This window comes from Solea solea, chromosome 5, assembly GCF_958295425.1.
Source record: "Solea solea chromosome 5, fSolSol10.1, whole genome shotgun sequence".
NCBI lineage: Eukaryota > Metazoa > Chordata > Actinopteri > Pleuronectiformes > Soleidae > Solea > Solea solea.
Window position 1 is genome coordinate 25,558,045 of NC_081138.1, and position 121,896 is coordinate 25,679,940.

Consider the following 121,896-nt stretch of genomic DNA (forward strand, 5'->3'; position numbering starts at 1 on the left):
ATCTTAAATGAATGATCAGGAACCATTCACATTGTCAAAGTATCATATACAGCTATACAATTACTTTTTAAAACAGCCCACACACACACAATTGTGTGTATATGAAATGTTTTTAACTTTACCACCGCATAGTGCACACAAAGCATGAATAAAATCACATATCAATCATGTTTGAGGATGATTCATTGCATAACTGTCTCTCAATAACTCAAATGCAAACAACTGCACGTGTTTTAGCTCACAAAACCAACTTGTTTAGCTTTGTAGCTTTAGCTAGCATATAGCAATAGCACAGGTCATATATCAGTAACACATAGCAATAGCCCACTTGCTAACACATAGCACTAGCTCAATTAGCACAGACAATTATTTTTAGAAAACTTAAAATTAACCACAATCTCAATTTCAACACACTCTTATATACCTCCGGTTGTTTTTTTGTTTTTTAAATCAGAAGCATAACTGCACACAATAATGATATATTCATGAAATGAGGGAGTAATTAGCCGTGGTCGGCAGCCGCTAGCATGCTGTACTAAGCGCTAATGGTTACTACTCACCGGAGTTTTCTCTCGACAAAAACACGATAAAACGGCGATGTTTGGCAACCCAAAAACCTTCTCACATATGCGGATACCCTTCAGAATAAACTTAAAACAAAACATAAAGTTGTATCCACTATTCATCTAATTGTTTCATTAACTTAACTCTCTCTCTGGGCTGTAGCGTTTCTTTTCTGTTCTCATCTCAAACTGCCGAGCCGGGAAAAAAACAAAGGAACTATGACCGTGAGAAGCGCTTGTGTGTGACTAATGCGCGCCCTGCTGGTGAAAATAAGGACCTACAACAAAATACAAACTCGTTCAGACTGTATAGCCCAACATTGTTAAACTCTAAAAAAAATAAAATAGTGGGGATTACACTGTTGGTTTACACTAAAGGGCGTTACACAATGTTTAAACAAAACAAAATCCTTCATGATTAAGGATTTTTGTGGGACAAAAGGCCGGGCCCAAAAAAGGAAGTCATAAGAAGCAACGAAAACAGTCCACAAATGCTTAAAATGAGAGACACACAGGGAATTACACACACCCAGATTTAACAAACAAACTGACACTAAACAGTTTGATGAATAAATACACAAGGTGTGAAAACTGACGAGACAGTTGAAACTAATTAGGGTAACACAGGTAATCTTTGTCTAGCAGCAAACTGGACATAGAAGTAAAACTAACACCAAAGTAAAACCAGGAGTGACAAAAACCAAGCACAAATTATAAAGGAATGTCCAAAATCCATGAAAAGGTGTCCCTAATCAAATGAGAACTAAGTGTACACCTGTTCAAATGCTTGTTAACAGTACAGTTTGTGAGCAGTTTTATGTACAGTTTAGGCAACAAATCTTGTATCGTTGGAAAGCCTGATTATTTCCCTTTTAAATTGTGCCATATTTGGAAGGAAAATGCATATGTGGGTTGAGTATGTCTGTCAATACCAAACAGGGTATACTGTATTAACTCTTGTTAGGTGTCGTTTATTGGTTTGGATGAATTACGCCTGAAGAAACAAGACATATTGGCAACTTAACAGTTTTTTCATTTAACAAACAGGGGCCTCAGTAGCTAAGTTGAATTATCCACCCACATTGCAGCAAATAATGCATTTAGGCATGTAGACATGGTCAAGACGACCTGCTGGAGCTCAAACCGAGCATCAGAATGAGGAAGAAAGATGACTTAAGTGTTATGTTTGTCAGTGCCAGACATCAGAAACTGCAGATCATCTGGGATTTTCAGATACAACGATCTATAAGGTTTGCAGAGAACGGTCCAAAAAAGAAAATTTAAATTGAGCAGCAGTTGTCTGTGTGAAAAACAGTAACTCAAATAACCCTACTGACAACCCGGGTTCGCAGAAGTCCTTCTCTGAACGTACAACATGTCATACGCAGAACACAGTACACCATGTGGCGCTGTAGTAGGTGTCCCGTGTACGTAATAAGTGGCCTGTGAGTGTGTATACTAACTAATAAATGCACCAGGACTTGTGCTAAATGTTATAATCACCTTTTACAATAAATCACTGAAAGACAGGCAAAGTCGGATGCTCACAAAGAGGCAGTCTGTTGTCTTTTAAAAAGTCCATTGAATGTATAAATGGACCACAGTGAGAACTTTGGCTCACTCCTGAGGACTAAAAGGCTGTTTTAGGGATTATGAGAGTTTTAGACAGGAGTCTGCCTGGTAACCAAACACTGTGTGCTTTCACCTATATCCCTGCTCCGTTAGTCAGGACACACGTAAAGTGGGACACTGCTTCATCTGGACATAATAGTAGGAGCCATTATCTAAAACACTTAGTGTACAGTACAGTACATTTAGAGTGACTGAGATTGTTGTCATGTCGATGAAAAGTGTGTTCCCTCTTTATTTTTAAACCAGTAAGACTTCGGTCTCATCAATTTTAACTGTGTAAGGTCTCAGCTTCATCATGCAAAGTGGCTTGAGATTTGATTTAGAGACACCATGCACAAACACCAACGCACATTTCATTTATTTTATTTTTGACACAGTAAGAAATGTTTGTGTTTGAGCCAAGTCAGTGATGTGTACTTTGTGTCAATAAAAAAAAAAGCTTTGTTAAAATTTCACATTATCAATTTAACAATACAAAACATGAAAAAACACAGAGAAGATGTGCTTGGAGTGATGCAACAACATGTTAAAGGTGTTTTTTTTTATGTATTTAAGCCTGTGTAGACCTTAAAAAACACAACATAAGTTCAGTAACAGATGCAAAAATATAATGTAACATGAGTAAAAAAAAAAAAAGAAATGAACATACTGTTGGCCTTAGGTATAGAAATAAATACATTTCAAACAATGTACAAAGAAAAACGATCTTTCACAGGCTAAACTAAAACCAAACACGTGCAAAAACCATGCTGTTATTACTTAGTTTGATGGCATTTAACTAAAAGTATTCATAATGTGGCCACAAAAACAAGTGTGAACAAAGACACATCACGTGTCAAACCTACTCAAGTCCTGTAACACACTCTGACCTTAAGTTCAGAATTATTTGATCAATAAATAAAAACGGCATAAATGTTCTGTTCTGTGCTGCAGTTTCACATTAACACTGTTGTTCCTGTATCTGACGACTCATGTAAAAGACCAGCATTCAGCTGTTGACAGGTTTTTAAAGACGGACGACCACACACGGATCTCTGAGGCAGGGGATTTCCGGCAATGCGGCTGGAAGGCACCGGTAAGATGGAAAACAAAGAGTCCACGTCAATCTGGCTTTACTCCCGGCACAGCCCGGCGACGCAAACGCCATGATGGGACTCTGATGAGGCGGGACCAGCCTCGTTAGAGCTACAGTGTTGGTCTGAGGTCCTGAGGCACTGATGTCTGTCCCACTATCACAAGGAAACGATGGAGTGGTGGTAGGAGGAGGAATAAGAGTCTGCTTTTCTGTCCATGTTGACAAAGATGTTCGATCCTCCTCTCGCCCACACACGGACACACACACACACACACACTCACCAAGAACTCAGAGCTCGTCGTGGTTCCGGGTGAGGTCCTCTCCGTAGTTGGTGGCTTGACTTCCGACAAACATGTTCCAGTTCTCAATAATCTCTTCTTTGCTCAGCATTTGATCCTTAGGTGACAAAAGGAACCACACGGTCAGCGATACAGGATATTTGAAGTAGGGTTAAATGAAGTATTAATACACAGCACTCTTGTTTTTCATGGCCATAAAAACCTCCCACATCCATCAACCATTATATTTAATGTCTAGCACGTGATCAGAAAGTTCCAGTGCAAAGAGCATTAAATGTATTATTACTAAATCGCTGTCGTCGCTTATATAATAAAAGCTTGAACCATGTTGCTTTTACCTTGTCCTTGTCAGACTCATAGACCAGATGTCTGGCCTCAGCCTGCGCATGGTCGTAGTCCTGGGGCATAATCCACTGGCGGATCTCCTCCTCGTCCATTTTACCGTCTTTGTTCAAGTCCCGGAAATCGGAGAACTGCTCCCTCTCGGTCCTGACCCAGTCTGGCTCTGGACCCCCGTCCTCGTGGGCGAACATGTCCGCTGAAACAACACAGAGGGTCTGGAGGTCAGTGAAGGAGTAAAGACAATAAAATAATAATAACAATAATAATAATAATAATAATAATAATAATAGCAAATTTCAGAGAACTCACCGATGTACTCGTCCTCGTCCACATGTCCGTCACCGTTCTTGTCAATGTCCTCCAGGGTCTCCTGCATTTACAATGAGTTAACGGTGTCATTAAAAACGACAACACAAGGGTCAACAACACCGAAACTTTCACTTTGAGTAATAAAAGACAAACGTGTTGCCCCCGAGGCAGGACAAGTGAATATATGACGGGTCAGTTTACAACATTCACAGGACAAACAACTTTAAAGCATGGTTAGATTCCTTTCCTCTCTCCCATCCCAGATTTGACAGCGAGGGAATTTAACAAAATGGTTGCTAATAGGTTTTTCCGTGTGACTTGAGCATTAGTGAACAACCGCACACTTGCATGTTGGATAATTGCAGCTGAGCTCCCACATGCGTGCAGCTACATGGATACAAATCAGCATATACATGGAGCAGGTGAGGAGTTCTCTTTGAACCCTGCTCAATGATTAATGACCATATATGTGCTGGAGTCTAATAGCTGACTAATAATAAATAGGAACATCCATTTATTTCCTACACCAGGTTAATCTGTGAGAGGTTGCGTGTAAACATGGAGCGATGTACATTAAAAATGTAAACTTGAAAGACTAATACAGTCCGTGTTAAAAACCTGACCATGTTTTTGCGTTTCCATTAGGAATAGTACCAAAATAAACAACCCTAACTGTTCCATTTCTGCCGTCCTTCCCTTTGGGTGCCAGAGTAAAATGGTACGTTCAGGCTGGAGCTAGACCGGCTAAGGGCTTTAGCATTCCGAACCATACTAAACCGAACCATACCATGACAGCAAAAAAGACACATCTCAATCATTGTAGTCCATTCACAAACCTGTATCAGTTAGATCAGACTGGGGCTGAAACAATTACTCGATTAATAAGTGTTTTGATAACCGATTCATTGGTTTAAGTGTTTTTTAAAGAATAAAAAAATGGGATTTTTCTTAAATGTGAACATATTCAGGTTACTTTGCTCCGTGAAACAAAGAAATCATTCCAGGTTTGAGGGAAAATAAACTACATTTATTGACATGTTATTGACCAAAACATGACTCGGTTAATCGAAAAAATAAGCGACAGATTAATCACTGATGAAAATAATCTTGGCAGCCTTGGATTAGACAATAACACACATTTTTGGGATAAAGGGATTTTCTTAATCTTTCACCGACTTAAATTAATGTTTGATCATGTATTGGTTGCAAAGGTGATCGGATTTCTTGAAAGTTAAACAAATATTTTTGATTGAAAATGAGGATAAATTGATCATTTACATCCAGTGAGGCAAAACAATAAACTTAAACCTGTTGTCAGTGAACTACTCAAGTTACATTATGTGTATATGAACAGCTCTATATTCCAAAAGCTACCAATCTTCAGCCAAGGTTTTCCCTCAATCAGTGCAGAGGCCTCAGGTGGAGCTGAAGCTGCTCGTCGGTGTAACATTCAGTGACATCATCAAAAATGAGCAATGAATAATTGACTCAGTCAAATGGGTAGTACAACTTTCATGAACACGGCAGCAAAGTGCATATTTACCACACAACTGTGCCACAAAGCTACATTTAATTTTTAAAAGACCAGGTCTCAAAAGAGGACAGTCGGTCCTGGGACCCCACCGTTTCAAAATAAATAAATAAATAAATAAATAAATAAATAAATAAAAACAATGGAGGATTGTGATCATTCCAAAATTAAAAAGAGAAACTCCAGTGGTTACGGTTTATTTCTTGGAGCAGGGAATCACAACCCTTTTGACTACAAGGACCAGATGTAACATTTCTAATGGAAAGATATCTACAGGCTTTTAGTGTGTGGTTCAAAACACACGAAAATCAATACTTTACGAATCGCCGGTGCAAGTTAGAGCTGAACAAAGTGGGGAAAATATGTAACTGCAACTCTTCCGACAGACTATTGCAATAGCTATTTGAACTGTGATGTAACCTTTTAAAGTGAAAGTGAAGGAACTCGTCTATATTCAGTCTGTAATAGATTGAGAATGTGATGGTGCATTATTACCACATGAAACCATCGAAACATGAACTAATCTACATTCTATTGCAAGGATGAAAAGTTAAAAAATATGAATGGTTTACACCATATATGAGCTTGCATGCAATATACAACAATCAAAATCAAAACAATTAAAATTGCAGTCCTTTAAACCACACTTTTGGTGTAAGTGAGGGTGTTTCCTTTCCTCAGTGTAAATCTAAAGGTCTAATACTGTGCTTAGTACAAAGTGTGAGGCTATAAACACTAGCATCACAACTCTGGCCCTTTCTAATCACATTTAATTATAAGGCGGTGACAGAGGCCTTACCAGAATCACAATATCCCTCATGTGTTCAAACTCCTCTGGGTGGAGAAATGCTGTGAACTCCTCTCGGTCTGCTGTCTGGTCTCCGTTCAGATCGGCCGTTCTGAACCTCCTCTCGTCTCGAGGAAGCATCTTCTTGAAGCTGAACTGTTCCGTTGCTTCCTCAAACTCCTCCGGGTTGGCTGGTGGGTGGAGAATAAAGAAAAAGTTAGGTCACCGTCGCGCCGTCTGCGAAAACACATTTTTAATACTTAATAAAATCAAAAGTGAAGTCGTACAGAGGTAGTAGCCGTATGTGGCCTGCTTGTACTCGTTCCATGAAATCCTGCTGTCTTTGTTCAGGTCGTAATCCGTCCACACCTTCGCCACGTTCTCGTACACGTAGCGCTTCTGAACGCGCTTGATCCAAGCCTTGAGTTCGGCTGTGGTGATGTAGCCGTCGCCGTTGGTGTCGATCCGCTGAACGATTTTACTGAGAGGCAGAAGTAGAAGAAGAAGAAAGAGGAAAGCGTTTGTTTGACAGTTCACAAAGAATTTGAAGCAACACTGTACAACATTATTACCTGAAAATAACAGCTTCAAAATAATTTTTTCATTAGCACTCTACACCTGAACTATGACGTCAAATTACTATAAATTGGTTGTTATCTTCCCCCGAGTGAAGGGAAAAAAATGTCATCCAGAAGACTTATTTCTCTTTTCCAGTGCGATGTTCCCTCACCACTGATTGCGAAACATGAACCGAAGATATTTCAGTGTTAAAATAACATTGTAACTGGTCTACATGGTAAAGTTGTTCAGTCAAACAAGAAACAACAACAAAGAGGCAATCAGTTTCCTTACTGAGTGACTTTGCATTTGAAATCTCAGGATGAGTCGAAATAATACTTTAAACAGTCGCATATGAATGAAAACCACTGTATTGGATAAGAGGAAAAGAGAAAAAGTAAACTATAACGTGATCTGTAAACCCCAAATATCACTGAGCACATATACAACACTGTTCTCTATGTGACCAGAACACAAGTGAGGACTTTCATGCTGCAGAAATCATGTCTCTGCAACTGTCTTTGACTGAGTTTAAGCTAAAAGTTGTTTGGGAAAATGATCATTAAACAGATGCAAAAGGATTTTAAGTCATGTTTTGGTTTTCCAGCTTGGTTGTAAAGATATAAGCACACGTTTGTTGTTTTCTTTTAAAGGGACTTAAAAAAAAAGAAAAAGGGATGCGTCACTCTGACAACACTATAACAAACCCTCGTGTTTGCTACAGTGTCAGGCTCGTCAGCTAAGTTACATAGCGTTGCTTTAAAGGCCAAGGAACCCACGTCTTTGTGCTGCATCACATCTGACCCACTGATGAGCTGCGAACAATACTCGAAAGCAGAGGAACATCACAACTTTTTTTTGGCAGCTCCATTTTTACTACAGGACTAATGCAGACTCTGGAGGGCGGAGCAGAGTCGATCCCATTTTAGTAAAAAGAAAAAAAAATGCAGTGTGCTGTAGCTGTGAGGTATTCTTAGTGCTGGGCTGCCACGTTGAGACGTTACAGGGATCCTCCCACTCTCCACACCACAGGAGAGAGCTTTTCTTGGGAGGGGGGGAGAAGTCAGTGAGCAACGTGTGCTACACAGTGCCAACATGTCATTCAAGAAGTGGAGGGGGAAAAAAGAAACACGTACAAGATCCACGTCGTGCATGAAGTTGGTGAGAGCAGAACTCATCGCCACTTTACTGGAACTTCATCACCTTCACAAATGGTTCTTTAATGATGATGTATAATTAACATTTAAGCATCGCCGTTAACGGTGAGAGAAGTGCGTGCGTGTGCAAATGATGCAGAGCCTCTCCTCTGCTGGCATGAACATGCTTCTCAGGCACTTGTGCCGTTCAATTTTTAATGTGAACATTCACACGCAACAGCAACAGAAGCAGCAGCAGCAGCAGCAGCAGCGGAGGAGTGAGTGGATGTGATTTACCAACACAGAGTCAAAAATGCAGCCTGTGAAAATAACACGCAGGACGAAGCCCGCGGGGGGGCGTGGGTGGTGGGTACGAACAGTTCCTGTCACGGCTATAGTTGAAATTCACAATATCACTGCGATAATTGTAAAAGAAAATATGTCAGTAAGTAGAACTTTCTGTCCATACTTTACCTTTGTGTCATTCATATCTGGACGCTTTCAGAAAATATGCTAAGTTCTGAAACTAATGGATATTCGTTGTACTTGGTCAGATACAGAGGAATCAGGTGATCCATGTTACAAAAATGCCTTATGCTACAAATTGTTTTTACAAAATGATGTTATGTTACAAAAATTGATTCTTACACAGCAAAATATGAGCTGCAGCCCCCAGAGGGCCAAGACAGTACTGCAGGTGAGACATGAGGTCAAAGAAATAGAGGTTTTTAAATTTGGTGATGACTCTTTAACAGTGGATTCAGATTATTAATATTTTAAATGCTGATTATGTGGAGGGGTGAAGCAAAATGAAGAACTTGCAGATGCTCAACTCAAATTAAAAAAGTTATATAATCTGCATAATATGCATTAAAATACTTAGTCTTGTGTATTGATTACTGCAGCCATTACTCACAAAACTCAGAGGATGAAGGCTTCTCCTTGTGCCACTAAAAAACTAATCACTAGAACTGTATGTTGGCAGCATTCTCAAGTCACCCAAGGGAACGATTTTGCCCATTCACGATTATCCCGATTTTTTTCTTTGCTCACGATTATATCATATATCGTCCCATAGTGTCAGTGTTTAGATTTTTATGAGTGTTAGATTAAATAATAAACAATAAAGATGATGATTATTATGGTGATGCTACAGTTTCCTTACCCGAGTCTCTCCTTGCTCTCCTCAGGAGTGAGCTGGTCAAACGTCTTGGCCTCCTCTTTGCCCAGAAAGGCCTCATGATCGTACTGGAAGCTTTTATTGTCGTCGGGCGTTCGCATGTTCAGGTCAGTGTCATGGATCACTCTCTCTTTCCTCAGCGTGGGCTTACTGTGAACCACGGCCGAGCACAGGAGGACGCACACGCACACGAAACCCAGCAGCTCCATCAGTGAACCGCTTCTTCTCCCTGAGGCCACTTTGTTCCACAACAGTCGCGGCCTGTGACACAACAACCGAGCAACTGCTGCAATGTAACAACACCGCTACTCACTTAAACACCGCGTCTTTGTTTCGTCAGCAGCGGCGAGTGTGTGCGACAATGTTGTTGCAGCAGCAGCGTAAACGTGCAAACCTTGCACACAAATCCACCAGAGCCTGAAACGCCTTCGAAGATCTTACACTCAACCGGTTTTAACCAAATCTGGTCCCTCTTTTCCTGAGGAAGAGGCGAGACGCAGCCGGACCGGGATTTCCTGTCCCCTTTACGCACAGCCAATCACAGAGCGCGTTTCAGGCAGAGCCCAGCCTCGTCCACTCACAGGACGCCTGCCATTGGTGCGCAGGATGTCGGTAACAGGAGAGGGATTTTAGGCGCCACGTTGCAAGCTGACGCACAAACTCTGCTCAGAGAGAGGGAGTCAGTGTGAAAATCCACAGCTCTACAAACTTCAGAGCTGCTCCAAAGTGTCACCACCATGTCCACACTCCCACCAAAACACACTCGCCACGACAGTTTGGCTGTTGAGCGTAAATGTTTGGAAGTTTCCCGCCTGAAATCATCCTGTGTGGAAAACACACAGTGAGGCCTGTGATCATTAAAAACTACTTAATACAATCTTTATTGATCAAAATGAAAGTGTTTCTTTGCTCCATGCAACAAATAAATCATTAAAAGTGAATAATTTTGGTTTGTGGACAAAACAAGACATTTAAAAGCATCATTTCCAATGTTTGGGAAACACTGATTGACATTTTCTGGACCAACAAGTACTTGATGAATCCAGAAAACAGCTGCTGTTCCATCACTCTCTGGATTATTATTGTTTTTAAAGGTCCAGTTTGGGGAAATCAGTGACATCTAATGGTGAGACTGCAGACTGTAACACTCGCTGAGACTAGGGAGGCGTTTGCTTATTCAAAAAATATATTATTCTTGACTGTTTGTGCAGAAAACTTCTTTTTGAATGATGTGAAACACACTCACGCTGCTATTGTTGAAACTTGTTTATTTTAAATTATTTTTATTTTAAAGCAGCCATGCACTTATGGTGAGGTTATTTAATTTCTGTCAGGAAACCACACTGGACCTTGAAAATAAATGGTGAGTAAGCTACAGTAGTCTTGGCTGCGTTGTTTTTCTTTGTTTTTTTTTAACATTTAACACTTTAATAATAACAAACGACTCTCAAAATGACTAAACGTAAACATTTATTGGGCAACCCTTGTGGTTTGTCTGCAGTTTGTTCATATATTTGGAATAAAATGATATTTAAACATAATATTACATACATGAGTAAAGTAAACTTTGTAAAATAAACTTTTGGATGAAAAAAAAAACATTTCAGTGCCTTTAACAAAACCTTGACAATTTGATCAATTAATAATTGGCTGATGCAGATTATAGTTATTGGCAAAAATCACTTAAATTATTATCTATTGATAAGGATGTAAGGATGAGACGGAACAACTTTTTTGTGTCCGATACTGATACCGATATCACAAACTTGAGTATCTACCGATACCGATTTTAGCCCGATACAGTCATTTTAGACCTTTTATGAACTATGAAGCTATCAACAACACATTTGTGCTGAGTCATTTCAACCCAAATAACAACCCAAACAGGACTCAACTAAAAGGCTTTTGCTGATTTTTATTCAAATTTTTACAGTCTGTGCATAGTGAATCATGCGATATATAGGATATTTGGATTGTATTTTCATGTATTTTATTGCTGTAAATGAAAACTTTTCACCATTTGAGGATAAATTGACAACAACGTAAATGTCATTGTGAGAGTGCCAGAAGGTTTTTGAGTTAAGAGAAAGAAGGAGGAGGAGGAGGAGGAGGAGGAGGAGAAGAGAAGAATCACATTACTCAGATCTCATCTCAACATGCTGTAATATGGAGGAGCAGACTCTCTGCCCTGGAAACGACTTGCTGACACTGCCATGCCTAATCCTCCTCTGTGGGTAGAGGAGAAACATGTATTTTGCCATTCATCATTAGCATAATAAGCCAGCACATGGCACTTTGCTGTTTTGCATAAACAGTACACCCCGGATTATGATTATAAAGCGACCCTCGGGCTAACTAGCCTCTTTATTCAATTAATGAATAGTTAATATATTTAAATTAGTCCTGCCTGGTCAGTTTGAATCAGTGTGTTGCGCAAACACGAAGAAATATGTCGTGTACATCAGTAAAACTTACAGAAATGTAATGCATAAAAACCCACTATATCTTATCAGACCAATCTGATAATGTTCTCCGTGTAGGGTTAGAGTTAAACTTCTTGTGTCCAGGACGGTGTCCGTTTCTGAGTGACGGCCTGTGCGTTTGAGGTTATGGAGGAGTTAGGATTAATCTTAAACAATGGTTGCAGGGATTAACATGCTGGAGTTAGATGGTACATGGAGGCAACGGCTTTCAACATGAATATTTCACTGAGGAATGAAATAAAAAAAAAAAAAGGGGGGGTGGGGGAGCTTCGGCAGCTACAGGGTGTTCAGCTAACCATGAGATTACACACTCCGCAGCAGGCATTTGGTTAATGTAATTAAGAAAACCCTATGGTGGGAGACACGGAGCATTAGTGTCCAGGATGTTCTGTCCGTTCTGTGGCCTCCTCCTCCTCCCCACACTATTTATTTTATTGATTGATTTTTGTTTAAGTGTAAACAATTCATTTAAACACGTGAATATTTAAGCAGCGAGTCATACGTTGATAAATGGGAATTCATTTCACGGCAGGGTGGGTAATGTGACCTAGAATTTACATCATGGTGTTTTTTTTAAAACACAATCAAAACAAAATATTCCTCTTTTTTTTTTACTAAATTGGCAATAAAAGGCGACATAACTCAAAGATAAACATGTGTTTTTCAGGTTTGCTGCAAAAATAATCACAGTCATTTAAAAAAAAGTAAAGTAAATGTATGGTTTTTATGCAACATTTATCAAAAAGTTACAAAAAAGATGCAGTTGCTTATTAAAGCTTCAGAACAAATGTTTTATTCGGGGCTGAAACAATTTAGTAATCGATTGAACGTTTCTTTTGCATCCATTTTACATGCATTAAATTAAAAGATATATGATTTCTCCTATGATGGCAACTGACAATTATTTCCATTATCCATTAATCTGTTTATTATTCTCTTGATTAATACATAAAATGTCAGAAAATGCTGAAAAATATTGATCTTTCTTTTCCAAATCTGGAAATTATGATGTTCTTGTTATATGTATCAAAGAAATGGAAATTATTCACATTTAAGAAGCTGAAAAATCAGAACGCTTGCAATAATCAAGCTCGTTATTTAACGTATTACCTGCCAAGTGGATGGATTATTCTAATAAAGCCCACTTACATCAATTTGTTAACCAATTGAGAGAAATAAACCTTTTTTTGTTTGTGTACATGAAATTAAACATGTATATTTTCCTTATTTCGTAATGAGAAATGTCAAAGCAGAATTAGTTTCTCAGCTGTCAAAGCAAAGCAAACACAAACATCTGCAGGTCAGGGGTTAAGTGGGTTCATCTTCAGTATAATTTCATGTCAGGATTCACCACACGAAAACTATGAGCCACAAAGAAGAGAGTGAAGGAAATTTAAAGCTTACATAATAATTTTAAAGTTAATCATTAATGATTAATCAAATTCTCCAACTTCTCAACTTTTAGAATTAGATTTTTAACTGTCAAACAATAAGATGTGCACTTTTTGTTATATTTATCAACAAATGACTGTCTTTTTATGGATTTAATCAGGACAATTATTGAGATGAATGAATGAATTAATTCATTACTCGTCACTTGAGGGTCATGGAGTGAGTTTGAGCTGAACTCAGCTCACAGTGCTGACCCTCCAGACACTGGAAAACATTTATTTGGAACCTGGAAATGTGGTTCTCAGCTGGAACCAAAAAAAGAGTTGCTTCTTCCTCAAGAGCCGTGACATCATCAGAGGGCGTGTCATATTCTGGGAAGTAGAGGAACTACAGAGAAGAAGTGTCAATGTTGTGTTTACTTCCACCTGAGTTTGCCGGGAACAATCTGTATTTTTACTGTAGGAACCGGGAACCGTTTGGAAGTACTGGCCTGATTCTTGCTCTCTGTCCTCTCACACCAAAACGTTGGTTCCAAATCTGAAAATTGGTTCTCAGCTGCAACCAAAAAACCTGGTGCCTTGGAACCTTCTTGCTCTGAGGCACCAGATACCGATGTCACAAACTCAAGTACCGATACCGTTTTATGAATGAAGCTGAGACATATTTCTCCAACTGTGTCACACATATTGTTCTCCTGAAAAGAAGAGATAAACAGCCCAAACATGACTCAGCTAAAATGCTTTTGCTGATTTTCATTTACATGTGATATACAGGGTTGTATCGGATTTGACATTTTTATCTGTCCAATATCCGATATCCAGTGGTTTTGACCAGTATCAGACGATACCGACTTAATCAGCATTGTATGAACTCATTTGACCCTGGTTTGAATATCAAGGACATTACTACATCATTCTGCTCATGGGCTCACTCTCGTATATAAGGAGGTTTCCAGCATCGGCGTCTGAGCCATCAGTGTCATGTGTCATGGTTTAATTATGCCCGACTGTATCACCCTTAATTGAAATGGAAAAGAAAGAAAAGAAAGAGAGGAAAAGTTGACCGTTTTTCATTACCCCCCAAAGATATTCAGCTTCAGACACTGAAATCATAACTTTTACAATGATTAGTATTATTATTTATCTGTGATCAAAATAGCTGTTTGTATGAGACAGAATTTGGCACGTTTAGTCTTTTTGTGATGCTTTAAGTCGCGTCGCATTATTCCTCGATTTGCCGCTCTTCTCACTTCATTTTCTCACACACTTGAAATTTAATTTGCACCTTTTTTGTCCTTTTTCGTGTTTTAACAAATCTTTGTTTTTTTTCTTGGCGTTCCCTTGCGCTACGGTCGTAATTCCTTTTTAATTTTGTGTCACCAATTTACCGTGGAGGATTCCGGTGGATGATGAGGCGAAGTATTGATCTGACTGAACAATAACCGTGAATATAGAGTCTCTCATCACACAATTATGCTCCCCAACAATTTCCCCTCTCCCCTGCTGAAATTTTCATAGTCATAATAACTCACCGACCCTACTATTCCGGGATAGATTAATAAACTTCTCATCGCTGCCACATAGGAGAAAAGAAACCTTTGCTCTGTTTAATGACAACTGTAAAGTGGAGGCAATCATGGGATGCCTCCCATGACATTTCCCCATATCTGTGCGCTCCACTTATCTCAGACAAATGGCCGTGCCAGGCCGCTATCGAGATGAAGCGTTTTCCCCGAGTCATTACGTCTGTCACCGGGGCCATTTCCATATTGAAAAATCTGAAACAATAAACGACGCCGGCGCCTTTAATAACTGTGAAGGAATCATATTTGGAAAATTGCATTGAAGCAATAACCTTTTCTCCCTGTAATTAGATGACAGAGAGGTCCTGGTTTTAATTAAGTCAGCAATTTATAGCCGCGCGGCCATACCTCAGCGTGCTGATTAGTATAGGAGGGATCACAGAACAGCGTTGCCTCAATTTGAACAGATTTGATCTGGTAATTACGGTGTTATATGGCAAAGGCTGCGGCGAAGTCTGCGACTGGAGACTTTTGTTGATGCGGTGCTCCGTGAAGCATGGCCCCTTCCCATCGTTACTCGAGCTGCAAATATGTGGCGAGCAAGTGTCTGTCTGAATAGGTCTTCAAAGGGGGTCATCAACAGAGGACATAATGTTTGAGGAGGCATATTAAGGTGGAATTGTAAATGTGAGGCCCTTTTGTGTGTCTGTGTTACTGTGTGTGTGTGTGTGTTGGTGGGGATTTGTTTGGGCTCAGAGTCATTTTATGCCACGGCTTAATTGATCCACTTGGTCACTGTTAAACGTTAACATTTTCACGAGGAGGGGGAGGGAGGGAGGGCGGTGGTGGAACAGTTAAGGCCGCTGTTTTTTTAGTGCCGTGTTAATAAACACGGCAATTCACTGCCAATTTATGTCCTGACAGGTCGTAATGAAAAGCATGAAAAGAAGATTAGCTGGAGCTGTTAGGTTAGACCGTCTGGGGACCGTCATCATGAGACTGCGGGGACCGGCGCTCGCTGGCAACCGCCGGCTTTTCCCGCCGGCCCCCGTCCACGTGATTGACGTTAATGGTGGAGATTTAAGGGGGGGGGGGGGGGGTAAAAAATGGTACATTTCTGTTTTTGTCTTTTGGGAATATGACATTTATCACGTTACACAGACGTGATGCAACTGTAAGGGATCAAAACAACAGCATTGGCAGCCCCCGCCCGCTTTGACACATCATTAGTGACATCAGACAGATGCTCGTGATCTGTGCTGCTAATTTCGTTAGCTTCTCAGCTAACCATAGCATTCTCTTCTTCTCATGTTTGTCTTTATGTTTCAGTGGCTGGTCGCGCTTTTAGTTGTGTCTTAAAACACGTCTGATGGTGGAGACGTCATATCTACACCTGAGGTCTGAAAACAGTGAATTGATCATTGAATTAATCACCAAGTGTCTTTTAGAATGGATTCATCTGTTTGAGTGTTTTTGTTTTTCAATATTTAAAACAAGCGATCAGATTTTTTAAATATATTTTTGAGTTTCAACGTCCTTAACCATCACATTATGTCACAAACGAAACACATCCTGTTACTGTTTCAAAGTAAAAGCACTTGATTGTTTTAGCCCTGTCCACACAAAACCCCCCCAAAATGACTCTTAAACACTGCAGTACATTTGCCAGGCCTGTGTGTGGCGCTGCTACAGAAATACTAGCCCAGGACATACTATTCTTTTAAATAAAGCTTTATAAGTATAAGTATGCACTACATTTTATACAGAAGCAGAGATGGAAGGAACCAGGCCAAGGCGACGAAGGAAGCAAAATAAAAGTTATCAAACAGCGAACAGACCAAACAATCAGTAGAGTACACAAGAAGAGGTGGGATCATCTTTTCCCCAAAGCAGCATATTGGTTGGCTTTTGAGATTTTCCCACCCTTGGACCCATTCTCATTTCTTTCAACATAATTTATTGTGAAATATTTGCAGGACTGACTGCAGGATTTTAAAGTATATTTTTATCATTTTAAAAAGGCAAAGAAGCCCCACTGCATACTCAGCAGAGATGTAGCTGATCAGTGTTGGATCCATCACACTCTGCACACACACATCCAGTGTGGACCCAATTGGAAATAACGCCTAAATGATGAGCAGACGTCTAGTTCTTTCACCTGATTGACATTATGCTGAAAGGTTCTTGTGGAATTATTGCTCAAAACTTCCAGAAATATGTTGCCTACCCAAGATTTAAAATGACATTTCCTCTGAAAACCCATTTTACTTTTCTGAAATCCCCAACCTTTTAATTTGTCTGTGCTGCTCAGACAACTAATAAAAAGACCCAAAAATGCTCCAAACTACTCTAAAAACCCAACTTTAAACAACTGAACACAAGAGTTTTGATGCACAGACAGAGCTTCTGCAGAACTGCCCCCAATCTAAAATGTAAATCCCATCAGTCTAATGGAAGAATGGGGTTATTAATCCTAGAGGACATGTCAGATTGAGAAGAGGGGCTCCTAGCTCAGTCCCCGCCCCCAGGATCTCCCCTCAATAAAGGTCACATTTGGCAATAAGAGAACAACGCATGTGTTGCCCCCTCTGAGGACTTCTCACCCCCCCTCGCGAGCATCTAATTTGATCTCCTTCCGTAAATCAGCATAACTACATCGCCTGAGAACAAACGCAGGAAGACGTTGGAACATTAAGTGCTAATACTAAATACCTCCCCTCAGGCTCTGGATCATCTGTAGATCTGTGACAAATTTCCCTCGGAGGCGACGGCGTCTGGTGCTAAATGTCCGCCACTGGACATCATGTCGTGTGCCGACGCCGGACACTGAAGTGTGTCTCTAGGCCGTGGCTGCGTGACTGTGGGACTGTGATTTATGGCTCATCATTTGAGTGACATTTTTTCTGTGATCCAACGTTATTGTCAGTTGGCATTACAACACTGTCTTTACACGTCACTGTGACATGTTTGAGGGACAAGTGTGTGTGTGTGTGTGTAGAAGACCAATTTTTAGAGTATGTTATTGGCACAATATCGGTATTGGTAGATATTGGCTTAATAATGTATTACAGGATACTGGCAAACACACCAAGATCTGCCGATTATGACTAATGACTACAACAGTAGGCTTAACAGGCCGCTACGAGTGTTATATGTTCAGTTTATACATACTTTTTATGTAACATAAACAGGTGCTTTCACAGGGTTGTTAAAGCTGCAGTGTGTAACTTTTAGCGATTTTTATTTTTTGCTGTTGATTTCTTAAATATGTAAGATTATCTGTATACTGTGTCCTTCACCTAAAAAAAATACTCAATGTCGAGCAATACTATCAGACCAGGCTATGGGAATGTTTGCGCATATACACCAGCAGTGCGCGGGCGGGTGGTGAAGAAGCTTTTATCCCATCAAATCAGGGGTTTTTTGAGAAGTAGAATTCACTTCTGAAACTTTTTGTGGACACTTCTTGTGCTTCCACTCATACTGAGGTGATGGTAGTAGTGATAGAGATCAGTGGTAAAGGGCGAATTGTCATTTTAACTAGAAGGTTGAGGGTTTGATTCCTGGGCTTGCTAGTCCAAGCAGTGATTTTGATGACCACTACATATAAATACAGACAATTTTGCCATTTACTCCTGATTTACTCCTTGCTGAGTGACATAAGCTCTAAATATGTCTGTTCACTGAGAAACACAGAGAGAGAGAGTCATGTTGTGTCGAGTAATGTTGTGTCGAGACACATTTGACAATGGTTTGTAGACGTAAAAATTACCATATGAAGTCATTTGTTAGTATTAAACTGATATATTTTATCATTTATTGGATGGGCCAAAAAACTGGGGTATATAACAATAGAATCTTACTAAAGAACAAAAAACATACTGATCAACGTCTAATAATGAGTGAGACATATAATAATAAGTAGAATATCAGTATCTTCTTTGTTTCCCAACTTCTTCTACTCCTCTTTTACGTTATCAACACCAATTGACAGCGTTTCCTCGCCGACTCGCTCCTCCACTCCTCCATCCAGGAGACGTGGGTTTTTGGAGCGGTTTTGGCTGCAGAAGGAGTGTCTCCCCCTGGGCTGCGGCATGGCTCCTGTCCCCCTTCTTCTCTCCCTGCAGCTGGAGCTACCAGAGCCAGATGCTACGTAGCTCCACCACCCTCTGTCCCCTCTGTCTCCCTTCCAGGAGGATGGTGCCCAGAGAGGAGGATGACAAACGCCTCTGCCTCCTCTTACTGACGGATTTGGACGACCTGACTCCAGCCCCACACTGTTCCAACCGCCAGCACAAGATGTTGACTTAATGGAAGGGGGTTTGGCTGTGGATGGGCCCATATGCGTTTGTATTGGGGAAATATGGCGGGGTGGTGTGTCTGTGTATTCAGTGGGATTGTGTGTGTGTGTGTGTGTATGTGTGTCTTCACCTAGCCCAGACTGCCTACATCCATCATGCCACGGCGCTCTGGCAGAGAGTGGGACTCAGACAGCTTCACTAACACACGGTCAGTTAAATTGCCTGTTAAATTGTCCTGGTCCGCAGCTATCTTAGGTGTAGATAAAAACACTGCACTTAAAGCCTGCACTTAAAGGCAGAAATTGTCAAGTAAATGCCAGCCTCTCTCCATGCATAGAGAGAGAGGGAGAGGGAGAGGGGGAGAGAGGGAGACCCTCCATAAGCTGGGGGGGGGAGACGCACACACACACACACACATTTTCATTACATGAGAAAATATTGCAGCACACTCGCCGCGGTAATGTACTCTGTAAATTATTTCCAGGATTACACTGGTTGTAACTGTAATGTGTTTTTTTTATTTTTACAATAAATGATAGCGTTAATACTCCAGAGGCTTTAACTGTGATGATGCACAAAAAAGAATGCCGTACTTTTGTGTGAAATCACACTATAGAAGTCATTTTCACAGTTAGACACACAGGAAAATGCCATATTTATACACAAAAATACGACACAGTAATATAGTTACATTCATCTACTATAAAATGGTACAATAAACTAATTTTTTACTGTAAATATACAGTCATCTGTATGTCTGCGGGGAAAGTAATGTCACTAGTAGCCAGTAATTTAAGTGTGTGATGAAAAATCATGGTTCAACCTGCAGGACATTATAGTGTAAACATCCCAGTGTCTAAGACTCACACGCTCTCCAGACTCCGCCTGATCAAGAGGCTAAAACATGCACAAAACCTTAACCCATGTTCATCAACCATTAACTGTGCTCTCTCCCTGATTAAAACCACGGTCTCGGCCTGATACCTTTTGACATTTTCTTTCCAAGCAGCCAGTTGGAAAATTGAGTCTCATTTTTTTTTTTTAAATTACTGAGTGAGATATTAAGTATAATTGCCCCGCTGCCGTCGTCTGTACAGTACCTGCACCAGGAAAAACTCCTGTAACCACAGATGAGTCAAGCTGAGTTAGTAACAGCTGTGGTCAGAAAAGCCTCAGTCACACGTTCACAAGAGCATTCAAACACAAAACACAAGAGCTCAACTCATGCTCCCAGTTATTTTAAAAGGTCTAGTGTGTAAAACGTACATGGGTTTATTGTCAAAGTGTGACACAAGTGTCCAATGACCTGATTGTATGAAGTTTTCTTTTTCATTTGTCCATAATGAGGCGTTTAGATTGATATCAGGAGCTGGGTCAACATGGGTTTTTACAGCTGGACTACTTATTGTCCAGGACAGGCAACAATAAGCCACGTGCTTCAGCATAATTGTGTTAAATGTTCTCGTTTTATGTTGAATTTCTATATGAATTTTAACCGAAATAAAGAAAGCTATTCAAAGATAATCATTCCTATTCAAGTACAACTAACTGAAGGCGACAGAGACTCTCCAACACGCTTATATTCAGATGGAACTTCATCCGTAATTGTTGCAAAATCTTACACACAATATTTCAAAGTTTTAAAAGATTGTTGAAATCTAGCAAATGTTACTCAATTGTACTTATTTTAACATCTTTTCTCTCAAAATGACTAATTATTTCATTGATTATAAAATAATCATTTGAGTACATAGTTGATGGGTAATAACACCTAGAATACTCAAAATATTTGCAGTATAGAGTCAAATATTACATTATAAATCAAGTTGTGTCACTTATAACATCAATAATATGTTAATATTTGAATAATCCTGTGAAAACATTGATCCACACAAATATCTGTTCACTTTGTTTGCTTCTCAACGTCCGTTTGAACCTCTGTTTGGTGATAATTTCATTTTATACTGTTATATAATTCAGATTGTGAGTGTTTTCACTCGTCGTTCAGCTTGATTTGTGGAAAAATTGTTTTTACATATGTATTTTAAAATATTTAACCTAGTTTGACTGTTTAGAGCAATTTGAGATGAAGCTATGTACTAAATTCATTCATATAAAACAGGCAAAAACATTCACTGTTTGAATGAATGGATTTTTTCAGAGAGATTTAAAGAAAACTCATTATATAAGTATAAATAAATAAGTATAAATAAAGCCAATGACAAAGAAATAGCAAGCGTTTGCGACATCACAACAAAATTAACCCATCTAACAACTAAACTGACACAGAAAAACACATTGTTCAGTGTCCAAAAGGAGCAGCGTCTTTAAACTTTAACGTTCAACTCTGTAACTACTCAAACTAATCAGGAAACCAGTACAAATATCGATTTACTTTGTTGTTTCTGAAACTATTTAGTGATGTTTGCATTTTATTCTGTTATATAATTAAAGCCAGAACCATAACATGACAAATGGGTAGACATCTAAGTCCTCAACATCCTCTTCAGAGATATTCTTGGATGTGTGGGTCGTCACTAGGGGGCAGAAAAGCTCTACAAGTGGCGCGAGCAGCGTTGCTGCCAGTGGGACTGAGTGGGAACTGCTGCTGCTGCTGCTGCTGCTGATGATGATGATGATCACAGACCAAGTTTTCTACTGACACTGATCATGAGTAGGTGTTTTATTTTTGTGTCACTGCAGATGTCGTTTGCTTTAAGAACTTAGAATGTTTTACTTTACAGTGACTTTTGTGTTTTGGCTGTAGAAAGGATGAGACTTAAACCCTGTCCCGTCTACCAAATACTGTCCATCACCCAAGTGTGTGATTAAAGTGTATTTATACAATTATGTACACAGCACTCATGTATAAATGTGAGTTACATTGCAGCTGTTACGCACGATAATATCAACATCATATGGACCAGATTGTCTTGAGCAGTTCCCCAAACTTTCTTAAAGATTATAAATTCACACCATGAGCAGAGCAGATTTGTGCATTCGCTGACCATTTTACTGGCCATTTCTGAAACACCTCATATTATTGTTGAATGGATAAACCCCGAGATATATATGTGAACCACAACTTCATTTTTGACGCGGGAGACCCATCTGAGGGGGGATTGATGAGTGATGTGAGTGATGTGGAGGAGCTGATGTGTTTCCCTGCAGGAGAAAGGTGGAGTGATGATTGAGTCTGAACGTTGGAGCCTTTTACTTTGCGTCCCTGTCACTGCTGTGCTGTGGCTATGAGGCTGCTGCTGCTGCGTCTGCCAGGTCTGAATCTGCACTCGTTTTCAGCTCTGTCACTTGTTCAAAGAGATGAGGTGTTGGGGTCGAGAAGCCAAAGTGCAGCCTCCTCCTCCTCCTCGTATAGGACCCTCTCTCTCCAGTGGTGGCTGAGCAGGCAGGGAACTTTTTGGCTAAACGTGTGTCCATCTGTTGTCCATGTGAATAGGGACACGTCTTAAACTTTCACAGTGCAACTTGGAAAGTATCACCTGGTGTGCTGTGCGTAAGTATAGGGATGAGTGTGGAGTGACTGAAGCAAACGTGATGAATATTCAGATCCACACACGCCACACTTTCAGTGCGCGTTGTTTATCCTAAATTGGATTATTAGGATAAACTAGATGCTTCAGTGATGATAATCCAGGTGCGTTTTTACGCACACGCTCATTTTTTTGTGAGGTGTGAATCAGTTAGGATTATTCTTGTAACCTGCAGTCTCACATATATAGTTTTCGTTTCAAATTTCTATTTCAGCTTTAGAGGATCGTCTTAAGGCTGCCTCGTGCAAACATATCAATAAATGAAGTCTAATTTAACACCCTAACGCCGCTGCTACTAAGTGAAGTAATGAACAGTAAGTGATACCAACTTTACGCGCGGTTTAAACCGCACTCTCATGCGTGCGTAATCATGATAATGTCGAGCTCCCGTCCTATTTGGACTTTCTGATGTAGGGACTGTGTAGTGCGCGAGCAGGCATCGTCACACTAATGCAGGGTGACCGTGGGGGGGTGGGAGGGTTTGGAGGACGAGGTGCTCCCCCCCCCCCCCCCCCCCCCCTCGCGACAGAAACCTACAGCTGTCCTCAAATCAATACGCGTCAAAGGAAATATGAAAACAAACTCGGGCCGCAGCAGCGTCTCCCTGTAGTAAATGGAAATGTCCACTTTTGGACAGTCTGAATCTGAGACTTGAGTTCTGTGACGCGTCATGATGATTCATTATAGTTCAAAGATTCTTTCAAAATAATGATTTACCAAATATTTCATGTGTATGAAATAAAGTGCTGTGCGCGTCGTTGGCTTGTGAGCTTCCTCTCTCTCTCCTGCACTATAGCGCAGGAGGAGGGTTGCATCTGTTAGGGTCTAATGTTAGTCTTAATTACTGGCCTTCTTGTTCTCCATGGCCCTCAACCGTCTTTAATTAAAACCTTGATTAGGGGGGAGGAGGTCTCGGGCAAGACTATAACCAGATGGGTTTCCAGCAATAATAATAAAGACTTTATCCGCCGCCGCTGCTGCTGCTGCCTGTGCATGTGCCATAAAGCGCAGAGCTCGCTGCTCGTCCGTATCAAAGCACAGCGAGCAGAAAGAGGCTGTTAATTACGTCGGTAATTACTTGTCTAATTACGGTTCGTTTGTGATTAGATTTAGAAACGTTCCGAGGTCTATACAGAAGCTTTTCTGTGGCCAGAATGTAGGCTTAGCACTGTATAGGCTGAGATGTAGTGTGTATCCACAGCGGGGTGCTGCTGAATAACCAGCCTGCGATGGATGCACTGAATGAGATCAATAGTGAAGCACTGACCCGGACATCATCTTTATTTCTCTCCGAGAACTCCTCAATAATCTATATGTTCAAGGTACAACAAAGTGTCTCCAGAATGAGTGGCGAACATGTTGTCAAACACTAATTTCACTGCCTCTCGTGCCTCCGTTTCCCACAGAATCCTCCACATTTGGAGAGGCTTCAGTGAAGAGGTCAGCAGCCCGTGTCACATTTGAACGACGAGCTTTTCCCGCGGCCTTTAAAGGGACAATGAGGATCCCTCACAGTCTCCAATTTATCTCTGCGTTAAAAAATAATGTTTGCGAGAGAAAAAAAAAATCAACAACGATATCCCGACAACGTCCTTATTAGCGCGTTTGGATTCTCCAAATTATGCACACACACACACACACACACACACATCAGACTCAAACTTGCAAAATAACAATCATTTCAATTATCCTCAAAATGTTTGCTCCAGTATAGGATTTGTCATCCAGACACAGCGAGAGCGAGAGAAGAAGAAGAAGAAGAAGGAGAAGGGAGGAGGAGGAGGAGGAGGGGAAGAAGAAGAAGTGATTTCTTGCTGCACTATGTGCGCGTCCATTTTCCAGACGGTTTGTCGTCATTATTGCCTGATTTAGTGCGCGTTGTTTTACATGGTCCTGTTATCTGACTGACTGCAGTGGGAGTTCACGCACAGATCCGCACAGCTCTGCGCTGCTGCATCCATTTATATCTCACACACACATCTGAACTGAGTCTGTCACATTTACTGTTTTATGTTCTGTCTCCCTGGAGCTCCATCCATCCATCTATTTATCCAAATTCTAATCCGTCTAATATCAGAATGTGTTCAGTGCTGTATAATTACATCTCTCTCTCTCTCTCTCTCTCTCCCCCCCCCCCCCCGACCCTGCGCTGCGAGGTCAGGTGATGCAGGCATCATTCATCCAAGGAGGAATATAATGACTAAGTTGCAGCTCCTGCTCAAAGTAATGTAATAATTCACTTTATACTGTTGAGCTGTTGTTCAAGTATTGACAGCACTGATATCAAACGGTGATAAATCATTGCAACAAACGGGTCAACACGGATCTGAAAGCACGGCTGCTTTGAGACAAAGTGTCGAACAGATGCAGCTGCTTCATCATGTTCTAGTCATGTGACATGTGTGAAGTTTCAACCATGTGTTTGTGTTATAAAGTATGAGGACAGAAGAAGAATTCATATAGGGAAATGTGTGCCATGGTTACTCAGAACTCACTTTTTATACATGATTTGTGACATATTTGGGGTTTTGTCTACATTGCAGATTTACATTTTTCCCCTCCATATATGACCTTTGATCTGTTCTTCCTGCTTATACTGTATGACACGACTTGATCATAGCACACACGTGCAGTGAAGGGAGGAGTGGGTGAAGAAGTGAAAACACTTTCTAATGTATTATCTAGTTGATTCTTTAGAAATACGTTTCCATCTCAGTTGGATTGGTAGCTTGACCCTCCAGGCACTGGCTCCATGACTCTCATCCTCCAAAGGCATCATATGTTTTACACATTGCACACTGTAACAGTGCAGATAGCTGTATAAAGCAGATTATAACGTTGATGCGATTACATTTGAGCATCAATAAACACCAATTTATATGTTTGAATCAATTGCTTAATGAGATTAAAAGGAAATATTAACGCTGGGAAATTGCAGTCACTTCTGCTTAAATGACGTGTCAGTCAACTTAAATGAACAACAGAGACAAAAGGTGCAGATTCTGTGTCGATCTGTGTAGAAATGTTCTATGTCCTATGGACACAGTCATCTGTGATGGTGTTGAATCCAGGCCAACACCCTTTAGCTGATGCGTAATTTACCTCGCCGTGCGTAATTAACTGCGTGTCCGCCGCCGAGCGGATCGCTGTATATGTGTGTACCACTTTATTTTGAACGATGCAATACGTTTCCATTAAACGTTATTAAAGCGCGCGGAGTGACGCGCGCTCATTTGTCTTGTCAGGACATCTGACAACCTCGTTAGCTCCCATTTTCCCCTGTCAGCTCACAGCGCGACACGGACACTGACTTCAGCCACTCCTGGCGAGGGAGTGATAAATGTGCCCACTCAGCCCGAGCTGCGTAAAACTGCTGCATTATTGTTGCCAGCGCGACGCATCACAATCAATCACGACCGAGTCTGCGTGGCAGGTGTCACTCTGCTGTTTTTTTTCTTTTCTAAATAAATCCAGCCCACTGTCAATCTTTAATCGAATTTAAAGGGTCATAGATTAAGGGCAAAATATCCTCTCCGCTTGGACTCTCTCTCTTCTATCCACTGACCACGTTGTCCGAGCTCATTATTATTTAGACCTACACTCGTGGGCCTCAGATTAGAGGCGTCGTAAATGGAATTGTTATGAATATTTGTGCGCAATTTTTTTTTGTGGGGGGGGGGGGGTGGAAGAAAAAGGTAGAGGATGACGGGAGTAAGGGGGGGGGGCACTTAATGGCATGGGATCTTTCCGCTCGCTGCACTTTCAGATGCAATCGTGGATCGAAGTCAGACTTGTCACGTTGAGCCAAAGTGAATTCCTAACATCCAGGACGTGCCTGTCTACTCCGGACAAATTGCATCCAATCACCCCGGGGGAATTCGGCTAATGTCTCGATCCAGGGCCGCAGAGCATGGAGAGAAAACAAATCAAACTGCGCACGGAGCGCGTACGGCTTATTAAAACATTCACACAGGGGGAGCGAAAGAAAGAAAGAGGAGAATGTGTCTATACATATGGGCCTAACTATGTTATTTCTGGACACTCTATCTTTAATTGACAATATCACATGACCAGTGTAAACATCTCTGCTGCTGCTGCTGAGTGGAACAGGCAGCAGGAACAGGCCTGAAAACTTTACTGCCTCCAAGACAAACTTTGTTAGAATTCTTTACCACTTTTAACAAACTATCAGACAAAATAAAACTAATTTGTTCTTAAAAATAATATGATAACTTATTAAATCCAAGGCCTTCTTTGCTTCACTTGAAGTTCACGTAGAACTTACCTCACCGTCATCCAGTGCAGTTAATCCAAATGTAGATGGATGAAATAACAGCCAACATCAGCTGCATGTGCGCGCACCCTCTGGTTCTGGTCTCCTGGACTTGTTTTTTCCCCTCTTTGACTTGCTGCAGCAGCAGCAGCAGCAGCAGCAGCAAACACCGCGCTCATGAGGCGAGGACTATGGCAGCATAATGTTCTGCATGGCTAGAGAGGGGAGGTCGATCATTACACAATTTGTTTAAAATTTGATCTGTCTGAGCGAGCACACACGCGGCCCTGCAGTCCGTGTCCGTGCACAACAGCGTAACTTTTTAATTGTAGTGTAGTGTCTAATAGATATTATTGTGCTAAATGTTGTGCAAGTTACTCAGGAAGTGTACTGTGCTATACTTATATATAATCACTTCTCTTTATTATAAAAACAATCAAGAGTGTACAACAAGTGTCTGCAAACACATGGCAGCCCCTCAAAGCGAGTAATAAGTTAAATAAATAAACAAAAACAAACCTGCTTTCTGCATATTCCTGTCATGACCTGCAGCGCGTGCACGTCACCAGGCCTCTAAATGATAAAAAGAAAATGCAGTTTAGTTGCTTAGTAATGACATCACGCTTTACAGTATGACATTGTTGCACAAAGGCTTCATGACTTGGCTAAAATAAAATCATAATGTGATTTTATTCATAATTGATACATCTGTTTGTCAATTTCACTATCATAAAGATTTGTGACAGATTTCTAAAGACTTTCTCTTTACACATTTGTAGAAAACACTTTTTCTTATGTGAAGAGCAGACTTTACACTTTAAAAAAAACCCAAAACAAAACATGTAAGCATGATATTTACTGATAAATGAGGCCCTGACATGTATTTTATAATTTAAAAGAGAGTATAGGATATCAGTATCAGCAGATATTGGCTTTAAAATGTAAACACACCAAGATATAATGAGATAGCAGTAGGCTAAAGAGGCTGCTGCCTCCTTGACTTCTATGCTGGTTCCCTCTACAACTGTTATTTATTTTAAAAATAATATGTTAATTTAACTACAAAAGAGGCTAAATGGCCCAATCCTGATACAGTATGTTGGCATATCAGATATGGGCAAAAAGTCCAAAATGGTGCATTTATATTTGACTTTGTTTCCATCCAAAATTACCTCTGCAGTTGGGCGCAGGGAAAAACTTATATATGTCATTATTGGTATTGGTTATCGGCCAAAGCAATCCCGATATATCGGCAAAAGGTCTTCAAGTTTTTCCAGTTTCCCATCCAAAAAGCATCTACGTGAGTCTAACATGCGCTTCTACCCAAAGTGTTTCACTGATAAATGAGTGTTTGAGTTGCAAAACAGTGTCCACACACAACATGCAGAAACTGCTAGTGTGACATGTGTGTGTTGGTTTGGGGAGGGAGGGAGGGAGGGAGACAGGGGGGGGGGGGACGTTGTGCAGCAGCATCAGCAGCGTGGTGACGGCAGAGGGAGAAACCGGCTGGACAGATTTGCGTTTACGCCTGATCTGTTTCTGGAGAGCGCGGCTGTGTGGGAAGGGAAAGGCAGCACCTGGCTCCACCGCTGTATCCCATCTCGTTTTATTGACAGCCTGATAAGCAGGGAGCAAGCCGTGCGGTTTCCAGCGCGGATGTCGAGCACCCTGCTGCGTTGCACAGTATCAAGGCCCCTTAATGGCTGCACCTCCAAATAATGGCCCAAACACAGCCAGTCGTGACCGGCCCGTACCTGCGCTGCTGCCCCGGTGTCTTCCTGGGAGACGAGTGGCGGCGCGGTTGCCCCCATTTACTCAGCGTCTTGTTCAAATTGACACAAACATCAAAGGTTGTGAAAATAGGATCTGAGGCTTTTAGCCTACCTTAGTAAAAGGGGAGCTGGAGCCCTGTTACGAGTAACGGATGACAACTTTATGGGCTGCAGGAATAAAAAAGCGTTTTAGCGCAGACAGAAAAAAAAGAGAAATGGGACCACAAATGGAATTCATGTTTATGGTGACATTTTAAATCCTGCACCATAATGTGCCTGTGACGTCATGGCTCTGCAAGCTTTTTTTTAATATATTTGACATCATGAGGAATAATGAGACATTTACACGGGATGTTCTCCTGCACCTGTTCTCTCCTCACTTGTTGCACACTATATACACTATACTGCATGTTTACATTAAAAACAACAACAAGCATATATCCTGTATACCCTTGCACCCATTCAACTCGTTACTCCTTAGTTGTTGTTTGTTTATTAACATCTGAACTACTAATTACTTCTTGATATATTTAATATTCAAATGAAATCAAAGGTCCCCCAAAAGCTGCAGAACAATCCACAACACGAGCGAGACGACAAGAAGAAGGATGAATATTGCAGCTGCACTAAAATGCACAACAAGTAATTTATACTAAGAATATAACTATTTAATTAAATAAATAACTTCCCATGTTAAAAACCATATGAAACTACTATGTGCAACATCTAAAGCCATTGTCAATTACATTTGCTTGCAATAAATAAGCCATAAGAATATGTTTATGATCATCTTTTATCCTTAAAATCAAAAAACATTTTGGCCAAAGTACTTTTGTGCAAGAGTGAAGCAGCTAAAACCCATCAGCTCAGTCTCCAGCAGTGGAAGTGTCCATCCGTGGCAATTCGACCCAGCGTGGGAAAACACAGAACACCATAAAGTTAATATAAAACAAAAATAAATCATGAGCCGTGCAGAGAGAGGGTGAGGTGTTAGCTGCCTGTCACACACACATACACAGCAGCAGCAGTGGCAGAGTAAACAGGCCGGTGCGCTCCACATGTACCTTGTTCACTTCCCCGTTCGCTGCTCTGTGTCCTGTCCAAGGTGTGACGTCGAGCCGTCGCTCCAGCCAATCACTGCCAACGCCGCGGCTGATGCTGAAGGGGAAAGTTCCTGGTAAGAGGAGCAGATTTTTTTCCACCACTCGCATTGACATTTCAACTACAGCGCGGATCCAAAGGTAGATCGACTTTTATTCGGGACCTATACGCTTTCACGGAGGGAAAAGAGAGAGAGAACATCCGGCGAAGGAAGAAGAAGCCACTTTTTACGCACAGGATACAGACGACTCTACTGCATTTTAAACCCGGTGAGTTTGGACGGACTACATTTTTTTATACAAAAGTTTACTTTTCCATCTCGTTGGAAACTATATTTAACACATTCTACCAAATCTATCCAAACACTAAAACGTGTAACCATAAAATTAAAGTAGAAACTTGTGTTGGAGTGCGCGCAATGATGCTCTGGCAAAGTTAGTTTAAATGATTGGCTAAGTGCAGGTTTCCCTGTGCAGGCTACAGGAGGTGCACGTAAATTTAAACACACGCGGCCATCTATCACACACACACACACTGTGTAATTAGCGATCTTCACTGAGGAATTACGCGCACGTCACTCCTTAAAAAGCGCCCATTATTGTGCGCTTTTACGCCGCTTAAATTAAAGGTTTCGACCTGTACAGTAAATTGAATGTGTATGGGATCCATTCATCTCCATCAACGCGGTGACAGTCACGCTGTCAATCAGCGGGACTTTATTTTTTTAATTTTTTTTTTTACTAAAAACAAACCGCGAGTCCTCTTCATCCAGGCTACATTATTATTTTTTTTTTTTTTGTCTTTTGTGAAACAATCTAATATTTTGGCTGGGATGTTTAGCTCAAAAACGTATTGTGCTGTAAAAGTTGTGACAGTAACTTAAAAAAAAAAAATCACTAAATTACGCACGGATGAGGACTGACACGTGTGCCTTAAGGTTTTCTCAGATGGTTTCAGTGGGTTAAAGAAGTCTTGGACCATATCATATTTGTACATCTGTGTTTATAGATATATATGTTAAGTAGAATTGTTTCCCACTTTCTTTTTCTTTTTTTTTTAACTCTCCACAAAGTTAAAGATGTAGTTTCTAGAGTAGCTGCAGGGGACACGTTGAGTCCAGCTCTGTTCTTGTGCGTTTAGATCCAGTGTTTCTGTCTGTCACGTTTGTCGCTGCAGTGACACCATTAGCCTCAGTGTTTATCTCAGCCTTCAGCCTTTTGCCAGGAGAGGGCTTCTGTGCGCTGTACACACAACTGAGAGTGACACAAACACACAAGTCCCCACATCCTCTCCTCTCCTTTCCTTTCCTTTCTCCTTTCTGCCTCCAAACAAACTCTCCTGCACATAATCTTTGAACTATTTAAAAAAGAAAAGAAAAAAAAGATAATAATACAATATGTCCTCTTCAATTGTTTATTTTTTTAATATATTTTTTTTTTTTAAATATTCCTTTAAATTCAAGATGACATCAAGGAGTTTCCTTAAATTCGCTTAATGTGCTGAAAAATGACATGACAATAATAGACTGCTCCAGTTCCGGGTGCCGCTGCGTGTGCGTACAAATGAAAATATCTGCGCCCAAGTCGCAACACGCATGTGGTTGATTAAAAAAAAAAAAAATGCAAATAATGAATGCAAATCAAGCCCATGAATCTCTCTATTAAGGAGATTAAATCTGACAAGCCGAGGCTGTTTGATGAATGTCAGGTCATCCGAGCAAGAATACAGGTCGACATGTGTGGCGATAACTGGGATTAAAGAAACAACAACAACAAAACACTAAAATATCATTACAATTATCATAATAATTCATACATTTTACTGACAAAAAGTGTAACCATATTTTTTAACTCGTGTATCAGCAAGTGACAGCAACATATAATAGTAATAAAACAATAATTTATAAGAATATAATCTCATGTGTTTTTAATTGTGAGGCCTGTAAAGGATCAGATAATTGTAGGACTTAATAAATAAGCAAAAGCAGTGAAAATTAAACCACCCAAAAATATACAAATCTATTAAAATGAATCAATATGCTGTGAGTTTCCTGTCTGAAAGACTCCTTTCATTTACGAGGCTGTGCACAACCTTGTAGCTGCATTGTGAGATTTTCTAATAGACTTCTGACAGATGTCCTGATAAATAAAAAGGTGAGTGAACTCTGACCTCCGGGGAGGGGGGGAATTATCAACAAACAAAAGAAAACACATCAGTAAATAAAAAATAAAAAAATAAAATAGAGGTTTTTAAAAGAACTCACATGGGGAATTATTATTCCACCGGATTTCAGAATTCATCCCATAAGATTTATATCAGCCTGTAAAGAGGGGAAGTGTAATCTCAAATAAAAGCTATAAATTAGGTGGGTTTACCCTACTTTCCCCCCGCCTGTGAAACAATACCTCTGCTCTCCCTCCCCTTATGTTTTTTTTCCTTTCTTTTCTGGCCTCTTTCTCTCTTTTTTTGTATTTAAAAGTTTCTACAGAGGTACAAATACCACACTGCCTCAGGCTCAGGGGAAAATAGCGAGCAGATTAGGCTTTTCTTTTCAAGGCCTATGACATTAGTTGCTGCTAATCCGAATTGGGCTAATTGCTTTCCCAACATGAGCATATCACGTTTTTTTTTTCTTTTTTTAAATTTCACAAATGTTTCCAACAGGACTGTACAAAACAAACAACAACAACAACAGAGTGAGTAAATTATTCCTATTATCTTTTTTTAAATTATTATTATTGTTGTTTTAAAAAAAATAAAAGGCTGTGAGAAAAAAAACTCACTTGTGTGGAGACAACGAATTAGCTCTTGGAGCGGATTTACAGCTTAACCAGAGAAATCAATAACCTAGTGGAGGTATTGTTTCCAAAGAAAACTACTTGACACACTCATCGGGGGGAATCTGTCTTTCAGCGAAAGGCAAGTTAGTGTTTTCTTCTTCTTTTTTTCTTGGCAGTTGCAGCCTGTGACAAGTGAGTGGCAATAACATTTGCACCACAATAGCTTATGACTAAACAGCAAGAAATACGCATTTTAAACGTAGCTACAGTATAGGGCAGAGAGACATCTTTAGTGTCTGATGCATGATCCTGAGCACAATCAGACATTTTATTTAATGATTAAAATTCCTTTATAGCCAATATAAGAATGCAGTGATGCAAGGAGCAGCTGCTCAAACTGCTGCACAACTCAGGCAACTGTGATGTTTATTTATTATGATCCTATTAGCTGTCACACAAAAAGACCTAACATTCAAAACATTTAATATATCATGTCAAGAAGTATGAAACAAGTAATTAAGGAAGAAAAAACTGTTACAGTGAATGATTATATACATACAACTAAAAAATACTCCTACTACTACTACTAATGATAATAATAATGATAAATTGATTACATACATTAATAAAATTAATATAGTACATGTGCTTAATAATAATGTGTTCTATTACAAATGTTGACTTATTTTTTGATATATATGTATATATATACATATATATATATACAGTATATGTAGTTTTACCTCCACCTGACCTCAGTGCGCCAGCACAGAGTTGTACAGTAAATCATGTTTGTGCTCTGCTAATGTACGTGTAATGGGGGGGTGAGTGAGTGAAAACCCCTCTTATTTTGGGATGGGATGGGGGGGGGGGGGGGTGTCGTCAGCTGATATAAGCACGGGGACCATTCACCGTCGCTCGCACCATAGGCTGAGCCACCAGTCCTTAAGTGAGTAGAAACAAAGCAGGAAGGAGAAACAGATGAATGTGCTCGTTTAGTTTACGGGTTGTTTGATGAAGGAGTATTGGCCCGAGTGTTGTTCCTCACCGCGGGACCCTCGGTGACAGTTTGAGCCGCGGTCCTCTCAGCTCATTATCTCGCCGGCCCACTGAGGGCCCCATTCAAGCCGGCCAGTCCCCCTCTCTCGCGCTCCCTCTCTCTCTCACCTCCCACCCCTCTCTCTCTCTCCCTCTCTCGGAGCGTCGTTTGTCTACTCATTGAACCCACAGTCAGGAATGCGATGGTTGTTAGGGAGAACCTCTTTCACCTCCGAAGTGTTTTATTGATGAGCCATGACTTCTCCTAGTTTTTCACATGCCACAGAAAGTCAAGTGTAGGCCTCCATGACTTCATTTCATGCCCCCATCAAAAAAAACTCTTTCTCCCCTCCTCTTGCTTATTCCTCCCTCTCTCTCTCTCTCTCTCTCTCTCTCTGCCCTTTGACGCACCCCCCTTCTCCGCTTTGGTTTTGGCTTCCACTTCCACACAACCCCTCATTCTCTCCCCCCCTCCACACCACCAACACCACCACATCCACTGCTCCTCCTTTAGCAGCAGAAGCGACGGGGCTCCTCATTGCTGGGACTGGTGCTGCCCCAAAAGCTCCGGGTGGAGGCTCAGAAACGGGCGCAGAGGGGTTGCTTTTGGGTGCGCTGAGCTGTGCGTTAATGGCCAGTCATTCAACCCGGCGCAGTTTGGGGAGCGTGTGGTCATGGCTACACAGTCATTTGCTTTACTTTATTTACGCGTGCTATTTGCTGTCAGGTCGCAGGAGTGACGTCGCCTTGTGTGTGCGCGCCTCGCAAATGTGTCCATAAAGAGCAGCCGAGCTTGTCCTGAACGCTGCTGTGCGCTCTTTACGCACGGCCTTCTTGTTGACAGGAGAAGGAGAGTGGGAGAGTGGGAGAGAGGGGGAGAGAGGGAGGGGGTGTATTCAGGGGAAGGTGGATACCTAAAAGAATCAACAAAAGCACGTGGTGGACATTTCTGGTTGTTTTTGCGGCTAAAGGCCGCGCGCAAAACAAAAGTCAACACAAATGTTTTGCTTCACTTCATGTTCCTATTGTTATATTTATCATTTACTTTTATAATCTAAATGTTCATGACAGTTAATTTCAGCCAATCTAAGTCAGTGAACAAACATACAATTAATCAACCAACAAACAAAAAAGCAGAAGTGACACTGTCCCCAAACTTTCAACAGACTCTGTGTGCATGTGTGTGTGTGTGTGTGTGCATTCAAAGCTGAATAGTAATGTTTCTATAGAGTTCTATTCATAATTATCGCGATAATATTTAAAGTTTTTGCTCCTGTGTGAAAGCTGAAGAGCCATGAACTGTGTTCACATGTGAAGCAAAATAGAATGGTTTCATAGTGATAGTGGATAAAAGTATTGCAGTTATTGGATTATTTGCATATTTTAGAATGCATAAATAGAATGAATGGGGAACGGTCTGGGATCTGGATGTTGTTTTGAATGTTAAATAAGAAAATTGATTACACTCAACATTCTTGTAGTGTTTGCATATTACTGCACTGTTTTGTGTGACAGCAAATTAAGTTTAGAGGCAGCTTTTAAAAGTAAATATTCGTGTACAACCGTGACAATAAGGAGATGTGGAATATTAGTTTAACCTTTAAAGGCGTGCCATCACCACCTGTGTTCACTCGGTCAGGATTCCATGCCAAGTTTATAAAAGTTTTTATTTATCTTATTATTATTTATTTTTTAATCCACCATTTTGCAGCCTGGTGAAGAAACTTCCAAGGTCAAAACCGGTTGAGGTTGAATTGTCTCGCACGCAGCCACGTGTAAATAAACAGCTTTTTAACCTATCATTTTAAAGTATTTCTTCTGGTTTTCCTGCTCCTTGTTTTCCTCTGAAGAGGCTGAACATGAACGTTGCCTCAGATTCTGTGCGCGGGGACGAGAACAGAAAAGAAAAAAAACGAGAGCTGTTTGCGTCCAATTCGGCATTTCTCTGAGGCAGTTATAAGGAAATAATATTCCGCAAGTGAGCGCAGGGTATTTGCATTTTGCGTGGGCTGATTAGTGGGTTGGGAAGACGACACTCACACACACACACACTCTCTCTCTCTCTCTCTCTCTCTCGCTGTGACTCGGCCCAGTTTCCCGCTCTGGCTGTGGTGCAGGGGGAAGTGTTTATATGGGGGATGATGACAGAGGTCGGGTCGCGCTAATGGGCCAGTGAAGAGCAGCGGAGGGAGGCGAGGTTCAGTGCACAGCACAGCACAGCACAGCACAGCACAGCACAGCACAGCACAGCACAGCACAGCACAGCACAGCACAGCACAGCACAGCACAGCACAGCACAGCACAGCACAGCAGACCAGGAACACATACATTAATACACTTGTTCCATCACCAATCAGCATAGGTGTGCTCATTCTCTTCAATCCCTCCTCCTCCTTCCACCATCACCACGAGCCCTCCCTCCTTTCCCTCCCCTCCCCTCCCTCCCCTCTCTCTCTCTCTTTCCCCTTGCCCACTCTCTCTCTTCCCGACTCTCTCATTCGCTCTCTCACACGCCAGCGCACATCCTCAGCCAAACTCCGTGCTTCCTGACATCTGAGTTCACTGTCAATCTCTGTCTCCTTCGCAGGGAGATCCCCTCCGTCTCCGCCCGAAGAACACTGGAAACTAATTTTTTTTTCTTCCCCACCCCTCTCCTCGAAAACTTCCCCGGGAGAAGGAGAGAAAGAGAGACTGAGCCTGGCCGGCGTTTGGTTTTTTTCCTTTCTTTATTTTTTCTCCTCCTTCTCCTTCTTCTTCTGCTCTTTCTGTGGCGTGGAGAACTAAAGGCTGTGCAGCCTGCACTTTACCAGGGACTTTGACAACAAGCAGGATGCCCCAAAAAGGTGAGACCATGACGAAAAGTTTACCTTATTATTATTATTAATAATATTATTATTATTATTGTTATTATTATTAGTTGAAGGTTGAGGCTGATGTTGCGGGTGCCCACAGTGTTTCTGTCTTGTTTTCTTTTTTTAAAACATATACATTCTAGTCGTTTTGTTGTTGGTGTTGTTAGTGATGGTGTGTTCAGGGCCCTCGGATAATTTAGCGCTTATTTATGACAGCAAAGAGTAAAAAGTCACGTTGGCCCAGGACAGTGATCATCGTGGCGAATGGGGCGCAATGACCCGTTGAGGAAAGGTGTCACATTGATTCATGCAGGCGAGTCAACCAAGCGCCCTCTTCAAAAAAAAGAAGGAAAAAAAGACTCCATGGAGACTCTGAGAGTTTGTCTGTGTGTCTGAGAAAATTCAACTTTCCCCATTTTAATACACGATACATAATAATAAAACATAAAATGTAAGTTTTAATAACAGGCGGAGTTAAAACACGAGTTAGTCAGGCTGCACGTGCATGTCAGGCTAAAATATTAAATAGTGTTTTGAATTGTATTGAATATGCATATAAAATGCTGCTTTATACTACATATTTTGTCAAAATAAATGCACAAAATAGTCAAATAAAATAAATAAATTAAACTGTTAATATGCCTTTAAGTTTTTTAATACTAAAATTAAAAAAAAAAAACTTAATAGTAAAATAGGCCTGGACACAGCAAAATCCATATTCATATCTACTTAACATCTATCTTTCCAGACACTTGCATGTATATAAAATATAATAAATAAAGTGCTTTTATCCCCCCCTCTTGTTACAGTGTGTAACTTGCACCAGCGGCCGTTAAAGGCCTAACATGGATTATTTCTGCATATGAATGTTGCGAGCGCAGCATCCAGCGGCCAGAATAAGCATGTTGAATTAAGACCTTGTTGTTACGGATTACTAAAGGGAAAAGAAATGCAGATTAGCTCACGCAGTTAACCTCAGGAACAACAACGTTTGAGCTTTCGACCTTAAATAAATGATTAACCACTCTCTGGGACCATCATCCACACACACACACACACACACACACTCACACACGGGGTGACTTTTTTACAGGCTTTAAATCCGGATTTAAATTAATTAATTAATATTATTTCCATTCAAAAAATGTAACGTCATGACACAAATCTAGTAAAGAATAAAAAAATAAAAAAATAAATAATAATTGAATGTAATAGATGGTGACTTTGATGTCATGCTAAAGCTGTGAGGGCCACTGTGATGGAATTTGAATTTGATTAATGAGCGACATCCCATAAAGAAATCAGCTCCAGTTTTAAAAGCAGTGAAGTGAAGGATCTTGCACTGGAAAAAAACACACAAACTAGTGCAGCATGTGAAGACTGACGCCGCCGGTATCAGGCCATTTTCTCCTGCACACACCAACACACACACACACACAGAACACAACTTTGCATGGAGGGAGAGAACGAGAAAACTTGAGACTTGTCCCTCCCTGGCCCCCTTTTTATCTCTTCCCCCCTTTTCAATGGCTCCTTTAATGCATTTGTCTTTTCCAATTGAGCGCCCTACTGCGCTGTTGTGTGCGCAAACCCGCTTTACAACCCGCACCAGCATAGCACAAAATAACCACCAAATATTTATAACAAGAAATTACTTTCTTTTTTCTTTCTCTTTTTTTATTCACCAGCTCCCGCCCCCCCCTTTTTTTTGAAAATGGAAGAAAAGCAAAGGCAAAACAAAACCCACATTCACGCAGTGGCGGCACCGGGGTCACGGTCGTGTGTGTGTGTACGTGCGCGCGCGCGCGTGTGTGTGTGTGTGTGAATGGTCCCGGAGGGGGTGGGTGGATGCATGCCTCCGGCTCTTTGTATGAAGCTGAACTTGTTGGTGTGTTTAGTGTGGAAGCTGCTGTGGTGTGTTTCTAGTCGTGGAGGCCGAGTTTTCGCCCCGGGTTTGAGGTTGTGTTTGGAGGCAGAGTGGGAGAGGGGGGGGGGGGCAAAAAGAGAAAGAGGAAAAAGAGAGAGAGAGTGTGTGTATATATATATGTGTGTCTATTGTACACCAGCTTTGTGCCCCCCTCTTCCTCCCTCCTCCTCCTCCTCCCTCCTCGTCCTCCCTCCTAATGTGGACTTTTACAGAGCAGTGAGGCGAGGTAGACAACGTGTGTCACTGTATTTCCACGGTTTAGACTTCACGAGTGGAGAAGACATCAAGTGCAAGGGAGCAGTGGGGAGAAGGAAAAAACTAAATAAAACTCTTGAGGCCTGATTTTATTTAAATGAGCTCAAAATAAAATCACAAAGTCTGTGAAGAATCGGTGTGTTTATTCACACATGCAGGCCTCCCTGTTTGTAGGCAGCAACATGTTGAGTCAAAGTCACACACACACACACACACACACACACACACCGTGGTATGAAACGTGCATCAGGAGCATGTGTGTGGCTGTGCTAATGTGTTGTTTTGCTTTGTCCTTTAGGGAGACATTAAAGTAGTGAAAACGGCAGATGATTGACTAAATTGTTATAGCGTGGACAGTCAACTCTGTTTCCAGGCAAGTTTAATATTAAATACATATACATACTACTCAGGATGTTATAAAAAAAAAAAAACACCTATCATGCATCTCTAAGGAGATAAGAAAACCTAATTTATATACTTAAAAAAAGATGGAACAAAAATGTGTTTATGCACCAGGTTTGTGTTTATTTGATTCTTAACCAGCTTCTTTTTATTTCTTTGTGACGCTCAGAATACCACAACCAAGCCACGTGGGAGTCTGGAGTAGCCTCAATGATGCAGAACAGTAAGTTTGTTTTTTAATATATGTATCTCTCTCTCTCTTTGTCTATATATATATGCACACATCTACATGTTTTCAAACATTTGACTGCAAACCACACGATGTGAATGTGCTTGAATGACAGCAACAGTGGGGGTTATAACTTTATTAAAAACACTTGAGATTCTGAATTTGCATGTGTTAAAGGTGCAGGAGACACTAACTTTATTATTATGTTTGAATGTTTTTGCAGTAATAGGAGGTGTAGGGAAGTTAATCACATATAGAAAAGAGAGGGGAAGAATAGAGGGGGTTGTATTAAAAAGGGAAGATTTTTTCTTTTTCTTTTTTTTTTTATGTTTCTGCTTGAGTTGGTATTAAATAATTGCACAGCCCGCCTGCATTAGCGTTAGAGCTGCTGCCAGGCTGCATACAAGATGAGCTGCGTGTATAGAAGAAGAAGAAGATGATGATGCCCCTGCATGAAACATGAGGAATAGCAATAATGTCTTATGTAGATGAGTCCATATATTCAGCATGAACCAGAAAGCAAATGCTTCTATTATGTGTGTGTATGTGTGTGTGTGAGTGGTGCACAGCGGAAGATAAATATTAACAAGCATATTGTCGTGGGTGTCAATCACAAACACACACACACGCACACACACAGACAAACACACGCACGCACACACAGACACACACATCTGCAGATGAAGTTTCTAAATTTTTTTTGTCTTATTGCTGGTGTGTGTTGAAACAAAAACGGATAAACATGAAACATTTTCTCTCTTGCTGCTGGACAAGAGGTGTATGACATCTGTGATGAAGGTGTGTGGAATAATTTCATTATATTATTCTCCATATACCTTGATGACGTGTCTGTGCTGTTAATCTGTGCGCCAAAAAAAAGAAAGAAAAAAGAATGTGATGAAAAATGTTTTTGTTTTTACAGATTTAAAAAAAAAAGAAAAAAAAGTGCTGGCATTCAGTGGAGTCTTGTTGTGTTTAATTTATCTTTTATCTATTGCCCATGATTGAGATGATGGCTTCTTATCAGAGCCCGTGTGTTCGACACCACAGTGTGGATTGATGTTAATGGGACGCTCCCCCTGCACTTGGCGTGTGATGTCTGGTGCGAATTGCCCGAGCAGATATCATTGGACTCGGCCCTTTGGGTTGTCTAAAGGTCGCAGCGCGGCCTCGGTGGCTTTTGTGTTAATAACTCCTGGGTGTATATAGTGGGGAGCGTCCAAATTGACACCATATGTTTTCCTATTAGCGCACTTGCAATAGAATACAAGGCGCATAATCAGCGCCAGCGGGGCGAGATCGACTCTGGGCACTTGAGGGAATTGTGCCATGATTAAGACTTAACCTCATATAGGAGATTTTTTTTCCTCCCCTTTACTTCCGTGTGATGTCCCTTATCTGATGTTTTTTATCGATCCGGGGGATTTATGTGATAGCTGTAAATCAAGAGATGATGGAGAACCCGCAGAGCAGCGAATGTTAGAATGCGGCGCAGGCCAATTTCAGCATAAGAAGTCTATTAATTCCGCTTAATCCTGGAATTACCGAAGACCAGAGGGGATGATAATGGATTTACTATCAGTCAGAAGATTATTACACATAGCGGCCAAAGAGGGAGCAGGGGGAGGATGCGTGTCTCAGTTAAACAGGTTTTATTTCCACTCAGGTATGAAGAGCAGCCTCTGATGAGTCCTATGAAATAAAAGTCTCCTGTTTAAAGTGACATATTTCACATAGTAAAGACGCCCACAGATTGCTCACAACAGGACTACAGAGGCTGTGAGCATTTGTTGTCAAATACAAAACAAGGGGGGCAGGAAAGGAAAAGGAAAAAAAAAAGCCTCCATGTCACATTTAATATGTTACAAATCCAGGCGCGCCCTCGTCCCTGTGAACGCGCGTAGCCCCCGGCCACCTTAAAACGAAGTCTCCCTCCGAGGGTAAACGAGTAGCGTCCAATTTTGTCTGAGTGATATCCAAATGCAGACAGAAAGGGTCGTTTTATCATGCTACTATTTGTCGTGACGATGCGATTTTCAAAAGCAGAGCGGTGTCATAAAGTGACATGCCTGCCACAAGTGCTCCAACTGATCTTTTCAATTAGCCTCCCATGCATGATCCGAGGCGACTTCCGCCTATTTCCAGAAATTAAGCTCAAACTTGACGTGCAGCTAGCTTTATTTTAAAGACAAATGTCAGGCAGGCTCATCATATTTTCCCCCTCTTCTATATTTGGAGCTTATTTATTGCTAAGGAGCCTCTGCTCCCGGAGTCAATGTAGCGGGCGGCAGCGCAGGGGAAGGCAGCGGAGGAGCAGAGAGAGCGGCGCAGGCACAACAGGGAGTCACTTCCCCCCTTTTGGCTTCAGGTTTGCGGGATTATTTTTCCTCTGCTTTAGCGACAAAGCATACAATCATTTTAGGGATGATTTCCCCAAAAATGCAACATTTAAAAAACAAAAAAAACCAATAATCATTTCTTCAAATTTGTTTCGCAATTTTAGAGCTTGTGTCCATGTACTGGCTGTTTTACTCGTGCGTAATTGTTGTGCGTATTGACGGACCGGTTGACCTTTTATGGACACTTTCCAGAAAGCGACGCTCTTAACAAATACGAGCTATTTATATATACTTTTAAATAAGCACATTTTGGTGTTTGGTGTGTCAGTGTCACTGCTGTTGCATGTTGTTGGTTGTTGGTTATTACAGTTTGTGGATGAGGAGCTGCTGGTGCTGGATTATGATGCGACTGCACTTTTACGAGTTCAAGTCAGAGATTATTGTGCTGCTGTTGATTTGTGACGAGATAAGAAACAAACAAACGTTGTTTTTGTTCACTTTATTGAATGTGATGCTGCTGTTGTTAAGCTTCTGCATGCGTTTTTAGTGACTTATATGCGCAATGTTTGACTTCATGGGAATGCACTGAGAGATACGAGGGAGAGTTTTTTTATGTATATATTTAAAGTCTCTGTATATGCTCATATTTCATCTGACTATAAAAATCATTCTCCTCATCACTATAAGAAACAATGATGCCTCGTGTAGTGAATATAAATGTATATGTATGATATGATGTGATGACTGCGGCGCTCTTTGTTTCTCCATGTAGGTCACAGTGGCGTAAACCAGCTTGGTGGTGTGTTTGTTAATGGTAGACCGCTACCGGATTCCACCAGGCAGAAAATAGTTGAACTTGCACACAGTGGCGCTCGACCCTGCGACATCTCCAGGATACTGCAGGTGACAACCACCTCCCCACTCTTTTATTTCCCCTTTTTCTCTTTTTTTTTTTTGGTAGTTGGAAACAGGTTTATCCAGACTCTGCTCTCATTGGATAGAACCTGCTTTCAAAACATAAAGTAATAACGATACTGAAGATACAACGGTATGCTTTTTTGGAATAATTACAATAATAATATAATATATATATATTTTTTTGAGGCAATAATCACAAAGCCTGCTAACTTTAAAGATTAAATCTATTATAAGAAAAATGCCCAATAAACAATTCAAGGCATATGTTTTGTGTTTTAGACCCATGATGAAGTCCAAGTGCTGGACAGTGACAAGGTGATAATTATTTGACGCCATCTTAGACATTCCCTTCATAGTCGTAAATAATGTATGTGAATTGTGTTTTTTGTTTTCCATCCAGGTGTCCAACGGCTGCGTGAGCAAGATCCTGGGCAGATACTATGAGACTGGCTCCATAAGACCGAGAGCAATAGGCGGCAGCAAACCTAGGGTCGCCACACCGGAGGTGGTCGCGAAAATCGCGCAGTACAAGCGGGAGTGTCCGTCTATCTTCGCGTGGGAGATCCGTGACAGACTCCTGTCAGAGGGGATCTGCACCAACGACAATATACCCAGTGTAAGTTGTGTGAACATGATTTAATTTGCCACATGAAATGACTTTTTTCCCCCCCCTCGCCTCGCGCACTGGAGGAAGAGGAGAATGTGCATCCAAGCATTCGAGTCTTATGAAACACACTGTACGCATTAATGCATCTGTGGCCACGCGTCAATTAGAAGAAGCTCCATTTAAATGTGCAGTGAAAAATAATCTAATCCTAATCTTAATTTCCTTTCCCCCTCCCACACATCATATCATTTGTCTTTCAGGTGTCATCGATAAACAGAGTCCTTCGCAACCTGGCTAGTGAAAAGCAACAGATGGGCGCAGATGGCATGTATGACAAGCTGAGAATGCTCAACGGTCAGACAGGAACTTGGGGGACCCGGCCCGGCTGGTACCCCGGAACATCAGTGCCAGGACAGCCCAACCAAGGTGAGCCTCATTATCACACACCGTGGCCAATAAAGACACCTTGACGCGCGCGTGGATACAAGTTGACGCTCTCCATTTGGAAACGAAAAAAAAGTTAAGCCAAACTTGTGAAGAAACCGCTTCAAGCTCCATAAATTGGTGGACAATGATGATGAGAAGCACTTTTAAAAAGGGGTAAAATAGTTTCCTGACGGAGTCAGCACAGGTGGTGATATCAGTGGGAGTCACGTGGGAGGTGACACGCCTCCAGAATTATAACAGTTATACCTATAGTTTTCACAATAATCGTCAATCAACTATGTTTTTGTATTTTGTATTGCTAAGATAAGACAAAAAAAATCCCTTATTAGACCCACAGTGGAGACATTTATGGTGTCACAGCAGCAAACACAATAAACTATAAACTATTAAGTTGATATTGGAATAATAAAATATAATGTGCATTATATAAATTAAATAATCAAATACATTTACAGAGTAAGCCAGAATTACAATGATGTGAAATTACAGTGTTGAGCAACATGTAGCACATGGATTTATAGAGGAAATAAGTATAATCATTTTCCTAATTTAAACAGAATAAATCACTGCAACAAGTTTTAAAACAGATAAATCAAAGTGTCCCATCTGCAGTAGTTAATATAAACTGGGTCACATAACTTATAATTCAATTACAATGTTTATTATATAATTTTCTTCTAATATCAACATAATAAAGGCTCAATGTGATTCTTAAGGAAATTAACTGTATCTTCTAATTTTTTTTATCGATATTTTGACCGATTTTAAACTGTTTGGACACAAATATAAATCAGATTTATAGAGTCGGTATTACATTTGTATTAAATGCTTTGATAGATAATTAAGAGTGTGGTCCATGAGAGGACCACCAGTGTGAATGCCTCCACTGTCCCACACATGGATGTGCGTGACAGCGGCTCGTCCTCTCAGCAGAGCAGAGCAGAGGTGTCCGTTCCACAGACGCGCTCCTCTCCTTTCCCCTCTCTCTCTCCCTGAGCCCCCGCTGCTGAGGCGTGGGGGAGCCGCAGAGCCGCGGAGCTTCGTGTGCGCTCGGATATATTAGTACAAAGGAATGTTTTCCCCCTTCACACGCAATGATCGGTTATGGGAACAGGCCGCACTACGTGTAATTGCTCATTAGAGAGGGCTTTGTCTCTCATAATGGCAACATGCAGGAGTGTGGGGATGACGAGGCTGATGTGGAAATGTTCCACTTCAGAGGTTTTTTCCCCCTCTATCCTGTGTGGGGCCTGCTACAGGCCACAAAAGCACTATTTTATTTTATTTTAATTTTTTTTTACTTTAGTAAGGTTTTAATTTGACTTTGTGTGAATCACAAGTGTTGGAATGCAGTTTTATAATCATGAGAATTGGACACGTGAGGCTGTCAATTAATTAATTTCAAATTGTATCATAATTATTATTATTATTATTATTAATAATAATAATTATTTTATTATTGTTATTATTTTACTGTGTTTGTATTTTTTGAAATCTAATGGAGGTATTCAGATGAGAACAATGGTTGTTAAATCGGGTTCTATTATAAATAGGCCTATAATTATATGGTTAAGTAACATAATAATTATAGTCAATATAATAACAGTAATAATAATAATAATAATAATAGTACTAATACTAACAATAATAAGTTATGGTACGAAGCCGTCTATATAAGTAGATATATATACTGGCTACATGGAGAGTGACAGGGCCTCAAAAGAAGACAACTCTATCCAAAGAGAAACGAATAAAAGTCCACACCGATTCCGTCTTTCATCCCTTTCTCAGTCGCTGGCTATATGGCTCTAAATCCCGTCTATAGGATTTAGTCTCTCACTTTCTCTTTCACTTCTAAGCGGTTTCTCAAGAGTGTTTTGATCCGGATTCAGCAGCTGAAAGGTGCCGCAATTGGTTCGGTATCTTTTTTTTTTTTTTCTTGCTGCTGCTTTTCCGCCTCACTGCCCGACACATCGTGATACTAAAGAATGAGTTTATTTCCCAGCGCTTTTAAAAAGAAAACAAATCCCATCCTAGCGTCAGTGGGTCTGGCAGACGGATAATAGCTGCACATTCACTCCTTTTTATGGATTAGCCGCAGTGAAGAAACATACAAACAGAAGAATACTCTTAAGTTTTTGGGGGTTTTTTTGCAGCAAAAGGGGAAATTGTCAGGAAACATGTGGCATCGGGTTTCACTCATAAAGACGTTTATATTTAAGGCCTAAAACAGGCCTCACATCACCACAAAATGTGTGTGATTTCTAACTTTTGGTTTTACGCATGCAACTTTTACGCACTTAATGCTGGGTGTCCTGGCTCCACAGACCCCGCCCCGCATCAACAAAATATGCCAATCACACAAATCAAAAACAAACATAACAACACATCTGCATACAAAAAGCTGAAATGGAGTTCCACCCACGGCATCAGTGTGATATTACACAAACCACCCTCCATATCAACGCGCCCCCCTGCGCTTAATTTCACATTAACTCCTTGGTGTGATAATGATGTCCAACATGGAGACAGGACATTAGACGATAAGCCTGCGAACTGAGGGGGACCTGCGGGCCGCATGCACCGCGGACACACACACACATGCATGCATGCAGGAGCAGTGAATAGATTGGCCTTATTTTGGTTGTTCAGGGGGTTGCATGCTCTCTCCTCACTCATTTGTTTCCAATTGAAGACAGAAATCCTGAGTGGCGTGTAGCTGGCCGGGGGACGTGATTAATGATGGTAGTGGATAAGGGTTAACACAGTGGACTCAAAGCTCTGTTGACTGGGATCCTCGTGCGCACAATGCCAAAGTACTAGAGCCTATGCGCCTCCAGAGAGAGAGAATCCTTTTGTCATCTCCTCCAATACCCCCCACCTCCCTCCCTTCCCTCCTCCCCCCTCTCTCTCTCAGCCTCCCATATATTACACCCACCGAAGGCTCACTGCTCGTCTCTGACTGTGTCCATAGTTTAATGGTTTCCCTTACTCCTGAAGGCATTGTATCATTCTGAAAAGCGTCTTCTCCTATTCAGAAGTTGGTGGTCACCTCAATGGCTATACCAACGCCCATATGGGAACAACCATTGAGGCTCTGCTCTGCCCTAGGAAGAAAAAAAAAACCCGGGGGATGGTGGGAGGTAGTGGTTGGTAGAAAGACACCGAGAGTGAGAGAGAGTTTGGGGTTTTAATACATTTCATAGGCTCTGAAAAGAGGTTCGCCACATCTTGTCACATTTCTCTTAACCTTTTCACAACACGCGCCATTGTTGGAGAGCGGAGGAGTGCGCGCGGCCTTTCCCCCCTCAGCAGCCTGTTTTTCCCACAATATTTTATAAACACTTCAACTGCATGTGACGCTTCTGGAAAAAGGGGAGAACATAATATTGTTGTTCCTCATTCTGGCAACATTAAGACCAAAAAAAACAACCCTCCTCTGAACAATCCATCTGATGTTGAGTGAAACCGACCATGACAGTGGCTTTTAATTAATGATGTCGCGCCGTTAATACAACACGAGACCCGCGGAATTGATTATTCAATTAGCTTAATTGAACTGCATATTTCAATTTAAATGCCTCTTCTTCTTTATTTATTTAATACTTATTATTATTTATTTATTTTTAAATTGCAGATGGCTGCCAACAACAAGACCCCGCAGGAGAAAACACAAACTCCATCAGCTCGAACGGCGAGGACTCGGAGGAGACGCAGCTGCGGCTGCAGCTCAAGAGGAAACTACAGAGAAACCGCACGTCCTTCACTCAGGAGCAGATCGAGGCGCTGGAGAAAGGTTCGACAATCACAAATAACACGAATAAATAAATAAATAAATGAAATCTAATTGCATTCCTAATAGTTTTGTTAATAAGGAAATGAGGTCTCTGATCATGCAGGGATCCACTCACCCTGAATGTGATCTGCTGCTTCTTTTTTTATTTTTTTTTATAACACACTTATTTCCTGCGTTGCAGAATTTGAAAGAACTCATTATCCAGATGTTTTCGCGCGAGAGAGACTAGCGGCGAAGATCGATCTGCCCGAGGCAAGAATACAAGTGAGTCTCTCTCTCTGTTTTTTTAACCAGAAAGGATGTGTGTTAGGAAATGAACACGTGACTTACGTATTTATTGCACTGTATCGCAGGTATGGTTTTCAAACAGAAGAGCGAAGTGGAGGCGAGAGGAGAAGCTGCGGAACCAGCGCAGACAGGCCAACAGCTCCAGTCACATCCCCATCAGCAGCAGCTTCAGCACCAGCGTCTACCAGGCCATCCCTCAGCCAACCACACCGGGTAACACAGCAACGCAGTTTTTTTTTTAAACCAGATATTAATGTGACAGCCTGTGGATTCAGAGGCTGCAGTGTTTGTTTTGGCACTGCTTTCATTCTGATGGATGATTGAGCAACATTTCCTCAGCTCACTGTATCTGTAATCACCAAGTCAGGCACACAGGGGTTCAACTGAAGCTCGTGCTTACAAGTCACTCACCTGACACATGCACACATGTTTGGGTTAACCACTAACTTTAACCTAACCACAGTTCAAAACTTAGGCCAAAATCTGAACCAGTTCCTCAGAAATCTTGGAACCAGGTTACTTTCTCCATGAGGACTTATGGGTCAGCTTCTGGATCTGAGATACATGTCTCATTCCCACAACACCAGAGGACGTTTGACGTCTAAATTACTGCATTCAAAGAAAATAAAAGCCCTGCACTTTTCCTCACTGTCTTTTCTGTCAATTATAACACGTTTTACGAGTAAAAGATGTGAAAAAAATGTAATTAAAAAAAACAAAACAGGTCGAATTTAATCCAACTCTGCAAATATAATGTGAATTAAACAAACACAGCAGCATCATAATTGTTTTAAATTAATTTGACCAAGTGGAAAATGTGAATACTGACTAATTTCATTGCTCCATATAACAAAATACATAATTATGTTTGGTGTGTGGGCAAAATATTCAGAAAATCATCATTTTAATGTTTGGGAAACACCAATAAACTTGTTCTGACGGGTTTTCGACCAAACAACTAATCGATTAATCAACAAAATAATCAAAACCAAGAGTAACCAAATGTGAAAAGCCTTAGTTTTGGGTCTATCAATGTTACCACCACGTACCACAGAGATTGTCTCTCACACTGTGTGTGTGTGTGTGTGTGTCTGTGTGTTCTCTGCACTTTTAAATCACATTTTTCTTTTCTTTTCACAGTGTCTTTCACCTCGGGGTCAATGCTGGGTAGACCTGACTCGCTCACAAACACCTACAGTGCTCTGCCCCCCATGCCCAGCTTCACCATGGCAAACAATCTACCTATGCAAGTGAGTATAAAGAAAATCCATGTTTAAAAAAAAAAAACATTGTCTATTTTATATAATAATCATGATTTGAAATGATAGTTACAGGCCAAACGTTTCCCTCGAAATAAATATATGTATAAAAAAGAAAAATAGGGTGTTTTTTTTTGTCAGGAGCAGAACTAAAATTATGACTAAAATTAGATATGGTTGGCTAAGCTAATGTAACATTCTCTCCCCATCTATAGCCCAGCCAGACCTCCTCTTATTCCTGCATGCTGCCTACCAGTCCGCCTGTGAACGGGCGGAGCTACGACACATACACGCCCCCTCATATGCAGGCACATATGAACAGCCAATCAATGACCACTTCTGGTACCACCTCAACAGGTAGGCAGCAAATTTATTGTTTACTCATATGCTACTAAAAGCAAGTGCACGCTGAAACATGTGCCGCCTCTCCTTTAATCGGGGGAGTCGCCTGTCCTGCATCATAGCCGCCTTCTGATTCACGCTCTGTCATACGCTGCCACTTCCCCCCCCCCTCTTCCCTCTGTCTACTCTGAGACTCTTCATGGCTTAAACATCCGCATCAATATCCTTTTACATTTCATTTCATTCTGGGTCTGCGGCCGCATGAAAGAAGCCACTCTGTGCCATCATGTCAGCGCCGCCGCTCCAGCCCATAGTTTAGTTCCACCCCATTAGGGTGCTGTTACCCAGAGCCATATATACTGGTTATAGTCATGAAGAGTTAATCATGCATAACCACATTTCCTCTGTGCTAAATTGCTAATTAATTTGATTCATTTGCTGTTGTACTCTCTCTGTTTAAATGCCATTGCCAAAGCCTCAATTTATTGAGCTTGCAAGCATTTTTTTCTCTCTCTCTCTCTCTCTCTCTTCTGAGCAGCTACTGTATGTGCACATGCTTCGACTCTTAGCAGCTTCACTTTTGCAAGCTCTTAAAAACACAGTGCTACGTGGCTCACACTCAGTACATTGACATGACGTTAGAAAAACTAAATATTCATGATAGTCTGACTTAACATGTTAGCCCCGCTGCATACTACGTGGTATTTCCTTATAGTCCCAGCTTTCAGGTACAAGCCAGTACACACAAGAAAACAACACTGAGGACAAACAAGGACCAAGTGGCGACCTGTAGTGACTTCATCTTTAAAAACCTGAACTCCCACTTTGTTTTGAAGTTTTGAGATTTGACGGGCATCGTGTCGAATTTAGCAACCGGAAGTTCACAGATGTCATTGGATGATACCATCTGTCGATCACACTGGTGTCCTCTCATAGTTGCCATGCTTAACTGGTGCCTCAAATATATTCCCACAAACTTCCGTTCAAATTTAGCTCTTTTCACATCCTACAGAGTCGCCCCCCGGTGGCTATTCAGCATATGCTTACTTCCTGATTGGCTTCACTTGCCAAACCGGACGACTACATGCGCCCTTTATACACAATTAGAAGAGTTAACGGCTGTTAGAAAGACACAAAACGGTGCTTGACATGCTAACACGTGCCACCTAACGCCCAAGTGTCATCTATGATGTAATCGGAAAACTGGGAAATGCCAAATACTACCAAGCTGAAAGGGGGGCACATCGCCACCTAACATGGCAGAGACAGTCACACACTTCATTCACTAAATTGATTCCGCCCCGCTTGGACTTAGCTGGGACAAGGACAGAAGTAGTTGAGCAACGACCATAGCGGGACTTAATCGTGCATGGAAATGTACTGACTCACTGCACATAACACATCCATTCATCCTGCGACGTACACAGCTTTATTTATTTTATATTTTCTTTTTTTTTCCACAACCTCTAACAGCTTTGTGTTTCTGTGTCTGTAGGACTCATCTCTCCTGGAGTGTCTGTCCCTGTCCAAGTCCCAGGGAGCGAGCCTGACATGTCTCAATACTGGTCAAGACTACAGTAGAGAGAAGAGCTACTTCACCCTGTAAACACCCACTGCACCATCGCCCTCCGGCAGTGCTCCTCACACATACACAGCACAGGAGAGTAGAGAAGGCGAGAGAGGGACGAGGAGGAGGAGGAGGAGATGAAGAGGCAAAAAGGACGGGAAAGGAGAGGAGGAAAGAAAGAAAAAGAGACTGCGAGAGTGTCTGGACGTCTGGGCTTTGTTTTTTTTTTCCATTGGGACTTTGTGCTGTTCTGTAGCTCTAGGCACATTCAAATGAGGACTGGGAGGAGAGAACAACAATGGAAAAAAAGAAAATGGACATCTGTAAAGTGCCCAGTGTTAAAATTTTTATGGAACAAAAACTTATCTGTTTGTTTTTCTATTTCCAACTTCAGTCATTGTTTCCTTTTTTCTCTGGTGTGTTTGTAAATGGCCATTTGTATGTTAATATGAAAAACCAAGATCAAGTACTGATAGATGGACTGCTAGAAAACCATGTTGGTCTTGCGTTTGTTTTGCGAGCGAGAGGAGAAACCCCGAGAGATTCTGCCATGACTATCTTTTAATCTGCTTATATCGAGACTTTCTACCAGACTTTGCATGGTCTCTGGACGCTTTTTGCATATCATTTTACGCCGAAAAGCTGGAGGGAAGACTCTTACTGTGTCAGAAAAAAATAATAATATTTATTGATCTTATTTCTTACGAATGGATATTTAGCAGAGGAAACTCAAACTCGATCCATCCACTGAGGCTGTGGTGTCGACTCCTCTGACACGGGCCTTTGCGTTTGCTGGCTTATTAGAAACGGATCACTGTACGACAAGTAGACGGAGCATCTCGGACCTCGCGCTTCGGTGGTTGGATTGACCCTAGATTACCACGGAGAACATTAAATGTGGAAAAACAGGCGTAAAAAGAAAACCTGTAGTCTGTAAATGGTAGGCTGCGTCTTCGATATAATCCAGTTTGTTTTTTGTCAAAATGTAAAGTACTTGTCTTCCCTAAGGAAATCTTCCAGAAAGATTTCTCAATAAAAGTTGATTTCATTTTATATCCCCGAGAATATTCTATAAATGTTCCATGCATCATAAGATACATTACTTTAGGGTCAGGTACAATTTGTCTCTTAGGTATAGTTGTATTATAGTGTCCTATGGTCAAAAAAAAAAAATTGTGCATCTAGAAATATTTAATTCCTATAATTATGATTAAACATTGCTTGACAGAGTTTTAAACTTAAGTGTTTGGCAGTTGTTTACAAGTACATATCAGATTTAATCATTGTTGATTGTAAAACAGACCAAAGCCTTTGTATTTCATCTAGTACACAATGTTTTTTTTTGTTTTCTTTTAAAGATATTAGTCGCGTGTTGCAAACATCTTTTGTAAACACATTCTGTTTTGATTACATTGGCTTCGAGTTCGTGAGACTGCAGTCGAAAACCCTGGCAGTTGAATTATTTATAATTGAAGACCATGGGAGGGTTTTTCTAGCGTCATCTGTCATGCTCTTTTTGAGTTTTGCATCTTTATTTCCGGTGTGTACGCAGAACATGGACACATTATGGGGTTGTAAACGTCTGAGCAATGCTTCTGAGATAAAGAAAAGAAAAAAAAAAAACGTCTACACGCTGTCTCTTAAATATTTCAATTTAATTTTATTTAAAATGGAGCTTTCTAAATGTATTTTGTGAAAAATATAAAAAACATTTTGTACAGTAAAAATTGTGTCTTAAAGAAAGCATTTTTGCCTGTTTAATGCTATGCCGGGTGCACGGTCGGTCCTTAATTTGTTGCAAATTTAAACTTTTTTTCGTGAAAATCACAAAACTCCACCACACAATGAGAAAAGTAACACAATCCTCCATCAGTGGGTCTTGTTTGTGGTGGATTTACAATGGGAGGACAAAAATACACAACTAGCGAGGATGACGAGGGGAGCAGAGATGAGAGAGAGGGGAAAAAAAAAAAGATCCATGGAATAAAGCAGGCAGCGCCTCGAGCGAGGAAGAGGAGTGATTGTATGGCAGAGTGAGTTATTTTGCTTCACTTGCTATCGCAGCAGGGAGGTCGTGTGTGTGTGTGTGTGTGTGTGTGTGTGGATTTGAAGGGGGTGTGTTTTTGTGAGCATCCAAAATGAAAGAATATCAAGAAAGAGTAAAAATTCACACTTTCTTTTAATAGCACCAAATATCTGGCTAATTTGATTAAATGAATTTGCATCTCACTTCATACTTAATAGGGTATTAAGAAATTTAAGCCTCAGAGGTTAATCAGATTTAGATTTCAGAGCTAATGCAGTTTCCCCATATTAATTTTGATCCGGTTTTATAACGCAGATGTTTTTAGAGTTGAGGGCAAACTACAGTGGATGAACGTGCCGAGAGAGAGCAAGAGCATTAATAATTACCGAGAGTGAGAAATTCAAAATGCAAGAAAGACTGCAATTAGTGTCTAAATAATACACAGCTTTGGGATAAAACTGTTCAGGATGAAGTCGGGCAATAAGGATTTCTGGAAAAGTTCCAGAGAACTTTGTACAGTTGGTTTTGTGGTTTTAATCCGACACTGATTAGGCCAGAAAATGTGAAATCTGAAATGGCAAACTGAAGCTGATACTCTCCTCCTGTAGGTTTGTGTGATACAGGACTAAAAAAATAAAAATAGATATGATAAAAGGTTAGATAAATCAGTCTGTGCTGAGGATTATGGAGATACATATTAAATCATTGCATAAACACAGTGATAACAATTAGATTGAAGTTTTTCTTTAATGATGAGTGCAATATTAAGAATTCCTATTATCCTATTACCCACCCCTCCCCTTATTTACTGTCAACAGTTTCACAGGAAGTAACATGACACTTGCAACTGCAAAATAGAATCAATAATAGTTTAATTTTGTGTATTTTGTAAACTGCGTTTTACAGGACGGGTAACCACGAAAAGGTCTGCTTTACTAAACTAAAACTGGTGATAATTGATTGAGCGTTGTCATTCAACAACACACAGCTAACACAAAGACAGGAAGGAAGCTTTGGCTTTGAGGAGGCATCAATAAGACAAAAATGGCAGCTGCTAAAACACAATCCTAAGTGAGTCCAGTGGATTTGTTTGTCCCCTTAAATCCAGTCCAAGTGATTCTTTCAAGATCCTAAGACACATCGCTCACTGAACATTATACATGAGTAAAATAAAATGCAAGTTATTAAACTATGTATGCATTGTACATAATACATTATCAATTTCCCAAAAACAAGCAGAGGTTAACTGGACACTGTAGACTGACTGCAGGTGTGAATGAGCGAGTTGTTTGTCTCTGTGTCAGCTGGGATCGACTCCAGCGAACCCCATGACCCTCATGTGGAGGATAAAACAGTAGACAATGAATGAATTGTGACTTATGACAGAGTATTCACCACAGTAAAATTAGTACCTGGTTGATTTGTGTACATGCAAAAAGAAAATAACTGAAGCTAAAAACAAAACAAAAGTCTCATTACTGATGTTTCAAAATAACACATGATAAAAACAAAGCCACAGTGTTAATGTTGCGGCTGATCTGTCTTCAGTACCGTGCAGTGTTGACGTACAGGAACTACGGCATGTGAAGAGGAAAAAACAGCCATATGTATGACATATGTGAAATAAATGAAATGCATAAAGGCAACGCATGTGACAACCCTCAAAACACTGAATTCATGCCAGGTATAAAAGACATACAAGGAGTATGGCAACATAAACAAATCCAAAAAATGAATTTATTCTATTCAAATCTGAATTGAACAACGCATACCGAATATGTCAGCCCTTCCACAACGGTAACTTTGGTTTTAGTCGCATTCTTGACAAGGTTTGGCTCACCTGTGTGGGTGAACTGCATATGTCGTCTCTCTTTCCTTCACCTGATGTAAGAGCACAGCAGTCATGCGTGAAACTGTCAGGTAACACCAGCCTCTCCCTACACGTGTCGCAGATTCTTACCGATACTGCCACTTTTTATGGGGGAAAAAAAATATTCAAACTGGCATCGGCGGCAGACTGAGGCAAACAAAAATACAACATTTAATATTTCATGTTGTGTGTGTTTTTTCCCCTGCTTCTATTTCTCATGTCACTGTTTGACCTAATTTTGCTTTCTTTTTGGGCTTGTCATGGCAGCGCAGCTCATCCAGCAAACACGCCTGATGAGGTGTGAAGCCTGCACCCAAATCCTGCTCTCCTACCCTCTGCCCACATTCCAACATACTGGAGTTAAATGTCACTCACCAACGCAGACTTGGGGTCGGACGGACGAAGCCATAGTCACACCTGAAACCAGTGAGAGGCGGAGCAAAGGACAGTAACTTAACAGCTGCTGTTAGAAGTTTGAAGCTGAAACTCAGGATTATTTTCATTGTCTATGAAGGAGAAAGAACCTATACCCTGTAAATACCACACAGTTTTCAACAGTGTCAATATTCTCACTTATATTGCAAAGTTATCAATTGTTTCCTTAGATCCTTATCATTGAAATGTCTTCCTAATCTACATCCTGAGAACATTTCATCTGAAACTGTAGATTAATTGAACTGTAATTGCCTTCTTGGTATAGAGTCAATTATGTCAATCCTTTGGTTGACTTTTTTTACTGACAGCAGCTTTAATCTGGAAAAAGAAAATAGTGAATTCAGATTAGATTAAGTTCAAATAAAGAGCATATGGTGTTGAGTATGAAATTATTTTTATTTTTTACTCAAATAAAGCACATTGTCATTTGCGCTATTCTAGAAAAAAAAAATAACAACATGCTGGAGCGAAGTGGGAGGAGGAGCCACTTGCTTCATCGAGCGAGTGCTGAGCTCAGAAGAAAGCACTTAAATTATTTAAAGTCAGGCAAGACTGAGAGTCTGAAATGACAAAACAATATTTAAAGATTACACTTTATATGTAAACAAACCCCCTTATAGGCAAACTGAATTGAGGTGAGTACCCTGCCCGTCATCTTCTTTTGTACGGCTTCTTGCAACAACCAGCTGTCAAAGCGTGATGTGCAATGCAACATTATATACAGTATGATGTGTGTGTATATATATATATATATATATATATATATATATATATATATATATATATATAAAAAGTGTGTCCACTATGAGAAGAAGTCTGACAAGATCATCCTGGTTGACATCGGGGGGGTTGTCGTGGTAAAGAGGACAACACTGTGACGTTCCTGGTTGCCTCTGGCGACTGTGTGGGACCTCTAGAAGTCCAGGTGTTTGTTGCCGGAAGTGACGGAGCCACAGGCTGCAGCCACCGCGGCCCCTCCTGCCAGCTCCCCCCTGCTCACGCGACTTACTGTCTCAGACAAGTCTGGAGGCAAATGCAGTCTCTACAGAAATAAGGGTGAGGGCGGGGGTGAGGGTAGGAGGGAGGGAGGGCGACAGAGAAGGAGGTGGTGGTGTTGGGGGGGGGGGGGTTAGAGTATTATATCAGCCTGTTTGGAGGAAAAAGAAAGTGCTACAGTGGTTTAACATACAGTATATGGTACACGTCAGTGATGTTTATTCACAGAGTCATGTTAGGTTGAAATTGCATTAGATGCTTCACCACTCCCCTCAGCACTGGCAGTGTGGAGTAAACCTGCTAGCGTGCTGCTAAATGCTTCAGAGAGCTTTAGGTCTGTTACAGCTCTCATGGAATATGTGTGTGTGTGTGTGTGGGTGGGGTTGTGAACTGCAGATATTTTTTCTCAATGAAGGACCCCGATAAGATTAAACAAACTGCCCAGACCCCCAAATGCATTTCAATACGCACTCACAGTCCCTAGATTTATTTGACTGTATTCAGACAGTTTCACATGATTTATGACTGACGGGCTGAATGGGCTATGATCGAGCAAGAAAGAGGAAACCGAGCCAATAGACAGGATAACATAAACCTGTTCAGTTTGAGTGCTACGGTGGGAGGAGCCAACGCGAATCAAAAGAAGAAAGGGCCAGAGTTGACGGTGTCATGTCTCTGAATTAAGCCGTAAAACAGGTTTGAGGTTGGCGAAACTCTGGGTGCTTAATTTGTGGCAAAGTCACCGATCTTTAATAAACAGAGTGATTTCAGTGATGTTATGGATCTCTATCTATTAATTTAGACAGAAACCTGGTGTAGGCTGAAACAGCTGCCTGGAGCCATTTCAAAGATGGCTGAAAATTGGCAAGACTTTGTTTGAAAGACTTTGATGGGTTGGTGACAACATTCTGCAATCTGTAATTTCTATTTAGACGACTGCTATAATCAACAGTATCAAAACGGACACCGTTCTGAACCAATGAGGGACCACGTCAGTCCAATCTGCCCAAAGAAGTCTGGTGAGTCTTTCAACGACACCAACAGACACCCTGTGGTAAAACTGCCTGGATCAAAAACACAAAACACCTTGGAATATTTTTTGCAACCTTACTTTTGATAAACATGTAGGAAATGGTCAATATTTTCTCCATTTAGAAAAGGAAAAGAGGTGAAGAAGGCCACACAGATGAAGCAAGCTGGAGGACATGGAAATAGGTTGCTATAGATGCATTTCCACGTCAAAACAGATAAACTTAACTCAATATTCAAGTCATTGTTTTTCTGTTAAAGAAAAGTGTCTTTTTATGTCCGTAAAAAGTACAGTCAACTGGTTTCTTCCACTTTTATTTGGGACCAAACAAGATGTGTTTGCTCTCTCTTTGTCATGTTTGTGTTTTTCTCTGTGCTCTTATCAAGAGTCATTAGAATCAAGTCTTTTAGCCGTTTCATAGCAAAGCTTATCTGTGGAGCCGCCCTGTGCCAACTCAGAGCACAAAAGGGCCACTCATGTAAAGCCCCCTAACGCTAACACGCTAACCACTATAAAGCTTAAGAGGGGCTACACCGCTCGGCTCTCCTGAAGCCACAAGAAAGGCCGCCAGTGGCACTCCACGAACAAAGTCTTGAAGAGGTGCTGAGAGCGTGAGAGGAGGTGAAGTGTCCCCAGAGTCAAGTGTGTGTCTGACAATGGTGTTGAGTAGCAGGTTACTCAAGTGTCTATCACGGAGGTTAAATCAGAATACAAGAATAGCGGGTACAAGAGAAGTTAAACCCTATCATTTGTCCGCCGAAAGAATCTGCCATGACATCTGAAACCCACTGGTCAAAGCCTGCGCTCCCATGCCTCCCAACCCCACACCTCCCATCCCAGCTCTACCCTTCCACATCTGTACCCCCTCCAGACATCCAGCTTTAAGAGAGCTCCTTCCACTCCCACAGATACTTATCTTTTTCTTAATCACTAGGTGTTTGGGTATAGGGTTTAGCAGCGTCAATGCTAAGAGATCAAATCAAGACTACGTAACACTCTTTACTCCTTTAGGGCAGACTACATCCTTCCTTTGCTTAATACTGTTTGAGGAGCACATAAGCTGAACCACAAAATGTTTTTACATTCCTGATGTCCTTGTCTGATATGAGGCCTCACTCTCTGGCTACTGTGGCTAACAGGTTGGAGGTATATCGTGCTCGACTAGTCCCTTTTCTGCTGGGCACGTTGCCTTTGTGTGTGTGTGTGAGAGCAGACTCTTGTCAGGCAAGTAGAGGAAACAAGAGGAGTAGTCTTCATGCAGCCTAGCAGATTATCTGGGGCAGGTGAGCACTGACACACTGTGAAGGACCTATAATTTAATGAAAGATGATAAAGGTAAGGTTACACAGGACTTAAAGAGGCAAGGAGGGACGAGTCTCACTTGGAGAAAGAAAAAGATGAAGGCACAGAAACCAAACATGAATGTTGTTTAAAACAGATGTTGTTGGACTTTTCTTTGGACGTAGCTCTTTCTGACTCACTCCCCCACTCCCAGACACACAAAAACATCCATGCGAGCTCATATATTGGCCTTGAGGGGGCCTCCGCAAGCACTGCTCTGCTTCCACCCCTGCCAAACCTCACCTGTGTAACCTTTCGTGTCTTCAGCTCACTCAAGTGTGATTGAAAAAGAAAAACAATACATTGATCAAGCCTGGACTCAGTCCTGCTTAGTTCATTGCAGCGTAAACACGGTAGAGAGAGGGCTAGGGAAAAATCAATCACATATACATCATTCTCAGTGGGTGAGTTAAGAAAAAAAAAAAAAAAAAAGACATCACACCGTTGTCTGGCTGTCACGCACCCAAGGTCCTGGCTACACTGTGTCTGCTTGGCTCTGGGCTCTGTGAACCCACTGAGCATGTGCAGAGCGAAGGTCAAAGCAATCCAGAAGTGCTGCACAGCTCCTCTAACCTTTGAGTTCTGGGGCAGATGAGAACAATCAATGGTAACATCAAAGTTGGAGGGAGGAGCAGACAAAACCAATCGATTAGTTTACCACACAGAGAGAAAACACAGCCTAGTAACAATCAGCCGCTATCCCGCGCATGAGTGACAGCTACCATTAACAGGTTATCATAAATAACTTACTTTATACTCTAGTTAAAAAAAAAGAACGTTAATGCCAGGAAACTAGAAGACCATCAACACCCAATTATTGCTTATTTTAGCGGAGATAAGCCAACTGTTAGGCCGCCATGGACATTTGCATTGACACCAAATAAATGGAGGTCAGAGTAAGACTTAGACAGACATAGTTAGGGAATCTGCTTCCCTACGACCTGAACACTCCATGATGTAAGCAAGGACATCCGGAAAACCCTCAGAGGCATAGTGGGGTGTATGTGTGTGAAGTCTTTCCCTGCTGCCTGGCAACCTTCACAAGGGTGGAGAAAGAGGGGAAAAATAAGCGAGAGAGTGACAGAAGGGGGGGAGCTGCATCAGAGTGGACGGCGGGAAAGTAGACCATTGGTTATGGCACAGTACTGGAGGGGGGGGGGGGGGGGGGGGCTGTGAAAATGACTTGTGTGCCACAATGTTACCGCGAATATGTGTGTGTTGTCTGTGTGATGTCTGTGTTCCCTCCCTGGTGGCGGGAAGGGGTAAAAGGTCTGCGGTTCAGCTCCGCTCCTCAGCCAGAGGGGCTGGGGCCATGCTGGCAACAGGGCGAGGGGTGACAAAGCTCCAAACGAGTGCTAAGCACTTGAAATGAGCCCTCAGGGTTGGCCCACAGACTGGCTTTGCCTAAGAGGGTTACTAATATTGCCCCAGAACGGACAATTCCCTACAGCTTACTAAACACCACAAAGACTTGCTTCTTAAGGAGTACCGGTGTTTCATGCTACTTGTAATTGCACGGCTACAATCTACAAATACAACAGTATGAGTTTTATGGGTCAAAGAGGGCATAAAATCACAGTTGTGGTGCTTTTTTCCCTTATGTTTCACTTATGTGCACAACGGTGTGTTATAATTAAAGATCCAGATATCCATTTTTTTCAAGCTTAAGCTTTCAAGAGACTCAAACACACAAAGCAGTACCATCAAAGGCATTCCACTGGTGGTAACGGCTTGCTAATGACCGGAGTATTAGGTGCTAATTTAACGAGTCATTTCTTCCATAGAGTTTTAGCCACACTTTCAAATGGCCCGTGTCACTGTACAGCTTAGGACTATGGGAAACTTAACACCTTGTTGGAACATATGACGACTGGTCTGGCTGTTCCAATCAGATTAGGTGATGTGGGAACATGCTCAATGGAGTGACACGATATTTACCATAAACACCTACTTAACCCAACAAGTGCTGTAATTTGGTCAGCACATTATAAGCTCTATTAAGTAAATTGGAAACGAGAAAGTAAACATTGGATAACTAAGCGGGAGTTATTACAACCGCACAGACACAACAAAGACGCAATCTAGCCATGCGCTGCCATGCATGAATAAGGTATTTCTGTAGCCGTATTTATGCAGAACAAGTGAAGAAGAACATATGCACCACGTCCTGTATTCATAGTGGTCACACTAGAGGCAACACCTTTTGTCAATTCCATTTCTCTGAGCAGCACAGCTGCAGTGCAGCCACTGTAAACTAATGTGAACGTCTGTCCATGACAACAGGTCAGTGTCCTCCATTTCCAGTCTTATTTCTACAACTCGCCGAGGGTCAAAATGGTAGCAGGAAAAAAAAAAGAATTGGTAGAAATTTCCCAGACTCGCTGGTCTATCCAGTCACTAAACCAAGCTAAATCACCTCCCAGTGCCATAATCCCTCACACCTCTTAAGTTACACTGCATTGTGTGGGAAATCATTTGCTGAACCTATTGGAACCACTCGGATTAACTTTCGGCACAACAAAAATCCCACATGAAATGGTGATGTGTTTTTAGTTTTTTGTTTTTTTTAAAAAGGAGAAGCAAACTGTCATCACATTTATGCAGGTAATTTTAGAGAATACTTCCGCCACCCTGCAAGAGAAAAAAAAAGCATAAATCCCATCACTTTGGGAATTCTAGCCCACCTGCATTTAACAAAAGCGAGAAGAAGCTCTGCCTTCCTCTTCTATTGTGTTGGACTGCAACATGATCCCTGGCCTTACATTCAGAATAACCTGTTGACTGGGGAAGTTGCAATCCCTATTTGTCATGTTAGAGTTAATTTTTTTTTTCATTCATGTTCCTCATTGTTTTTCACATATTTTTCTTTTTTTCCCTTTTTCAAAAATATGTCATTACATTTAAGGGATTAAGGACATGCCTTCTTTACGTTCTGGAGATTACAGTGTTTATCATCTATTTATTTTGAACTTAATTAACACAGATACACCAGAGCAAGTCTCAAATTTCTTTTTTGGTAATTGGGCGACGGTCACCTGCCGCATGAGCCCAGATAGTTTGAAAAACCAGGCCTACACATAGTCAAGCAGACTGACAGACAAATACAGACACGGGCTCCTCATCTCTTCTGCTTCAGGGATAATGCATGTGACGGAGTAGGCAAGCAGAAGGATGAGTAAGCATTTTGAGTGTAATTATATTCCCCAACACTGGAAGAATGGGACTAGACTAACAAATGACTGAATTTCATTAAAAAGCGAACATGTCTAAACAGGAAATTGATTAGCTGACAGCACTCAAAGCTTTGTTTTAACCTTAATGGAATGTTAGTTTCTGTTCTCTGGAACAACAACAACTGGCTGCTCACTTCCCTCCTTTCACGCTCCACACACGAATGTAAAACAGCATTTTATAGTATGTTATGTTACTAAACATGACACACACGGGAATCGAGATACGGGCAAACACAGGCCAAAGTGTAACTATGTTTTTAAAAAAAACAACTTGACTTGCTATCTCCCTCATCATCATCATCTTCAGCTGAAGTCTCCTCTGAGGGCCTGTACTCAGGCCTGTCAGGAGCTTTGACAGGACAAGCAACGCCATTTTGTCTCTTTTCAGTTCAGTTTTGTTTCTCTTTGGAGGGCAGCGCTGGTACGGACCGTGGGCACTGTGGGGTGAGGGGGTGAGGGCACATTGAACCCAGTGGTGATGGGTGGTAAGGGGGTGGGGTTAGTTGGTGTTATGGACTTGGGCACAGCCAGCGAGTGCTGGTCCACCCCTGAAGTGACATGGTGCCTGGAGAGTAAGGGAGAGGGATAGAGGGTGAAGAGTACAAACATGTCTAAGCGCTGCCTTCACTAGAGATAGGCCCATAGCAAAGAGTATGGCTGCATGGGTTATGACAGCATATCTGGGGGACCTCTTGTGCCCTCAAACACACATTTACCCCTCAAACCATGACTCCGATATCAACATGCTCAGGTTAAAAAACCCTGACACTTATGCTGGGATCATGTTTGCTAGTGCTATAGATGCCCTTTTATAATCACACCTGGGTGAAGCATTGAAAAAGCACAGAGTTTTAATTCTTTGTCTTTAGTGTTTTGAGGCAGTTAGCATCCATAATGTTGCGTTACCGCTTCCTTTTTTATTTCCTTTGCACATCCTTGTTATTCCACTGCAGCCTCCAAACCCAGGAAGCAAATAGGGATATTTCCCAGCATTTTCACATTATTCTTTTAAGATATTTAGTTCTGCTACTGCTTTAATCACAGAAAGCCAGACGCTTTACAAATTACATTTGCCCATGTATTATTTACATTTCTTTTTCTGGGTTGCACTTAGTGTGCAGACCTACAGTATGTACAAAAAGACAGAGGGACTGTTACTCGCCTGTGTATGTGTCACACAGAGGCATTTACAACACGAGCACACGTAGCAGTGCATCACGACTTAGGTCTCTGAAACCCAGTCTTCCCTCCAACAGAAAAAAAAGCCCCACATTTCTCTCTCGTTGTTTGTGTGGTAATGGAGATCACAGAGTTTACAGGCATAATGTTTGAAAGCGAAAGGTCATCTGGAGGTTACTGTGTCAGCCTGTGTAAGTGACTGACCCTGTGGGTGGGAGGGAGGGGGGGTGACAACTTTGACAGGGGAATAGTATGTTGTGCTTGGAAGAGACCAGAACTGAATGAAGCGCCAAGCACAAGAATCAGGTCGACGACAACAGGAGGCAGAGGATGACAACACATACAGTGTTATTTGCTTTTCAATCGCTACCACCTGCTTACTTGCTTGTACTTCCTGCATGTAGCTTTACTGCACTGAGTGCCACAAGCCCTATAGGAAAGATATTTGCTTTGTCCCCGCTTGGTGCCACAAAAGGGCGGCCGGATATGGCAGCATGCTGCAGGTATTATTGAAAAAGGAGTTTTTTGGCCTTTAATACACACGCAGAATGTGGGCCAGGTCTTTGAAACACAAATTTTGGAAAAGTGAGTTTTTGGTGGTGTAATGGCATCATATGTAGCCAAACCTGTGCTAGTGTTTGCACTGCTTATTGGAATTTTAATGTACTTACATATACATATATGGATACAATTTATTTTTGTTTGCCTACTGGAATAGTTTTTGTCTATTTTCGCTCATGATTGGCCACTGCGGCTTTACAGTTACAGTTATATCGGAAAGGATGTTTTTGATAACTTAGCGTGTGTGGAAAGAAATATTTTAAAAACCGGAAGGAGAAAGTCTCTGTTTTCAAAAATACCAACTTACATGTGAACTAGGCCCTCCTCAGTGCAGATATACTACAGACTTGGTGAGTAACCATAAGGAAAACACATGATGAAAATGGTGTTGACATCAAAGTAACAGTTTTTACAGCTCTGTACATCAGAGCATATAAATCCTGTGTCCTTTCCAGAGTCATATGACCTGGGAGTGAACGTAACTTGTATCAATTTCTTCTTCAGACAAAAAAACAAATGTTAGCGAGTGCTCCATGAGAAGGAGAGATAATTATTAAGAGAGAAAAACTGAAGAAAAGGTAACAGTAACAAATATAAATGAAGGAAGACAAATAACTCTAATGTACCTACACGACTAGGAAATGATAAATGAAAGCATGTGATATACACATGCAGAGGTGGACTCACAGTGCATTTTAACTATTACGACACAACTGTGTGCGATAATGTGCTGATGTGTTGATCACACTTGTGACGCCTTTGTGGTCGTACGTATGAGTGTGCGTTTATGTTTGCATGCATTTGTGTCTGTTCGTCTGCCTAGATGAATAAAGGGGGGTGGGTATAATCCATCACCAGTTGATAGTCCTCACAAAAAAGAAGCCCTTTTTGCTGAGAGGACAGCCCTTGTGTGGACAAAGACCACCATACTGGGGACTTCATAGGACCCAGCTGAAAAGGTGTTGCCCAGAGTAACCCCATTCACATTAACAGGCATGCTGGCCAAAGCCAGTCATTACTGCTGACTTGGACCAGCCGGGCCACACATAGACCAGCCTAGAGCCGCTAAGGCCATTCACTCCACATCATCCCACAGGCAGACAGACTGAACTCTGCCACTGGGGAGCATCTAGAGTTGTTACCATTCAATTCAACTGTCTGTCTTGAGAGCTCAAAACATGCAGCCTTTTCAGTAAATGTATAAAAAGTTTAGTTTCCAAGGGGGAGATTAGAGTTTTTGCCCACCCATAAAAATGTAATAACACTGCAGCGAAATAATAAAACAAAAAAGAGCTGAAAGTTAATGTAGCAAAATTAAACAAATCCACTGAAAAAGCTGGTTTGGTGTCAAACAAATGTGGGACTTAAACTAAAATAGCTGTTATAGGAAATATATTGGTTGAATAAATGCAATAACAAATGTCTGGGGCTTTTCAAGATCTGCTCCTAGTTAACATGTCCGGGCATTTTTTTTGGAGTGAAATGATTTAGTTCCATGGATTGACTGAAAAATTGGATTACTCAATCAGCCTCATGAGGAGATGCATGCTGTTGCCAGGTGTTAACTGACATACTCAAATCACCCGAGATGGACGTTACCGCCCGGTCTGAAAAGGGCCTCAGTTTTCGTCAACCTCTCTTTCCTCTCGCTCCATATTTACCCTCCACTCCACCTCGGCATTTGCTCTCCTCACCGGTGAGGTCCCTTTGGGCAGGTGGTTGAGTATATTTAGCCACAGCTAGGTGAGGTGCTTCCTGGGTAGACTGTTGGCAAAGCCACCTTTAGGGTGTTGGGAGATGTCAGAGGGAATGAGACATCACCTCGGCCGCATTGTCAAAAAATTCACCACCTTCCATTTCCCCCCCATCACCTCTAGGTCCATGACACACTGGGTGATGGGGAATTCTTGTTTTGTGTTTTCAAATTTAGCCTGAATCTCATCAGCTATTACCTAACCTAGAGCATAGGCTGAGTGTTAATTGTGAAGCATTACTAGAGCCATTAAAAAAGTGAGCCAGCGCCTGGGGAGAATACATGCTAAATATAAAATCTTGGATGATATCCTCTCTGCATACAACCAACATAGACGCTGGTAACATTCTGAATGTGTGGATTTGAAAAATATGAAATAAAAACAAGTTTTCCGTTAAAAAAAGGGGAAGAGAATGTGCCGATTCCTTTGTTAAAATTGTTGCGATTATGACATCCAACAGGCAGTACTCCATCCATTAAAAACATTTTACGGCAAGATTAAAAATGTAGACTTTTCAGCACAAGGACTGCAGCTCTTTGGCAGTTTAGAAACAAAAATCCAATTTGATCCTGCAGATTTATACTTTCCCTTGATGGTGTAAAAGTGTTACATTAAGTATTAACAGCACATAACAATAGAAACAGAAAACTGTTACCGAGTGTCAGGATTTACTTGTTTTAGCTTCTTAAAGTGGATCAAGATTATGTTAAATCAGATTACAATAAACAAGTGTAGTGACTATTTATTGGCTGTGTAAGAAGTTACAATTTAGATTATATAAACGGGGACCTTAGACAATAATAACAAGCTGTTACTACTGCTATAGTGAGAATGCATTTATGAGGTAAAAAGATCCACCAAGAAAAACACTGACATGGAGGAACGATGAACATTCAGGGCACATAACAGTGACCGTAGATGGTAGTTTTGTAGTAAATAAACATTTCCTATTTTGAAAAATGTCAGTCTTTCACATTACATTTGTCAAACGAGACAAGTTGTGTGATTTGTTGTGTGATTGCATCACATGAAGCCAAAGTGGAATTTTAACATTTATATCTCTTTGGATTGGCCAACGAGGCTTTGCAGTTCTGGTTATTTCACCACCTGTTCACTTGGCATTGTTTTGACAGCAGTGGGTTTTTGTGCTTTTGTGGGGAAGATGTTTTTGGGAACTTTGAGAAAACCCGAGAAGGAAAAACCTTAGTAGATGATTTAGTAGATCTTCCTATTTTTAATACAGCAACAAATTTAAATTCACACTAAAATATGCTTAGATTGTCTGTAATTAAAGGACTTTTCAGTTTAAATGGGTGTCGGGAAACTGGCAAGAAACAAATGTTAAAATGAAAGGTGAACATATTTCTGCCATTAAGATGGTTTAAGTTTTTATATAAAAAAACAACAGAAAAACATTCACAAGATGAATGAGAAACAATTGACGGTGATGTGGCTGATAATTAGTATCCAATTATGTTCTATGTAGTGTAAACTGTTAAAAAAATTAAGTGTAGGTACGGAGAATGAGAGAGGCTGCCGAGTTGAAAAGGATAGCGAAATTGGAAAGCGTTCCCTTCCATCCAACTTCTTCTCTCTCTCTCTCTCTGATGCCGAGTTAGACGTTTTGCTGGGAAATGGGCGGCCTGCCAGATTGGGGCCAAGTCAGAGTTGTCAGGGGATTACAGTTCTGCCTTGCTCACTGCAGGGGGTGCCGAGAGGGCCTCAATTACCCTGGAGCGGTGTGTTTGATTTGGCCCGGCACTTTTGGGGACAGCCCAAAGCTGAATGAGGCACCATTAGCAACTCAAAATCCTGCCCTAAAATGAGTCCAGTTTTGCATCACATACAGTAATTGTGTGTCTATCAAAGGCTGGCAGGTCTACACCAATTACCCTGATAACAACAAAACAATCTATGCATAACATTATCTGCTGAACACCTGTGGGCAGCTTCAAACATCCAAGCGTTCCTATTAAAAAACTTTAGCTGTTTCAAACTGCAGCTCATTCAAACGGTGTCGCACAGTGGAAGAAATGAAGTGTTCACTTTAGGGAACAAAAAATACAAAATTCCAAGATTGCTCTGAGAAAAATATGACGCTCGAAGTGTTTGTATTTACAAATGGAGGGAAATGATAGAGGGAGATACAGTGTTAGAGGGGAGGGAGAGAGGTAGAGGAAGAGAGAGGGAGGGAGATCCCCGTACTCTGGCTACAGTTGGAGCTGTGCAATTGAATTTCACACGATATGAGGCAGCAAATGGCATGTAAAGGCAGAAGCGTCAGACGGTTGCTGCCACACGGGCCAGACAGATAAGGGAGGTGTAAGTGAAATCATTAGGTAACTCTGTAGGACATCAGGGGCAGTTTGAGGTTGGCAGGGGGCTACGAGAGCCAAAGGTCCTCCTTGAGCTCCATTGAACACCCACTCAGCCTGATATACATGCACTTACAAACACACAGGGAAAATACAAACACAGGCTGCAAGACAACCACGGACTCGAGACAGAGACAGGCAAACAACCAAGCACTGTTTCTCTCTCTCTCTCCCTCTTCACCAACAAATACACGCACATGTACACACACAAGGATATGTAGTCATGCACGAGTACACACATACACACGCGCGCACACACCAACACACACATAAAAACACCACTTCACACTGCAGACGCCTCATTGAGGTATCAGCTCCAGCGATTGTGTTTGTCCACCTGGGTATGAAAAAGCCATTCTGGCCTGTGTGGAGGAGACAGCCGTGTGATACAGCTCAAGTTGGAGCTCAGCAAGGCTACGTCTGTCTCAGGCTCTCAGGGAGGGGAGCAGCCAAGTGTGGATGCACCTCATTACCTCACTCATCCACACACCAATTACCCCTAAATAAATACACCCAGCCCACAGGCAGCAACAATGACATCCAGCCTGAAAGGGAAGAAAGGATGCCGTTCAGAAAGCATTTGCACGCACAGAAAAGTGCTGTTGGATAATGATGAAGAAAAAGTACAGAGAAAAGAAGTAAAAAGGAGAACATGCAGGGGGCTCGGGGTCTTTTAAAGACCTCAAAGACGACGCGAAGAAAGAGAAAGAATGAAACAAACACCGAGCAAGCAGAGTGAAGTGATTCAGAAAATGATAATTTCTTGCTAAATTTCACCCAACACATCCGCAAATGATTGTTGTGATGGGGGAGGGGCAAAGTTTAATTGTTTTAATGCATGCAGCCATGAGATAACTCTGCCACAGAATATAATGGTGATCACTGTGGAGCAGACACATATTTGCATGTTAAGATGGACCGCTTGGGGGTAACGGTAAGAGCAGTGACTGTGAAGGCCAAACAACACGGCCTAACAAGAAAAAACAACAAAAAAACAAGTGCATTAGGTTTCATAACTATGGCAGAAGTGACATGTGACAAGAACTACAGTTTGTGGGTTCCCAACATATGAGAAAACAATTTAAACAGCTGCTTAAAGTAAAAAAAAAAAAAAACTCTATTGGAGAGACAAGGTGAGCAAAGGATGCAGAGAAGGTGTGTGGCAGAGAAAGGAAGACAGATGTGTTTTCAGGGAAGGGGTGGGCACAAACCAGAGAGGAAGCCAAGAGTTCCTACATGTCACCCCCCCCCCCACCTCCTTCCATGTGGAATCTTTCTGCCTGAGTGACTCCGTCATACCTGGGGGACAAAATGGTTCTCTTCCTCTCTGCCCCAGTTCCTGCTTACACCCTCTCCTGAACTGTATTTCTGTGCTGCGACTGTGGTGAGCCAAGCCTGCTTAGTTGTGTTGTGCTGTGTGGTAAAAGAGCCAGGGGAATTTATTAATTTGTGACAGGCTGTATAAAATACTATCATCATAAAATGTAGGGTCTTAACAAAATAGCAACACTTAGGCCTTGGAATTACTTTCTACTTCGGCATATCTGCAGAATTCTGCATGACGGAAATGCCGTCATCATCCACTGCCATGTCTGTGGCGGAGTGCGTGAGCAACTCCACATTTTGTGACTGCATCGTCTGCACGCGCTGACTGCTCAACTCCCTGTAGCACAATGCTTTCCGGTTGTGTTGGCATCATGCACTTGTAAAAAACAATGACGACAGTAACATTGGACGCTTGCTCAAGGGTTTTGTGAGGAGGTCCGCTGGTACCAACACACAAACAAGCCATCGCTCAAAGAATTCAAGGACGAACAAATGAAATGAGTGAAACTGAGGCTAGTATGCGTGCTAATGCTAGACTGATGTGGACTCTTATTTTAGCATGAACGGAACCAGGGCCATGAGCGCACAAGCAGAAATGCACATCGCTCTCTGGGACTGGGAGTTTGGCAGCACATGCTCTGCCAGAATATAGTTATTTACTTGCTCACTAACTTTGGCTAGTTGTGAAGACACTGATAATGTACTGCACGAACACGGTCCAGGAAATCATTCTGTTTATTTGTTGTATTAATTACAATACTGCGAGGGCTACAGACAACAGTATTTTTTCTTAAAGACTATGTGAACAGGATAAAAAAGTGTTTCAGAAACACTTTGCTTTGATAACACTTTGAAGTAATTGAAAACATTCAAATGAATTCTCTTAGAATAGAATAGAATAGAATAGAAATACTTTATTCATCCCCAAGGGGAAATTGTTTTAACTGAAATTGTTTTAATTGTTTTAACTTCACTTCCTGAAGAGTCAGGAAGTGAAGACACCTGAAGAGTCAGAGGATGAGTGGAGTTGTGTGGAAAGCAGGTGCATCAGAAAGTTAATTGCTGCTCTACAGTCACCAAGATGTACAAGCACATCCCGGACATGAAAATAACAGACACGACTAGAGTTGTCTGGTTTATCTAACCAGAGGCAGATTCTTGGTAAACAGACATAAACGGCTGTGAACCTGTGAGATTTCCACACTGTTGACTCGGTTTAATCAACAGAAGGTGATGGATTGAAGGGAAGTGAAAGGAGCAGGTTTATTAGGATTCCTTCCTGATGGAAGGATAATTGAGGGAGGGAATGCTGTGTATGTATGGCGCCACAGGTGGGTGGAGTAGTGTCAACATGCTGTGGCAGCATTGTCAGGATTCCTGGTGTACAACTCAACCCTCAATCACACCTCATGGGAAACCCAGACTCTGTCACCGACAGACCTACTGGCCTTTTACTAACCATTGTGTCTTTTAAACAGGTGCAGCTAACAAACCTGACTGTAAAAACAGAAGGGCCCCTTCTCCTCACCTCCTGAGAGTTCCACCGTTTTTAATTACTTTCACCGTAGAACACGGCCACACGCTGTCGGCAAACCTTACAGAAACCTTCGCACAAACACAAACAGACGTATGATATTTCAGTTTTACTGGTTTCTCTCAAAGCATGTAAAAAATGCCCTGGCATAAGTGCCAACAACAAACTCCAGCACCCAACGTCCTTTTTAAAAAGGTTTGCGTGACCTGTGAGATTTCACACACAAAGCTGTGCCTGACAGCAATGTACTGTAGATGTGTAGCATCCTCAAGTGCACACCCAGAGATGCTTAAAAAAATGTTCTGTCTACACAAAAAGTGAGTTCATATTCATTAGAAAGAGGGCAGGATCTGCCAGTTAGAATTTTATCATTTTGAATTATGCATTTTAAGTGCTAATTAAGCTGCTTTCAGACATACACTGAAGTCCAAACATTTTCTGGAGTATATCAAGTGGAGCTGTGCAAATGTGAGACCACAGGAGGAAAAGCTCCTGTGGGAAAGCTGAGTGAGCGAACAAGTGTCCTGACTCTTGTATGCTGAAGCCACCCCCTCGACTTGAATGCTCTGAAGATTCTACTGCCGCCCTAAAAGCGTCTGGCCCAGAAAATCTGATGTATTCACACACAAAAAACAAACTCAAGATACTGGACACTTTGAGAAGTTCATATCAGCAGTGCAACTTGGGCCACAAACGTCTGTACGAAAAACAACATCGTTTGAGTGTACTAACATAAGGAATTACGACCTAGATTTACATCTTCAAAACCAGTTAATGACAGCAATCTGGTAGGTTGGATGTATTGTCATCCAGTAGCTTCGCTGAGGTTTCCACTGGCAGTTCGCTTAGTAGTAAAATAATTGTACTTCGACTCCAATGTTAGACTTTTATAAACGCTAATTGTAACTAATTTTTATTTTTTTTATTTTTACTGCCTAAGCCTATCTTTTTTGCCCTAACCTCACCAACACCTACGTATGCAACTATGGTGATATGGCTCGTATATCGTGATGACAGAAATGTGCAGTGTCATAGACATAAACTAAAAATGGCAGCTGGCCCACCTCACCTAAAATCAAATGTCCAAGGAAATATTCCAGGTAGATTATTTTGTGGGTAATTTCACAACTTTTGGGACTGACTGTGTCTGAAACATCACACCTTGAACAATTACTTGAATAAGAATAACAGGGATGAAATAAAATAAAAACTAAGGTGCACTGTTTTACATCAACATACAATTTGTGGAAGGGTGACCTCTGTCTGAACTCTAAAGTCAAATTAATTTCTGAACATAAAATTAAGCAACACAACATTAGCCATAATTATTTGCTGGTGATATAATTAGTAATGCTAATGAAGAAAGATAGATGTGCTAAAAGCACTATTCGCATCTTCTAATTCCTCATACAGACGATTAGTTCGAACACAACAGGTGTGGCATTTTTCAGGTGTAGTCCTTTTGCTCTCGAGCGTGACCTGTTCAGGCATGTATTGTGTGAACGGTACAAGTATCCTGTCTAAAGCCTTGCACGGTTTGACTGTCAGTATGCATGTAAATAAAGCCAATACACAATTGTTCAGATCTGTTGTGAAAGACGCATGATTCAAGTTTAATTTGTTTATCCACACACTCAAAAGATCCTTTTTATGTCATAATATTGTGCTGGGTCACTTTAAACGTGACTGACTCTTATTGTATTATATCACTATGTAACCTCATAATCCTCCATGACAACAATCTCAGAATTAGCAGGACACACGCACACACAAAAAAAGCAGCCCAATTATATAGGATTTATATACATTGGCAAACACGTTTACTTCATCTGCCAAATCCCTAAATTAACACCTTTTTGGTGAGAAAGCTCAATTTGGAACACATCAAACCAACACCACAGCTGGCATTCAAGGGTAAAATTAATTACTTCAGATACATGCGGTTCCTCTCAAAGTGGCAGACTTATTTGCATTGAGGAACATTCAGCAGAAGTAATCGATGCACACACAAAATACGGCCATCCAATGACCCCAGCCCTGTCTCCAAGTCCCTCCCCATCCCCAAAGCCCTGACGGCTCAGCCATGCATGGAGGAACAAACACAGGTAGCAAGAGCAAATCAGACTGCAACAAAACACAGAAACATGAATGGGAAGCATTACAATGACAGGCTGGAAGCAGGACAATGGGCCCGCCATTAAACAAACGGTAAATCCCAAGATGGGCTGCGGGAGTATGATACAGATTACAGGCACCTAGTCCCTGCCTGGGGAACAGGGGAGAGGGAGGAAAAAAGGACACAATATTGCAATCTGACAGCTGACGTCTTCATATAAATGTATGAATTTACATTCCAATTAGAGGAAATTTACATCTTAATCACAGCGAGCAGTGTGTCGGTCCCTTGGTTAGTGCGTTGCTACGGTAATGAGGTGGGATGCTGCTGTGCTCTCTCATCCAGACAGTGATCTGTCAGCAGACGACACCTCCCCGTTATGAGGGAGCTGCACCCTCAAATGCAACCGCCAACATGATCCGGTAATATTTTGCAAAAAAAAATCCGTTTTAAATACCAACAAGGTGTGAGCTACCACCCGAGGATAATGTGCCAAATATGGAGGTGGAAAAACATCAAACATATCTTAAATACAGTGCACTGAACTAGGAGTTTCTTCAACTGTCACTCAAGTGACAAGCTTTCAGTACTCCATGGCATTTGGCTTCTAATTTCCATACTAATAATGGGTATATTATCTTTAATGGTTTGACTTTGTTTTATGGTTTTTGAAAGAGATGGCGAATCAGTCTTCGGAATTACTCAAACATTTCAAGTCATCAGGTCTCATGCTGCTAACAAAGGCAGAGTGAATAGAGGAGATGGAAGGATTGGGATTCTACCTTCGATATCCCCCTGGTCATCACTTTCATCAATGTATATCACAACATCCAAGCTCACACTCAAGGAAGGCACATGTCGAGCGTGTGTACTCGAGGAGGGAAGAGAATAAAAAGTCCGACAAGTACAGACAGAAAGGAGAACATCTTGCTCAAGTATGTTTGAGCTGACAGGTGCATTTGGTCTGAGGTTTTGGAAGGAAATTATACGGGACACCTCAGGCTTGAGGAAGATTCTTTTATCACACCACGGAAGAGAAGGAACAAAACGAGCAACTGATATCAATTTCAATGAGTTCAGAGGAGTGACGGTTAAATGAAAACTCTGAACTTTGCTGAAATAACTTCCAACCAGTAAAATCATTTAGTTGTACGGAAGCACCGATTGCTGACAATGCAATCAGGAAGAGCAGATTAGCTACCACCACAGAGGAGAGCACATAAATCAGTTTAACACAGGCCTTTGCCATCTTCACGCTTGACTTTAATACAGGGATGTGTGAACAAAAAATTGGAGGTAAATGAGGCATGGCTTCTTTATCACCGACCTCGTAGCCAATCAGACTCATCCCGTCAGAGACACTACTCTAATGGCTGATATCTATGGAAGCAGCCTATTACTGGTTAGTGTCTGTAATTAAGACAAGTCAGATTACACTAGGCCAATGCCTCCTTTCTGATATGTAGGCTGCCATTAAGGCCAGAAGTGGTAATGTACTTGGACACCACATGTGTGTGTGTCCACCAAGGTTGGTGCCGAGTGTGTCTCTTAAAATTGCATGGGGTAATACTGTATGTGTGGGGCGTGGCTGGTACTCCACTTTAGCAAGCAGGGGAAGGGATGTCAAGATGAAGATCACACCTCCAGTGGCACTCTCATTTCATGTTCTACTCTTGGATGTCGATTCCCACGGCAGTGCTATCTGCACACTTCTGTCCAAATATCCACAAATGATCACTTTTTTTTGGACTAGTTTAACTTGAATGTTCACCATGGTTTGAACTACTTACAACAGGCAGCAGCTTATAAGACGCCAAGCTCACTCTGCGTCTGGTACGAAATGAGGTGAGAACAGTGCATGTGAAGGCCGTTAATGTGGAATAAGGGGTTTGAACACTGGGACAGCAACACTCTAAAAAAGCTGAATATGATTTATAAAAAGGAGTAGTGGGTGGAGGCTCTTTGACAAAAAGAAACAGAGTGAGGGGGGGAAGCAAGTTAGTCGAAGATGGAAAAGCACTTCCTTCTGTGCACAGAGTGACCTTGCTAACACTCAACCTACTCTAATATTCACCACGACACATGCTTTTGTGCGCTATTCTTCGCCAGTCGACGCACGCAAACCCTCCTCAGAACACACACTGCTCATTATATAATTTTTCGAGCCGCTTATCCATGTGGTGCATAGGCATCAACACTCACACATACACAAGTACGTGCTATCTAATGCATGGTGTAATTATACATTTGTATATTACATTTCTCATGTCTCCCTGCAAAACCTCAGTTGATGCAGACAGCTCAAACAAGGACAGCTGAATGTCAGGGTGCTTTTAAGGGAGTGCATAAAAAAGGCTGTTTACTTTCATGAAAAGTTTGAGGAGATTCAGTATTTTGTTGTTCTCACTCGAAGGTATGATGGGAATATCATGTCTGTTGCAAACTAGCAATTAAGCAGAGTTGTTTTGGTCAATGTAAAGCAATAAAACAATATTTCTGGCACTAATATGAAAACCTAAACCTGTTAGGACAAAGTGCATCATGAGCAACATCAGGCCTTTGGATCATTTCCCTCTCCAAACATGAAACCTTGATGTAATACTTAAGACCACCGAACTTTTAACACCAACAACCTGAAACTCACACAGAAGAAAAGAACAGAAGTCAGAGGATGAAAGTGAAAAAATAAATACATATATAAAGATATTGGGCAAACATATTTAGAATGAGGGAAACCGGCAGGAATATATGCAACAATTTGATGCAATTTAATTAATATAAACTTGACAGAAAGAATAGTTGTCTGAAGAAAACAAACAAACAAAAAAAAAAGGTTCATGAGAATCCTCAGACTAACATATGGAGTAACCTTTGTGGCCTTCCGGGACTTGGGGGTGGTGGTGGGTTTACGGGGGGTTCGAACGCTCCGAGGACCGAAGGCACGCTAGGGAGAGGTGAGCTGTCACCCCCCATTACGATCACTGCCTGAGCTCAGAAAGGGGGAGGGGTAGGAGGAGAGCAGGCAAAAAAATAAAAAAACTGCTTCTTTGCTAACCGCCATCTAGAGCCATCCCCGGGCCTCAGAACCCTCAGTCTGCAACTGCCTCCTGGGAAATAGTTGCACGCAAGTCTTCCTTATCCCTGGCTAGCAGTGGGGCATATTGTGTGTGTGTGTGTGTGTGTAGTTGGGCTGTGTAAGCAAAATGTGAAGATTTTACATAATAAAAGAACAGTAACTGTTGTGGTCTCACTTGCTTCACAGAGATGGGATTTGCAGATTTGTTGGCTTCATAGAGGAAACTAGGGCTGGGTGATATATTATAGCAATTTTTAAATAGTCAGTATCAATAATGGTATTATAATAAATGTCTATTGACTGATTGAAGGATCTTACACCAAGAAATGGAGCATCTTGTTGCCGTCTTTTTTACTATTAAAGGTTTAAATGAAAGCAATGAATATTCAAATTATTTTAGGGGTTCAATGCAATAACACCCCCAAATCAACGCTTTCAGATAGCAATACCGCACAGAAGAAGAGGATTCTTGAGCCCTTTTTGAAACGATCCATGGATGGCATTTAAAACAGCATTTGGAAGAAAAAAAAAAAACAACTTGCTTGTCACCCTCAGCAAAGCAAAGAGACATTAAATGTCTTAGTGCATTATGTGATACATACTACATGGTGCAATATTATAAGCCAGCGGATAAGAAGCTTGGCTCAGATTTGACCTTTTGCTGCCTTTTGTGTGGGTTTGGGTAGGCACTGCTTAGGTGCATTCTGCTCTCCAGATCCCACTACTAACACTCCTGTCACTCATCATCACTCATCATTGTTGGGTACAAAAGCAAAGTTTGGTTAAGCCACACACTGGAGTATTCTCCCACCCAGTGCCTCCCCCACCATATGTGTTGGGTAGCGTGCGCACACACAGACACACACGCACGCACTGAGAAATGCACAAAGAAAATTGTTGTATTTTTGCTGCCTAAAAAACAAGACCCCTGACTCACACAGGAGCCCCGACTCATGGATGTGGTCACAATCGATAAGGCGCCAGCACCTTGCCCTCTAACCTGCCTTTTGAAGTGCAGGCTTGTCCTTTCAGTGGCCCTCTGACTCATCTACAGAGGTAATTAAAGTCTATTCAGTGCACTCTGTGTGTCCTAACTATCCTCCATCATTTGCCCTGGCCTTTCAACGGCCACCTGTGAACTCTGAAGGACATTGGGACACTTGCCCTCGTAAAATTCATGAGCACTGTTACATTCAGCAGCTAGCCAACTGCTCTCAATGGTCAACACCATTTTAAACAACTCTAATGTTGACTGTTGGGTGAATCCTTTTTAAATACAGCTATATTCACAGTAGCAGGGGTTAAGTAGCTCCCATGATTGGCTAAAACAAATGCCTTTGTGCTCAGCTGCAGATAAGGAGAGAGGTAAGAGTTTCAAGAGCCACACATTTTGTTTTCATCAAGGAAGGACTCATTGAGGGATTACTGACAAGTGTCCAACTGATCCGGCATCTGCTACAAATGTACTAAGTAAGCTTTTGTGAAGCATCTAGAGGTTGCCGACTGTCTCAATGTTGGCAAATTATGCACAAAACAATGTCACTGATTCAGTGTCCACTACAATATACAGAAGTTTTACCAAAACCTTCCCCCAAAATTAGTAAAAGATCATTTTAGAAATGCCACAGCTACAGACGCATTTCAGTCACATGATTTCTAAACGCCATCATTTATTTGCGGAATCTTTTATCGTTACGCCAAGGTTTATAGCTTCCTCAAGCAATGTTTTCATGCAATATTTCGAGTGGGGCTGCAGCAATGAATCGATGACTAATCGATTATTAAATTATTCATCAACTATTTGGATAATAAAATAATCAGTTTGAGTGTTTTTATTTAAAAATTTAAAAAGCGGTCTGATTTTTCGATCCCTTAAATTTGAATATTTTTCTTTGCTCCATAGAAGTATAAATAATTGGGATAAAACCTTTCCTTTATAGAATAAGCAAATGGAAATAGAAAAATCAAATTTACAAGAAAATAAGCGGAAATTATAAAAAACTCCACCCTATTTGACAAAATATAAGCATTTTGAAATTAGTTCATGTAGTAACAACATAACACACATAAATACTGAGTGAACACAAAGAGTAAAACACACACACACACACACACACACTGCTGTGCCCCTCTCTAGGACACAGTGTGGTGAGAGTGTGGGAAAGTTATTTTTAGGTCCCAAGCAGAGAGCCTTCCTGAGTTTGATGCTCCTGCTCCGGATCAACATTCCACCTTTGAACCACTCAGGCCATGGAGCTGTTTGTGCCCATGATGGCAATTTCTCTGTGGACCAACAGCTGTGAGGAGATTGCTTCATTTAAAAATGGGACAATTGCTGCCTTTTGAAAGTACCAAGTCAAGTCATGGTAATAATGGTAACAATGTTTCAAGGCAATTTTAGAATGGACATTGATTAGAGTGCTGAATATTGGAATTACTGACCACTGAGTGTTTGAACACGCAGCTTTTTTTGAGCTGGTATCTTGTGCAGTTTCATCTGCAGTGTGACTAATTATTTGACTTTTTCTAAATTGAGAAAAACACATTTAGTTCTGCTTCTGTGTGTGTGTATATATATGTTGATATAATAATAAATCCCACACATCTACAGTATATATATCACCTATATACCAAAACATCTAAGGCCATATTCACACAGAAGCGGAACAAAACATCAACAATCTTTTACTTTGTCATTTTGAAAAACGCTGTTTCCGTGTGGATGAAACGCTGAGACAATAAAATAACTTTCACCAGGACAAATTTACGCGTGGACGGCCCCTAAGTATTAGCTTTACACAACCATGATAAAACAAACAAACAAACTATGCAGTTTTAAAGACACACTAAAAGTGCATAAACCTGAGGCAAAATTAGAACACTATTTTCTACAAGGAAATAATAATGAAATGACTCAGACACCAATCATACAGCAAAGACCCAGTTTATCAGCACCAGGGGGCCTGAGGTTCCACAGTCACTGCCATTATGCTAATATGGAGCCCTTTCCGAGCACACTTGCACATACAATGCAACACCACGAGACCTCATTGATGTTGGGTGGCATGCAAGTTACAGCCTCTTTCCATTTATCTCCCTAAAGGGAAGTGAAGACAAATAGAGCTACTTTAATCAGGTCTGAGTCCAGCACGGCCAGCCTGGTCTGATGGGGGCTGAGTGGTGCATGGACCATGTTAAAGGTTCACTGATCACTGATGAAACAGCTTCACTTCCAGGGCGAGTTCACGCAGACCACACTCTTACTCAGTCTGGCAGGAGGAGCACAGATGCCATTTTGTTTTGCTTTAACACTGTCTCTTTGCAACAAATGTCTGGGTGTTGTGATGATGTAGTACAGAGGGGAGCACGTTTGGCAAAGTCCAACATGTTCTGTTACGGAGCTTTGTCGCTACGATAGCAAATAAGTGCTTCTGTTTTGTTCCCTGGGCATTGGACAATTAAAAAAATCTACTGTCTGTTTACTGAATCATTCCTGCACATTGCCCTTGTAAAAAGAAGCACATCCTCTGTGCCCAAATTAAAACAATTAGCAAACATCAGTTCATCACACACACACATACATGCACACTAAAGACTCAGCAGAGACTTTTCAAGCTGGGGCTTTTCTCAAACACACACATGCACATTTGCAGAATAGATAGAATCCCTGTTAAATAATATATACAAATCCGACGTATGTTTTAGAGATCGTTCGGCTGAGGGGTACAATTGCGTGCCACCGACAGTGCTTCACCAGGCTCTCACTCTCTCGTTCTCATATATGCAGCAGCCATAAGCACACCCTATTCCAAAAATGCGACAGAGGCTGGTGTGCACCAAGGGAGGATGTGTAAATTATTAAAGTGGAATATTATTCCAAAGGTCCATTCGCATCTGATGCCCAAGACAGATGTAGGGATCACATGCAGATGTGTAGACAACCTAACCTGCATCTACTTTTTATATACATTTTATTGTCATCCTGCAAATATGCATTGTGCTCTACCACTGGAAGTACATTATTGAATGACCAGTTTAGTTCTTTCTTAATATTTTCTAGTATTATTGAAGACAAGGGGAAACAGATATATGACCAGGCATGGAACACAAACAAACAAGCCCAGAGGACTGGGTCCTCTGTCTAACTCATTCTGCCTTCTGCAATTCCTTCTTTCCCTCCCTTTTTATTTCTCTCTCAATAAGACGGTTTGGTGCCTCTGAGGAAAAGCCCTCATTTTAATTAGACCTGACCTGAGAATCACTTAACTGCTCCTCTCTGCGTATGCCTCCCCCCACCCTCTCCAATTCTTCGCTCTGTTCCTCACATAAGTCCATTAACACCCTTCCCTTGGCACCCACGGGCTTTAACGGGGGGCAGACACAGGCGGCGTCTTAAAGACGTTTTGAGGACATGCCAGGAGACATTAACCGACTCCACACACCTCCCTTGGACTCCTTAAGTTTGTCTTACTCTTCTCTACTCTATATTTCTTAGCCATAATCTTCGTGAACCTTTTTCCTGTACTCTCTGGGGTTTCACTGCACTCAGTTTAAGAATCTACTCTTGATTCCAACTTCGGTAAAAACAAGGGCACACCATCCCAAAAGTCTTTGGGGCCCTCAAGCACAAACATTCTGTGCATGGTTTAGATGGATCAGCAGGTGGTGGCAGATTTCATGACATGAAATTCAGAAAATGTCTGGGTCTAATGTGGGCAGAGATTCTCTGGGTCAAATGTGTTCACATGTCAAAACACCCAGGTGAAGGATAGAGCCTGGGATGAGGCACGCAGGAGGCACGACTTCAATCAGTCGCCATGAATCATCCAGAGTGGCAGAACTCAACACACTCTTGCTAGCCATTTGCTAATACAACTATAATCATGCTACCAATTCAAAGTTCTGTATTAGCTAGAAAGTCGCCAATAAGTGCCAATATGCAGGACACCCAGCACCAACATAGCCATCATCAGCTTGTGATTTCTGGCCTGTACAGTATATTGACTGAATCTCTCCATCAAGGAATTCAACTTACAACCAAAACAACCATATAAAATAACATTAACGTACAATTTAAAGTTCCCCAGGACTGGAAAATGTGTCTAAAAGTCAATATTTGAGTATAGGCTACACAGCCACAGTGACATGGCTGTTAGTGCAACAGACACCCTCCAAATGGTATTTAAGAAAAGACTAATTTGACACAAATCCCTGTCTTATACTGTATTTGACCCCATGACCTGCCTCTAGCACCCCAGTACCCCACAGGCACATTGCCTGTCAGTTTAAAGGGTCAGACAAAGGTAAGGAGACTGTAATTGCGTACCATCTGCATTCTTCAGACCTTCATCCTCAAAGCACCTTGCATTGTGAAACTAATGAGAGAAGCCTACGTCAGCTTCAGATTAGCGTGTGGGAAATTTCTCACACATGAGCGTGATTGTGAAAGTTTGTGTCACATATGTGCGTGCGTGTGTTTCTCAAGAAGTATGCACTTGTGTTGTTTTGCGAATGCCAATTTGTATGCGTGTGTATGTGTGTGGGAGCAAGCAATGTTTGTGTATGTGTCTATGAGTATGTGTTAATCTTGTCTAAACACCTAACACTACCCTTGCCTGCTCAGACAGGGCCATGGGTTAATTCTGGCCTCAGGCATCATGGCTAATAACTGCTCATCAACCGCAGTTTGAACTTTCAGAAACGTCAACCGTTACCATGGTTACCTTATCACAGAATCAACAGAACCTTGATGCAGGTGAGTGGGTTGTGGTCGGGAATAAATGTACAGAAATAGGTGTTACATTTTTTTCAAAATGATTCCTAACAAATCCCTTACTACATGTCTTAATCGACCTGCACGCGAAACATCAAGCAAACAAATAAAACTCGCCCAAACTTCAAAAGTATGATCGCAGTATGAGCCAAGCAGCACTAAGAGAAATTAGCTTTCACCGTGACTCAGTAATTGCAATGCAATTGGGGAGACGTTTAAATGCCCGTCCCAGCTGGTGAGGTGCTAGCACTGTCAATCACCTGTCATCACCACCACAATCAAAAATTAATCTGATGATAAATGGTCTACAGAGAGCAGCTAAATTTTGCTGCTCATCAAAAAAAAATGCAAAAGGAGTCAAAGGTTGAACAAAGTGCAAAGAAGCTGGAGAAGGCTGACCTAACTGGAGCAAACTCAGTCAGAGAATGCTATATTATGTGGCCCCAGGCAGAGAAGTCCTGTAGCTTGAGTAAATGAAGTGATTAGCAGGGATGGTGTGTGCTGTCACACGTCAGACACTGGGCTTAGAATCCAATCATCATCTCACGTGTCAATCAAAGGCCCACCGAGGCAGTTGACCAACAGGTCAGACATGGTGTATGACGAGTTGCAGAGTCAGAGAGCACAACAGCAGTGCTCTGACTGACACACACACAGGTATGCCAATGCCTCTGCATTGAGGGTTGAAGAGCCAACATGCACTCATACCTTCGTGACATCTCCAACTTAAGCGATTAACAAATTAATGACAGCTGATCACTGTGCCAGAGAACACAACACGAGAACATATCAGTGTATTACAATGAGTAATACATGTTTTGATTGATTTGATGCTTGAGTGGTGATATAATACAACGTTTCTGGGAATTTCCCTGCCAGATAAAGTGTCATGACCAAGCACTGTGACTGACATCTCATATTAATTACTCTATTATGTCAGCAATCACAGCCATTTTAGAATTTTCAGTCACTTTGAATGCATTTTGATGCTATGTTCTGAGAGCAACACGAGTATATGGTTCAACCAAAAAAACTGCAGCAAAGCTCCTTCAACAAGCGAGGCAGACAAAGCTTGGGCTTAACAATGTGCTGCTAGGATATATGACACGGTATCCAGGCCCCATGGAGGTAAAAGGATGCGCTAGGACTGCGGCCCCCTGGCCTGCCCAATACAGAGGCCTAATTAAAAGACCATTGAGGATAACCACCTTGACTTTTATGGACCTTATAAATCTATACTAGAGTGGCCTATTTGGGGGGTCAGAGAAAGGAGGGGGAGAGGGCTAATGCAGAAAGAAGAAAAGGTTGGAAGGATGGTGAAGGCTGGCAGAAAATGGGAAGGGGCTGACCATAGGATGTAGAAGCAGAGGGGGGAAGCATTGCTCCCCTTTACCTCCTGCCTGAGACAATAGAACTCACTAAGAGCCAAGGAGCACAGGGTATGATAAGGTAATGATAATGTAATGAGGGCCAATCATGAGCCTCAGCTAAGAAGAGGGCCCCTTAATTTGTCCCTGGAGTGGTAGTTCCATGACAGATTGATTGCCCTGAGTGACAGTAAAGATGTGACATATGAAAATTGAATGTGTCTGACAGGGAGAGAAAGTGGTTGAAAAATCATAAATCCAAATGAATGAAGCTATGATAACTGCTTATTCTATGCAGGCTCGAAACAATCAAGCGAGTGCGACATTTAAGCTATGCGGCTAAAACACATTTTAACCTTAACCTGAAGTAATTTAAAGGCCTTTGAGGTCAAGCTGCCACTGCTGCTGCTTACTGCTGCTGCTTACTGCTCCTGTTTCTCAACAGGTCGGAGGTGGTGCCAGCTTGGAAGTGAACAAACAGCATCCTCAGCACATTCAGTAAGCAGCAACAACAACTGTACCAAATGCAACCCTAAGAGCTATTGTGGTGTCAAATGTTATAGTTGCAACCGTATAAGTGCAACCGTGTTAGGGCTGCTCCCTTTCGCTTTGCATGGTGTTTAGATGGCTGGAGAAATTTCCACATATACAACTCATGCAACTGAATTATATGCAAAATTATATATAAACTATTGTCAGATGAGTTCACACTACTACAGGTTAAGCCTATCGGCTCCACACACTTGCGTTTCTCAGTATAGGTGGGTTCAGATGGTTTCGCCTGGTAACATTCCCGCCCTGCACACAGGAAGCAGTTTGTTTTATGTCAACAAAGATGGAGGCAACAGAAACATTAAAGTGAGATGGCTGCACACAGGTCGGAGTATGGAAATCATACGAAACGATTCAGAAGTTGAGTTCAACAGCTTAAAAAAACACATAGCAGTTAGACAGGATAAACTCTTTGTGCCCCACCTTCTTGCCTACACCAACGCTGTCTCAGTCAGGTCTGATAGTCTGCTTGACAGAGACCGACAACAACAAAAATCAACAAAGGTCATACACTGCAGCTTTAACTTAACCTACCACCAGTAATTTTTTTGCCATTGCTTATTAATGCACATATAGATTTGTCTCACCCGGTTTTCTTCTTGACGTTACCGTGGGGTAAGTGTGCCAGCAACAGTGTGCAATCAATAACTCCACCTTGGATTTTGCCACCCAATAACAGCTAAAAGTCAACAAAGGTTGACAGTTTTGAGACTTCACAGGATCATCAGGACTTAATTTCAGCGCCGCTATAAGGATGTGACCAACTGAACAATAGTATAGGCGACAGATGTGGATGATGACATGTCTTTAAATTCAGCTCTTGTTTTCATACAATAAAGAAAATAAATATGGTTCAACAAAACAAAAGAAAGAAAATCTGCCTGAGGTTAGGTTTTGCTTATGAAGAAAACCCAGGGTATACTTAGTATTTTACTGATCACTTTTAAGGCTCGTCAAGGTCCAGCCACTGAATACATCACTGACATGCTGACCCCTTACGAGCCTGTTCGCAGCCTTAGATCTGCGGGCGGGTCTCTCTTAACTGTTCAGAGGCTGAGGCTCAAAACCAGGGGTGACCGCGCTTACTCCTTCAGAGCGCCTCAGCTTTGGAACAGCCTGCCCGTGGAGATAAGGCTTGCTAATTCAGTGTCATCTTTTAAATCTCTTCTTAAAACTCATTTGCCGTCTATTTATCTCTTGATCATGATATGTCAATATGACCATTATTATTATTTGTTTTGTTTATACAGTATATATGTGTGTATTTTTTATTTATGTATGGGAAAGCAATTTGTAAATTGCTGTTTTTAAAGGTGCTATACAAATAAAGCTTTACTTAGTAAATGAGTCAACATACCTCAATAGTGAACTGTTTTCGCTTAAGCTTGAAGGCCAGGTCTTTGTGGTCAGGGAGTTGACTTGCCAGACAGTTCAGGTGAGGTACCTGTCGTACATGTATCAGGCCTGTGACAAACAGAGAGAGGGAGCACTTTAAAGTTGAAAACACTCAACAGAGCATAAAGATCCGCAAGAACTGTAACCAAGATTATTACATGTAGTACACCTGTTTTGAAGGAATAATTATTGCTCTCTTCTAGGGTTGCAAAATGGCACATCAATCGCTGGTAAAAAAAAAAAATCCTCAGTATTATAGATATTTGCCAACATTTACTCAGACAAATTAGAGACAGAGAACATGCATACAAGTTAAGGACTCCTAAAACACCTGAGAGGAAGCTCTGCACAGTTCTTCGCGTTTGAGTCCACATTTTGATTGACGACTCAAACTCAAATTGTCATAAGACTGAGATAGAGTAGAAGTGAAGTGGCATAAATGAGCGTGAGAGGAAAAAGAAGAAATAGAGGGAGTAATACAGAAAGGGAGACAGACAGATAAAGTGGGGGATGGTGGGTTCTCTCCTCTGTGCACTTGGGTGATTTCCCCTTGCCTGATTTGCAGTGACAGGCTTCCCAGTATGCTTTGAGCAGCCCTGAACTGCTGCCGCAAACATGCACGCACGCGCATCCGCACGCACTCTCACACTTGTACCAGATGCGTTTGCACTCATAAACACAAACATCAAAAGAGTCATACGCACATATAAGTATTTCATAATAACCCGACCAGTTAAAGAAATGTTCACTACAACAATCATACGTTGAATATATTTAAGAATCACTTGTCTTTTAGTTGCAAAGACATGTAATCACTATGGGATGCAATAGCTAAATAAAACACGCTTAAAATCAAATCAGGATTATTGTCATTTTGCTTGGGATCCAGAAAAAGATAAATATTGTAGAAAACAATAACAAATTGGAAGAACACATCCACAAACATACCAATATGCATTTAAAGTGGCAGTCGCATTTCCAATTGTCTGTTTTAAGTGCATTTAATATGTGAAATTAAATATAATATAATATAATATGCTTTTACTCATCTCTGCATCTGTCAAAACCAGTGCTGGCTAAACCCATGGAGGAGAGTGAGCGAAAAGAATATTGCAAGGGAGAGTGGGAGAGTTCTAGAGGCAAGACTAAAAATACCCCACTCGCTTAAACTGACCTTTATGCGTGGAGTGTGTGATAGAATGATGAGCGGGGGAAAGAGGGAATGGTAAAATCGTAAAGGAAGTGTTGGTGAAGACTGGAAGATTAGAGACAACGATGATGCCCTCCCCTCCATTTTCTCAATTCCCTTCTCTTCAATTGCCCCGAACCAGTGTCCTCTTCATCTACCAAAAGCCTTGCCCTCCATTTATTAGCAGAGCATGCTGGCCATGGGAGACATTGAGCGAGGGACAGATAGATGGAAGCAGAGAGGAAGAGTGATGGTGAGAATATCGATTCCCCAGTGTTGGTCTGCTCTGCTCCAGAGCCTCGGGGGTATGGGACTAGGGATGGAGAGAGGGCGAGGTGAGAGGGAGAGAGAGAGGCTCTGCTGGAGGGGGGGTGGAGGCAGGGATGGAGGGGGGTGAGGGTGCGAGGGAGAGGGGGTACAGCGTGGCAGCTGAATCCCCCCCGGCCTGTCTGCTGAGGAGCACGTCTGATTGAGCAGCAGCACACTAACATGCACTGACAGCCTGGCCTGCAAGGGGGCTGCCCTGCCTCCATCCACGGCCCAGCCCCAGCCTTAATGCACTGGCTGTGTGTATGTGAGTGTCTATGTGTGTACGTATGTGTGTGTGTGTGTGTGTGTAGATTTGATGGAAAAGAGACCAAGAGATAAGTGAGTGTGTGTTCTTACCATGGTAATCTTTGTAGAGTGGGTTAGTCTCTCTCTCAGAGCCTTTGAATGATTCCAGCGCTATGGCATTGTCACATAGCCTGGTTATGCTGCCCATTAGAGCTCTGTCCTGTAGGAGTGAGACGGGGAGAGGGAGAAAGGGAGAGTGAGGGAGAGAGGGAGAGAGGGAGAGAGAGAGGGAGAGACATGAGCAGGTAATTAAAAGCCTCCTGACGGGCCATCAGTGTTGCAATTAAATTAGGTCATAATTTCCTGTGGCCAGGACATTTCTGCCCACGGCTTGCAGGTGAGGGTGATGCGGTATAGAGGGGAAAGAGCACTGATGGAGGTTATGCAGGTGATGTCATGGCTCACAATTGGACACACACCTTAAATCAGGCATGCACATTTAAAAGGAGGCATGGGAAAAGTCAGTTGGCCACACACTCAAATTATTTCACCTAACAAGAGTTTTTTTTTGTGTGTGTTTGTGTGTGTGCAAGGTTCACAGTCAGTGCACACTCTCAAACCACACACAACCACACAGGAGGAGGACTGAGAAATGGAAAGCAGCAATAGAGGCTTGATGATGAGAGCTCCCCCTACTGGTCAGGTCAGTGACCTAACACCACAGAGGGCAAATCAGGGGTACAAACAGTAGATGGAATTAAGGAGAAATACACAAAAGGGTTGAGGTTCAGGGGGAGTGGAGGGGAGAGAGAGGGACATTGGGATGGAGGGAGTCCTGCATTATTAATCCATTTGCCTCTTGAATCATTCACATCCTTTTCTCTGTGTTGGCTGCCACCGTCTAATGCAGTTTTCATGCCCTCATATCTTTTCTCCACTCTTTCTTCCTTTTCATTTTTGTCCTACTTTTCAAGTATGCACATCCCACCAGTCAGTACCACCGGCACTTACAGGGTATCCGAGGTCACTCGCATGTAGGGATTAAAGAATTTTAATACGACAAATTATTTAAAAGCATCAATGCCACACGATGACTGAAAGCGTCTGCGCGAGGGAAACAGTCACCCCAAACTTTGTCTCTGCTGGTCCATGTATGCCATAATAACTGTTTTGTGCTTACATACAAAGACGAGCGTCCTGGCAAAGAGTCAAAAGTTTGAAAGCCCAGTGGGTTCACACAGAGACGTTCAGAGCTGTGGGAGCAAAGCAGAATGAGGTCACCTGCTCCACAGCTCCGAGGTGTTCAAGGAAAAGCTTACCATACATTTGAAATGCGTACTATTTTAATTGATAAGGGGGCTCTAACAGGCAGTTTAGTATTGCACTAAAAGTGGCTCATTTAGCTCTGATTCCAGTCATGCAAAATCACTTTGAACAGACTGAGTGTCAGCTGATAGCCACTGACTACTGTTAAAGAGAGAGGGCACAGCATAACCTGCCCAGCAGTAGCTTCCCTGAAGTGGGTGGATAAGCAATATATGGGTTTACCCAGTTACTGAATAACCCTGTTTTAATCACAGCTGTTTGACTGAATGTTATGCTTGTGTTACTCTGAATACATGCGTTCGAAGGTTAGATTGCAGGTGACATTTGCTGCTGTCGTTTGGGGCGAGCATTTATAAAATGGAAAAGGACATGACACTTGTAGCTTCCATGATAAGAATCTAAATATAATTTGGACACAAAACCTGATACTATTTTGTTTGTTTCTTTCATTTTTGTGCTTCATTGTGCTGCAGGGACATAAAGAAATACTTATTTTAGAATCTGAACTCTTCAAATCTTACAGCCCTTCCTCATCACACTAACTTAACAAGAGACAATTATTGTCAAATATCCTCAAATTGAAGCATCTCTATCCGCTTTCGTCACCTCATTTTGAAGTTGGGCCAGTGACGGTGAACAAGGTAAATATTGGCTCATATTAATGCACAGTCAATGTATTGGTGCATCCCTAATAATTAGATATCATGGTTCTAATGTAAACACTTTAAAACACAATGACGATGGGGAAATTATTGATGAATGCATTAAATGTAAAGTAAATAAGTAAAATGAATGAGTAAAACTACATAAGTAACACCTTAGTATTTTTTAACATAATACAATCAAACTTCAGGTGATATATCTAAATTGACTGTTATTAAAACCTACTAAAATGCAAACACAATTTCATATTTTCACAATAAGGAATTTGAAATCTTAAGCTAAATTTGAAAATGCCAGAAGACCATGAAGGTGAGGGGCATTGTGGGTGTATTTTTAGGAAAGACTGTGTATCTTGTGTTTGTGTGTGTTTACTTGTGGCGGGTGGGGGTAGAAGCGGGACATTATATGATGGAGGAGGACCAGGTTAGGACAAGGCTAATTAATGTTTCAGATGGTCTGTGGCACTGCGCTGCTGAGAGAAGGCTTTCAGTGAGTTGCTCAGCTTCCCAAGCTGCTCAATAATGGATAGAGAGTCCAGTGCAGTCTTGGCCAGCTAGCCCACTGCTACCAGTCTAGACAGGCTTCTAAAGGCCACACTAAATTAGCTAATTATCTGCAAGAAATGACAAGAAAGTAGGGGAGTAAATGGACAGTTTGGTTATGATATAAGTTCTCTGGACAATGACAAGATATGTGCTGCTATCACAAAAACGGTCACAATGTGATTTATTTTGCTCCCACTTATTCCCACGTCAGTATATTCCCACAGTTATGAACTCACACAAAGTGAAATGTGATTTGAGTATTGATGAATGTGAAAAGAAAATAGTTATAGATAGTTGTCTTCAAAAATAAAGGCACATCAACAATACTGATCAATGTTTAACTTTTGAATTGAGACTGAATTGATATATTGATCCAGATAAACACATTATTACACTCCTAGTACAAAGATGATCTAAGATATAAATTCTTAAACTATCAATTAACTTCAAGGCAGCAACTTTTCACCTCAGTTGACCATTTGTAACATTTTCTTATGAAAACATCACCACGTATTGCTATTCATAAAGGCCATTTCATACACTCCTGCCTTAATAGCCTCTCATTACCTACATGTTGGCTTAGACACCCAACACCTAATTTCATCCAAATTTTCCTCCTCCTTTCTTCTTACCCCGCTCATTCCCTTCTCTCCCCAGGATGGAGAAGGGGGAGGAGACAGATTAAGGGTTTGGAGCCCGGGCCAGGGAGGGATAGGGGGACCACTCCCACCACAGCTGACATCTGCTAGTTAGCCACTTTACCTTTTTTGAGTAGGCCAGGGCCACTATGCAGTGAGCGTGTAGGCTCGGGGCCAGATCATATTATGATAGTTCTGAAATTTAAGCCTTGACCTATATCTTTCTATGACGGCACCTCAGATAATGCAGCTCTCATGCTCTTGAGAAAGAGGACTGTGAGGGAGACGGGGTGCTTGAAGTACGGAAGAGAGGAAACATTTTTAGCAGAAAGTCTCAGATGGCTTTTCTTGTGAGAGTGCCTCTATGGCCTGAGTGTTTGGGGAGGGTGGCTATGGTTTGCCATATGCCTCAGCAGATGACTCCACCTTCACACTGAGAGGCCAGACTGAACACAGACCGATGCACGTGGACTCAAATCTCTCCCCAAACACACACACACACACACACACACACACAACTACAAGGAAAGGACATGGGCTGCACAGACACACGTGCATGCAAGCACGCATACACACACTCATTGTGTACAGCTTCAAGTAATTAATGGCCAAATAAACAAACATAGATTCAGAGGGCTTTGAATGAAGTGTGCACTCGACTGGGTCTGTAGGGGGAGTGATGCATGAAGGACAAGGCACCACACGGGCCTGAGTCACACAAGGGTGACACTGAACCCAGGGGTCAAGAGCAGCCCCCATTACAAAAGACTCAAAACTATGTGACCCGTTGATGAACAAGACAAAGCAAATGTCCATGGACCAAACATTGAACCGGACACAAGTGAATACTCTGTCTATTATGTATATTCGAGTCAATTCAATTTCAGCACTTACCTGAATGAGATATGAAGGTACAGTTACGACCGCTACAGCCAGTGATGACCTCAGCAGTGCACGCAGCCCGTAGAGAAAGGTAGTAAGGGAGTGGCAGTGTGCGGGGTTGTCATGGCAACTGAGGTCATCACCCCAAAGAGCTGAGCCAAGCGAGTGAAGCCCAATGCGCAGGATGTTGCGTGACTTTGACTATAAGAAAACACAGGGAAAAAAGAAGGGATCAGAAACGGCACAATGAATAGTCGGAGTCAAATGTAATGTTCTCCTGAAACATATTTAAAGTTTATATTACTTGAACTATAATGTTTTATTTGCATTCTCCGAGCACCTCTGATGATTAAACGATAACTGTATTTGAAGTTTTTCAAAAAGGACGCTGCTGTCTTGGTTAGTGCTCTCAAACGCAGGGGGAGAGGGACTGGACAGTCTGCTGCTCGCTAGCACAGACGATCGAAACACGGTGCCCAAACGTGACTGGACACAACTGCCCAATCACAGAGGCCATCTGACACACGCACAATGGACCTGTCAGACAGGCTTCCAATATGGCTGCCACCCAGAAACCCCAGCACATTCTTGGCACCACAGCGATGCTCTGCAGCCAAGGGGGCCTGGGTAAGGGTGGAGTGCCTTCCCCTGAAACCCCCACACCACCACAAGAGATCAACGGTAACCCACTCTCATGAGGAGTGAGAAAAAGTGGCCAAACAGTCGTGGGATATATATCACTGAAACTGAGAGAATGGAGGAGCCTGTCCAAACTGTGAGAGGTTTTTAACCTTTAGCACAATTGCCTTTTATTTGGGTTTTCTTCAGGATGGCTCCTGATTACTGAGGTGAGAGCCAAGAGTGATTAACAAAGCTTGGCCTAAAAACTGCTTGGTTTTTCCTTTTTTTTTTCAGCCTCTCCTCTCCTTTCTCCCTCCCCCTCCATTATCTCGACCCTCCCAAAATCTCCTCCACCGCAGTCCCCATTGCTTCCTCTCCCAACACTATGACCTAAGCTTCGTTTAGATCTGGATCAGAATCACAGGCATCTAAGAAAAATAAACCCCATTGTTTCTGGCAGTTTCTTTCACAGTTGGCTCATAGCTTTCCAGAGGAGAAGGCCCTCAGTGGACTTCACATTCATCCTCCTCCACGACATTCAACATCGGTGGTGCACTTCTACATCTACAACTATACTTATAGATTCAAGATTACTTTATTAGAACAGCTCAATAAACTCTAAAAAAAACACTAAAAATAAAGAAAAAATAACACACTTGCCTACCCAATAGACTTATATATTTCCAAATAAATATTATACTATACATATTACTATTTGTGCTATACTATACTATTATAATGTTCATATTACTATTTGTGCTGTTTGCAAGTGTTGTGTGTGTGTGTGTATGTGTATGGTTACATCTTTAGGGACCTTTCGAGCATAAACACTAACCTTGTCAGGTCCAGCAGTCGTCATGGAGACCAATAACTGGTCCTGATAAGGTAAAACCTAATTACTAAAGTTTAGAAAGGCCTTAGTTTAGAGCTAAGATTTGAATTTTGGTTTAGTTAAGGTTACGGTCAGGCATCAACTGTTCAACACTTTGTTCAGGCAGTCCAAATGAATAGAAGACAATGTGTGAGTATGTGTGTGTGTGTGGGTGCATGCCCTTGTCATTATTGGTTTTGCCCTTTTTTGTTAAGCGGGCTTTCCCTACATTGGTTTTGGGGACACAGAAAGAGAAATCTGTTACTATGTGCACAGCCTAGCAGTGGGGGATTGTGGTAACATGACTGTTACTGTGGCAACATCACGAGGAGAGGCCAAACTTAACTCCTATAGTTTAGCCTATAGAAAAATTGAGGGAACAGTGCCAGTAGAGTCCAGCCAAAGACCAGAGGCCAGCCATATAGACTTCAGCCAATCTGGAACCACAACCCGATCACGAGCCAGTCTCCGCGGAGACTCACAGTCCTGCTGCCACTGCTGTCCCACTCACCTCAAAACAAATATGCTCAGGGAGCCTAATCCTTGTTCTAATCTGTCATTTACATAACAGTTTATATCGAATCTGCATCTTGTTAACAGTTCATGGCAAATTAACAAGTGCAAAACACACACAGACAGACAGACAAACACACACACACACACACACACAGAGACTGATCACCCATACTGGGCGTTCCTGTGCCAGTGCCCATGTTGCTCTGTGCTGGTCTGCATTCCTAGACTGTGCCAACAGCATGTCAGGCGGCCACACTGCTTTAATGATGTCAGCAGTTAATCTGGTTTGTGAGTGACAGCGCTTGGGGAGGGAAGGTAGGGGGTATGGGAGGTAAATCCTGTGTGTGAATGATGGGGGAGGATGTGGCTCCAGGTGACAAGCAGACGGGTCACTGTATGTAGGTGAAAAAGCCACACACATATATACTAGGCATGTGCATTTACATATAAACATACATATATATATGCATGTACATTATGCTAGCATGGTCTGAACCGCTGTGTTTTTTATTGTGCTTACGTAAAACCCAAAACTAGGTCCTGTCAAAAACATGAATAGGAATGACAGGCGAGAATGATGGGGCCATGGGTGATTCTCAATGAAGAGGACTGATGATTATTAAAAAGATGCACGTCAAAAGGCAAGACACACACACAAAAGCAAGGTAAACAGACTCGAAAGAAATGGTGGTTGAAATGTGACAGAAGAGCTCAGGGTGACAGATCCCAATCTAGTATCCGCACCTTTTTTTTGAAAAACTTTTCACACTGACGGGGTCATATTTAATTAGTGAGGTTAAGGTTGTGATCAGACATTCAAAACCTGCTGCACAGTCATAGTACCTGCAAGTCAAGTCAGAGTTCAGCTTTCATAACGTTCAGTGAATGCAGAAAATGTGTTATTGTCTTCTTGTCTGCGCTGCATCACTGTTTTAACGAGTAAAAACCACAAACATGTCCACAATAACTGAGATGAGACCATTGCACATCTGATGTACTTTATAATACAAATAAAGAGATAATAAATTGTATTTCCATGTATGAAAATGCTGAGAGTGATTAGGTGTTACATGAGAAGAATATTGGTCTAAAATATTCTTGATAAGCTAATTTGGCCTCTGTTAAACCATAAGTATAAATAAACAATAAGACAGTAAGAGTATTGTTTATTGAAAAGATATCTTCTTTGTCCTTTTTTTTTCTCATCTTAAAACAACCAGTTCATGTTTTTGGTTTGTGTGAACTCACAACATTTATTTGCTTCAATTCAACCATTTATTATGATGTGAGAGCTGTCTGTGCCTGAGTATTTACGGTGTATGTTTTTTGCGCTTCTTCCAATAAATTCTGTTCATATGGGGATCTGCAGTAGTGGCTGCCCTCAGTGAAATACATGAGATGTGTTTGAATAGCTCAACATTCCAATATTTATAACAGGGTGATAGAGAGGGACAAGGTAACTAAAGACAGCAACATAAAGGAAGTGAGCAAAGAGATGACTATGCTGAGCAGCTTAATAACGATTAAGAATATTAGAGGTACTGCAGATTTCAAAAGGCTGTAGTCGAAGAAAATATATGTAAAAAACAAACAAACAAAAAAAACCTCTTTGGATTCAAAAGGAATTTGAAAAGCAACAAAGTCAAAACAGTCACTGATTCTTACCATGGAGGCTGCTACAGCAAAGCCCTCCTTGTGTATGACCTCTTGAAGTGATTTCAACAATGCAGAGTAGGACTCAAGGACTGGACTGGAGAGAGGACAGGACAGAGGAAAGACAAAAAAAGAGAGAGCATAAAGTGTTACTTATGGGGTATAAGCTCCAAAGGAAACAGGTTTGAATTGAATAAACTGGGCCGAGTCTATCGTTGCAGGGGCTTAATCCTCCACGAAGGCAGCATGGTCCTCCTGACTGTGCTTTTCTGGAACCACTGAAGCACACGGACAACCCATATCAAGAGATCCAATTAATTTATTTGGTTGATTAAATTACAACATGACTGGTTCCTTGTCAGCTCCCTGAGGATCTGATTGTGCCGAGACAGACAGACAGACAGACAGATGACATGTGCATCGGCACAAACATACACAAAACAAATGATAAGGGGGAGTTTTAATGGGCTGATATCTGAAATTAACAGGGAACAGCATTTTGGTGTTTAATCAGGGGTAAGATGTGCACCACCGACAAAGGGCATACACCAACGTCGCAGCAACGTTGAGAAACAGTCAAGGGACGGCTCGCTGCTGAGCACACCATGTACCTGTAGGACGGCCAATAGGAATGTTAACCCCATCTCTTTACACAAGACCCTCCACTTAAGAACGCCCAACCATTGTAATGACCACTCTGTAGTGAGTCACAGTGGGCTGCAATGTCACTTGTCAATTTGACCTGCAGGCTACACAAGCTGATACACACAGATTGGTCACACGCCAACGGCCCTGCATAAAGACCAGTAATATACACTTGTGTTGATTACACTTGCACAGAGTATATCCATGTACTCCATTTCAGTTATTTGGCCCAACAATGGTGCCTTCTGACCCTGCTGAGGCTAATGATAGAGCTGGTTTGGTGAAAGAGGGAAACCTACCCTCCTTGGCCCCTCTGCCCATGCCCCTGCTCTGAGGTAGGGGGCTGGGATGGTTTGACACACAGTTGAGCAGGAGGTTGCCTCTGGTTGGCAGCCATTGTGTAAGACAGCATTGTGTTTTAGCTACCCCTACTGAGCAGCCCTCATTCAGGTACCGAAAAGGTCTAGGTGCTTAGCTGCAGGGGCTAGTGCGTTGGCTAATTAGGATCATACACGGGGAAACGTCTTTATCTCAGCGTTCCTCTTTCAGCGAGGGAAGAAAGGAGGAGAGGAGGGCATGCTTGGTCTTAAACAACAGGATCTGTATCACCTAGAGAGCAATTTGTGCCAATTATGCCTTCAAGTGAAACGGAGCAATTTAACAGCTAGGGTATCAACATGGGGCTGTGGACACGTGCAAGGGGGAGTAGCCTGCTTTGGCGTTTGCGTAGTACATGTGTGCGTGTGTGTGAGTCTGTGTCTATGTTTGGGGCGGGGCTGGGGGCACAATGGTGCAGTGCAGGTGTAGTTTCCTGCTGTCAGATGTATAAGCCACTCAGACGCCACAACAGCATGTCAGTGCGGCCATGTCATTCTTACTTATGAGAACACTTGCTTCCATCACTGGAGAAGATATTTTGCTTACTTTCTACGAGTAGGAATGAGCTCTGAACGTGGGAAATTATATTTAGCACATTTTTTCAGTGCCTTTCTCCTTATAGTCCACATTTGTGAGAATGTATTGTAAACTAGACACCCAAAGCATTTAATGTGTTTGCATGGGGTCGACATTAAATAGTCTTTGTTTGCTGAATAAAGGAAGAGGGCTTTTATAAAGCCTCCTCCACATCCTCTGTGCTCCAGATTGCTGTATTTACTCAGTGCGGGTGAGTGTGCCTTCGTGTGCCTCCGTGTGCTCTTGTGTCTTCAGCAGTACTCTCTGAGTGAAGAGCCGCGTGACCTCTGAACCCTAAGTACACTCAACACAGGAGAAATCAAACAGACTCTAAGCAATAAAGGCCCTTATTTAAATAGGCATACACAGCCTTGAATTGTGTATGTCACCTTGAAGCAAACGAGTGAGGCCAGCTACACAGAATAAACTACAGAGCAGATTGATTCATGTTTAATAAAGCTGCTCTGTTTTTTCAATGTGAATATGTTTATATCTGTGCATCACACTGCTGCTGCATTCAAAGACTGAAATTAGCAGTGATTTGGGTGCTTTCAATTATCTACTTTATTATATTTTGAAGAAAATCAAAGAATTTCACTATCTATTAATACTAGTATACTATTATTTTAACACAACATTCATAAAATGCACTGCCTTTTCATGCACACTTTGTTGCAGCAAAAGCTATTGTTAAATTAGCTTTACAGAAAATGTATGGGGGGGAAAAAAGCCATGCAGCCTTTTAATATGGCAATTTTGCCCTTTTAAATCAAAGTAAAATGAACATCAACGAGACATCTGAATCAACTTGGTAACTAAGGGTTTTGATTCTCCCGTGCTGAGCATGATTTTCCTTTTTTCTTTTTACTATTTTGTGGGACAACACACACACACACAGTGACTACCATCTGGCTTTTACTTTCAATGGGAAATGCCACAGTCAGCAGTCATTCCCAGCTCAAGTGACTCCGCAGTAATCACAGGAATTTATCGACTCCAGCTCAGATCAGCACTGTGATGCAAACATGACACAGGCTATTTTATAGTGTGATGTTATATATATATATATATATATATATATATATATATATATATATATATATATATATATGTATATATATGTGTATATATGTATATATATATATATATATATATATATATACATATATATACACATACACATATATATTTTTATATATACATATATACACACATATATATACATATATATATATATATATATATATATATATTTATACACATATCCATACTGTAAACTGGTTGCAGAACTTATATAGTGTAGTATGTGATCTACCTGCACTGTTGGTTTGCTGTATTCTGTGAACGGTGCCATGTTTGCTTACCTGCGTTCTGTGGACAACGTCTTACTTGTGTAGCTGTTTTGCGCATGATGTCGTGTTAGTGTGCCCATGTTGTGTGCATACGGTGTCTCATTGGTTTCCGCGCCTGGTGTGGATGATGTCTTGTCGTCTTACCTGCGTGTGGTTGATGACTGGGTGGGATGTTCAGGAAGGTAGAAGCGGTGGCTCTTGGCCGCCTGGCGAATTTCTGGCTCCATCATCTTGGAGACGTCGTAGTAGTGGCCAAAGCGGGATGATGATGCCAAAGCACTCTGAGGACGTCAAACAAATCAAACTCAGCGTAAAGAACAAGTGCATTAAAACCCTTTAAATAAAGAGCATTTTCATCAATGTGTAATGACTGCATTCATCTTTTCAGCTTTCAGCACACGCTGTGCATTTAGCTAAATTTCAGACAACAATAAAGCAATTCATGAGAAAAAATAATCTTATTTGTGCTTCTAACATGAGTAAATGAGTGTGCTCCACAACACTGTGGTAATGCAATTGCATTGTTTATGGGTCATTCCTCAACATTCCTAAAGAAGGGAAGTTAAATAACCACTACGACCACGCTCTTCATTTCTTCACATAAATGTCCACTTCTGACTGTGAAAGCAAACGTGTCAGGGAAGCAGGGGAAGGCGGATGTTTTCCTGCAGCTGAAAGAGAGAGTTTTAGCTCTTCTCTCTCAGTAAAACCAGGGATTCCATTGTTAGAGGGGCCCTTAATCTACTCCTAATCTGGATTAGGGCCCCCGGTGTGTCCCTCTCCTGGCGGGACGAGGGGGTCAGCGGGGCAGGGGGGGTCAGGCGCTCATCTTCTCTTTGTGAGCTAGGCAACCCGCTTAGCGTTCCATCCCCGCCCTGACGGCCTCACCTTTGATCTGATGTCTTCATCAGGAGAGCGACACAGTGTGCTGTGCCAGGAGAGGTGTGTGTTAGGGGAAAGTAAGCGTCGACTCTAGGGGTGAATTTGAGATGCAAATCCTCTGGTGGGGCTTACTAGTGGTTTGTAAAGACGATTTTACAGGGGAAGGGGGAGAGGTGAGGAAAGAACACAGATATAAAGAAGTTTCCAGGGAGAGAGAAAGAAGGAGAGGATCCCCAGGGACACACTGTGCGCTGTTAATCCACATAGCGATATGGATTATAAACCAAAGGGGGGGGGGGGACTGTAGAGAAGTTGGGGGGGTCACCTCTGCTCAAAGCGGAAGAAAGAGTGCAGGGCCGCCGACCCTAGCAGGGGGAAAGGCAGGGATTTGAGGAGAGACAGAGGAGCAGGTCTGGGTCATAGGGTTGAGCGAGCAGACATGTCAATGCACAGGCTGCAAAGTACTCTTGTTTCCCAGGCTAAGCAGGGGTGCAGGCGTGTGTGTATGTGTGTATATGTGAGTTGGGGACCAGTGAAAAGCCTACCTATTGCCAGCTAAGTGTGAGTAATCTGGAATAGCTCTGAAAGGAGAGGCTAAGGCCTTATTCACTCCACAAAAGAGTTTAGAAGCTGATGGATTTAGTGGTGGAGACAATTGCTAAACAACTAAGACCCGAGAGGCAGTGTTATTTTTTTTTTTCTCATGCCATTATTAACAAAGGAACATGTTGTGATTTTATTATAAGCAGTACGATCACACTGTTAACTGTATTCTGCTGTCATATAATCCCCCTGATTACCTGTACTTTAGGAAGATTTTGGTAACGCCAAGCAATCTTCATAGCATCCAAACTGTCCTGGGGTTCACGAGACAGCTGCGGCTGCTCCGCTGGTTTATGGATGGCGACGTCATCCAAGATGGGAGAAGGGAGTTCCTTAACAAATACAAAAATGAACACAATAAATTATTAATGTGTTGTGTTGATGGTAAATTGACAAAATAATTTCATTTTTCTCATAACTGTTTAGTTTATCTACATAAACCATGGTGGTGCAAGATTGTAAATGCATACAGAGTTGAAATAAAAACTGAAGGAACTGATATTTTTTATATGAGAATCCTGATTACTCATACATGTATAAATGAACCTTTATTTTAGTAGTAAGCATCTGCAATGGCACACTGAGATTAAAATTGCTTTTACATGTGGGAGCTAGTCAAGACAAGGTCAGTTGGCAGCAACATACTGTACATGCAATAAGACAATAAGAAAAAAATTAATTAGCGGTATGAAAAAAGATTTCAGACAGGAAAGTTGTAGCTGTGAAGAGATTATGAATGAATTAATCAATCAATCTTTAAAGTAGTGTGGTCTTTTATCAAACATTTGTAAAATAAGGAGAACTATTACAGTAAACTACAGCTGCTTTTCAACTGAAGTACTTGTCCAGGTGTACGTAAGACGGCAAACATCAACAAATGTTGTTCCTGAGTTTTCAGAACATTTCCTGCCAGGCCCCACACATATATAAACACAAAATTCCAGAAAATGTCAAAGTGAACCCATGTGAGAATTTAGCAGGAAAATATTTAAAAAAAATGGTTTTGACCAAGATGCTATCTCTAAGCTGAATGTTAGGGGAATTTTTCTGCCTAATTTCTTGTCATTGTTGCCAGTATTTGCTCATGAATTGCAAAATGTCCAGGCCCAGTTTCATAGGAATTCAATAGGAATCTCAAAATCATGTGTGGGTATCCGAACTGTAGACACATTTTCCAATTTCCTGTGTTAACCTGATATTTCAATGTGAGCTGTTTTCATGTGTGCATGTTATTGTAATGCATTAAGTCCAACCTTAGCATCTGAAGATTAGCATACTGTGAATGTAGCTGTGAAAACACTAAATGATGTGATATATTCCCTTTGGGAGACCCCGTCTCTTAATAAGCCTTTGATATGTAAAGAGAGGGTGAGGCTGTGACCCCTCCCACTATCAATCAGAGGGAGAAAGGCCCTCCTCCAGTATACTGGGCGGCAGTCAGCTTCTCGGGCCTATAGGTCTCTTCTCAGAGTGATGCATCGGGAAACATTTCAACAATGCGACGGCCATACCACCCTCGACCTTTCGGGTACCCTCTGTGACTCTGACACATTCTGAGGAAAGCTGAGTGCTGACAAAATACCTGCTGAATCATGGTCTGATCAGTGTGACCCAAGCTTAATAATGTACATCATTTGTTTGTTAATATATTGTGACAAGAAGAACTTTCAGTTTGCTTTTTTTAAAGCACAGCATTTAAACAGGGATGATGTTAAAGACACATCTTAGCTTCCCCGTGGATGGTTTGTCAAGACCAATAAAATGACATGCATTGCATTATCGCAATACTCCCCTTTTAAGAGTGTTCACTAGACCCCTCTCTTATACCTGTAAGATGTCATCAGGGTTGTCTTGGGCAGCCCCCACAAAAAGTTCATGTCGACAGACTACTCCTTCTGCCAGAAAGTATTTCAGGATCATACGAGAGTAGCTATCATAGCGGTCCTCTTCTGAAAAGGAAACAACAGGACAACAACAGAATTTGAGTGTGAATGGAAAAACAAACATGAAATAAACCGTCACTGTCAGCAAGACTTGAGGAAGGAAGGGTTTAATGAAAAAAGTAGGTGCAGCATCTTCCCTACAACAAATATTAACTTCAAGGATAATATTAGATCTCGTCTCACTCTGACTATTCATTCAGACACCACAGATCCAGAATGATGTCCACATCACAGCTGCTGACTGCAATTGATTTAAGGACCAAGCTCAGGCTACCTTTTGTAGGAAACAGATGAAGAGATAGTTAACACGGCATAGAGACATAGGTACGATCTGATAATCAAAAATGACATGTGCAGCTCTCTTGTTGGGGTCCTTGCAGTTTTTTTGTCCACTTTCCCAACCAGCATCAGAGATGAGAGGCAAGAATTCACCTGTGCCCTGCCATTCCATTGAATACAACAGTGTTCCAGCTGTCAGGGAGACTGACAGGAAGAGGCCGAATAGTACCTGTCCTCAAACCCCTTCCTGACATCTGGTCCGCTCAAATCTCTGCTTTCTGTGTGAATTACAATTTCAGTGACATCCTGTCATCATTATGTTTCTCATGCTGAATCAGGTGTGTGTAGTTTTAAAAGCAAAGTAGGTCAGAGGCCACATTCCAATTATAAGAAAAACCAGAAACAAAGGCTAATTTAGAGCAGTGTCTCTGTCATTAAAATGACCAGCAACTAACTGGATACATCAATCATACTTTCCCAAAGGTGGCCATTCTTGTGGCACACAAAACAGCCACCCAACTATTACACACCCCCTAGATTCACTAAAAACAGCCGGCATTATCACCGTGAAACACTCAGTCACACAAACACCCATGAACGGGGCACATAACTCTACCCAGCATGCTACTGCTGCTTCCCGTCACAATCACCATTTTGTAAAGCTTTCATAGGCCTCTCTCCACACAATGACAATCTGTGGGCACAAAGACAAAGGCAGCAGTGACAGTTTAAGGTAATGGGCATACAGTTGACAGCTTGGGAATGACATCCTGATGCGTCATCCTCGAACATCCGGAGAATTCTCCCCTCCCACGTTCCCCGTCTATGTCCTCACCTACAGACTTAGGATGGCCCAGGAAATTCCATGGCTCTTCAATTTGTTGTCGGTGGGGCTCCCTGTTCTCTTATTGATGGGTTTCTAGGTCAGCAGGCCTTTGTGGCTTTCAGCAGGCCCCACAAAGACTCCCAGATGGGCCCTCTCAAGATGGGGCCTATTGTGGTTGTGTTTCTATGGGAGCCTTACAAATGGAACCTCCAGGAGTCATTAGGCTGTTGAGGCGGGGGGTAAGGGGAGGCGGTGGGAGGTGTCAGGGTATAGGAGCAACAGGGGGTGTGGGACGGTAAAATCTTTGAGGTAGATCATTCAGTCTGGACAGTCACAAGATGATTTTTCCCCCCTTCATCTTTGTTTAACTTATTCTGATTAAGGTTTGTCAGAGGGGGAAATGCCACTGTTTCATTTGCCTTCAAACGGGGGGAATGTGAATCATATCCTGCTGAAGCTGCAGGGGGAGGAGACAAAATATCTAGGTCAGAGAATGTTTTCCCCCGTTGTATTAGTCTTTGGTCTAGGACACCATCTCCCGCGAGTAGCTCAACGGTGATAGGGCAGGTAAACAAATAATCACTTAAATCAATTGGCTTGTGTCAACCTTTAAGTAAACTCTGACAGAAAAGGTGATATTATTAAATGAACAGCTAATGTGCAGCATTTGTCAACACTCTGTATATGTCTATATCTCATATTTATATTTGACAGTTGCTCCTAGCATTTAGTCAGTTTCAGGCATATGATAATATGTTTTTTTTCCCCACCACATAAAGATTATTACTTTATCGCAGCACTTTTTAAACAGTGCACCTGCCCTTGCAGATGCTTTGGTCATTTTGGGCCTCTCACATATGCAAGTTTGGATGTCAAAATTGATTCCACTGAAAAATAACTAATGACTTATTCAGTTCTATTCCTTTTGATGGGAGTTTTTCCTTTAGTAAGACAGTGTAAAGACTATGGACCCGAATGAATTTCAACTTACACAACACAAAGTTAAAGTTAGTGAGAAAGTCGTTGTACTAGATGTAATTAAAAAAACTAATGGTCCCCTCATTTTCATCTATCTACAATTCCTTCTGTTATTTTGCAGTGTTTCTGTTGTATTTTTAATGCAGAAGTTATTCTGTAAATCCTCATGTAAGACAAAGGTGATGTGATCTGATCTGAACTAAAATAACTGTCATGCAACGTATAATAATCTGCCTTTTCTGAAGTGTTGAGAATTATGATTAAGTTATGTCTAGTAAAGGATGGCAACTAATGCTTACTTTTATTATTGATTAATCTGCCAATTATTTTCTGTGCATAACCATGTATGTTAGATATTTAGAGTGTTATAGAAGTATAGAAGAATATATTTACTGAAATCCAATAAAAATACACTCAAAACCAATTAATTGATTAATATGACAGCCCATTACAGCCCTGTAACAGTTATTGCAATTTGCATTGCATGCAGAAATTATTTTGGAGTGTACCTTTACTCTTGTTATAATTCTTAAATACTGTATGTTTAATTTTTTATCAATTTAGTCTGTGAGAGAAACTACTTTCAGAGCACCTGCAGTAATCTGCATCAGCAATACAAGTGTGCTTATATAATGTGGACATCTTTAATACAAAACAATCGATAAATGTTGATGTTTATTCAAGATTCACAAATATATAGTGATACATTATAGAGGCAATGAAAATGGGCCGTGTAGCTTTTTTTCTTTCTTTTCTTACAAATACACAAAGAGCAAAGAAATCTTCAGATAGAAGCCATACTGGACTGATCTCGCTCTGATTGACAAATCGGGAAGGACAGCTCAAGACACTTCAAAGGCAGACGACGACCGGTCTGATAATTTTATGTCTGTGTCTCACAAATAGGCCATCACGGCTAAAGGGGCAGACTGTAGGAGACGACTGCCTGAAACAAACACAAACAAACACACACTTCAAACTCCCCCCCGTCCCACCCACATAACAAAACAGACACACACACACACACACACACACACGCACACAGCAAACTGAGCACCAGCGCACACAACACTTTTTTCAGAGAGAAACACAAGAGAGCGCACACACGCATTTCACCTTTACTGTGTCTCTCATTACCAGATGAAACCAACCGTACATTGATTCACAAAATGGAAGGGAAGAACGCATTAGTGTGTAATCACTGACTCCTGCATCGATTGGGGGGATGAATTAAAGGGCAAAGCAATATCATCAGTTGGTATAGGCCTTAGCTACACACAAATTACAGCTTCAAGGGGAAACAAGACTACCTTAACCTTACTGTCTACCAGTGCATATAGCCTAGCCTATGATGAATGATGATAATAATAATAATAACAACAATAATAATAATACAGTGGGAGACATTTATGTCCATAGAAAGCCCATTTGCTTTGAATGTGATTCCAAAAACTTCAACAACACGTCCACAGAGGAGCATGTTAATTAGGGATCACAGAGAAAGTGTGAACACCTGGGATTCTAACTTGCGACCTTCAAGTCATCTGTCTATTTACAGTAACACACACACAACACAAAGAGACTGAGCCAAAACAGAACCTATTATCAGCTGCAGCAAACCAAATGGGCAGCTGAATCTAATTTGGGGGATAGGAATAATCAGTTAACTTTCATAGAGGAGCAAGGAAATCAGAAAATCCTCACAATCATCAAAACACTTGACGACTGAAATAATTTGCCAGTGTGGCCCTCTCTCTCTCTATAGAGCTTATTTTTGAATGCAGAAGTAACTAAAGGTCCAAACCTTCCTGTTAATATGTGGCACTTCCAGTAGTTGTTTCCTTCACGTTTCTGTGAACAGAGCGAGTGTGCTTTCTTAACAATGTGGTGCAAATACTTGTAACTATCCATGACAAATGGAAATGGCAGGTCAGTTCCATATCCATGTAATATTACGGAGTTGCAGGGAAATGGTCTCATATAACATATTCCTCGGCGTGCGGAAAAAATATTTAAATTAAGTAATGAATTTAAAAAGTCAGCAATATAACCCGGTTTTAATTACACAACTATAGACCTATATTGACCTGCATCTGCTTATGTTGCCTTGGAAGTTTTACTGGTGATTCACAGTGTAGCCACTTCTCTGGTACTGGATGACTTTCTGAAGGTTTATTTTCAACAAAGTGCACAGAACAGACATAAGGACACTTCATTGGCTTCTTCAAATTTAAGCCTTTTAGCCACACTCCTTATTCCTCGGAGAAGGAAAAAAGTTTGTGTGGCACTTTGCATTCACATTACTAGACTTATTTGCAGCTGATGATGAAAAAATGTTGTCCTGCCTGCTGTGTAAAGCTACATAACTACTGACTGGAAATGCCAAACTGGAAGCTTCTCACATAAATAATATACGTTTCTGCTGAAAATAAGGTCTATTGTTGATAACAGATCAATTTGATCATCACGCTAATCCATCACTGTCTTATTTTCTGCCCAAACAACCTGTTTCAATACATCACATGAAACAATGACAATATTTGCTTTCTTAAAAGAGAATCTTACCTATAAGAAGAACTGTTCCAACTGCTAACCCGCCACCTGTTAGTGGATTAAAAAAAGAGGAAGAAAATCAGTTTATGTCATAGATCAAACACAGGTTAAAGAATCAATATATCTCTGGATCAGTATCAATCTATTGCTCCTGATCTGTGTATTCATCATATATATGACTTTTGCTAACACACATTTTGACCAGTCATGCTAGTAGTTAGTGTATGACAGAGAGCACATTAAAAATTAAATACAACCATTTCATCTTTTTTTGATTCAGGGGATGACTCTTTCTGATAAAATAGCAACTAGTAACCTAATGCTGTAATGTTAATGCTTTAATAAAGTCTATCAACAGCATTGTGGTTTCCTGTACATTGTTCCTGGACCTTAGTCCTGCATGCCAGTGCAGGGGAGTACTGTACATGGCTGATAGTCCAATACTGAAAGGATTTTAATGTGCTTGGACTGAAAGATTTAGCTTGGATAAAAACACAGCTAAAATGACAGCTAAAACATAAACCTTATATTGCAAGGCTGGTATATCTCTGATAATTTATTGAGCAAATGTATGCAGTAACAAGGGAAAAAAAAAAACATATTTGCAGGGGAATATTATTCAATGGGCTTCAATGTTAAGTGACAGTGGTCTACAATAATGAGAAACACAATTCAGATGATGTGTATGACGCTAACATGTGTGTCAAACCCTGACAACATCAACACTTCCTCTACACCTTTAGAGAAATGAATCACACCACTATTCCGTCACTAATTCCAGTGCTTTTATCTGTTGCTTACAAGAGAAACGCTGTTAGCATTGTAGCTAGTGCTAACGTTAAACCCCCAACAGCAAGACTAACCGAGCAGAAAGTCGAGCGAGGTGACACCGGTGGAAACTAAGAGCTGTCCGTTTTGAACCGAAGGTCTGGTGCCAGGTATGGAGATTAACTTGCTCCTTGTTTTCTTCTGAAAACTCGTGGTGGTGAACGGCGAGCGTTCAGCTGGATGTTTGGTCACACTCTCCACAGGCGCAGCCATTCTGCTAGCAGCGTGGTGATGCTGCTGGATGTTTTGGAATGTCTCGTCCAATCAGAAACGCCTTTACTAAGGCTTGACCAATGAGAGCAAGGATTGTTGCGATGTCACTATTATGAGCCGTCAAACAGGGAAGTTCAACTTGTAATGTGAAGTGCATGGTCAGATATTTGAATCACACACTTACCGGTGAGTAAACGTGCGTTGTTTGTGCTTTTTACGCATAAAGAGTGAGCGTGTGTGTGCTTGGCATTAAAACATTAGCTTTTAGATGATACAAATGCACGTAACTACTGGTTTCTGAGCTTACGACCTTGATAGCTCATTCATTGACTTTACAGAATATAATGTTTTGCTCTTGCGTGGCATTTCGTGTTTTATTTTATCAAGGATGTTTTATGAAGACAGGATATATTGACTGAGTCCATATTCTATTCTAGATAGATAGACAGACAGACTGACTGACTGACAGACAGATGTATATGCTGTATTCCTCTCTGACACAGCTACAACAATAAATTTAACACATTCAACACTAGCATGGTAAAAACTATTTAAAAAAATGGTTAAAAAGAACAGCTACAGATAAACTCATGTGCAATGTGATGTCTATTAAGGCAATAGAACAAAGTATGCTGGGTCAACATACAATAATAAGTCTTTTAATTGGATATAAAGGACCACATAAGCCACACATGAGAATGGGGTAAAGTTGTGTTAAATATGCAGGAATAAGAAAAGTGTCAGTTTATTAGTGACAATACAATTAGCTGTATTGATTGTTTATACCCTCTCTATTCTATTATTTGTTTGTGTAATATTTAAATAGCAAACTACGTCCTTAGGTGATGTTAGGTTGTATAATGTTGTATGTTGTAATGTAATTAAAAGGTCATGAACTGCAGTTGTACAAGCACATCGTAGTACAGAGCAGCTTAATGTGTTTAATGGACACTGGTGACAATGTAAATTCAGTGAGTGAAGTTTATCAGGTATAAAAGTTAGAAACAGAACACTGTGAAGATGAGAGCACTATTCTTCAACCTGGTAACACCTGATATCACAAACAATTTCTATATACATCACTTTAGCTGTGTGTAACTACATGATTAACAAGAATCTCTAGAATATCGATAGCCTACTTTACATCAAAGTCAAGATTATTTATTAAAATTAGAGAGATTAATATTGTGATTGCTGGCCTGCGACCTTTTTCCACTTTTTAGATACATATTAGGAATAGGATGGAGGTAATACAATAATTTATGCGTTTTGCAGATTTGTTTGTTGTGTTGTGGTATTGTGCATGTTGACTCACATCATTTTTATTACATTACAGTGAGTGTTATCCTATAATTCATAATATCTGCTATAAAAAGGCATATTGACAATGGAAACTCTCATGTTTGAGACCTCTGAATGTTATGTCAGATTGCGGAAACCCCCTTATAGCCTGTTTCTTTTGTACTGTATGTCCACTATTAATACTGGTTGACTGATGAGCGTTCAGTGTAATCCTTAAGACAGCTATAAAAAGCTTTGTGTGGCAGAGAGAGGCCAGAGGCAGCACAAGATCACAGGATACTGTAAAGGCTTCAGAGGAGGCAATAGCCCAACTGCTCACTTTACAAATGCTCTTAGCAGTGGCAGTCCTGCTGTTTTGACAGAACTGTTGAGATTTATATGTGGTGACAGGAGACCAAGGGAATATATCATGACTGACAACACTGGGCATTGTTGTAAGCCTATACGAATGAGACAAATAAGATGCGCTGACTGACCTGCATTTCAGAAGGAGCAGAGCCTGCTTCAGCAGTGCAACGTGCAGGATGCAGGAGTGCATTGCTGTGGAGACCTTACTCACATCCTTAGCACAGTGACAGGCATCATTTTATTTCCTAATTCTCCTGTATCCCAATTTAACCCTCAGATTCTATAGCACAATGCAGTATGGAAATAAACACAGAAGCCTAATTATACAACGATAACATAATTTTCTTCCATTTCAATGTGTCATCTGTTCATATATGTTTTGCCTGTAGTGTTTTTGTCAGTCACTGTATCTGATGGAGCAATATAATGGCAGCAGTCATAACATGTCAGATCTTTCCTGGTCAGACTGTTTTGTTTGTTCAGTTTAACTCCGCTATCAGTGAAGAACTGCAAAATGCCATAGACCTCTTGTTTCTGGAGAAGGCGAGATTATCATCAGCTTGCCTCTTTATTTGTTTAGTTAGCGTTGAAAGAAAGGTAATATACTAAGGGTGTAAGTACAATAAGCAGAGGATGGGTTTTTGTACACTGCTAATTTGGTCTAAAGTATTTTACTTTTTTTCCATTTATTCAACAAATCATATTGTTCACATCACTTTATTTTGGTTTCCTGTGATTTTTGCTGATGAAATACAGAACACTATATTTAGCTTGAACTATAGGAGAGAGAAAAAAAAAACAGACTTTGAAAATAATACACCGAGAATGAAATGAAATCACATTCTTAAAAATCACACATTTTCTTTCTACTGTAAGAAAAAGAAGATCTCTACACATTAAAGGGGCTATATGTATGATCTTCAACCTTCTTCTTCACAGAGATTCGAACATGAACTGAAAGACGGATACACAAGGAGGAGCGACCCTTTTACCCCTTTCCCACAACATTTATATAAATCGAATTTGCTAGCTGTAAATTTAAATTGTGAATAAACTGTGATAGTGTAGTCAGTAAAGCTAGTATTTCAGTTTAACATGTTTCCTCAATCTCTGATTGTATATGACTACTTTATGAATAAATACAGTACATTTTATACATGCAGCTCCTTTAAATACTGTATCTTGTAAGCACACATTATGACTTGATATAACTACATTAAAGATAGTAGAAGTGTAGAAATATGCAAAATATTTTGTTGCAACCAAATGAATGCCTTTTGCCTTATGCTCCCTATCCAAGTGTACATGAGAAACTGTGGTGACATTTAGGTAGCATAAAAACATATACGGGCATCCCTAGAGCCAATGTCTGAGTAGTTAGTTCTGAGCTATTGTACAACATACAAACATGGTGGTACAACGTTGTGAGCTCCATGGGACGGGACCCACTTAAAAGGCTCATTCCGAGGCAGTAGTAAATTAATGATAACATAAAAATAAATATTGTATTTAATTTTGTGGATAGACTCCACACAAGATAATAATGATGTGTTTGCACACAATAAATGTAAATATCTCGGATTATTATCACCTGTCGAGTCTCAAGGGGCTCCAAAGGTTGGCCTTTCTGGTGACGTTTAGTGTTTATGAGGCTTCATAATGAGCTGGCCGGAGCAAAAACACGTGCTCCTTTGTGAAACTGACACAACACCAGATAAGATCTTTCGATTCTTTCAGCGCCAGGCCAGTGGCGCACATTTACTTGTGGTCAATACAATACAAGACTTTTTTTTTTTTTTTTTCCATTCAGTATAATTGGCTGGGGACTCTGTCAACCCACACTTCCTTTCAGTTCATAGCAGTTGTATTCATATCACTTGGCTATTATTTGCACTGGCTGACCCATTGATTGTAGGTTTAAACCCTCAGCTCCTCAAATAGTAACGTCGCTCAGCTGTTCCACGGCTGTGTTGCTGTGAGCAACAATGAAAAGAGCAATATGGAGATCAGTTGTGTCAAATAAGCTTCTGATAGAAGGCAGACCTATAGAAGACTCTTTGACTGAGACGCTCACATCTGTCACTCTCCATCCAGCCAGGTGTCTGTGTTTAAATCAGCAGGATTATCTCTGATTGGACTGATAGTTGAAACAGACCCCCCTGGTTGCCAGACCTCCTTCTTTATAAAACTCACATTAAGATCAAATCAAGCGCTGCGCAACATGACTATGCCCCACCCTCCTCTGCCTTCTGCTGCCCAGAGGAAGACATCAGAGGTGGGACTCATCCCCTCTCTGGTGCTGCCTGCTCCTCCAGACTCCCTTCCATCTGGGATCCTCAGGGAGAAGAAGAATATCTGACAAGGGACTTGTAAGCCTCTTAGCCCCCCTGTTGCGTAGCTCTCGCTCAGCCCATGTTTTCCTAATTTAGTTGTGTAAGGAGTCCACTGCAAGGCCCTTGTGTGCTGTTTGGATTGAAATTCTCTTTGTGGTTCTAATAGACTGGCCATGTATATCAATTAACACAACTGAGCCGGTGGCAGGTTCAAACCTCTTGAGACCAGTAGCAGTAAATCCTTCTTGAATATTTCCTCATGTTTTCAATAATGTGTCGTTTTCACATAGACCCCCGATTTATTTTGTGTTTTTTTAGGCCTGCTGTGGTTGCTTTTGAATTCAGCAAACTATGTTCTCTTAACTTTTTTCTAATGCATACATTATGTTGAAAATGTGTTTAATTAATTGTTATTGAGTCACTAATAACCTTAAAATAATGTACCATTTGTGTCTATGTAGTTGCTACCATTGTTATTGCAAGACAGTTTCTATGTATAGTAGATAAGTTTATTGGGGTCATTTCATTGGAAATATTGCTTTTACACATATATAAGGCTTTCCCTTTGATTTGTCACAGCAACAGTGGCGCTCAAGATACATTATTGTTGCAGTGTCATAATGTTTGTATAGCTGTGTGGACACAATGAAAAGCACTTGCTTCTGGTTGCTCCTCTGTAAGAGGATCACAGAGTCAAAAGCACAATGAGGTGTTTCTATCAGCAGCTATTCGAGGTTCCCTCTTTTCACCACTGTTGCACTGTGCTGTGACCACGGGAGCCAGTCGCCACAGATGGTTCTGCAGAGAACGGCTGCCCTGACGTTCTTTGTTTTCCCATGAACATGTTTGGTGTGTAATCCTGGATTAACGGAAATACTTTGTATTAATTTACAGCTGTAATGCAGCATCCATTTAATGTCTGGTGTCTCCCCTGACGCACATATGCTGGGTATTAGGGGTCGAGAGAGAGTGGCTTTCCTGATTCTTAGCTTGTGAAAATGAGAGGTCACAGAGATTCAATCCCAGGTCTCCCTCGATGTCCACCTCATTCTGAGTCCCACAGGAGTCACTGCAGCACACATGCAGCCTTCCCCTTTTTTGTTTTTTATTAAAACACATAGGTAATGCTATTGTCCGTGCACATTCACTCCACATGCGCGCACACACAGACACACACTATCAATGACAGAGGGTGCCTCAGAAAACCAGGCGGCTGCATATGGACTCTCTTGATATCAGTCACTGGCCGTGTGATCTTGTTATGCAAAGTCCCTTAATCCCTACCTATGATGAATTGTGTGTGCGAGTGTGTGTGTTTGGAGGGCGGGTACATGAGGGCAGCTGTACAGGAAGGCTGTCTACTGTGCTTTGTGAATGAGAGGTTTCAAAAAAAAAGAAAAAGAAAATTCCTGTGAGATCAGGTCTAAGAGTGTATTACAGAACTCACAATGACAGAAAAATACCTGAATGCAGAACTGAGATTCACATTAACCTCAAAAACTCTTGCTTCCCAACATGCATATTATATGGCCAGAGGTGTAATGCTTATGTCTCAATCACGCTATTGGAACACATCCAGAAAATACAGGAAGCGTGCCGTGTATGCAGTTTTAAAATAACAAACAGCTTCTACAGGTTAAAGTGTCAAGTTTTTAGTGTGACCTTACCTCACAGTTCATCAATGGCACCACCCTGGCTGTCTTAAACCTGTTATAGAACCCTAATTAATGTTAAGTACGTCACATCATATTTTTATATATATATATATATATATATATATATATATATATATATATATATATACATATATATATATATATATATATATATATATATATATATATATATATATATATATATATATATATATATATCCCTTCACCTGCCCAAGCGCTGCCATTCACAGCTGTAACAAAAAAAGCCGAGGGTTGCCTGGGGTGATCACAGAACAAGGGGGAAGTAGCAGCACACAGGGAGGTGAAAGGATGGCGTTGGTCTTTTTTGGATCAGAGAGGATGTGGAATGGGCCAAAGAGACAAACCATGCTTGGGATGACAGAATAGATAGAGGGTTTAATAGGTGGAATATAGCTGGCATGAATGAGAGAGCATTGTGTTGTGTGTGTGTTTGTGTGTGTGCACGACGAGGAGAGTGGAGGGGGGTAATGGGATTAGGGGTAACACCTTTGGTAGGGCTTGGGAGAGCCACCTGACACCCGGTCTGTTGGGGAGCTGGGGAGAAAGAGTGGGGGGCAAGGGAGACATTGGGGGTCTAATCCATGTCCATCTTGGGGAAGTCATTCCCAGAGCTCTGAGGATTTGGGGCTTTGGTTTCCGCTCTGCTTGCTTTGGTTAATAATACCCTGGGAGGGAGGGAAGACATGGAGAGAGAAATAGAGACAGAAGGAATGGGGGAGATGCAGAAAAAGATTTCTTTATCCTTTGGTGGACTGGCAAGACAGCAGCATGAAGAGCACAGTCTAACCTCCCTAACCAAGCAGCACCTTTGCTTTTCTAAACATACAGTTGTGTCAGTGTGCACACGTGTGAGTGCAGACGCACCTGCGCACACACTGCCGTTGTAAAGATTGACTCACTTTCTTCCATCCATCTAACAGGTTGAGTAAAAGTCAATAACCTGAGTGTGGATGGGATGTTTGCCCAGAAGACACATGGACAGTGTGTGTGTGTGTGTTTTTGTGTGACCAGAGTGTTTGCAGGGTGGGTGGTGGGGCACTGGGGCGTCTCTCTGTTTCTATGGTGCTGACAGAAGTTGATAACTGTTCCAGTAATTGTGGTCATATCAGAGGCAGCACAGTGTCAGGGACCAACAAGCTAGAGCTGCTTGGCTGGATGTGTCACAGCTCCTGTGTTTGTCCGTCACCTTAGCTCAAGGTGTTGATTGGTCCATCCTACACTGGATCAAAGTTCAGCACAGTTTTCTGGTGTGAACTGGCTGCTCAGCCTTTTGAGAATGAAACACCAGGGAATGTGCCATTTTAGCAGAATGCCAACTGTGACAACCTTTGTCCACACCTTTTCAGCAATTAAACCCCTAAACTGCTTTTGTTTTAACAAATCCATGTAGAGACGTATAACCCGTACCATATATGTGTCAGACACTGAATAATTCTCTCGTCACTGCATGTATAGAGAATTTCATCACTGCATTTTTACATTGAGCCATGACTTGTGGTTGTGTTTTGTGTCACAGGTGAAGATGTTCGGCAGAGTGCTGGGGAAGACTTTAGGATTTCTGGGCTACACGGTCCAGTATGGCTGCATTGCACATTGTGCCTTTGAATACATTGGAGAATTTGTGGTGGTGGGTATTGATACTATTAGATAATTAAAGCTGGGGTAGGCAGGATTGTTAGAAAATGTGTTTATTTTTTAGTTAGATCTCTGTCCCCTCCTACCAGATGATCATGCATACACTTAATTCTCGACACGTTAGTTGCTTCGCAGTGTAGGCAGTTGTTTCTAATTCTGAATTGCGATCTTTCCAGCAAAGGGACATGTACGTGCAGCTGCCGTAGTCTTGCCCTCTCACTGAACTCCCGAGTGATTTGTAAAAAGGCTCCTGTTACAGGCCAGATTTGCCCAAGGCTGCAAACAGAGTCTAAAGGAGGTGCAGAAGTTTAGTTCTCTCTCTCAAATCCCTTGATTAACACTGTGCTGAAAAGTTATCATGGGATTACTGAATAGAATTAATAGAAAGGTTTATTATCTACGTGTAGAATACAACAAGATCCATAACACCATCAACTTGCGTAACTTCCCTACCCCAGAAAAAAAGGTCAGTCCTGAAAGACTGACTTTTTTTTTTCTTTTCTCGTAAATGATGTTTCATGAATTCATTCACAAGAAATAATTCTGTTTTTGTTACTTTTGCTTCAGTGCTCTGGTCCATCAATGGAGCCTACAATTGTCAGCCATGACATTGTCTTTTCTGAGCGGATGAGTCGTCACCTTTGCAAAATACAAACGTGGGTTCCAGTCGGTGGATACATCGTACATGTCTGATTTCATAATTTCCATTTTTGATTATCTGAAATATTTGTGGCATAATTGTACAACTGTTTTTGTCTATAATACAGTCACTACCCACTATTTGAATCAGGCTTGTTATACTGTTGTTGTTTTTTTCAATGTTGTTTGACCTTTTCTTTTTAAATAATCTCTTTTGCACTTCTGAAATCACTTAATTGTAATTATTTTTTTACTTGATGTTGAATGCATTTATCATGAGTTGTCACAAAATGTTTTTGTTTTTGTTTCCTTTTAGGGGAGATATAGTCATTGCGAAGAGTCCATATGACCCAAATATGAACATTTGTAAAAGGGTAATTGGTTTGGAGGGAGATAAAGTCTGCACAAGTTCTCCATCAGATTTTTTCAAGACCCACTCATATGTGAGTATATTTTATGTTCACATTATACAAGCCCGTATTTGTCTTTTCTTGTACGTCCTGTGATCACCTGCTTTACAGGTAAGTGTCAGTTTTCACGACTGCAAGACAAAGACTCTTTTCTATGAAAGAGAAAATGTTAAAAAAAAAAAAAAGATGTTGGGGAAATAGAGTGAAGCAAGAACACATTTATAGCAAAGCACTTTGTTTCAGCATAAAATGACAGACAACGTCTGTGCATAATGCAAAAAACAACATCTTTATCTTTGATTTTCTTTGTGTTTGCACCACACAGTCTATAGACTGTCATCGTTGTTTACATTTCAGACTGCACACATCCATTTTGTGTCATTGGTCAAAATATCAGCTTTTGACAACACCTATATTTCCTCAGAACAGTGATAAAACCAGAGAGTGAGCAGGGGTTCTGCTGCCGAAACCACTGTCATTGCTTTTCTATTACTACTCTCCCCAACGCCCACAGCTCAGGCCTGCAATCTCTCTGAAGCCTGTTAGAGTTAGTGCCACCCAAATGAACAGACTGATGGGTGGGCGGAGGTGTATGTGTGAGAGTGTGTGTGTGTGTGTGTGTGTGTGCGTGCGCGCGCGGGTATAGGAGTGTGTACATACGTCTGCAAACCCAGAGGTTGTGTTTATTTTGCATGTTTTGTTTTTTTTTGAATTTATGGCGTATTTTATAGACGACACAGACAGTTGAATGGGTTCAGTGGAACATAGCACAAAAAGGCCACAACTGTAAGTGTCATTCAGCAAATGAAATGGAGAAATAAAGCGGTTTCCTCTCTTGCTAGCTTCACCTCCATATTCAGAGTACAGGGCTTGTAAAAGGAGACAATGACGCGATCCCAGGTTGTAGTTACAGATTCAAACATAAGTTCCAGTTGTTTTTTCTTCACTACCAGGTGAAGATCTGCCAGACTTAGGCTTCTGTATCAAAATTTATTTGGGTTATTCTTTCACAGTGTGATCCTTTAGCGCTTTAGCTGTAGTCACATTTTAAACTAAGTTGCCTTATCTGAATGATTTATGGATTGGTTTATTTAATGTCAAAACATGAAAGGTGTTAAATCAAGGTTAAAAGTGAAGTAACATTGTTCTCTCACCCACTTCCTGTCATAACAAACACAACTAAAGTTACCATTTTATTAACATTTTAAAAGCCTCACAAGGGCAGGTGTTGTAAATTAGCTTTTTACGAACTCTGAAGTACAACTGGTGTCATTTTAAAGTTGAACTGTATATTTTCAAAGGGTTACAACCCTTCATATTTTGTTCTATTAAATTGTTCAAATAAATCTTTTCAGGTGGCGCGGACATAGAGTCAATATTTGTACAGCAGACCTCCAACGTCACTAGCCAATTTGTTTGTCAAAAGAAAAGGTAGAAACTGAAAGAGGATGTATCATTTATAAAGCCGATTGTCAAATAGCATTTTCTTTATTCCCTACACTGTACTATCTGCTTTGTCATGCTAATTTTTAACACCCGGAGGCAAAAATCAGTTGCTTAATGTGACAGCATCTGAGGTAACTGAGAAAATACCCACTGCTCACATAAATGTTTGGCCTTCCCTCAGGAGATTTCCTCCCTCCCACTGGATATATATGTGTTTGTGTGCAACTATTAGGGCAGTGTGAGGCATTATGGGTGGACATGTAAAGATGAATTTTGGAAAGTGGTGTTAGACCTTGTCATCACCTCTCCTTTTCTTGTTGTTGTTGTCCTGACAGAGTGGCAGGTCCTCTCATCCTGAGAGATCTAACTGGAGACTAATTGCCTTGTCACCTTTTAGAAATCATTTCTGTGTCTGAGCTTTCGTGTCAAAACATTGACACGTGATCCCTAAAATTATAGCAGAAGGAGAGATACAACAAGACAGAGAGAGAGAGAGAGAGATGTTCCGTTCTTTGCAGCGAAGATGAGATCAGTGTGGTGAAAGATGAGCTTGATAAGCCTGTATGTATTTAAGCTGAACTTAATTTGCCACCTCAATCATGTTAACATAATGAATACTGTAATGGTGTGGTTGTTCAACACCACACCGTAGAGCTCTAGTTTCAGCTCTCCTTGACAAGTTTCTGACAGGTACACAATGCCTCGCGTCAATGCGGCCTACATCCACAGGACGGGTGTAATGTCTGCCATCCATCACACCATAGCTGTCAGCAGGGCGGATTAAAGTGACTCCATGAATAAACACTGGAACTCCAACATGGATCTTAAGAAATCTGTTTTTACCTGAAACGTAATCTGGTCCACACAAGTTAATATGCATGATAAAAAGACGAACGACTCAATTTTTCATCCTTGCCACCCTGTTGACAGTGAAACCTCTCATTGCGATTCACACATAACTGGCCCACACCCAAATATGGATCACTATCAGAAAGTCATGAAAATGAAGATAAAAATGATTGAAATTAGGTACAGGGATCCCCACACCTTGGCTGACATCCAGGACCAATTCCCTAAAATTCAAGGACTGAATGCGCTGATGCCGTTTAAGATCGGAGGGCAACTTGTAAGAGCCGCTTCGCCCATAGCGTCATCACTTTTAGTGATTAGCAGTACGCTCTGCATCTGGACAAGTGATTGTCCTTGGGAAGTTGGTTCAAGTCGGTCTTTGTAATTTTCTTTGGTGAGCCACAGATCTTGGAATTTGCATTTCCTAATCATCATTTGCTCTCTCTTGCTTTGTGTTACTCGCCCATTGTTCTGCGTGGAATCTCACGTCAGCGGTGGAGAGAGACAGTGGACAGTGTCCACAACACCGCTAGTAATAACGATTGGTCTGTGTAGACCTAGTCGCCTACGCACATCAAGCAATGCAGGTTTGCATGAAACATTAGGTGGTGCCGTTACAAAAAAGGGGAGACATTTACCTAAATATCAATGACTTTCTTGCATAAAATTCAAGATCTTTCCATGACCCATGTAAATTTTAAATTTTCAAAACTTTTCAAGGACCCGTGGGAACCCTGTATGTAAAGTTTCCTTATATCTTGCTAACAACAAATGAAACAAAAGATTTCCTGTATCAGCCCATGCCTCACCCTCTCACCAAGTTCCAACAAGAGTGCTTCAGTAGTTATTGCGTGATGTCGCTGGAAGATGGATAAATTAAGAAAACAAACAAGCACTGAAGGAAAACAACCTCCTAGGTGTTGGTAATCATAGCTTTGTGCACTCGAAACAGCACTTTATTATGTTTTTCCCCTTGTTCACACACCTGCAACTTTTGCAACATTATCCTTTTGTTAGTCACAGTACAGCAGTTCCAACTTTTATTTATTTTTTTTTTTTTAATTTTATCTTTTCTGAGGCTCATTTGATTTGTGGCACTCAGGAAGGGGACAGAATATAAATAAAATCAAGGTAAAATCAATATACAGACTTTGACACCAAATCTGATTCATCATGGTGGTGCTTATCATAGGAATGAGGCTAGCCTAAATGGAAGTTAACCGACTATGGAAGAAGTGGAAAGTGGGATAATGGTGGACACAGTAAAGAGTAGCCCCACCCCCAAATCCTGCATTTTAAATTTTTAGCTGCATGTTGTATTCTTCACTTATTGTTGGCCATGTATTGTGTGAGTTACCCTGTGATTCCTACCCAGTGTCAATCTGGTTGAGTGACCCAATTTGGAATTTTCACTCAGGCTGGATTGTGATTGAAGGGATGTGAAGTGATGTCGAGAGTGGCTATGAAAATTATCTGTGTGTTAAGACCTTCAGTTCAGCAAGGGATTTAGCAAATTCCTAACCAACACTTGACATTTCTTAATCAAACTTCTGTCTTTCAGAGGAGTATAATGTTGCTTTTTTTGAAGAAAGACGAGGATAAACAGAGGGTTCTGGCTTGACAGATGACAAACGGTGGTGTTTCTTCTTTCTGTGCTTGGGAGCCAGCATATGTTACCATGTTAATGAGGTGTAATGGTGGGAATCCAGCATGCTGACATATGGTTCTCAGATGACTCCTTTAATGATATTCATTTGTGTTGTCGTTATTTACCGAGTTGTATACCCCGTGTTAGGTCAACATGTCACTGCCTCATGATTATGTCACGTCATCCGTCTCAATTATGGAATATGGAATGAAACGCAAGCATCCCGTAGTCGGACAAAAAAACAAAACAAAACTGTAAACATAGTGCCAGGTGATGAGGAGTGAGGAGTGTGTGCCGAAGCGAGGACGTGGCTGGCGTGACGTCACCTTGCTGCGGACAATGCTCCGTTTCTTTACTCGTGTTGTTCTCCTTCCTTCAGATGGACTTTTGCCGTTAAAAAGTTGGGCAACACAAAAATAGACTCGTGGACTGTGATGCCCATTATGACAATATAATGTGTTGTTGATCCTGTCTGCACATATAGGGGGGACAGCGCACTTAATTAGGGCCTTGACAAGCCTACTCTCCTAAAGTGATGAGATTAATCATAATTGGTGTCACTGTGAATTAGAGCCCGCTTGGATGACTGCCCCACTGGCAGGTCGGACTACGGTGGAGACCCTTGGACGCTGCTGCTAGCCGCAGCTTAGCCCTCTTTTTCTCCCTCTTTCCTCTCTCCATCTCTCCCTCTCTTTCACTCTGCCCAGCTATCTCAGGCCCCTCTCTCGCTTTGCCCTCCCTGGGTAAGAGGGGCGCAGATCTCAGCCAACAGCCTAATGACCCCGTTTGAAGTTCTTCTAAATCCCTCCCGACCCTGCCCGTTACCCATGACCCCTCTTCTGAGGCAGTACAGGGTTAAAGAGGGACAGGCAGGTTTGACGTTAAGATTGGCTAAGGATGGAGGGAAGGAAGGAGGGAGGGAGGGAGGGTCATTGGGCGTTAGGGGTGGGGTCATGATATGTTTTTACCACATAGGTCAATTTAAATAAAACAGTTGTGTATTTTTGATTCCTTTTGTTGTTTGAATGTAAGAATCCCAATTTTCACAGTTTTTTCTGTGTGATATTTTTAGGTTCCAAAAGGCCATGTATGGCTGGAAGGGGATAATCTTAGGAATTCCACTGACTCACGGAACTATGGCCCAATTCCCTATGCCCTCATCAGAGGCCGTGTTTGCTTAAAGGTAACGGGGGAGATGCTTGTGTGGGTGTGTGTGTGTGTGTGTTTGTAAGGGCTGAACAATTCATTGAAACTTTATTGAAATCGCAATACGGCATACTGCAATTTTCAAATTGCAGGAGGCGGCAAATAGTCCTTAAAGCCAAAATATGTGTCAAAATGTCAATTTAGATTAATTATTGTATGGACCTCGACACAGACGAAGAGAACATCTTTGTTCCTTACAATCTGCACAAATATCACACAGTAATACTTTTAAATGTGTTTTTTTTTTCGAATGAAAATGAGAACAATGATGTAAGAATGACCGTTCCCTCTGATTTTGCAAATGTCAAAATAGTCACAATGAGATATTTAATCAAAATCGTTCAGCCCTTGTGTTTATAGTCAAGTATTTTCATTTCAAGCAATAAGGACAGTTTTCATTAATTCTCTTGTTCTGCTGCCCTCGGGAAAGCAGTTCAGAAGCATCAAAACTCACAAATATTAGTGAAAATCAATTCTATTGTTCAGTGCAATTAGCAATCCTGTGCTGTATGTTGTGTGGGTGTCAACCCCCACTCTCTTTTACAAGTACCTCCTTGGTAGGTCTTGTGCTTATTGTGTGTCTTGGGTCCGCCACTACGTTTGTCATCTTGTACAATGACAATAAAGTTCAGTATGTCCATTTTAAGATGCACAATGCAGAGATATGAGTCAGTTGGAAGTTCAAAGCAACTGTGTCTGATTGACCAAAGCCTGGACAGCATATTGTCTAGCTTTCCATTCAGCTGTGTTGTCATGTCCCTGGATGTCATAGCAACCACGACCCTGGAAACAGGTCAGCCAACCTTCTGTCCATCTGATTGGACAGCGACACTCCACTGGAGGCCCTATTGCGACAGCTGATGAAATAACAAGATCTGTATTACCCAAATGTGTCTAAGAAGTGAGATTATGTGTTGTGGATGATGGTTGGAAGTGCTTTATTTTGGGTCTTATCTCTTTTAACCCATTGTTTCTCTGTGCCCTGTGTCCTTTGCAGCTCTGGCCACCACATAGTTTTGGGACCCTCAATGAAAGCCCCAGCAGACGGATTACTAAAAGTCCGAAAGACTCGGACTGACTCATACACATCGTTTATACTGTATCTTTACCTTTTTTTCAATCCTTTTTAAATAAAATTGATATTTATTCAGGTCTTTTGGGGAGATATTTTGCAGCTCTCTTCATTTTATCGCTTTATAACTGACCATGACTTTTGGAGCTTGAGGTGTGTAGCCGTGAGCGCTGCGTGAGAAGCAAGTAAAGCTGCGTCTCTGTGGAGCTGCTAACAGCAGAGCACGGGCAGATGCAAGGATGAGATGGTGTGCGCTGGGAATCGTACTCATTTAAAAGCAAATAATTACATTTCAAGTTAATAAATTAAAGAACACACATACCATTGGGTTTGTAACCGAATTGGTTCTGAAATGCTCCTAAAATCACATGTTTGTAGGTTGTAGGATAACTCTTGAGTCCAGCAAAAAAAAACACCTCATTCCCTCAAAAAAGATGCTATTAATGTTCTGTTTACGATTCCTTTTATGTATTAAGGTGAAAAACAAAAGCTCTCTTAATGTTAAATATTTCATTACACTGCCAGGGCAATTGAAAAAATGTTAACGTTTCCCATTTTACCATGCAATATTTATAAGCACTTAAGCACGGGCCTCGCCCACCGCTGAATACTGTGCGTGTGTGTGTTTGTGTTTCACACACAGGACCAAATATAGTGCCTTTTTGAGGGGAGGGGTGGGGGTTTCATTTTCAGTGATCATGAAGCAATTATCTGGCAAAACTAGTGAATAAAAAGTGTAGTTGAGTAAATTGACCAGGTTATCCAAGAGAATGAAGTTTTAGGAAATCATGTTTAGGTGTTAGAGTGAAGACGAATGGGGGAAAAAAAGCCACATGTCATTGTTTTGTATCCAACATAAACACCAAATCTGTACAAGACTGTGCACAAATAATTGATTTAGTCTCTGCCTGTGAACAGCAGGTATAAGGGAAGAAAAAAAAACAAAGCTTGTTATGAGTTGATATTTCCATCAGTTCACTCACAGTCTCTCACACAAAGAGTCG

General features: G+C 41.3%; 4 protein-coding genes across 14 annotated transcripts; 2 read left to right on the top strand and 2 right to left on the bottom strand.

The window, feature by feature from the left end:
• Positions 1-3,323: 3,323 nt before the first annotated feature.
• rcn1 (reticulocalbin 1, EF-hand calcium binding domain) lies at positions 3,324-9,896 on the bottom strand. The gene is made up of 6 exons (XM_058630301.1): positions 9,398-9,896; positions 6,826-7,019; positions 6,551-6,729; positions 4,221-4,281; positions 3,908-4,107; positions 3,324-3,666 (listed from the first exon to the last, which is right to left on the bottom strand). The coding sequence occupies exons 1-6, from the start codon at positions 9,619-9,621 to the stop codon at positions 3,559-3,561; spliced, it is 966 nt and encodes a 321-aa protein (XP_058486284.1). The 5' UTR covers positions 9,622-9,896; the 3' UTR covers positions 3,324-3,558.
• Positions 9,897-29,905: 20,009 nt separating this feature from the next.
• pax6b (paired box 6b) lies at positions 29,906-51,404 on the top strand. Of its 7 annotated transcripts, none has more exons than XM_058629735.1 (14): positions 29,906-30,076; positions 36,213-36,468; positions 39,231-39,284; positions 40,065-40,088; positions 42,402-42,532; positions 42,827-42,862; positions 42,948-43,163; positions 43,415-43,580; positions 47,239-47,397; positions 47,579-47,661; positions 47,751-47,898; positions 48,826-48,935; positions 49,160-49,301; positions 50,782-51,404. In XM_058629735.1, exons 2-14 carry the CDS (start codon positions 36,456-36,458, stop codon positions 50,865-50,867), a joined length of 1,368 nt encoding a protein of 455 aa, XP_058485718.1. In that variant the 5' UTR covers positions 29,906-30,076; positions 36,213-36,455; the 3' UTR covers positions 50,868-51,404. The 7 variants fall into 7 exon arrangements, with proteins under 7 accessions (XP_058485718.1, XP_058485719.1, XP_058485723.1 ...); XM_058629736.1 differs by lacking the exon at positions 29,906-30,076 and adding an exon at positions 35,886-35,987; XM_058629740.1 differs by lacking the exon at positions 29,906-30,076 and adding an exon at positions 38,958-39,032 and having other exon boundaries at positions 36,095-36,468.
• A 4,157-nt stretch (positions 51,405-55,561) lies between these two features.
• On the bottom strand, positions 55,562-106,338 carry elp4 (elongator acetyltransferase complex subunit 4). Of its 3 annotated transcripts, none has more exons than XM_058630094.1 (10): positions 106,130-106,338; positions 105,279-105,314; positions 100,515-100,636; positions 98,885-99,019; positions 97,347-97,483; positions 94,264-94,348; positions 90,603-90,791; positions 86,648-86,756; positions 84,755-84,861; positions 55,562-56,226 (listed from the first exon to the last, which is right to left on the bottom strand). In XM_058630094.1, exons 1-10 carry the CDS (start codon positions 106,305-106,307, stop codon positions 56,098-56,100), a joined length of 1,227 nt encoding a protein of 408 aa, XP_058486077.1. In that variant the 5' UTR covers positions 106,308-106,338; the 3' UTR covers positions 55,562-56,097. The 3 variants fall into 3 exon arrangements, with proteins under 3 accessions (XP_058486077.1, XP_058486076.1, XP_058486075.1); XM_058630092.1 differs by lacking the exon at positions 55,562-56,226 and adding an exon at positions 56,279-59,133; XM_058630093.1 differs by lacking the exons at positions 55,562-56,226; positions 105,279-105,314; positions 106,130-106,338 and adding exons at positions 56,273-59,133; positions 101,745-101,913.
• Positions 106,052-121,244, top strand: immp1l (inner mitochondrial membrane peptidase subunit 1). Of its 3 annotated transcripts, XM_058630095.1 has the most exons (7): positions 106,052-106,204; positions 106,298-106,493; positions 113,504-113,614; positions 114,190-114,278; positions 114,578-114,704; positions 119,687-119,797; positions 120,818-121,237. In XM_058630095.1, exons 3-7 carry the CDS (start codon positions 113,510-113,512, stop codon positions 120,896-120,898), a joined length of 513 nt encoding a protein of 170 aa, XP_058486078.1. In that variant the 5' UTR covers positions 106,052-106,204; positions 106,298-106,493; positions 113,504-113,509; the 3' UTR covers positions 120,899-121,237. The 3 variants fall into 3 exon arrangements, with proteins under 3 accessions (XP_058486078.1, XP_058486080.1, XP_058486079.1); XM_058630097.1 differs by lacking the exon at positions 106,298-106,493 and having other exon boundaries at positions 106,195-106,204; positions 120,818-121,239; XM_058630096.1 differs by lacking the exon at positions 106,052-106,204 and having other exon boundaries at positions 106,448-106,493; positions 113,504-113,562; positions 120,818-121,244.
• Positions 121,245-121,896: the final 652 nt, after the last annotated feature.

What these genes read in the sequence shown, in the direction of transcription:
- rcn1 (XM_058630301.1), bottom strand. Translation starts at nt 9,621, where the DNA reads ATGGAGCTGCTGGGTTTCGTGTGCGTGTGCGTCCTCCTGTGCTCGGCC. An exon ending in CACATACGGCTACTACCTCT is followed by an intron (nt 6,730 to 6,825) that starts GTACGACTTCAC and finishes TCCACCCACCAG; the next exon opens with CCAACCCGGAGGAGTTTGAG. An exon ending in ATGAGTCTGACAAGGACAAG is followed by an intron (nt 3,667 to 3,907) that starts GTAAAAGCAACA and finishes TTGTCACCTAAG; the next exon opens with GATCAAATGCTGAGCAAAGA.
- elp4 (XM_058630092.1), bottom strand. Translation starts at nt 106,307, where the DNA reads ATGGCTGCGCCTGTGGAGAGTGTGACCAAACATCCAGCTGAACGCTCG. An exon ending in AAAATCTTCCTAAAGTACAG is followed by an intron (nt 97,484 to 98,884) that starts GTAATCAGGGGG and finishes TGACGTCCTCAG; the next exon opens with AGTGCTTTGGCATCATCATC. An exon ending in ACTCTACAAAGATTACCATG is followed by an intron (nt 84,862 to 86,647) that starts GTAAGAACACAC and finishes TGTTTGTCACAG; the next exon opens with GCCTGATACATGTACGACAG.
- pax6b (XM_058629735.1), top strand. An exon ending in GTATGACATCTGTGATGAAG is followed by an intron (nt 40,089 to 42,401) that starts GTGTGTGGAATA and finishes TTCTCCATGTAG; the next exon opens with GTCACAGTGGCGTAAACCAG. An exon ending in TGCCCGAGGCAAGAATACAA is followed by an intron (nt 47,662 to 47,750) that starts GTGAGTCTCTCT and finishes ACTGTATCGCAG; the next exon opens with GTATGGTTTTCAAACAGAAG.
- immp1l (XM_058630095.1), top strand. Translation starts at nt 113,510, where the DNA reads ATGTTCGGCAGAGTGCTGGGGAAGACTTTAGGATTTCTGGGCTACACG. An exon ending in CACCTTTGCAAAATACAAAC is followed by an intron (nt 114,279 to 114,577) that starts GTGGGTTCCAGT and finishes GTTTCCTTTTAG; the next exon opens with GGGAGATATAGTCATTGCGA. An exon ending in GAGGCCGTGTTTGCTTAAAG is followed by an intron (nt 119,798 to 120,817) that starts GTAACGGGGGAG and finishes TGTCCTTTGCAG; the next exon opens with CTCTGGCCACCACATAGTTT.